Below are 144,179 nucleotides of genomic sequence, written 5' to 3'. Positions count from 1 at the left end.
AGGCCTTCTCCCCTAAACTAAAATGAAACTATGTAAAAGGATTTACTAAGAGACAGAGGAGAGGAAGAGAGGGGGACAGACAGAGGGAGAGAGAGAGAATGTAGTTAGATGAGTGGATCACCTTTAATGTCATTTAGGCAGTAACTCAATTCTTTGAGGTATTAAAACAAATGTTTTTGTTTTACAGTTCTAGGCTTTATAGGATGAGAGGTGTGGCTCCAGAAATAATTCAAAGCCCATCAATTCTTTTTAACATCCCCAAACCTTCCTTGTTAACCTGAAAAGACTTGTAAATATTGGCTTTAGGAAACCAAAGTCCTTCTAGAAAAAGTTTGCATTTCTTTTCCTATGCATTTGGGATGTAAATACCTGGTCTTCACTAGGAACTCTTATCTAGGCCATCTATTAAAATGCAAATTTCAGGAAAGTAATTCTTATTAAAGAAAAAAAGAGAGAGTTTCATCCAGAGCCTCACTTGTCAAGGACAAATACAAATCTACAGCGTCTTCTCCACGTATATTAGTAAAAGCATTAGCCATCTGAGAAGATATATTTAAATTATTCCAATCTCCTCAAAAGAATAGGTTTTTGGGGGGGGGCGGGCAGCAGTCAAAAGGCAAATTTATTAGAAAAGGGATAACACTCCACAGACAGAGTGTGGTCTCCTCTCAGAGGCAGAGAGTGAGAGACGCTGAGAGAGAGAGTAAAGGCACTGAGAGAGACCCTGGGTGTTCAGGGAATTCAGTTTATATGTCATTATTTAGTTCCATTTCCTTTGATAAGGACATACAGTGAGGAAGGGGGAAGAGTAGCATGAAAGGTAAGAATATGTAGAGTGAAAGACCTGCTGGCAGTTCCCAGCCGTTAATCCATAGGTTCCTCATGGTTTTAGCCATAGGGAATCACTCTTGGTTCCTGTTTCCCCTTCACAGGTGTGGGGAGAATGGGCTGTTAGCAATCCCAGCAGAAATCTTCCTTTGTTCTGAAGGTGTCTTCCTCGCCTGGCTGCAGGGCTGATCAGCATATTTCAGTCTCTGAATGAAGCTTGATTAATATTTTTAATTCTCTTGCCTCCTCCCTACATTACTTTCCCCTCAGAGATTTTAATCTTAAGGGGATGTTGAGGACAAAGGTCTGTCTTTCATAACTTCTTGAAAGCTGAGATAGAGCTGTAGTCCCTGCCTACCAGGAATAAAAATCTCTGAAAGCCTATTCTAAGGGCTTGGGAGGCAGAGAGAGAACATGAGGTTGTTCTGGCATGCAGAAATGGTAGGAAACCTTGCAGCCTAGAAGATATAAATTTAGCAAAAAGATTGAAAAGACAAGTCAAAATTAATAGTAGAGGTAATTGACAATGAAGTTACTTTTCCATGGCAGTTTGTTAATTCAAGATAAAGATATCTAATGAAAAGAAATCGAATCATTTTGAAGAGAGAGTAGTGCATAGACACCAGGCTAAAAGAATAATTATGCAGAAAATTTCCCTGATTCCCTGGGATATGTGGACTTATCTAGTTTCCAGAACAAGAGCTTAAGATCTTCCATGGGTTCACAGGAATAGATTGCACTTCCTGGTTCATTTTCTGAAGGAACCTGTAAGGACTCATAAGAAACTGGTTTAATTAGAGATAAATGTACCCAACTGTTGATTCTTTCTAATTTGACAGCTTTGGGGGAATTTAACAAAACTTGGTAGAGCTTTTTCTGTTTGCGTTGAAGGCTGACTTTCAGTAGATCACAGGGAGGGAGCTACTCTCTTTGTAGGAAACTCTGACATGGAAGCGGGTTTAGTCTTAGGTTCCCCACAAACAGGCTAAGGGCAAGGGGGTTGCCCCCCTTTTTGGCTGTGTCCCAGTGTCCTGGGAAAAGGGGCTCTCCACACCAGACCCTGGTCCTGACATGGTGGAGAATTTCATTGCTAGTCTTGTCTCACAATAGGAAAACTAAATTATCTTAAGTTAGGCTGGCTATTCATTCCTGTCACTGGGTATTCAGTGTTGGAGAGAGGCCCATAGGACTGGTCAGGACAGAATAGGCAGCTCTAGTATCTAGTAAAAACAGTTTTTACTCTCTGCCATGTCAAGGGTGACCTGAGCCTCCACTATTGTGATTGCAATGGATTTCCCTAGGACTGGTGCTGGTGAGCACTTGGGCCTCCATTATTAGAGGAGAGGGCAGCCCTCTCAAAAGAGGCTTGTTATGAGGAGAAAGGGCTTATGAGGTCCACTCCTACCTGGCTTCCCAGATGTGGGTTCCAGACCCAGGTCTAGTTGTGATCCAGGCTCACGGCTGGGAATAGGACCCCGGATTTAGACTGTTACATTAGCGTAGTGGGGCACCTGCGCCTAACATATGTAAACATGATTCAGCTTATTGTATCACACTGTGTGGCTTAATGTCACTATTGTTCTCTGATATATGTGGAGCTCATGAAGTCCCCGAAAAGAGCAGGAGCAGAAGTGTGTTCCTCACAATAGAAGCACGCTCCCCACAGTAAAGTTGGTGCCTGCCGTTTCATTCTCATGTGGGCCCCTTGTGTATTCTTTCAACTGGGCGTCTCACCACCTAACCCTTCCATTCTCCATCAGCTCGGCACTAACACCAGGGCTGGATGGACACTCGCCCTTCCAGTGCCCTTCCTTCTGTAGTTTGTGCATTGATTATGTCCCAATCTTGACGATGCCAATCATGGCCAATGAAGGTTAGGCCCTCCAGGCCTGAAAAGGTTTTTATTGCCTAGGGTCACCTCAAGACGGTCTCTGTATTGTGACAGCTAAAATTTGCACCCTTTTGTACTCTGCTTCCTTCTCTGCCTGGTCCGTTATTGGACACCTTAAAGACCTCTGGCACCAAGGCAGCCTGTGGGTTTTGGGGTCCAGGTCCCAATTTTTGGAGCTTCCTTTTGAATACTGAGCACAGCCTGAGTTATGAGATGTATAGCCAGGAGTGTCTGGCCCTCAGACTTTGGGCCAATGTTAGTATTTTCTCTAAAAGCCTTAGAAAACTGGTTAAGGCAACATAAAACGCAGAAAATTATTTTGATGAAGCATGAAATCCTTGTTTTCTACTCAGAAAATTTTTCCATAGTATTAGTAGCAGACTAATAGTCTAAGAAACATTAAAACACAATTCTAATTTTGCATTAGCTTACTTTTGACGTTTAAATTTCCAATCTTATTTAGCTTAATCACGTAAAATTTCCTCTCAGAATTTCTCTTCAAAAACCTTCTACAACTTTCCTCATTCTTTCAGTTTGCCTCTTCTCATTCAGAAATGACCAACTTTAAGGCAAACACCTTTCTTTCAATTTCCTTCAAGCTATATCTCCATACTTTATACCTTCTGTTACCAAAGACATACATTTTCTTTTCCATTATAATTACAATTCTTAACTCAACCACCATATTACATGTAACACAGACAAATATAAATCAGACATACTCATATTTCCCCTTTATCAATATTTGTAACTTCCCTGAGGGTGCATATCTAGTTTCATCAGGGAGTGGTGAAATAGATGGGGTCCCCAGAGAACTCAGTTCCCCCTCAGAGTGTGAGGGGGAGGGGGAGGAGAAAATTTCTGATGATTTTGGGATCCCTGGGAAGGTGCTTCTATCATTAGAACAGCTAATAAGTCTGGGTCTTGGTAAAGGAGCATAGAAGCTTGTACATAGGGAACTTCTTCCTACTTGTCCTGTTTCTTGCAAAAAAAAAACACCCAATCTAATTGGAGGATACCATTATAGTTTAGAAAACCCGTTTACAGGCCAAACTTCTTGGTCCCCCTCCCACTGTTAGTTTGGAAGGAGGATGGACCCTTACAGGTCCTCCTGCGAGGAATTGCTACTGCATGTTTTACTGACGGTTGGGCCGTGGGTATCTGGTTGCTGCCTTCCCCACAGGGTGCAAGCTAGAAGTGCCTATGCAGCTGGGGAGGAAGGAGGAAAATTATTTTTTCCTTACCAGAAGTTGAACCTGGGCACTCTGGGTAAAAGCACTGAAACTTAACCCCAAGATACCAGGAAACACAATCCTAGCTGTGGCTGAATCTGAAAGTGTGTTACTCTGTAGCATCCTGACCCTGCCTGGCCATTTCCTGCTCAAATGAGTTCGTTCCTGACTGCCCTTCCCCACCTCAAGGACTCTCCAGCTAACATCAGTTGTTTCATAGCTTGCCAACCAATTAATGTTCTCCTTATCTCTAAATCTGTGTAGGGATGACAAGACTGCATAAAACTGCCTGTTATGTTACAATCCGGGCTCAGCCTTTGGATAAGAATCCACTGAGCCGATGCTGGCATCAATAAAGGCTGCTTCCTGCTTATAGTCTCGGTGTGCCGTCTCTCCACTGGAGAATCCTACAACTCCAGTCCGAGAGGTGTGCAAGCGCGTACTGTGGCATGGCGCCACCTAGAAAGGAAGGGAGGGATGACAGCACGGGTCTGGGCCTGACACTGCCCCTAGCGGGAACAGGAAGTTACCTGCGGCTCCAAGGGAGAGAGAGACAGAAATTGAGGGATGAAAACAGAAGGCAAGCTTTTCCAGGGAAAACTACCTCGAAGTCCTGCACCGTAGGGGACACAGACCAGGGAACCTGATGCAGTCGGGGCTGGCTGGCCCATTGCTCAGCTCTGAGCTATTTGGGCCCACTCTGAGATTACTCCAGCATCCGGGAGCCAATTGGAGCTACTGTGACCCCACCTCCTCCCCACCAGAGTTACTGCTAGAGGGGAGAGTGTGGGTCTAGGCCTGGTGGGTCCCAGGTCTGGCTGTGATCCAGGCTCACGGCTAGAAATAGGACCCTGGAGGTAGAATGTTACATTAGTGTAGTAGGGTGCCTGCACCTAACATATGTAAGCATGATTCAGTTTATTGTATCATGCATGTGTAGCAGAATGCCACTATTGTTCTTTGATATATGTGGAGCCCATGAAGTCTGCTAACAGAGCAGTAGCAGAAGCATGTTCCCCATAATAGAACTGTGCTCCCCGCAATAAAGTTGGTGCTTGCTGTTTCATTCTCATGTCAGCCCCTCATGCATTCTTTCAACTGGGTGTCTCACCACCAAAACCTTCCCTTCTCAATCAACTTGGTGCTGACGCATGGCATAGCCGACAGGATGAGGTGAGTATGGCCCCCAGCGCTCCGGAAGGTACACAGGTGGAAGAGACCTGATTAGAGGACATGTGGCCCCCTGCCTGCCAGTGGTATCCTGTGGCCACGTATCTGGCTACATAGATGTCCCCCCCAAAGGATTGGGATGGAGTGAAGCAGCAACCAGAAAGCCCTGGAGATGTTGAAAACAAATGTCTTGACCACTCACCGGGAGGTAGCTGGTCGGGTGGCCTGGATGTTCCTGGCGGTGCTGCAGCAGGCCAGTCTGGAGGTTCAGGACCAGGTTCAGCAGGTGCAGCAGCTACAATGCCAGGAAGAAGTGCTGGAAAGGTGGCTGGTGGCAGCGGAATGCATGCTGCAGGGCCCTGACAGGTCGCTGCCATCGTCCTGGTCTGGGAGCCTGCCTGCGACACCATGGCAGGCGTGGCCAGTGATACAGCAGCAAGTTGAAGTGGAACAGCCATTGGCCCCCCGGGGGGGGAGGGGCAAGCTGGTGGCACCCCCCAGGCTAGAAAGCATACCCCTTGATCCAGTACACTTCCGTCAAACTCCAGGACTTGAAGAAACAGGTATGGCAGAGAACCAGGGAGAAGGTTCCAGGGTGGCTGCTGCGGCTGTAGGATGACAGGGCTGAAGGGACTGAATTATTTCCAGAAGAGATGGCTTATCTGGCCTCCATAATGGTTATACCATCCCTCAGGCAGCACCTCCAGAATGTGGCACCTACGGCACGGGGCACAGGCAATCGCTCCCTGATTAATTGGCTCATGTCTGCTTCATGGACAGTGTTGGCCAACTCTGGGGAGCTGCCAGAGACAGTGAGCAGATGAGAAATGGGCATGAGACAGGTGATGTTTCGCACCCAGTATTCAAGCCCCATGAAAGGTATTTACAACCCATATGAAGGACTTGATCTTGATCTCTGGCCTGGCCGGTAATTTTGGCACCATGGCAGCACTGCTGGCCCTTTATGTGGATAGGTAGATCTACAAAGTGACGTCCTCCATGGCTAGGTTGGGGTATGTGGAAGTGAAACGCAAGGAGCGTTCCACCCAAGTGCAGGCCGCACGGCCCTACGCTCTCCCAGATCGGCCAGTGCAGGGACAGAGGCATGGCTAAAAGGGGGAGTGGAGCATCCCCTAGCCCGTTAGGCTGTGAAAGTGAGCCGCAGGTAGATGTGGTTTGATCTCCTCATCACAGGTATCACTGCAGAAAAGACTGAGCAGCAACCTAATGAAGTGCTGCTGGTGCTGTGGAATCAGCTGTGCTCTGACCAGCAATTCACTCTTATTCCCGGGAAAGCCACAACCTGTGAGGTGCAGCTGGCCAATTACTTCCCTGATTAGGGATTCAACTGGGACACCAGGTTGGTGGGGGAGCCGGTTGACCCGAGGCCGCATGTGAAACTAACTATACATTGGTTCCCCCTGCAATGTACAGAGGGAATTAGCCCTCGTGGACACTGGTGCTGACAGCTGGTATTGACCCCAGGCCACCTGGGTAGTGAACACAAAACAGTACTGCCTCCCTGGTGGCCATGAGGAAATACAATGCACCATAATGGAGCTGGAAGAAGCCGGTGTTATTCATGCTGCTCATAGCTCATACAACTTCCCTGTGTGGCCAATGAAGAAACCTGATGGCTCCTGGCACATGGTGGTTGATTATTGGGAGCTAAATAAAGCTATGCCACCCCTGCATGCTATTGAGCCGAACATCACGGGTATTATGGACCAGTTGTCACATGAACTTGGACGATACCATTATGTGGTGTAGTTGGAAAATGCCTTTTTCTCTATTGCCATAGCTCCAGAAAGTCAAGAACAGTTTGCCTTCACTTGGGAAGGGCGATAGTGGACATTCCTTGTCCTTCCCCAGGGCTATCTGCACAGCCCTACCTTGTGCTCTGGTCTCATGGCTCAAGATTTAGCCACGTGGAATGACCATCTGCAGTGCACTTGTATCATTACATTGAGAATATTAATGCTAACCTCTGATTCTCTTACAGAACGAGAAGCAGTGACAACCAGCCTGAGAGAAGCTCTCACTGACTGAGGTTGGGCAGTCAATGAGAACAAGGTCCAGGGACCTGGGTTCTCTGTCAAATTCTTGAGAGTTGTCTGGTCTGGTAAGAGAAAAGTAATGCTGGAGGCAGTGATAAGATACAGGCATATCCCTGACCCGAAACTGTGAAGCAGCTCCAAATCTATTTGGGACTACTAGGGTTTTGGAAAATGTTCATCCTCATTTAGCCTCCTTGATGCGACTCCTGCACTATCTAGTGCGACGGGGTGCCTACTGGGATTGGACCTTCTAAATAGAAGAGGCACAAGCCGAAACTCTATGCGTAGTTGTTCCAGCCCTCCCAATCCTGCTTATGGTGCAGGTGGATGATGCAGGGTTTGAATGGGGCTTGTGGCAGAAGCACGGTTCCCAGAAGGTACTGACAGGCTTCTGGTCTCAGTTATAGAAAGGCACGGAAGCATGGTATTCTCTGATAGAGAAGCAACTGGTTGCCATATGTGCAGCCCTTCTGGCCAGTGAGGCCATCACTGGCCCTAATCCCATAACCATGCAGTCTACGTACCCCGTGGAGGGATGGCTGTGGTCTTGGGTGAAGACTCCCCATACAAGAATTGCACAGATCCCTACACTGATCAAGTGGGGGGTGTACCTAGAGTAGCGGGCACAGTTCTCTGTGAGCTCCCTGTCAGGTCAACTGCACTCCCTATTGGGACCAGGGCAGTTTCAAGCAGAGCTCCTAACAGAGCCTGCTGAGATGAGACATGTACCGAGTCCCTATGTAGAGGGTCGGGCTCCCATCCCTGAGGATGCTTGGTACACAGACGGCTTGTGCCATGGGCAGCCCCCAACATGGGCTACTGTGGCCCTATAGCTGTCCACAGAAACCTTTTGGTATGAAACTGGTGCTGGGCAGTCCAGCCAATGGGCTGAGCTTCGCACTGTGTGGGTTGGTCCTTATGAAACTGGCCCGGCGCACATCTGCACTGACAGTTAGGCTGTATATCGAGGTCTAACTCTGTAGCTGCCTGATGGGCTGCCCAAGAGTAGATAATAGGCCACTGCCCACTATTGGGCCAGGGTTTGTGGGAAGACCTCTGAAAGTGGAGTCTTCAGCAGGGGGCCACCATATACCATGTCTCCAGCTATCGGCTGTTACAAATCCCGGGCAATGATGCAGCCGATGCACTGGGACATGTTCGCTCCACCTGTGTACCGCCAGTTCCAGTGGACATTGGCCTTTGGCTCCACCGAAAGCTGGGGCATGTAGGGGCCTGTACCATGGAACAGGTAGTGAAGCGATGGAGCCTATTGTTGACCCAGGCACAAGTACAAGTTGCAGTGTCACAATGCCCCTGGTGTGCTGAGCAGCACCCAGAGAGACGGAGGGTAAAGAGTAGCCCAGGGATGGTGCCCTGTGAGGCTAAGCCACTCTAGGAATGGCAAGTGGACTAGATAAAGCCTTTGCCCACAGACTGAGGACACCGCTATGTGTTCATGGGTATGGACACAGCCACTGGCCTAGAGTTTGCATGGCCAGTGGCAGCTGCCGATCAATGCCGTACTGTGACCACATTGGAGCACCTCGTGACCGCCTATGGCCAGCCCTTATTAATCACCAGTGACAGAGGCACTCACTTTACAGGGCAGGAGATGCAGACCTGGGCCTGCACCAATGATGTGCGGTGGCAGTTACATGTTCCTTATTGCCCACAGGCAGCTGGAATGATAGAAGGATTCAACGGCTTGCTGAAGGACAAACTGCAAGCCTTGGGCCTAGGCTGGTACATTAACCTCCCACAGGCTATACGCCTTCTGAATGAACAGCCCTTGCAAATGGTGTTGTCTTCCTTTGACAGGGTTGTAGTAGGCTTGCCGTGGGCTATCAAAGTGTTCCCCGGGCACCACTGCTATACAGTTCTTCCCCCAGGCGTACCAGGGAGCTTTGCTCTTGCCAGCCCCAGAACCTTGGGCAGTAGATAAACAGGCCACCTGGTCATGGCCTTGGACTATATAGGTAATACGAGAGTTGTAGGTAGCCCTGGTAGAGCCCTGGGGACAGGGCTTACACAATGGGTTGCAGGTAGAACCCTGGATTTATATTTGGCCCATGCCCTTGCAAATGGCACTCACCATGACTGTGGAGGGTTCACTGTTAATGGGGAGTTTTGTCCTTAGCCTCTGGCCCATTCCTCTCTCTACTGTAACGCCGGTGGAGATCTCCTAGCCTGCTACTTTTGGAGAAACTGCCTGGTGTCACAGGCCAGGGGCAGCTCCTCTTCCGGCCACCCTTTTGTCTCAAGATGGGCAAGTGGCCTGTGTCCTCCCCGAAGGACGGGACTTGTCCCTAATGGTCTCTTTGTCTGCTCTATCCTATCACCCAGGCTGACAACAGAGAACAGGGTCATGTTCTGGGCTCATGTATTTGCTGCTGTCCATAATGTTTCTCACTGCTGGGTGTGCACTGAACTCCAATGGAAGCAGCTGAGGGACTGCCATGGCGTATTATTCCAACCACAGCTGAGAAATGGACATGGCTGTGTACCTGGAACACCACACCTGGATGGGACCAGTGACGATGGGCCACAGAAGTGCTACTCTGCCATGACCATTGCAACTCCCTGCCCCTCATAGGCCATGCCATTTTCAACGGGTAGGGATGTCTAGCGGGAGAACATGTGGAACTGTGGAAGCAGGCCCCTCACTGCATAGAGCAAGTGAGATCTTTGCCCAAACATATTGTGGGGTGGCTACCCCCCAAGATGTGTGCTAACATCACCTTTGCTAACGTTCTCAAGGTCTGGTGGAATGGGCAATGTTATGTCAGTACAGAGCCTACTGACTAGCTACCTGCAGTGTATCTCTGGGTCTGTGGGCACTACGTCTGGCCCTACTTGCCCATTGACTGGATCAGCCATTGAACCTGGGACATCCATATTTTGTTGGACACGTATTTCTCACTTTGCCCCAATTGCCTTGTAATTGGGATCCCATATATACTGGCACCAGCAGAAATGGGCAGCATGGTGGTTCTACACGCTGGCATTATACATTGCAGGGGTGGGATCCATAGATGTAGAATTGCAGGTAGAAGCTTAAGCCCAGCACACCGCACAGGCAATGAACCTGGGTGGAAGCTACCTATGTGTCAGGCTATAACTCTTTTAAAAGATGAAACTATGCAAATGCGGAAAGTAGTTCTGGTTATGAAGTACAAACTAAGAGCATATAAAAGTTGAAATGAGAGAGAAGATTGTACCTTGTGTAATTAAGCTGGCTAAAATTGAACTGTTATAAAGCTTTTTAAAAAAATTATCCTTTAGTATCAATGGTATGCTTATGTAAAGCTAAAACTTACTTTTCTTTTATCTGCTGGAAGGTTTTCCTTTTTGAGCAATCTGCCAAGAAAGCAAAGATTCTGTTTCAACAAAATAGGTTTTTGCATTTTATGTTGTAATCAGGTGTCAATGTAAGAAATGTCCAAACTGTTAGATAGCTAGTCAGACATGAGTGACAGGGGAACAAAGGAATAGAGGCCAGCTCAGAGGCCATCCAAAAAACACTCCATTGGTAGTTGAAGAATCCATCCTGAATCCCAGGAGACAAAGGACCGGAGGGTCATAACCTATAGCTGGTTTAATCCAGCCACAGACGTGCATGCGTGCAGAAGGTACTGCCCTAACCTGCCCACAACCTCAGCCTCATTATACATACCATCATTATAATATTATGCTTATGCCTGGAAGTTCATGAATCTAATTATAACAGATTGAATTCTGGATAAGCACGTGTGCACTAGGCAAAGAGTCATACAGCAGCCAAGTGTCAATCCAATGATCTTACATGCCAATCACCTAGGAACGCCTTTGTAAGCACCCATTACCACATAAATACAATAAGGACCTTCTCACTTCTGTGTTATTACAGCTCTCTTAGCTGAAAACCCATCCTTTTCTTCAGACATATTCTGTCTTTTATTTTCTTTTATCTTTTCACCTCCCAAATTCCACAGGGCTGCAGCCTTCCTTAGCATAGCCCGTCTCCTTCTAAAATATACCTTTAATAAATCTTTTTCTAAATCTTGCTGACCTGTGCTTCTTTTCTGCGTCAGCGGGGAAGAACTGAGGAAAAATGCTAATCACACTTCTGTATTGTTACCCTCCCCCCATGATGCTGGAATGACATCGAAGTTCAAATCACCCCCAAAATGGTAACAAAATCTGTAGGGAATTTTAATGAATTTATTTGAGCAAAATCTCATAAGAAAATGCTTCACAGTATGGCAATTTTGCTGCTTATTTTATACATTAGGCTCAAAGGTGTAAAGAAAGTTACATGAAATCCATTGGTATATTAAGGGGCTCGGAGAAAGCAAAATAAAGTAAAATGGAGAGACACAAACTTTTTTTACATTGGTGGGTACAGGAGAGTTAATAATTAACACAGAAATGGTTTGGGGGGAATAGGATAACAATAAGGATTTCTGTGGTCTTCTGCTCTGCGGGGCCTGGAAACAAAAGGGATTACTCTGACATTCCAAGGGTATGTGATCTTAGATACAAAAAAGGATAATAGACAGGCTTATTTAAGGTAAAGACTGATCTTTGTCAAGAAAGTAACAGGCCCAGGATGAGACTACTGCCATGACCTGCTTTTAGTTGGGAATTTTTATGTTCAGACCTATGTGGTTAACTTTGGTCTCTGAGTTTGTAGAGTCTGCCATGCTGGCCTCCCCTGAGCTTGTCAGGTTTAGCATGTGGCCCCTTTTTCATCCACGCAGCTCTTTTACTTAAAATAAAATCTTTTCAATAGTAAGAGCTAACTTGTATTTGTCTTAAATATCTTTTATTGTTACTTTGCTAAAATAAAAAATTAAGAATTGTTTTACAGTAATCTGTCATCCTATTTAGTCCATTGTCCAAACATTAAGCCTTCTTTGTGTTGTGTCTATATGTTATAACTGTCCAGAAATTGTGTGAAATTCCTGTAAGTCTGATATTGTGGTAGAGAGGCCCAAGCTAACTGCTTCCTAGGACGGTTGAAAGTTATTCACTTCCCCTTATGGCCCACCAACCAATCAAAATACACTTTCCTTATATAGAAAGAACATGCAAGTCTGTAACTATGAGGAAGTATAAAAGAGTGGCAGTCACGCATTCCTGGGAACATCAAAAAGGAGACACTGTGACCTCTCAGGGAAACCGAAAAGCGGACCGCAAAGAAAAGCTTGTGGCCCCCAAGAGGGTAACAGAACCAACAACTCTGACTGCCACCCTGTTCCCCAGTCCCATAGTGGAGTGGGACCCTAAGTAGTCACAGCATGGAGATGCCTGGTTTAAGACTGAAAATGGGAGTTATGTCTCTAGTGGATGGTGGAAGTTTGAAGACAGGCAAATAGCAATTCTTGAGGTCTTAGCCCCAGCCTTTGTCAGACAGTTCCATCAGAATACCCACATTGGCCAGACAGCGCTTGAAATCACATTAGGCCAGTATTTCTACATCTCCCAGCTCTCTAGCATCTCCCAAATGGTGTGCGAACGATGTGGGGTATGTGCTCAAACAACCCACAACAGGGGCCACGGGCCCCTCTGGCAGTCCAGAGTGTGGGAGGAACACCCTTTGAAGACCTGGAAATAAACTTCACTGAGATGCCCCAATCCTAGGGCTACAAGTACCTCTTGGTCTTTGTGTGCTCATATTTTGGTTGGGTAGAGGCCTACCCCACCCAGACTTAGAAGGCCCAAGAAATAGCCAGACTGCTCCTCTGAGAAATTATTCCACGATTTGGCCTACCAATTACCATTGGCTCAGATAACAGACTAGCCTTTGTAGCAGAAATAGTGCAAATGCTAGCCAAAAATTTGAACATTAAATGGAAATTACGTGCTGCCTATTGACTACAGAGTTTGGAACAGGTAGAGCGCATGAACAGGACCCTAAAAACTCAATTGAGAAATTATGTCAAGAGACACATCTACATTGGGATCAAGTCCTCCCTATGGCACTATTAAGAATCAGCCCCAACCAAGAAGACTGGATTCTCTCTCTGCTAGGTCTTGTGTGGGTGACAACCCCCTCCCCATCAATGGAATACAAGGAGACCTAAAGGAAATAGGCGAATTGACTCTGAGACAGCAGTTATAAGCCCTGGGTACTACTTTGCAGGCTCTCAACCACTGGATTAGGGAAAGGCTGCCTGTTAGTCTGACTACTGAGGCCCATTCTTTTAGGCCAGGAGATTAGGTGCGGGTCAAGGAATGGAATGTCCAACGCTTAAAGCCTCTTTGAAGAGGCCCATCCACTATTATCTTGTCCACTTCCACTGCAGTAAAGGTTGCCAAGATAATGCCTTGGATTCACCACAGCAGGCTTAAGCCAGCGGCCACAGACTGGGAGTACATTTCAGACTCCACAGAGTCCCCAAGATTAACCCTTCGAAAGAAGACGTCGACTGGACTTGCAAATCAAAAGAACATTGACCCTGATTTGGTCACACCAAAAGCTGACCAATTCATGTGCAGCAGAAGCCTGAGGACAGTGACACCCCACCAAGAGGGCCAACATACCCCTACAGACTCTGTTTGTGTAATGTAAAGAGGGAATCAGGATAGGTAGTCAGGTCATACAGTATGGAAATATCAGCCCTTAGATCAAGAACAGGATAAAATGATGCTCTCTGACCCAATCTTGGGCCCAAGCATCAAAGAGAGGAATGTGGTAGCTAGGCCCGAGCTAACTGCTTCCTAGATTCAAAGTTACTCACTTCCTCTTATGGCCCACCAACCAATCAAAATATACTTTCCTTATATAGAAAGAACATGCAAGTCTGTTACTATGAGAAAGTATAAGATGTATATAAAAGAGAAAGCTCCACTTCGATCAGGGGCTCAGCCTTTGATGTGAATCCGTTGAGTTGGTACCGGCACCAATAAATGCTACTTTCTGCTTATTGCTTTAGTGTCCTGTCTCTCTGTCCGAGTATCTTGCAACAGTATATCCTGATATAAGATCTTGTCTGTTATCTAAATTGAGGCTCACACTAAAAGGACTGAATCTGAGTTCAGAGAAATAAATACCTTAAGTGACTTTCATGCACAGGCACCAACAACAAAACCTATAAAGATTGTGGCACATGTGGATGAAGTCCATTCTGCTTCTGCAAAAATGACCCCTCACTGCCAGACTGATGCCCTTGTAACATGGAAACGGTCTGCTCCTAAGTTAGAGAAACTAAGATGGGTAAAGAATAGCCAAAAATTAAGTATTCTTTTTTTTTTTTTTCATGGTAACATTGGTTAACAAAATCCAGTAAGTTCAGTAAGTACAATTCAACAGTAAGTCATATATATCGTATTGTATGTTCACTGCCTATAGTTAAATTTCTTTCTGTCATCATATATTTGACTCCTTTTACCCCATCTACTTTCCCCTCACCCACTGCTACCCCTGCCCTCTAGTAATTAGTCTGGTGACTATTCTATTGTCCACGTCCCTGAGTCTCTGTTTGTTTGTCATGTTTGTTTGTTGCTTTTAGGTTTATATCCCACATATAAGTTATATCATGTGGTTTTCAACTTTTTCTTTCTGGCTTATTTCATTTAGCATGATTCAGCATGATTTAGCATGATTAACAAGGTTCATCCATGTTATCACAAATGGCAATATTTCACCTCTTTAACAATAGCCAAAAATTAAATGAACAGTTGGCAATGAGAAATCCAAGAGAAAGGCTTTGTGCTTAGTTCTTAATGATTCCATGGCAAACCTCATTTTTTGATTTTTGAACTTTTTTATTCAACATAGTACATTTAAGCTGGACTTCATCCAACTGCTACTTAGTATGGGTTACCAATACGTTCTTGTTGTTGTATGTATGCTTTCCTAATGGGTAGATGGCTCCTGCTGCCACAATGCTGATGCCTGTCTCACAGTGGCAAAGAAAGTGTAGAGAATGTGTTTTGCATTTGGGATATACCTTCCATAATCTCCAATGATCGAGGCACTTGCTTTACGGGGCGAATCATAGGACCCTTGACAGAAAACTTTCAGCTTCTTGGAATTATCACTGACTTTATCACCCTCAATCTTTAGGCAAGTTCAAACCAATTAATAGAGAAACTTGATTCAAGCAGAACAAGTCTTAATAATGTGGGACTGAATGAACTGAGGAGGATACTCTAAGGTTTTGTTTTTTCAGATTTAAAGAAATCATTTCTCTTAAGCTATCAATAATTTGATAAAATGCCTTTATGAACAAAGATGAAACATTTACTTTTCTCCCTACCTGATCCCTTCAGAATTCAGAAACTCTCAGTATTATTTTCATGACAACATATTTATTTTTATAAATTTAATAAGAATCTGTTCTCCTTAAAACAGGATGCAATCGGGAGCATTGGTTACATTACCAAGGCTTTGACCACAATGTCATATTTAAGTGGAACATTCATTGACTCAGATATGACCAGAAATTACTTACAAGGTTCCAGCAAAGGAGTCTTAAAAAGAACTTATATAGTCAATCACTATTCTTGCTACACTTATATAAATAATCAGGCCAAGTTTAATGCAAAAAAAAAGTTTTACTGTGATTATCTTGGATTAATAAATATGGGGTAACTGTCGAGGGAAAACTTATGGTTGCACCTTTGTCTATATTACATTCTAATCTTGTTAATTGTCTTTGAGGTTTTATTATATACCTATAACTGGACTGGGTCTTGAATTCTTTTAGTTTTCTCCAATATCTGGCTACAACTGTCCAAACTAACATTTCCAATTTTCTCCTAACCTTCTGAATGGGAATCATTAAGCTCTTTGAAAGGGGTCCTCCTCATTGCCTAGATGGCAGCTACGGTTCAGAAACTTGAACCTTGGATATACATCTCAAAACTGATGAAGATTCCATCTAACACCTGGTCCTGCACTAACACTGGAGATCTTCAAATCAAATTGATGAGAAAAAGTAGCTAACATTGATTCAGGCTTCTTCCTTCCAAGATGCCAGATGAAGACTTTCTCCTTTAATCTAACATGAAACTCTTTCTTCTTTTCTTTCTTTCCTTTACTCTGGCATTGGCCTGGAAAGTTAACACCATCATCCATATCTCCCAGTGTTACCATTAGGGTGATCTGAAATCTGTTGTCGCTCGGGTAGTAGTGAGGAGTCCTCGATTCTTTTCGTTGACACAGTAAAGAATTACAGATCAGTGAGATTGAGAAAAGTAAGATTTATTAAAGCATGTTATAAGAGAGAAATGGGTTTGATTAAAGTATGCTCCAAGGGAGGGGCAGGTTACAGTGAAGAGGACTGTAACCCCATGGAAGTGGGGAAGTCTGTATTATATTAGGGCTGTGATGGGAGGTTACAAGGGTGGTGCTAGACGATTGGCACGTGAGGTCATTCTGATTGATATTTGGTTGTTATATAACCCTTTACCTACTGCACATGTGGTTACCCAGAATTCAGTCTGTTATAATTAGATTTATAAACTTCTGGGCATAGGCATGATATTATAATGATGGTATAATGAGGCTAGGTCATGGGAAGGTTAGTGTAGGACTGACTGTGCAAGCACTTGTGGCCGGATTAAACCGGCTGGTATTTTATGGCTTTCTACTTCTTTGTTCCTCAGGATGCAGGGGTAATTGAAAACCACTACCACTTTTGCCAACCTTAGAGGACGTCAGTTGATTTTAAGGGGGTAATGGAGTTGCCTTTCCTTTATAGAACAGTATACATTTTAAGATTAGAAAGCAATCTGATGAGCTGATTGATGCTAACAATCATAGAGTAACCAGGGAGATAACATGCCATTAATTTAAATAATCATTTTTGTTAAAGAAAAAAACCACAGGCTTCAAATGGTGTCACTCATGCTAAAAGCTCATAATACCAACCTAGATATAATACCTGATCTAATTGGAGTTTCAAGCTCTCCCAGAAACAATCTTTTTTTTTTTTAGGTGAGGCAACCCTTGGTTGACCTCACAGATTGCAAGGTCCTTGTCAGCTACAATCCTTTATTATTATTATTATTATTTTTTTTTTTTATGCCTACAGCACCTGGTCTTCCTAGGTGATCTCCTATCCAAGTACTAACCAGGCCTGACTCTGCTTAGCTCCCAAGATCAGACAGGATCGGGCTCATTCAGGTTGGCATGGCCGTAGACTTCCAGAAACAATCTTAATCCACCAGTATGGAATTTTCTGGTCAAGCATCAGTGAGGTAATCTGTCCTATAGTCCCTTTCCATCCTCCATAGAAAGAAGAAGCAATCTACATAATAAAAACCCTTCTCCTTCTCATCCCCTAAAAAGGTCCTTGCCCCCAAATAATCCTTTCTTTAATTTTACTAATAGCTCCCTTGCCCCACCCTTCTTCCTACAAATTCCTTCCATTTTGTATACCTCCTCCAAATTCTCTTCTAGTTGCTAGATTAGATGTTGCTTGATTCATGAATCATTTAATAAAGCCAATTAGATCTCCAAACATATTCAGTTCAATTTTGTTTTTTCAACAATTTCAATGACAGAATTTCAGAAACCAAGACAATTAGATTGTGAGGTATTTCTGGAGGGAGCTTTCATGTATTTAACATCTTTAATAGGTTCCGTGACTTTAAGCGAAGTAACATATAACAAAACCAATTTTACCATAGGGTAATCGATATAAACAAGAGTTAAGTTCCTACAGAATTTCATCAACCTTATAATGAAATGATGTTGAGTGACTTGCTGTATTCCTAAATTATATTATTGAAGTAGAAAGTCTGGTTGACTGCTTAATATCTGTTACAAGATTTCTTCTAGTTCCAATAGTTTACTTTTTTTTCTGATCACTGTTTTCATTATTTACATGTAAAAAGACATTACTTTGTCCCAAGTATTTTAATCTCAGGCAGTTCTGTCCCACAGAACTTCAATAACAAGTGTATGCTGCAATACATTATCCACTAGCCACGTGTGGCTATTGAGCATTTATAATATGGCTAGTGGTGATGTCAGAAACATGGCAGAGCAAGAGATGTCCTCAGTTCTCTCCCCTTGAAACAACAGTAAGCTGAACATCTAAAACTCAACAAAAAACATCCAATCTGCACACCAGCATGTCTGAGCATGGGATATGCACATAAGAGCTACCACAGAAATTGAAAAAACAACTAGATCAGCAGAATCAGTTTTTAGCAAGGAGATTGAAACCTTCAAAAAGAACCAATAAAACTTCTGGAGATAAAGAACACATTGAAAGAGATGAAAAATGAAATAGCAAGCTTGGGAAATTGAGTCGACCAAATGGAGGAAAGGATCAGTGATATTGAAGACAGAAATCTAGAAATAAATCAGAAGGAAGAAGAGAGAAACCGAAGAATGAAAAATAATGAAAGAGAAATACAAGAACTAGCTGATACCATCAGGAGAGGAAACAAAAATAATGGGTATTCTCAAAGGAGAGTAAAAGGAGCAAGGATTAGAAAGCAGTTTGGGACAAATAGTTGACAAGAATTTTCCAAATCTAAGGAATGAACTGGAGCTTGGAATTCAAGAAGTCAACAGAACATCCAATTATCTGAATCCAAAAAAGCCTTCTCCAAGATACATTGTATTAGAATTATCAAAAATCAATGCCAAAGAAAGAATTCTCAGGGCAGCCAGGGAAAAGAAGACAGTAACCAATAAAAGAAAACCCATTAGATTATCGTCAGAATTCTCAGCGCAAACTTTAAAGGCCAGAAAGGAGTGGAATAAAATATTCAAATTATTAAATGAAAAGAACTTCCAGCCAAGAATAATGTATCCAGCAAAGCTCTCCTTTAGATATAAAGGAGAAATAAAGACCTTTTCAGACATACAAAAATTGAGGAAATTCTCCAGTATGAGGCCCGCATTATGGGAAATACTGAAAGGGGTCAGCTCCCTTAAATAAATACATAACTAGGAGTAAGGCATCTAGCAGGCAGAAAGAAGCAGAGGAGTACAACCCTTACTATGAACAGGGCATTATAAGCTTAAACAATAAGAAGAGATTTGCTATTGCAAGGTAGTAATGAATGTTCAGCATACATAGGGACAAATTGAGACAACAATGACAGAAAAGGGGAGGATTCAAATTCAAATTTGCAAAGGAGAATGGAGATCGGGCACACGCAGAATAAAACGGACGACTGTATATATATAACTATCCTTTACATATTCATAATGGTAACCACACACCAAAGATTCAAAACTGAAATATATAACATGAAACAAGAAGTACCTGAGGGAAAACCCACAACCCAACCAAAATAGGAAAAACAGACACACAAAGAAAAGGAAGCAATGGAAACACCAAGCTACCAGAAAACAAAAGATAAAATGGCTATAGGAAAACCTCATATTTCAATAATCACCCTAAATATAAATCAACTGAACTCACCAATAAAAAGGCACAGAGTTGCAGATTGGATCAAAAATTAAATTCAATCATATGCTGCCTCCAGCAGACACATCTCAGTTCCAAAGACAAATATAGACTCAAAGTGAAAGGGTGAAAAATGATATTTCAAGAAAATGACATTCAGAGAAAAAGTGAGAGTAGCGATATTAATATTGGGTGAAATAGACTTCAAAATAACAAAAAGGTAAAGAAAGATACTGAAGGACACTTCATAATGATAAAGGGAATCATACGCCAAAAAGATATAACACTTATTAATATCTATCCTCCCAATCAGGGAGCCCCGAAATATGTAAAGCAATTACTAACAGAATTAAAGGGAGAAACAGACCAAAACACTGTCATAGTAGGGGACCTAAATACCCCACTGTTGAATATGGACACATCATCAAAACAGAAAATCAATAAGGAAATAACATCCTTAAATGACACATTAAACCAATTGGACATAATTGATATTTATACAGCCTTTAAACACAAAATAACTACTTATACATTCTTCTCTAGTGCACACGGAATATTCTCAAGGATCGACCACATACTGGGACACAGAGATAGCCTCAACAAAAAGAAGAGGGTTGAAATCATACCAACCATGTTCTCTGATCATAATGCTTTGAAGCTGGAGATCAACTAAAAAAAGAAAGTGGGAAGAACCACAAATACATGGAGATTAAATAACATGCTACTGAAGAATAACCGGGTCAGAGAAAAAATGAAAAAGAGATCAAGAGATAAAAAGAAATGATGATAATGATAGTACAGCATATCAAAACTTTTAGGACATGGCAAAAGCAGTAATAAAAGGAAAGTTCATATCATTACAGGCCTGTCTCCAAAAACAAGAACGAGCCCAAATAAACAACCTAATGCTCCATCTTAAAAAAAAAAAAAACTAGTAAAGAAAGAACAAATGAAGCCTAAAGTCAGCAGCAGGAAAGAAATAATCAAAATTAGAGCAGAATTAAATAAAATTGAAAACAAACAAACAAAAAAATAGAAAAAAATAAATGCAACAAAGAGTTGGTTTTTTGAGAAGGTGAATAAAATTGACAAACACCTGGCTAGATTCACTAAAGAAAAAAGAGAAAGGACACAAATAAACAAAATCAGAGATGAAAGGGGGGAAATTTCAACAGACACCACAAAATACAAAGGATTATACAAGAATACTATGAAAAAGTATATAACACCAAATTTAATAACCTAGAAGAAATGGACCAGTACTTAAAAAAATACAACGTTCCTAGACTGAACCAAGAATAACTGGAAAATCTAAATAGACTGATTAGCAGTATAAAATGGAAACAATCATCAAAAACCTACCAAAAAGTAAAAGTCCAGGACCAGATGGATTCACCAGTGAATTCTACCAAACATTCAAAGAAGATTTAATACTTATTCTCCTCAAACTCTTCCAAAAAATTGAAGAAGAGGGAGTACTTCTCGACTTATTTTATGAAGCCAATATTACCCTGATACCAATACCTCGTAAAGATAACACACAAAAAGAAAACTACAGACCAATATCTCTCATGAATACAGAGGCAAAAATCCTAAATAAGATACTAGTGAACTGAATACAGCAACATATTAAAAAGATTATAAGCACGATCAAGTGGGCTTCATCCCAAGGGCACAGGGATGGTTTACATATGTCAATCGATTAATGTGATACACCACATAAACAAATTTAAAAATAAGAATCATATGATCGTATCAAGAGATGTAGAAAAAGCTTTCGACAAGACACAGCATCTATTTATAATCAAAACACTTAACAAAATTGTTGTAGAAGAAAAGTACCTTAATGTAATAAAGGCCATACATGACAAACCCTCAGCCAACATTATACTTAATGGTAAAAAACTAAAAGCCTTCCCTCTAAGATCAGGAACAAGGAAAGGCTGTCCACTATAGCCACTGTTATCCAATATAACATTGGAGGTCCTAGCGAGTACAATTAGGCAAGAGAAAAATATAAAAGGCATCCAAATAGGAAATGAAGAAGTCAAATTGTCACTATTTGCGGATGACACGATTCTCTACATAGAAAATCCTAAAGACTCCGCAAGAACACTACTAGAAACAGAAAGCAAATACAGTAAAGTCTCTGGATATAAAATCGATGTTCATATACTCTAATAATGAAGTGTCAGAAAAAGAAGTGGAAAAAATAATTCCTTTTGCAATTACAACAAAAAGAATAAAATACCTAGGAAGAAATCTAACAAAACATATGAAGGACCTATATAATGAAAACCATAAGACCCTATTAAAAGAAATAAAAGAAGATACAAAGAAATGGAAAGATATTCTGTGTTCTTGAATTGGAAGAATCAATGTAGTTAAAATGACCATATTACCTAAAGCATTATACAGATTTAATGCAATCCCCATCAATATCCCATTGGCATTTTTTAAAGAAATAGAACAAAAAATCATCAGATTTGTATGGAAGCACAAAAGACCCCGGATTGCCAAAGCCATCCTGAGAAAAAAGAACAAGGCTGGAGGCATCACTCTGCCTTACTTCAAATTATACTACAAAGTGACAATAATTAAAACAAGATGCTATTGGCAGAAAAACAGACACACGGACCAGTAGAATAGAATCAAGAGTCCAGAAGTATACCCATCTTTATATGGGCAAATAATTTTCAACAAAAAAGCCAAAAACATACAGTGCAGAAAGGAAAGCCTCTTCAATAAATGGTGCTGGGAAAATTGGAAAGCCACCTGCAAAAGAATGAAACTAGACTGTTTGTTGTCTATCACCACACACCAAAATTAACTCAAAATGGATTAAGGACCTGAATATGAGACCTGAAACAATAAATTGCATAAAAGAAAACATAGGAACTAAACTCAAGGACTTTGGTTGGACTCAAAGAAGATTTTATGATTTTGACCTCAAAGGCAAGGAAAAAAGAGCAAAAATAAATGAATGGGACTACATAAAATTTAAAAAGCTTCTGCTTTTTTCCACAAGGTATAGAGACAATCATCTGAATGGGAGAAGATATTTGCAAGGCACACCTCCAATAAGGGCCTAATATCGAAAATATACAAAGAACTCATACAACTCAATAACAACATAAAAACAAAGAATCCAATAAAAAAAAAAAACTGGGCAGAGGAGCTGAACAGACATTTCTCCCAAGAAAACATACAAATGGCCAACAAACATATGAAAAGATGCTCAATATCGCTATTAGGGAAATAAAAATAAAAACCACAATGAGATACTAACTCACATCTGTTCAAATAGCTGTTATCAACAAGACAAGTAATAAGAAGTGATGCAGAGGATGTGGAGAAAAAGGAACCCTCATACACTGATGGTGGGACTGCAAATTGGTACAGCCACTATGGAAAACAGTATGGAAGTTCCTCAAAAAACTAAGAATTGATCTACCATATGATCCAGCAATCCTTCTACTGGGTATTTACCCCAAAGACTTGAAAACTCATATCCGAAAAGATATTTGCACACCAGTGTTCATAGCAGCATTATTCACAGTGGCCGGGACATGGAAGCAACCAAAGTGTCCTACGATAGATGATTGGCTAAAAAAGCTGTGGTACATATATGCAATGGAATATTACTGAGCCAATAAGAAGAGATGAAATACTTCCATTTGTGACAACATGGATGGACCTCGAAATTAATCATGCTAAGCAAAATAATCCAGACAGAGAAAGTTGAAAATCACATGATATCACTTATATGTGGAATATAAACCTAAAAGTAACAACGAACAGGACAATCAGAGACTCACAGACATGGAACAGAAGTGGTTAACAGAAGGTGGGGGGAGTGCAGAAGGAGGAGGTAGATGGGATAAAAGGGGTCAATATGTGGTGACAGAAAGAATTCTAACTGTGGGAGTTGAACACACAGTGTAATATACATATATAGGGTTTACTGTTACATTGTACACCTGAAACTTACTGGATTTCGTTAACCAATGTCACCATAAGAAAAATAAATTAAAGAAATAAAATAAAATGTGCCTAGTGTCAACATCAGAAACAGTCAAACCTGTAGAGAATTTTTATGAGTTCATGTGAGCCAAACAGATGACATTCCAGGAGGGAAGATCACTGGTGTTCTAGAGAATGAGTTTTGCAGTTTCTTTCTTTTTTTTTCTTTTCTTTCTTTCTTTCTTTTTTAAACGTTTACTGCACCTGGTATTCCTAGGTGGTCTCCCATCTTGCTTAGCTTCCGAGATCAGAAGAGATCGGGCATGTTCAGGGTGGCATGGCGGTAGACCCCATGCAGTTTCTTTTTTGCATTTGGAATTAAGGAGAGAATTAAAGGATGATTACGTATTAATGAGATCATGTACTCCCTTGAGGTTGGTGTGGGGGTTCAGAATGAGCCACCCCTAGGTGTGTCTCAGTGGTATATGAATTGTTTTGTGCAAAAGGCAATTTTAGCTTTATGCTCAAGAGATACTTCTGCCCCTCTTTTAACTACCTAGAAGAACTTGAATTAGGAATCTTGTCTATAATAATAATCAGCAACAACCTTTTTCAACCCCCATAAGGCAGGAAAAACTTTTATTTACTAAACATCTGCTCTTCTTATCATCCTGCAATGATGTTTAGTACATCCTTCACCTTTTGACACCTCCAAAGTGCATTACCTCTTCCCAGCTCAGAATGTCTTACATACCTAGATCTCCCTATCTCTGAACCTCTCCTGCATGTGGGGTCTGACTCTTTCATGTATGCAGAGTTCCCATATATATGTACGTATCAAATTTGGTTATTTTCTCTTGCTAATCTGTCTCCCGTTGTTACTGGTGCAGGGGTCTTTGCCCCTTTCAGGATAAAAATCAAGAGAATGTGCGAATAAGGTTTATTAAAGTGAACATTTGATGCACCAAGTTAGCACACTCCAAAAGAGAACAGATGTGGCTTCTCGAGGGTTACAGGAACAGCATATTTATGGGAACTCAAAAAGTAAGGGTCATTTCTCATTTTCCTCTGGTCCCTCCCTAACACATGTAGAGGCAGTTTCTTTTAACGCATGCACAGTGCCACTACATACTACTTTTATGAGTCACGTTTCATTAGCATCTTAAATCTCCACCTCTAAGCAAGATCTAAATTAGGGAAGGTTCACCTTAGGGACACTCTTGGGCCTCACTGTGCATGTGCAGTGATAGGGAGAGTCCCTTGTTGCTAGTATGCCTCTCAAGGCTGGCTCCTTGATGCCAATCGGTGATACTCCAGGGAGGATATTCTTGTAAAACTTATCAGGCTCCAGTAGCTGACTTTTCTAATTCAACAGGAGGAAGCTGCCCTCCTGTCTTACTATTTGATTATTAGACCAGCCAGAAGGACCTGAAGAATAGAGGAAAATTTGTACCTTCCCCACAGTGGTTATACCTCAGAGGGATCTGAAAAAGAGGATTACTGTAGCATTTCAAAGGTGTGTTAACCTGGATGCACAAGAACAATGGACAGAGCTTGCTTAAAGCAAAGATAAACCTTTTTATAGACCTGGGAAATGATTACTCATCAGAATCTACCCAGTGACGATTTTTATGATTAGATCACCTTGTGAGGTTACGTTCAGTCAGATTTATTATAGAACCCCTTTTCTGTTCATATTGGTGCAACTGAGAAATTAAAATTTTAATTTGTTAAAGAAAAATTATTCAAGATTCTTGTGGAGGATGAGGTGAGCAAAAATTTTTCAAGGGTGGGGGAACTATTGTAATAGCTATAGGGACCACTGCAATGAGTCTTTAGTGCAGAGGTCCCCAATCTTTTTGGCACCAGGGACCAGTGCTCCTATGAGAATCTAATGCCTGATGATCTGAGGTGGAGCTGAGGCTTTAGTGCTGGGAAGCAGCTGCAGATACAAATGAAGCTTTGCTAGCTTGCCTACTGCTCACCTCCTGCTGTGCAGCTCTGTTCCTAATAAGCCATGGGGCCCGGGGGCTGGGGAACATTGTTATAGTGGGAGTGAAATTGGACTTGTTAAAAAAAAAATAAAATTTAACAAACAAAATTCAACAAAATAGTGTCACTTGTACCAAAGCCCAAAATATCAAACCCAGGTTTAATATCTAACCTAAATGCTATTTCAACCTCTTCCAGAAACACAGAGTTTGGAATTTTCTGGTCAATACCAATGAGGTAATCTTTGACTAGCATTAAGTGGGGCTTCTCCACCTCCATTCCCAACCCTAGAAAGAAGAGGCAATCTGTATGATAAAAACCTTGCCTTTCCCTATCTCCCAGAAAAAAATGTCCTAGTATGAAAATAATCCTTTCTTTTCTTAATAGCTCCCTTGCTCCAATTTCCTTTCAAAAAAAAAAAAAAAAAAACCCTTCCACTTTGTATAATCTCTCAGAGCACCCTTCTAATTGCTAGACGGGGTGCTGCCCACTTCATCAATTGCTTATCAAAGCCAATTTAGACCTTCAAATTTGTTGAATTTTGTTTTTTAAAAAACCCTTCCATTTCTTATGGAGATGACATACTAAAATATTATAAGCACGTGAGTTTACCAACAATAAATTACCTTAATCTGCTTAATCTGAAGTGAGATGATTTCTGCTAGTCTGTTTGGTAAAGCAGTGGGTTCCCCAACCCCGAGACCGCAGACAGGTACCTGAGGCCTGTTGTGGCGGGGCATAGCAAGAGGTGAGCGGTGGGCAGGTGAGCTAAGCTTCATCTGTATTTTCTCCCCAGTGCTAGCATCACTGCCTTAGCTTTACCTCAGGTAATCAAGCATTAGATTCTCATAGCAGCACCAGTAAGTACCTGGTACCAAAAAGGTTGGGCACCGCCCTCAGGTAAAGGATATGTTCTTTCTACAATCATCAGCAATTTGTAAATTCTGTAACATTTACTTAACAAGCTGTATTCTCCCTAAATCCAGGAGAGGTTGCCTCTCCTTTTGCTATAGTGATTTACTTGTCGCAAAATCACCCCCAGGCGTTAAGTATGTGGCATTAGGGCTGGTTTATGTTTTCCAAAAAGGCTGAGAACTTTGTTCCAAAGCTGGACATACGTCGCTAAACTGACCTAAATGTTTAAAAAAAACTGGACAGCAAGGAGGAGGAGGTCTTAGTGCATTTCCTTGGCATGCTCTATTCATCCTGGTACTACACCTCTTTTCTCCCGCCAGTCCGGGGAGCAGACCACTTACTGCCAAAAGACCCGGGACACACGCCTTCCGGCGGTCCGCTCCGCTCCACCCTCTCTACCTGGGCTCCCTCTGAACCACGCCTCCTCCAGCGCCGCGCCCCGCCCCACCGCCGCCCGGCCCCACGACGCGCCGGCGCGCTGACGTCTGACGCTCCAGGTACTTTCCCCGCGGCTAGCGACTCAGCGTGGGGGCGGGCGGGGCGCGGAGCGCGCATGCGCCACAGCGCCAGCACGCTCCCCGGATCGTGCGGGGGCCTGAGCCTCTCCGCCAGCACGGCCTCCGTTCGCGCTGACTCGCTCTGGGGGGTCATGTCCGCCACCATCGAGCGGGAGTTTGAGGAGTTGGATGCCCAGAATCGTTGGCAGCAGCTGTACTTGGTGAGTCCAGGGCTCGCACGGCAGCCGCCGTGCTCCTCCGTGGACCCAGGCTCGTGCCCGCTGACGCCCTCACACCTCCCCCGACCCGCGCCCAGGACGGAAGTGGCGGCGCGGGCCGCGTCAGGGCTGCGCCTGCGCCTACAGTCTTGGTCCCTTTTGAAAAAAAGACTTTAGATCGCGGGGGAGGGGTGTTCCGGAAGCGCAAGCGCAGAGTTAGTTCTGGAGGGCAGCTCCACAGCGGCGCGCTGCGGCGGCCGTGGACGTGTTTCCTGGGCCGGGGGCTTGGGTGTGACTCAAGAGGCCGGAAGGCTGGTGCTGGGAATGGTAGAGTACCGGTGAGACCTGCTGGCAATCCGCGATGCCGCGGGGGACGTCAGGAAGAGCGGCTGGGCCTTGTGGGCTCGCAGCGCGGAGCGGCTGGGCCTCGCGATTGCTTAGCCCGCCGCCGTGTCTGGCTTTGCCCGCAGACAGGTGTTTTGTGGCCGGGCGGGCAGAGGCCTGCAGGGACACCCATTTCCAAAGTTTCTTTCCTTGGTTGTGGGTGATACCTGGGCCTCTCGAAATGCTGGTGCCTGGACCGCGGTGGTGGCGAGAGCTCCTAGCCGAACAGCAGCCTTAATTTTCTAGCCCAATATCTGACGTGTGGGTCGTCTTCCACGTAGAGGTTCTAGGAATGAGAATAGGCATTGGTTGTGTTAGTTAAAAGAAATACTAAGGATGCCATTCTCTTTTCAATTTTCTTTACTGAGGCACACTTTATATCCAATAAAGTACACAGGTCGTATGTGTGTAGTTAAGTGAGCTTCATAAACATACACCTGTGCAGGAACCACTCAAATCAAAAATAACCTTTCCATCACCCCAGAGAGTGCTGTCATGCCCTCTCCTCCATCCTATAGGTATTGCCTGTTTTCAAACTCTTGTAAATGAATTCATATAGTTGAACTCTTTTGTGACTAGCTTCTTTACCTTAACTAAAGAGCCGTTTAATTCAAACAGAACTTGATTTTATTTCTTTTAAAAGACTTAATTGCCTGTTTAATTGTTAGCGTATTATTTCTAAGATTGAATTGAGTGGTTGTGCGTTAAATGCTGCTCCTGCTGTTTCGTTCACTGTGTATAGTAAAAGAAGGGGGAAAAAAGGGCTTTTCTGTAAATCTTGATGGTCCTTGGGTTTAAGTAGATGACAGTAAAAATGTTTTTTATCATTATCTTCAGAATGTAACATTTTCCTCTTGAACACATTAAGTAGGAAGTAAAATAAATACCTTGATTCACATGGGTGCAGAGTATGTTAGAATAGGGTACTAAACTAACTTTAAAGAATGCTGGTAAGGACTTTGCCAATTATAGAAAATTTTAAATGCATCTTCTACTAGGGATCGATGTGAGAGCTTGCCAGCTGTGTCTTCTCCAGTTACATTTGTTTTAGCAGAGGCTACTCTCCAAGTTGCTAGTCATATATCAAAATACAGATTTGAGAAAAGTTAATGCTGCACGTTAATTCAGCTTAACATTTTGGTTAAGCAGTTTGTTTGTTTGTTTTTATCATTAACATCCTTGAAAAGTCAATGGAAACTGTAATCCCTCAATTAAAAAAATGCACTTTCACATTTAGTTTCAACGATTTCAGAAAACCCCTTTGTGGACTCCTGCCTAGGAATCCTTTAGTTCAGTAGTTTGGTCAATGCTCATTATTTTTTTCCTAATGGAAGAACAAGAATATTAGTTTGGTCAGGAGAAATCATGTCAGTACACAGTGGTGTTACAGTAAAAGTAGGTCACAAACCAAGAAAGTTAGTAATGGACAGCAAGCTTAGAAAGAGTTGAGGAAGTGGTTTCTTTTTATTCTATAGTAGCCATTCAGCCATTCTGCCAATATATGCTGAGCATCGGTGGCATGCCATCTCCTGCTCTGGGCCTTGGAAATTCAACAGAGAATGCCACTGATAAAGTTTCTGTTTTTCAGTATCTTAAATCCTAGGACTTGTTCTCTTGAGGGCCCCATTGCAATTCTGTATTTTCATTCATTGACTCATAACACACGTGTCATGTGCCAGTGTTAGACTTAAGTCTGTGCTCTCACAGATACAACTTAGGGAGGAGTAGTAAATAGGTAAACAGATGAAAATGTAAAAGTGATAAGTACAAAAGCTGGTGGTAGGCACAGGGAGAGGGCTGTATATCCCCCAAAAGGGTACACTGGTAATTCTGGTGAAACTTCCTGGAGCAGAGAGAGCCTTACTTAAGTCTTGAAGGACAAGTTGGCCAGATAAAGAGAATAAAGGAGGGAGAGAGAATTAGTGTTCCAGAAAAGGAAGAAATGTGCGCAAAAGCACAAAACATAGAATGCCAAGAGAACCACCAATATTTTAACTTGGCGAGGAGTGTGGTGTGAAGTTGAGGTGCCCAAGAGTAAGAGCCTATGAGGCTCTTGTAAATCAGACTATGGAATTTGAGCTCGTTGATAGGTATCACTGAGGAATTTTAAGCCCAGAAGTACTATGATCATATTATATTTATTTTTTAGCAAGATCATTCTACCAGTGGGTTGAATGGGGCCAGTCGTAGACAGGTAGCACAGGAATGTAGTCTCTTGGAGTAAACCTGGAATGTTCAGTTCCTGAACTAAGGCAGTGGCAGGAGGAATGAAAGGGGAGATACAGATTTGAAATGTTTGGTTTTGAAACTGTTCCATTTGAAGTACCTATAAAACATCAAAATGGAAATGGTTTGATATATAAATTTGGAGTTCAGGTGAGGTCTGAGCTGGAAATATAATTTTGGGAATCATGAGCACAAAGGTGGTGTTTGAGGTCCTAGATGTGGATGAGTTCACCCAGGGAAAATTATAGAGGATTTGGAAATGCCAAAGACTAAGGACAGAATCTAGACAGACAACAACGTTTAAGGGCACATGTAGAGAAAAAAGAGCTTGCAAAAAAAGACTGGAGAGAATGGCCATAGAAATGGGGAGAAAATAGGTGGTGGGGTGTGGAGGGAATTGATAGTCAGCAGGGCCACATGCTGCAGATGGGACAAATAAGGTCAAAACAGAAAGGGCCCATCAAATTAACAACTAGAAGATCAACAGATACCTTAAAAAGAACAATTTCGGGAGAGCACAGAAGTTAGATGGCTGGGCATTGAGAAGAGGAGGTGGGAAGAAGTACAAACAAGTAAGTGTACCACTGCTCTTTTAAGAAGCCCAACTTGATGGGATGGAGTGGGGGAAGGTAGCTAAAATTAAGCATGATTATGTGACTTCTCTACTTAAAACGTTCGATGATTTCCCATTGCTTGTAAAATTCAAATGTTTCCTGTGGTTCAGAAGACCACATGTCCTGCTTCCCTACATGACTTTCTTCTCTTTTCCACTAGGTTCTATTCCTTTAAATATGTCTGTCTGCTCTTCTTTGGGCCTTTGTAAATTTTGTTCTCTTTGCATTAGCACAACTTTCCCCCTTTTCTTTCCCCTTTTGCTTAACTACCTCCTGCTCATCCCTGAAGTCTCACTTCCTTGGGGGTACCTTCCTGACCTTCCTATGTAGAGTATGATTCCTGTTATAGATTTCTCCTATGTAGAGTATGATTCCTGTTATATACTTCTACAGCATCCCACAACTTCCCCTTTCATAATAGTGCATTAGATCTAATGCAGCAGGAGATTATTAACAATTTGCATTTAGCAAATTTGCTTGAGTAGGGAAAAAGTGTTTGGGCTTTCTGCTTTATATAGCACAGCAATGGGTGATATTTATGACATTGTTTCAGAAGAGTTGTGCTTTTTTGGCAGTGCTAATCGGACTAGGAAAGGAAAGGCTTTGCTCTTGAGCAAAAACTAAATAACTAAAAGCTGGACTTACTTAGTTGTATGAGAACTTTTACTTTTCACCTTATTATTTAAAAGCTTGCAGAAAGATTATTTTATTATTATTTGTTATGGAGCAAAATAGATTTAGTTTATCTTCATGACCTTATTAGAGCTTCATTTGGGCAGTGCCAACGCTTGCACAGAGTCAGGCACCTAGTAGGCACTTGATAAATATTTGTCAAATAATGACTTTTTACCAGAGGAGGGTGACTTGATAGGTTTACATGATGAGGGGGCTTAAGCCTAAGAAAGAAGTTGGAGGTTGAAGAAGTAGAAGGGATGTTTGTTGGAGCCAGAAACCTCAGAAGGCAGGCACTAGTGGGAGCAAGAGCACACAGGTGGAAGAATTGGCCTTGTAAGGGCACAGTTGGCAGAAATGAGATTGCTGGAAAAGTTTAATTTGGTCTCACTGACGAACTAATATTAATATCATTTGAGATTAATTTTGGCTTTTTGAGAAATGTTCAAAGCTTTTGTGCTTTTCCTTTAGTCACTACTGATTGCTGTCTGAATCAGGCTGGGTCATGAGAAAGGCAGAGAAAGAGAATGGGATTTTGTGAGCCTGTCAAGGAACTGTAGGAAAATGGCAAAAACCAAGTCATGGAATAATGTTTCTAGGAAGTGGTGGTGCAGAAAGAATTTGGTTGATTAATCAGAATTTCAAAACCATACAACTCTTAATTGACTGGTCATTTTTCTTTATTAGAAATTTATAGTTCAAATATTGTTAGAGTAAGATCTGTTTTACTATTTGTGAATCAGCTACTTTTTAGAAGATAACAAGCAAACTCTATTCTTGTAATACTTATGGTGGATGGCCAGTTAGGCGAGGTAAATCAAAGCTGTCTTAGCCTAAAACACTTCTCTTGCAGTGTCTACTACACTCAGTGCTTTTATGTGGTTGCACAGTCTGTGTCAAACACCTTGACTTGTTGAAAATTGCCTGCTTTCTCGCACCTTGGAGTCTGTATGTGTTAGATATCTTCTGTGCTTACTTTATCTATCTAGGGGAACATCTTCAAGACTAGACCGTAGTCTCTTTAGGCAAAGTATTAATCACATTTTTTTATAACTGTCTACTTGTCTGTCTAGATCTTTGAGGGTCACCTCATTTTTCTTTGTTTTCCACCATCTGCTGGCGTAGCCCTGAGACATGTTAGATGCTCAGTAAGTATTCATTAAGAAATACTGCTCCCTTTTAAAGTCTAGCACCTTGGTTTATTCCAACCCCCTCATTCACAGCGGAGGAGACAGCTATCCAACATGAGATTGTGACTTATATCCACTAATGATACAGCTGAGACCCAGATCTAGTCGTTAGGATTCTCATTTTAGCGTTGTCCTAATTTGCCAATGTGACTGTCTACATTGCTTTCTTCTTATAATCTATTTGAGATTAATGGCACCGAGGGAATCATTTCAATTTTTGATGGCAAGAAGTGAATGGAATGTGTTGTTAATTAATACTTTGGGTATTAATAAGTAGCCATATACTAAGTCAGTTTAGCATATAGAATTTAATACATAACTGGTAACCGAGGAAGAGCTACAATTCAGTAGGTTAATTTTAAAGACTATAAATTCTGACTCTACTGAGTAGAATACTAGTTTTCTGTTATGGTGCTTAATTGGAATGATCTTCTACCTTGTCAGGCTATTTTAAATGAATGTAGCGGTATCTTAATGTATTTAATGTGTTAATTTAATATTCTTTTTATGATAGAGTAGTAGTAATGGTTCAGGAAGTTGTTTTGACTTAACAGTGAAATCTTTGCTTTTAAAAATCTTGGACACCTTTTGACACCTTTAAGGTGAAACTTGTGAAAGAGAAATATCCAAAATCCTCCAAAATTTAGCATTAGATTTCAGGGGATTCATAGGCCTCTTAAAGACTGTTGGGGTTCATGATCTCCAGGGGAGATCTGGTCAAGAAACTGATTTAAGATTAAATACTTTTATCTATGGATTTCTGTTATCTTTTTCAATGTGATAGTTTCATGTTTGTTTTAATGTGTGTTCTTATTCCTTTCACAATCCAGTATGTCTTATTTTAATATGCTCTTTGTTCAGTTTCATTTGGTTCACGTCATTGATCATTTCTAACTTTGATTCAAACTGCTTTTCCTCTGAAGAAAATTTCATTGAATTATTTTGTTTCTTTCACTATATTTGAACAGTTTTATACTCTGAAAGCTATCGGTTCCTCTTAACAGTTTACTTAACAGTGCTCCTCAGAATTCTTTAGGTGGGTTGGAATAAAGTTATATGGCTCCTAGAGTGTGTGCCATTCTATTCCTAGTCAAGGGCTGGTTTGCCAGGGTAGCCTTAGAAAATTGCAGTCATTCCATGGCAGTAAGAATTGCTTCTGCATTAATTTATATTTTAACCAGTGAAGTTAGAAAGCATAGGTTCACATTTCAAATCTTGAATTTTTTATTCTTTAAACCTCTATTAGTGTAACTTAATTTCCATCATTGTCAAGGTGAAATAGTTGTAATACTTTATTGTGTAATATCAAATAATGTTTTAGTACTTGGTATATAGCTTTGTTCTATATAGTACACAGAAAACTGCATCCTTGTTGTACTGTGGAATATTCTACCTTGAACTGTTGTGATGGAGCAGCAAATAAGAATTAGGAAATTGGAAAAGAGTAATCTGTTAATTTTATAAGAAAAAAGTAGGACTTTAAGGTAATCCCAAATTGATAGGTTTTCTACTTAAATTAGAAGAACATACTTAAATTTCTTTCTTTATGTTTAAGGTTCCTAAGTGAATCCTGAATTATATGATGGTTAAGCATTCACTTTCTTTTACTAGTCAAATGTTTGTGCAAGGACACCAGGTAAGAAGCTAATTATGTTGCATACTTCAAAAACCATTATTTTAGAGTGTTGAGGCTTGCTTATGGCCCTTAATAAGCCATAGCTGGTCAGGGAGGTAAGGTTCTTGGTGGAACAAGTTCTGCTATGCATCATACTTCTCTTTGAGAAGCCCTCCTCTTTGAGGAAGAGAGTTTAACACGAGTAAAACAAATCTAGACTGAGCTCTTAGTTTGTATTAGGCATGTGCTATATATACTTCATGTGGATTATCTAAGAGGTAGCTACAAATGGGAAAACTGAGGCTCAGATTTTTCCAAATTTATATTGCAGTTAAGTAGTAGATCCAGGTAAGAATCTAAGACTTTAGAATCTGTTTTAAGAAATAAATTGGTTAGGATTACATGAACATGGCAAAAATTAAAACAGTACAGAAGGTTATGTAGTGGAAAAAGAAGTCTCTGTCCCCATTCTCCCTAGTTCCTTTATTTCTATAGGCAATCACTGTAACCAGTTTCTTGTATATCTTCCCAGAGATACTTTATCTATATATAAGTTTTGCCCTGCTTGCCTGTCTCCTTCCCTCCATCTGTCCTGCGGCTATGAAACAATTATTAGTGTACTGTTTGGCACCTTGCTTTTTTTACTTAATATATATCAGAAATCCTTCTATATAGATCTCATGTGTTCGTTTGAACAGTTAAATATTTATTTAACCACTCATCTATAATGGACATGTAGGTTATTTTAGTCTTTAGCTATTGTAAACAATGCTATAATGAATAACCTTCCAAAGAAGTTGTATCAGTGTATACTTCCATCAATAGTGTAAGAAAGTGCTCGTTTCTCTATATCTTCACAAACAGTTATATTATCAATCTTTTGATCTTTGTCTGATAGGCAGAAAGTGGTCTTACTATAATTTATAATTCTGTCATGAATGAAATTGAACAGCTTCTCATTTTTAAAAGCCATTTGTATTTTTTCCTTTTTTGATAAGTAGGAGCTCTTTACATATTAAGGAAGTTAAGCTTTTGTCATGTATTGCAAATATTTTTTCAATTTATTATCTTTTGATCTTGTATATGGTATTTTTTTCAAGTAGAAAATTTAATTTTTTATGAAATCAGATTTATCAGCCTTTTCTAGTTGTGTGTGTGTGTGCGTTTATGCCATGGCTTAGAAAGGCCTTCTCTATTCTGCGATTACAAAAAAATTTCTCCACAGTGTTTTTTTTTTTATTTTATGGTTTCATTTATTTTTTGTTGAAATTATTGCTCAACCAGGACTTAATTTTGGTATAAAGAATGAGGCAGACCTTTAACTGAATGTTTTGTGTGTGTGTGTGTGTGTGTGTGTGTGTGTGTGTGTGTGTGAGATAAAATATATATAACAAAGCTTGACATTTTAACCATTTTTAAGTGTATAATTCAATGTTATTGATTTTATTTATAATGTTGTGTAACTATCACCATTATTTCCAAAACCCTTTCAGCACCCCAAACACATTCTCTGCTCATTAAGCAATAACTCCCTATTTCTCCCTTCCCGGGTCCCTGGTTACCTCTACTCTTTATCTCTATGATTTTGCCTATTCTTGGTATCACATACAAGTGGAATCATACAATATTTGTTCCTTTGTGGCGTATTTCATTTACCATATGTTGAAAGGTTGAACCATGTTGTAGCCTATACTAACTTCATTCTTTTTTATGGCTAATATTTTTGGGTATGTATGTACCACATTTTGTTTATTCATCTGGACACTTGGGTTATTTCTGCCTTTTGGCTATTGTGAATAATGCTGCTGTGAACATTGGTATGCAAATCCATTGGAATCTCTGTTTTTAATTCCTTTGGATTTGGACCTAGAAGTGGAATTGCTGATAAATATGATAATTCTATGTTTAGCTTTTAGAGGAACTACTCAACTGTTTTTCACAGTGGCTTCAGTATTTTACTTTCTCACCAGCAATATTCAAGGATTCCAATTTCTTCACATCTTTGCTAACACTTGTTATTTTCCATTTTTAAAATTATAGTCATGCTAGTAGGTATGACGTGGTATCTCATTGTGATTTATATTTGCATTTCTTCAGTGACTAAGGATGTTGAGCATCTTTTTCATGTACTTACTGACCATTTGTATACACTTGGAGAAATGTCTTCAAGTCCTTTGCCTATTTTTTAATCAAGACTCTTTTTTTTTAGACAAGTTGAAGGGGAGATACAGAGATTTCCTATATCCCTCCCCCACCCCCACACATTCCAAACCTCCCCCATCATCAAAAACCCCACCAGAGTGGTACACTTGTTAAGATTGGTGAACCTACATTTATATATCATAATCATTAGAAGTCTGTAGTTTACCTTGGGGCTTACTCATGGTGGTATATATTCTATGGGTTTGGACAGATGTACATGTATCCATCATTGTAGTATCATACAGAGTATTTTCACTGCCCTAAAAATCCTCTCTGGTCTGCCTATTCATTCTTCCCTTCCATTCCCTAACCCCTGATTTTTTAACTGTCTCTGCAGATTTGCCTTTTCCAGAATGTTATATAGTTGGAATCATACAGTATGTAGTCTTTTTAGATTGGCTTCTTTTATTTAGTAATATGAATTTAAGGTTCCTTTTTGTATTTTTATTGCTTGATAACTCATTTCTTTTTGGTACTGGATGTACTACAGTTTGTTTTTTCTGTTCACCCACTGAAGGACATCTTGGTTGCTTCCAGGTTTTGTAATTTATGAATAAAGCTGCTATAAATATCCGTGTGCAGGTTTTGATGTGGATGTTAGTTTTCAACTCCTTTAAATACCAAGGAATGCCATTGCTGGATCATATGGTAAGAGTATGTTTAGTTTTGTAAGAAACGCCAGACTCTCTTCCAAAGGGGCTGTACCATTTTATATTCCCACCAGCCATGAATGAGAGTTTCTGTTGTTCTTTAACCTTGTTAGTTTTTGGTGTTGTCAGTGTTCTGGATTTTGGCCATTCTAATGAGTATCTTTGCCAAATTTTTAATTGTTTTGTCCTTTTATTGTTGAATTATGGGAATTCTTTATATATTCTGGTTATTAATCCTTTGTCAGATATATGATTTGCAAAGTTTCCCCTAGTTTGTGGTTTTTCTTTTCACTCAGTAGTGTCATTTGATGCATAAAATTTTTAATTTTGATAAAATCGAATTTATTTTTCTTTTGTTGCCTGTGCTTTTGGTGTCATTATTTAACAAACCATTGCCAAATCCAAGATGATGAAGATTTTCAATCTGTGTAGTTTTTTTTTTTTTTTAAGAGTTTTATAGTTTTAACTCTTACATTTAGGCCTTTGATCCAGTTTTAGTTCATTTTTGTAAATGGTATATAGTAAAAATCTAGCTTCATTCTTTCGCACATGGATATCCAGTTTTCCTAACTTGTTGAAAAGACTTCCCTTTCCTCCTTGAATGATCTTGGCCCCTTGTTGAAAATCAATTGACCATAGATCTGAGGGTTTATTTATGAACTCTGTGCTATTGCATTAATCTCTACCTCTTGTCTTTATGCCGTACCACACTGGTTTGATTACTGTAGCTTTGTAGTAAGTTTTGTAATTGGGAAATGTGTCTTCCAACTTTGTTAAATATTTTTTAAGATTATTTTTGACTGTTCAGGGTCCCTTGAAATTGCATATGAATTTTGGGATGAGTTTTTCCATTTTATCCAAAGCTGCAATTGGAATTTTAATAGGGATTACACTGACTCAGTATATAGCTTTGGGTAATTTTGTCATCTTAATATTAAGTCTTCTAATCCATGAACACAGGATGTCTCTGTTTATTTAGGTTGTTTTTAACTTCTTTCAGCAATGTTTCGTAGTTTTTATTGTACAAGTCTTTCACCTTCTTGGTTAAGTTTATTTTTTAGTATTTTTGATGTTACTGTAAATGAGATTATTTTCTTAATATCCTTTTTTGGATTGTTCATTGCTAGTGTATAGAAATACAATTGATTTTTGCGTGTTGGTTTTTGTATTTTGCATCTGCTGGATTTGCTTATTAGCTCCAACAGTTTTTTTTGTGGTCTCTTTACAGTTTTCTACATGTAAGATCATGTCATTTGTGAGTAGAGGTAGTTTTACAATTTCCTTTCCAATTCGGATGCCAGTTATTTCTTTTTTTGCCTAATTGCTCTGGCTAGAACTTCCAGTACTGTGTTGAATAGAACTGGTGAAAGTGGGAGTCCTTGTCTTGTCCCTGACCATTTCTTTTCCTAAACTGCTTACTTTTATCATATTGTTTGTTGAATAATCCATTCTTCCTTCCCTTGTTCCCCTTATTTACAATACTATGTTTATAATTTGCAGAATTCCTATATGTGTGTTAGGTAAATGAAACATGAACAAATGCCTGCATAATCTGATCTCTTTCTACCTGTTTATCCTCATTTCTTGCATTTCGCTCTCATGCACCTCAAGTCTTCTGTTGCTTATACTTATTGTAAGACATCAGTTATTCAGTCTTTCATTTGTTTATTTTTGATGTACTTTTCACCTTTGTGACTTGGCACAAGCTGTTTTTTTCTACTTAGATCCGTCTTTTCTACTTGTTTTCATGGCATACTCCTCCTGCTCATCCTTCAGGTCTATTCATTCACTCTTCACTCCCTTAGGTGAATAAAAATCCTCTTCTGTATTTACTTTTAAGTGTGAACATTTTTCTCTTATGGCACTTACTAGACTGACTTCTTGATAGTCTCAAGGAAAACTCAGAGGTCTGAAATATATATAAACGTCAGTCACAATCATACTAATAATAGCTGTAAAATGACTAAGAATAGTTACAGAAAATGAGAAATGGGTATAATTTTTCAGATTCTTAATCTCATGCGGAAGCTTTTTTATTTTTCTTTTTTATATTGAAATGACTAAAACACAGTGATAAGACAAAATCTGCATTATTATTTAACACTAGAGAAGGGTCTCACTCACATATTTGAAGCTTTCAGGGGATTTTGATAGTTAACATTGTGAGCATCCACAAAAGCTTGGGTCAGGGCTGATGCCTGCACTTTGTGCAAAGATGAACAAATCTTACACTTGAAAAATTCAGCACTACAAGAAAATGAGACTAGTTAGATCATTTATAGCATGTGAAATAGGATGAGAAATAGAAAAAACTGGAATTTAGATTCCTAAAATAACAAGAATAGGTTATAAAAAATAAATAAACTGAGAATAGGAAAGAGTTCTTAAAGTTATAACACAGTCTTAAAGTTCAGGACTCGCTGACAGAAATGTGCAGAATACCAAGTTAGCTTGAGAAAACTCCCAGAAGTCAGGAAAAAGATTTTTAAAATGAATATTATGAGAGAGCTTTTAAAACACATGACAGTCTCAGATCTCTGTGATAAGAGTTCCTGAGAGAACAGGAAACTGAGATGAACCAGTGGAAAAATATCTTTGAGCTAAAGACAGCCTTGAAGTTCAAGATCAAAGGAGACCACAAAGTCTTCACTAGGAATATATTTGAAAAACAACCGTAGGTACATCCTGATGAATCTTCTAAGTATTCAGGATAAAGAAAAAGACCCTGTAAAGTAGAAAAATTAGTTATTTTTAGAGAAGAACAAGTCAGATGTGCATCAGACTTAATGTGTTCTGACATTGGATTCCTGAAGATAATAGAGAAATGTCACCCAAGTACTGAAAGAAATGGAATATGTTTAGAAAGTAGGTTTGGGCCAAGTAAAATGAAGCCAAGTAAAATGTAGAGTTAACTCTAAATAATTATACAGTTGTGACCTTTAATGCAAATATTAAAAAATATTTTTGAAATAATTGAAAATGTTAACAAATATATGGATCCAAAGTTCTAGATTATTTTAAGAAAATATGGGGAGGTTGGGCTATAGGAAGAAGGAAGTAAGGAAGAAGGAAGTAACCATTCTCATATTAATAGATGCTTTTACATTAGTAGAAAAAAGTTCAAACATGGCTTAACAAAATTTTAAGACTAATCCCCAGTATAATTGAAATAGTATTTTACTTCTAAATTACTAGAGGGAAAAAGAAACACAAAACTTGATTAATACAGCCAGAAAACAAAACAAAATAGGAGAAAAAGGAAATAAGGAAGCATAATATTTAGAAAACAGCAGTCTTTACTCATCACTTTTGGATGAAAGAAGAAATCAATACATACTGCTGATTCTAAGTTCTGACAATAAATATTAATTAAAAAGTAAAAGTTTTTGTTGTTGTTTTCAGCAAATCACATATAAATACTCAAAGCACTCTGTGGCCACTTAGTATAGACAAACAGCTGTATTTACTTAGATAATCCCCCTGAGGCTATACTTGTGTTATTGCCCAGTAAATTAATGTGTGTGATGACTAAGTATCAGTTATCTGGAACTTTTACTTTTGAAAGAATACCTGATAAGGCTAGATGAATGAAATTTTAGGCTGTTAGGGTTAACAAGATCGTAAAGGAACTTTTTAGTCACTTAAGAGACTAACATTTTCATAGGCATATCCATTTAAAACTAAATGTTTACAATTTAAAATATATAACTTAAATCGTAAAGATAGAAAATATTTTCTTATTTCAGTTCTAGTAACTGCACTATAATGAAAAATTTTTTTCAGAGTTTGTAATTCATACCATTTGTAATGTTAGTTTATAAGAGCTGCCTCCAGAAGAAATAAATACATGCTAAACACTGTTTGGTCTTACATTTAAGAATTTCTCATTCTCTTATTTTTAATTCTAAGAAAGGAGTAGTTTTTTAAAACCATTCTTCCTCCTTTTTTGTCCGGAACATGTTAACTGTTTTGTATCCAAGAAAGTAAGCGCTTTGATTGAGCAAAATGATTTCATGTGGGGTTTATAAAAACTTGCCATTAAAGCTTCTGTCAGAATATGACCCATAGTTTGCTATTCATTGCTGTTAATGGCATTCAAGAGGATACATCGAGAATAGGCATGGTTATTGCTTATGAAATGAAGAGTAGTTGGATGCTTAACAAGAAAATGTTTTATTCTTTCTTTTTAGCTCAGCACTATTTGAGCCTAAGCAAATTTGTTTCTCTTAGTAGAGTCAGTTTACCTCCTTCCTTCAAACCATGTCCAAATAAATTTCAAGAGAGATTAAATGTTACATGTATAAAAATATTAAGAGATGAAATTATAGTAGAAAGTAGATATGTTGAAAGTAAATATGTTTAGCGTTTAAAATTATAATCTTCTGCCTGGAGATTAATTATAAGGGAATTGGTTGGAGTGGATCATTTTATAATGTAAAAATTAGGCTTGTTTGGAACAGGAGGTGAAGGGCACTCATAATGGATCAATTCACATGTGTATATTAATTTCAAATACAGCTAAGAGCCTAAGTGATAGTAAATAGTGGCTCAGATCTATTTATTGATTTGTTATTCTTTTGTATTTACCATATAATTGTTCCAAGTGACTATGTGAATTTATGCTACCATTGACATGATATGAGTGCCTGTTTTTTAAATGGCTGCATAATATTCAGTTGGATGTACCATGATTTATTCAACCATTTTTTTCCCTGTCATTGGACATTTAGGTTATTTCTAGTTGTGCAGCATTATAAATAACTCCATGAAAAGTGTCTTTGTGCTTGAGTTACCTACATTTTGGATGGTTGCCACTAAAAAAGAAATAAATAGCAAGTCAGTTATTCATAGCTTTATTTGAGTGAAAATCATATAAAATAAATTGGATGTTCAAAAATTTTGATTGTTCTTTAAAACAAAGATCCTTCTCATAAGAGTTGACATTAGAATAGCGGTTCTCAACTGGATGTTGGTGGGGTGGGGTATATTTGAGGTGGATTTTGCTGTCCAGGGACACTTGGCAATGCCTGAAGAACTTTTGGTTGTCGCAGCTAGAAGGAAGGATGGTACTGATGTCTAATGAGTAGAGGCCTGGGATGCTACTGGTAAACATCCTGTAATACACAGGACAGCCCCCACAACAAAGAATTGTCCAGCCCAGAATATTAGTAGTGCTGAGGTTGAGTGAAACTTTGAATTTTACTGCTGGCAGGAAACATTCTTGATGTAGTATTTAGGGCCACTGTAAACTGGGTCTGTTCTGCTATCGGAGGGCAGTGTTTTAGCATCAAAACATTAGTAGAAGCTGATTTTGCCAAATATGATAGACCTAGTGAATAACTCTTGCCTGCCTTCCCATTCCCATTTTGAGAAACAACAAGTATTTTATTGTCTATGTAAAGTGCTTATAAAATTTATTTTTGTGTCTTGGATGTTCCTGAAAATGCTTCATCAGTGTCAGATCTAGTTATTGGCTGTGTTGCATATTAGAGACCTGCATTTAGCTGCATGGAAAAGAAAAGCATTATCCGATTTAACAAATAGGGACTTATTTTTCTCACATAATAAAAATATTGGGCCTTTTGAGCCACACTTCTCTTGTTTAGGCCCGCTTCCACATCTGGAAGTGTACTTTCCCTTCTAATAAAACTTTTCTTTTCTACTGTAAAAAAGAAAAAGAAAATTCTGGAAATAGGAGTCCAGAGCTGTTATTGTGGCTCCATGACGTCATCGATGACCCATTCTTTATTTCTGCTTTGCCTTCCTTAGAATATGCTTTTTACCTTGTGGGCACAAGATAGCTCCTGCCCATCCCCACTACTCACCCCCCACCCACATCAAAAGCTGTAATCTTGGCAGGCAGAAGTGAGGACACAAGTCAACTAAGCCAGACCTTTCTATGAAAGCTTTCCCACAACCCAACCCAGCAATTTCTGCTTATTTCCATTGGCTAGAACTCTGTCCCATGACCATTCTTAGTTGTCCAGGAGTCTAGGCAATACAGGTTTTTAGTTGGGCTTATTAAAGGTCAGAAAATAAAATCAGAAATCTTTAGTTAGAAAGAATGGTTATTGGAATAAGCAACTAATATGTACCCCTGGAGCTGCCTTTTAAAGTATTGTGGGCTCTTCTTGTCTTTCTAAGTGCACTAAAATTAAAGAAATGTAAAGGAGAACAAATAACATTGGAGATTTGAGAGCAGTCTGCAAGAGGTTTTTGTTTTTGTTTTTAGTGATTAACCGAGAAAGCAAAAGGTATTTCTCAACCCCAAATACTTGGCTGTTTTAAGGTGATTTGTAAATTAAAATCTTTTCCCTACCATTATACTTGGTAGTATAAATTAGATAAAACTACATTTTATCTAATATTTTTGCAGCATCAATTATGATTTATTGTAGTTTACATAAGCATGTTTCATTAGGCTAAAAAATTGGAATCGGCAACTGACGCATGTACTTAACTGTGGAAAATAGGTGTATATGCATAACAGAAGTATTGAAGAAGAGGTGGTATAATGGAGGGAGTCCTCCCCCCTTTGCCTATTGCTAATTTTCAAAATATATATATATATATATTCCAGATATTAATCTCTTATCAGATATTTGACTTGCAACTATTTTCTCCTGTAGGTTGCAAGAACTTTTCGATGTGATTTTAAAACTATGTTAGCATTAGGACTGATATTATACTAGTATTTATTAGTATTTTAGCTAGTTTATTTTAAAAATAATATATGAACTAAAGAATATATGAATATATGGTTTAAAATTCAAATAGCACAAAAAGGTCTCCAATAAAAAGCAGTTAAAAGAACAGAAGGTTAATTTGGACAGAATGAGACAGGAGCAAGGTTAGGAAAAGCGTTTAGCTGTATCTGATATGTTTTATGCCTTTTCTTTAAAAAAAAAAAAAAAAGATTTGAAGCAAATAATACCAAAAGTGGTAATAAATGTTTAATCTCACTGCTAGGAACATGATTGTCATCTGTATTTTTCTGTTTGAAATATTTCATAATTAAAACATTTCTAGTCATGCAAATCTCACCCTTCCCTAGACGTCCATTCCCCCAGTCTTCCCAGAAGTTACTAATTTATTGTCTCCTAGAATTCCTCCTCATATCTTCAAGTATATTTTTGTTTGGGTAGAGTTCCTTTCCGTCCCCCAAACAGGAACATACTAAACATATTCTTTGTATCTTTTTTCACTACATAGTATATCTTTGAGATTGTTCCATATCAGTGTGTTTTCGTGGTTCCTAGGTATTCCACTGGGTTGGTGCATTATAACATCACCAGTTCACTCTTGAAGGACATTTAAGTTGTTGCCAATTTTTCACCACTATGCAGAGTAAACATCCTTGAGCATAAATCTTTGCACATAGGTATGTGACTATGTGTGATATAAATTGCTGGTGGTGAAATTGGTGGGTCAAATTTATGATCTTATCAAATTGTTCTCAAAACAAAATATAACAGTGTACGTTCCCTCGGTGGTGTATGAGAGTATCTTTTCTTCACTCTCTCTCTCACCTGCATTGTGTTATCAAAATTTTTTGTTCTTGCCAATCTGTTTTCTCTACACCTGAAACAGAAAAATGTATATTTTAGTATTATTTAAAATTAATATTTTCCTTTTATATATATCAGTTACTAACTTGCAATATAAAATTACCTATACTTCATAGTGTTTTAGCTCTTCAGCATTTGAAGTTATGCAAATATAAGCTTGGACTGAATGTGTTTAATTTTACATATGAAATTTATTATTTGACATTTTTAAACTTTCATAATTAACATGTGGAAATGATTGAAGCTTTTTTCTCTTTTTAGCTAGTCATAATTTGTTACAATATACTTTCATGGAAAAATTTTTGAAACTGAAAGGTAATATTTCTGACCAACTTATTATATGAGGCCAGTGTAACTTTGATACTAAAACTGAATAAACCATATAACAAAAGAGAATTAGAGGTCAGTTCAACTTAAAAATATAGATGCATACACTTTAAGTAAAATCATGGTGGTACATCCAGACAATGGAATGTTATTCAGCACTAAAAAGAAAGAGCTATCAAGCCATAAAAAGACATGGAGAAACCTTAAATGCATATTACTTAGTGAAAATCTGTTATTATAATTCAGCACTTTACCAGATTAAAGGAGAAAAGCTATATGATTATCTCCATGAAATAATGGGAAAAACACTGAATAAAATTCAGTACCCATTTATGATTTTAAAAAATTTAGCAAACTAGAAATTGAAGAGACTTCTTAACCTGAAAAAGGTATCTGTCAGAAACCTAAAGCAGTATTACACTTAGTGGTTAAACCTCAGAAGCAGTTCTTTCCAAATCAAGGGAAAAAAATATTTCTATTTGATATCGAATAGGAGATCCTAACCAATGCAATTAGTTAAGGAAAAGAAGTAAGAGGTATGAATAAGAAATTTGAAGTATAAGGAAAAGACAGAATTACCACTGCTGATATTGAGACATTCACAGCCAGCTACAAAATGTTAGGTCAGTAAGATTGCTGGATGTGACAGCATTAAAAAGTCAACAGCAACAATTATGTGTGGGTACAATGTGTGTTTCTGTTTCCTTGTATGTGAGAGGATGCATTTTCCAAAATGGCTGCACCAACATATGTTGTGCATTCCACGTGCTCTTTGCACAGTGTAACTGAGATTCCCTCATTGAAAGGTGGTCTGTGTTCCCTTCTCTTGCATCTTGGAAGGCCCATTGAGTGAAAACATGAACTAGAAATTTACCTGTTCTAGGGCTGGTAGGCATGGTAGCAGGCAAGACAGTGGGGAACCCACTGTAAGGGTGCTCGTCAAGAAATAACTTGAGTAATTTATTTATGCTTAATTTATAAAACTGGTGCCTAACTTTAAAATGCTTTTTCTCACATGTGGTAGTGTGAACAAAAGTCCAAATTAATTTTTGCTGTTAATTCACACTTTTTTTTGATATGTTTCAGTTTTTACTGGAATTCTTTAGAATTACATTTTATTTGGGATTAAAAAACCTGGCCATGTTCTATATACCAGGTAGCTGAATGCCTAATGCAGGCATACCGTCACAGAATTTCTTCTGTAGTGGAATACAGAGAACCATAAGGGTCCTAAAGTGAGTCTTGGGCCTAGTGGTTGTTGCTAAGTATTTATGGCTCTTTAAATAAAATTTGACATTTCCAGGCTCAAAATAAAGTGAAAGTTGTATGGCATGAAGATGAAGAAATAGATTCAAATTTTACATAAAAACTACACAATATAGGTAGATATTATTAAGAGAATTTAGTCAGAAATTTGAGTAAGATATAGTTAAACCTTAGATACCTCCATTGCATTAATTCTGTGTTACCTAAAGTGTAATGTTGCTTATAGGTGTTGACTATAGAATGGTAGTAAATATATATATCAAAAGCAGAGATTTTGGTGCCTGAAGGTCCTTGCTTCAGTTCTGTGTCTACCACTTACTAGCTTTATGACCTTTGTCAGATTAACCTCTCAAAGCTTATCATCCTTCATGTGTAAAATGGGGAAGGTAATCATTCTCTTTGATGTTGTGAGAACTGAGTGAGGTAATGTAGATAGTTGCTTTGCACAGTACTCGGCATATCATAAGTGCTTAATAAATGTTACTTTATACTGGCTGGAAAGGTATCTGTTTTGCCATACAACATTTAAGAGGAATATTGAAATATATTTTTGTTATTTTAAGGAAATTCGCAATGAGTCCCATGACTATCCTCATAGAGTGGCCAAGTTTCCAGAAAACAGAAATCGAAACAGATACAGAGATGTAAGCCCATGTAAGTATCTGTGGGTTTATGTGCATATGTATGTTGGTTGGTTTATTTCAGGAGGCAGGATACAGTGAAAAAGAAGGTTTGGGGTCAGGGTTGATAAGTACAGTAATTTTTTTCAAATGAATATAATATACATTCTTGAAAGGAAATTTTCAAGGTGTAGAATAGTAGAAGGAAGGAAAATTGCTCATATTAATTTCATCCACGTTACCATCATTTTGTTATATTTCCTACCACTCTTTTTTTATGCATAACTTTTCTTTCTTTAAAATAATTGTAATCATATATGTATATTCATACTTTTCATATTATTCCACAGTCTTTATTAGTATTATTGAAAATATTTATCAGTGTAGTTTGTTTCTTTCCCCCCAAATTATAAGAGTAATATTGTAGAAAACTTTCAAAACATAGAAATGTTTAAAAGAAAAAAAACCATGATTTAAAAACAGAACTTTTGGGTTTATGTTTTCTTGATATTTTTCTGTATAAACATATACACATATTCTTTTAAATTCAAAATTAGAATCTTGCACATACTCATTTATAGCTCTTTTCCTACTTAGCAATACTCTAAACATTTTCCTAACATAAACAGTCTTTTAATGGCTCTGATAGTGGCTTTCGATATGTCATTCTTTTACCTAGCAGTCCCCTATGGGTGATCATTTAGATTCTCATGTACACACACACACACACACACACACAAGTTTGTGAACAATTCCATGGTTTTAGAAATGTGTTCATCATGAGGTGATTTTATTTTTTGTTCTGATTGATAACGCTTGTTCAGATATTAAATTAGGTTGTCTTACCACTCCAGAATGCTTCCCCATGTTTGATTTTAGTGGGCTAAACTAAACATAGGTATTTTCTTTAGGGCTGCTTGTTAGTATTTTTTAAAAAATATTGACTCTATTGCATTTTGGTTTCTACTAATTTGTGGTTCCTTCCTCTGGTTGACAAGAGTATGGTGCTAGTGTGCCAAGGCCTTCTGTATAGGCTGAATAATCTTACTCTACTCAAGACCACAGACTAGACCTTCATAGACATTTCTTATTAGATAGGTGTGGATATACCACTGAAAATCTTACCAATTACCGGGGAAGACGTGTGCATACTTTTATTTTTATATGAATATTTATCTTTATGTTGATCAAGTACATTTACGTGAAGAATGTTTTGGCCAATTTAGGACAATCAAATAAGTAATTTCTTAATATATTTCGTTATTATAAATTGCATATTAAAAATTGTGTTTCTCTTACATGCTTTTTTCCTTGCCAACTTGAAGTGTTTATAAAGCTAAGTAGCTAGAAGAGTGGTTTTTCATCCTTCTTCGGTTGCAGCACCCTTGAAGATATGACAAACTTCCTCTGAAACCAGTGGCAATAGTTCTGGTGTAGGTGTGTGTTCAGGGAATGGAGGTACACAAAATAATTCAAAACTTGTGCAGCAAAAACTTCTACAAAGAATATATGTTGTGTTAAAAGTTTATATTAAAACAGAAGGTTGATAATTAATGTGCTAAGTGTCAAACCTAAAGTAAAAGAATAAACACCCAAAAAAAGGAAATAATATAAAAATAAAAGAATAAAAATCAAAGATACAATACAAAGAACCATCAAAACTAAATATTGATTCTTTGAAAAGAGAAACTCTGGCAAGATTGAGCAAGAAAAGTAAAACAAAAGCTAGAGAGAGGGGTACATGTAGACAGTATTTGGAAAGAAAAGGGGAACGTAAATACAGATGTAAAATATGGAATTAAAAAGCAAATTGAATACTACAAACTCTTTTTTTGGCAATAAATGTGATCATTTAGAAGAAAGAGAACAGAATCCTGGTAAAATATAACTTACTAAAACTGATTTAAGGAGAAGAGAGTCCAAAGAGTCCTATAACAGTTAAATAAATGAGATTAAGAAATAAAAATCTTTCCACAGAGGAAACACTGGACCTAGCTGGTTCTACGGGTATGTTCACACTAATACAAACCCTCTCAGAGAATAAGAAAAGAGAATACTTTTTCATTCTTTTATGAGGCCATTGTATAACTTTGATATCCAAACCAGAAAAGTTTAGTATAGTAAGAGGAATAAAAAATTACAGTTGTATGTCCTCATGAATATAGATGTAAAAATCCTAACAAAAGATTAACAAATCGAATGTAGCCGTGTCTATATTAAGTTTATTTTAGGGAATATAGGGATAGCTTAACATTAGAAAATCTTATCAATGTAATTCAGTGTACCAAGGTAAAAGAGAAAAAGCCATATGAATGTTTTAATAGGTGCAGAAAGATTGAAGTCCATTCTTGCTCATGATTAAAAACAAAACATACACTGGAAATGGAAGAGAACTCCTGTAACCTAATATATGTAAGAGACACAATAACATAACTCTTAAGGATTACATGTTAGAAACAGTCTTTTAAATACCAACAAGACAAAGATGCCCACTTCTACCTCTTTCTCTTAACATTGTGCTGTAGGTCTACTATAAAACAAGAATAAGAAATAAAAGGCTTAAAGGTTGGAAAAAAAGAAACAGCTGTCATTTTATCTTTTGCTGTATAACAAACCACCTCCAAACAGTGTCTTAAAACAGTAAGTCATTTATCACGCTCCCAAATCTGGAGGTTGACCAGACCCAGATAGTGATTCTTGCTCAAGGTCTTTAGTGCCATTCTTCAGATGGCGGCTGAGGCTGGAGTCTCCTTGAGGCCTTCCTCACCCAGTTGTGGACTGTCAGCCGGAACACCCACATGTAGCATCTCCATATGACCTGGACTTCCACAAAGATAGTAGCTGAGTTTCAAGAGTGAGCATTCTGAGAGAGCAAGCCAGAAGATGTATTGCCTCATGTCACCTAGCCTTGGAAGTCACACTTCCATATTCTCTTCATTAGGAGCAAGTCACTAAGCCCATTTGGATTCAAAGGAGAGGACTAATATTCTACCATTCGATGGAAGAATTATCAGAAAATTGTAGACATGTTTTAAAACAATCACAGTTAATAGATGATATAATTTTCTTCATAGATAATCCATAATATGCACAGACAAATCAAAGGATTATGAAATATTTTGATAGTCTCAGAATTATACAGTAGACATTTCACATTATTAAAACAGAACTTTAGGACGTGGTTCCATAGTGTAACGGTTAGCACATCTGCTTTAAATGCAGAAGGTCCTGGGTTTGCGCCCCAGTGGAGCCACGGTCCAAGGTCTGGAGCCACAGTCCATGCCACCCTGAACAAGACCGATGTCTGATCTTGGAAGCTAAGCAGGGTCAGTCCTGGTTAGTACTTGGATGGGAGACCACCGAGGAAGACCAGGTGCTGTAGGCATAAATAATAATAAATAATAAAAAAAGTAAATAAATAAAACAACTTTATACATGACAAGAATGTGCTTGTCATCTTTAAGATTTAGATAAAAACTGTAAAATAGTAATCAGAATAAGTATAGATATAATATAGATTTTATGAGAACTATTACGTAAATATTTGCTAACATTCTTCCTTATCCCATCTGAGGTTTAAAAATAAAAACCAAATGCACTTTACATTCTCAGAATCTATTGTATCAACAGCTTTTTTACTTAAAGGTTTTCTCATTATTTGTTAGGATTTTGGTTCAGTCTTGAGTTTTTTTGGGTTTTTTGGGGTTTTTTGGGGGGACGAGTTTGTTTTTAAGTCTTCAATTGCAATCAAGGCTGAATCAAAGCTATTTTGGGCTTCTAATAATTTGTTTCTATAGGACATTCATGCACTAGAGTGGTTCCAAGGAATAAGAACTAGAATTTTTAGTGAAGAAGCTAGAATTTATAAGTTAAGAGGAAACCTAAACTGAATAACATTATAGCCTACTTCAGATAATGAACATATGGCAAAAGGGTTTCATTATCCATTGTTAAGCCCAAAACATAGAACTAGGGTTCATGAGTGAATAACACAGTTGGTGAATTTCAGGTCAGAATAAGCAGGATCTTTCTTGTGCTTAAGAGCTATTCAAATGTACAGATGAACCATGTGTTGTGAACTATTGAAAGTATTCAGGGCGTAGATTTCTTATCAGAGATACTCTAAAGAACATATGTGAATAAATTATAGAAGGTCTGATTAGATGACTTTGAAATATCTCTTATGTGCTTCATTTCTTGCTCCATTCCTTGTCCCTTTCTCACTTTCTTCCCCATTCACATTTCCCTTCTCCTACACTGTTGATTCCTTAGCAGTTGCAGCCTTTTTTTTTTTTTTCCAACTGGACTGCTTGTCCCTTGGTAAAGTTCTATTCAGCCTTCAAGACGTAGTTAGGTATCACTCTTCTGAGAAGTACCCTTCAGAAGTTACTATTTTGCTTCTATAGAACTTTATCCCTGTATTCTGGTATTAATTTTATTACCACATTATAATTTTATTTATTAAATTTTATGCACTCTGTAGAGCAATGATTCTCAACAGGGGTGTTTACCCTCCCCTAGGAGACATTTTAGATATTTGGCAGGTGGCAAGGGAGCTTTTTTCCTAGTGAATTTCTACATTTATATAAAAATAGATACTGTTTTATTATAAATTACTTTCCATTTGTTTTTCTTTCATATTTCAGTTAGGTCTTTACTGATGCTCAAAACATTTCTGTAGTTTCTGTTATCTCTGAATAGAAGGATAGTAAAGAGGGTATTAAAGATATCATTAGGTCTTCTCTCCCTGAATAATTCGATCTAAAAGCCCTTGGGGTTGGAGGCCCATATGTGGAACGTATGTAAGTAGAGGTGTTGTCCTAGAAGAGGGAGGCTCATATTTGAAGCATGAGGGAAAGCTAGAGTGACCCTGTGATATTGGATTAATATTAGTAGATCAATGTGTGGACTCAAGGTTTTCAGTAAACATAGTTATACAGATTCAGAAATATAGGGGTGTGTGTGTGTGTGTGTGTATGTGCGTGCGCGTGCATGTGCATACACATATTTCCTAGCCCTGACCGCTGGGAAGTCTTGGGAAAAGTGACACCCTATTAGCATTGTGCATGCCTAGATTTTGATACCCAAGTTTTATTTTTCACTGGAGGAAACAGGACTCCTTGGGAGAATGGCTGATCCAGAGCTGGGACAAGGAAAGTATAAGAATAGTCTGAAATGTCTTGTAGCCCCAGAAAGCAAAGACATGCTTAAGAAATGATGAAGACATGTCAGAAGGACACAGAAACCAGCTGGAAGCCCACTGGCTAAATCTGGGGGTGATTTGAGCATTGAAATAAATGATTATGACCTATTGAATAAAGTTGGAATCCATGAATTTATGCTGATATAAAGAAACAAATGAATAAATAAATAGGAAGAAAGGAAAGGTCTGCCTTAGTGTAGGATGGCAACTAATAAATTTTGAAATGGATGTTAAACTTGGTGTATGAAAATTTGGTGAGGAACAAGATATTTACATAGTCTTAAAGTGTCCCTCTACACAATACTTATTAAGTAGAAGGTGGGAATAGTAACTGCACAGTAGAGAAGTCTGGCAGACACCAACCTTAAACAAGTTATCATGAACAATAATGGCACATACTACATTGAAATCCTGAACCACCCCATATAATGCAGTGAGCATAGAACATCTCTCTGTGTTGAACCTGCCGAAAATGTACAACCTGAACTCATTCATGGAGAAATATCAGACAACTCAAATGGATCGACATTCTATAATCTTTAGAAGGTTGTAAAAATCTTTTCCAGGAAAGACTGAAGAATGGTTCTAGGTTGAAGGAGGCTAAAGAAATATGACATTTAAATACGTGATCCTATATTGGATTTTCTTGTTTTACAAGACAGTATTAAGACAGTCAGTGAAACTTGAATGGTGTCAGGGTTAGTAAAGTATCAGTTAATTTTATGATTTTGATGGCTCTACTATGATTAAATAGGACTGAGTCCTTATTTGTAGAAAATACACAAATATATTTAGGGATAGTCAGGTATCATGTTTGCAACTTGTTGTGATGATTCAAGAAAAGTTCTTTGTACTTTTGAAATTCTTCTGTAACTTTTGAAGTTATTTCAACATACAAATTTAAAATTATTTAAAGGGGGTACTGAATGCTAGAAAGAAAAGGAAATAAAAGACATACAGATTTGAAAGGAAAAAATAAAACTGTCCCTATTTGCAGATGACATGATAGCCTATGAAGAATTCCCAAAGTTCTACCTAAAAATTTAGAACTAATAAGTGAGTTAAACTAGGTTGCTGGATATAAGATATAAATATTATCTTTCTGTATACTAGCAGTGAACATGTGGAAACCAAAATTAAAAACAATGCCATTTCTACAATTGCTCTAAGAAAATGAAATCTTTTGGAATCTCAGAAAACATATATAGGACCTGTATGTTGAAAACAACAAAACGCTAATCAAAGAAATAAAAGATGTAAATAAATGGAGAGACATACCATGTTAATGGATTGGAAATCTCAGGATAGTAAAGATGTCTCCCCAAATTGTTCTGTAGGTTTAACATAATTCCTATCAAAATCTCAGGAGGATTTTGTTGCATATATAAACAGGCCTATTTTATGTGGAAAGGCAAAGGAACTGAAGTAAAATAGCTAAAAGAATTTTGAAAAAAACAAATAAGATGAGGAATAACTGCTCGATTTTAATACTCAGAGTTGATCCTTGAACAACACAGGTTTGAACTGCACAGGTCCACTTCCATGTGATTTTTTTCCAATAAATACTGTGAATGCATTTTTTCCTTTTTATGTTTTTCTTGACATTTTCTTTTCTCTAGCTTAATTAATTATAAGAATACAGTATATAATGGACAAAATATGTGTTACTTGTTCATGTTATTGGTAAGGCATCCAGTCAACAGTAGACTATTAGTAGTTAAGTTTTGGGGGAGTGAAAGTTACACACAGATTTTTGACTGCGAGGGATCGCCACCCCTAATCCACTTATTGTTCAGAGGTCAGCTGTACTATATAACTTGATAGAAGGATAGAAACATAGATCAGTGAAACAGAATAGGGAACCCAGAAATAGACTCATACAAGTATGCTGAACTGATTATTGACAAGGGTGAAAAGCAATTTAATGGTAGAAGGATAATCTTTTCAGCAGTTTGGTACTGTGGCAGTTGGACATCTACAGGAAAATAAAATGAATCTCAATCTAAACCTCACACTATACAAAAATTGACTTAAAGTAGATCATAGACTTTAAAGTGTAAAGTATCAAACTTTTAGGTGAAAATTCAGGACCTAGATGAAGACTAGATGAGTCCTTAACGTGACACCAAAAGCACAATCTGTGAAAGAAAGATCAATAAATTGGATTAAACCAAAAGTAAAAAACTTTTGCTCTGTGAAAAGACCCTGTTAAGAGGATGAAAAGACAGAGGCATTCTGGGAGAAAATATTTATAAATCCCCAAAGAACTCATATCTAGAATATATACAGAACTTTCAAAATTGAGCAGTAAAAAAAAACAGCCCAGTTAAGAAGTGGGCAAAAGATTATGAACATAGATGGCAGATAAGCACAAACATATAAAAAAAACACGATTAACCATTAGAAAAACATCATTAACTGCTAGAAAAATGCATATTAAAAACTTAGTGGTAAGTAAGTGATTACTACATACCAACTAAAACATCTAAAATAATGAGGCCACAGCACTCATACAAGGATCTGAGAATGCAGAGACACTGGATCTCATACAAGGCTAGTAAGAATATAAAATGGTATGGCCACTCTGGAAAATAGTTTGGCAGTTTCTTAAAAAAACTAAACCTAGACTTACCTTATACATTACTCCTGGACATTAATCAGAGAGAATTACACCTTTATGTCCACACAGAAATGTGTACAGCTTTTATTCCTAATAGCCCTAAATTGGAAACAACTTAGTTGTTTTCCAGTGGGTAAATGGTTAACACACTGTGGTATGTATATTCATACCATAGAATACTACTCAGCAATAAAGAAATGAGCAATGACACATGCCACAACTTGGATGGATTTCAAAGGACTCATGCTGAGTAAAAAAAATCCAATCTCAAAAGGTTGTATTACTGTACGATTCCATTTATATAGCATTATTGAAATGAATAAAATCATAGAGATGGAGAACAGATTAATGGGTTAGGAGAAGACTATGACTATTAAAGGGTCACACAGAGGATCTTTGTGGTGATAGGTCTGTATCTTGACTGTAGTGGTTACATGAATTTACATGTGATAAAATTGTGTACAGCTGCATGTGCTCACACACACACAAACACAAACAATTGAGTGCCTGTAAAACATGAAATTGAAATGTCTGTGGGTTATGCCAGAGTCTTTCCAGGTCTCTGAATTTAATGGTCTTCTTGAGTGGGGTACTGGGCAGGGTACTGTGCTAGGCAGTGGGAATACGTGGTGAACATGACAGGGTCTCTGGTCACAAAGAGTTTAACCCTAACAAAGAATGCTGCAAATGGCTGGAGACATGGGTGCTGCTGCCGCCCCATGGGCAAAGTGAATCAAGATCTTCCCATAATAGGTGCCTTTTAACAGAGGCCCCTATTGTAGCCACAGCTCATCCCTTGGGAAGCTTCACTGTGAAGTACTTACGCTGGGGACTGGAAGGCTCAGAAGTCTGCAGGGAGGGGACTAAAGTCATGGGGAAAACAGCGCATCTTCCAGGACCATCACTTCTATTCAGAGTTAGGGAATTTGGGGGTAGGTTGGTTGTATATTAAAATACAGATACATAATGAAGTAGAATTTTTAAATTTCTGTAAATTTTTAAGACAAAATAGGACTTTTCAAAGAGTGTTGTACTTGATACTTTCAGGGTATTGAGGGTCAGTCAGTAAAAATAACCAAGGACCGGTCTAGTCTAGCCATTTTATCTTACAGACGAGAAAACTGAGACCCAAGGAGCACTAGTGACCTGACTGTTATCCCAGGCCATAGTGTCTGAGTAGCTTGAATACTAATAATGTTTCTCAAGCAGTAGGTTATTTTTTTCTGTATAAGTCACAGCTGTGTATGTAGTCACTTAGGCTGGTACAGCCAGAGCAGACATCAGAATCTACTTTTTTAGGTCCCTTTAGCCTCCCCTCACCCATTTTTTTCATCTGTACCACGGAATTCTAGATATCTATACTAAAAAGTCCTGAAGCTGTCTGATCTCTTATTTTTTTCTGAATTAGTTCCATTTTAAAGTCACTTTTAACATAGTTTCATCTCCTTCTTATATGGTTTGATAGTGATTTGTCATTCTGACAAAATTTGACCACAACTTAACAATTTGATTATGAAAATTTTCTGAAATTCATTATATAAACAATGCTTAAACACTGCTGACCTAAATTTTTAGTGACACTGTACTAGATAGGCACTATGAGAAAATAGAAGTAGAAACTCTTTCTCTGTTAGTCAAATTTAGGAGGTGAGACTAATGAATAATGAAATGAGACTAATGAATCAGTACAGGATTTCTCAACTCTCTGACCCTAAATTGTAAGCTGCTGCTTCTCCCTTTGTTCATTGGGCTCAAACCACATCCTTTATGTCTCCAAGACATATTATACATGTACTCACCTTAGGGCATTCATTCGTCTCAGTGCTTATCCATCTGATTGACCTCCTCCAAGTCTGCTTAAATGTCACTCTCAAATAAGGCCCACCCTGACCACCCTATTTAGAATTGCAACCTGCCCACCACCCCAGCACGACTTGACTTTTTTTTTTTCTCATAGCATTTATTACTATATAACATAATTTACTTAGTTGCTTTGCTTATTGCTCTATCCCTTTCTAAGAAGGTAAGCTCCACGAGGGTATGGATGGGTTCCAAGTGACCAGAACAGTGCGTGGAACGGAGAATGTATTTAGTAAATATTTGACCTACATTGTTTGCATATTATCTTATGGACTTTTGGATTTAAGATAAATAACAGTTTTCCCCAACTCCTTCTACCTTCAGTTTTAGGCTCTATCTCTCCTAAAAGGGGAGATTCTGAGTTTAAAGGAGAACGGTTAGATGCTTACTGATTATATTAAGCTGAAGCTTAGTATGTCTTATATAATCTATCAAAGAGGAAATATGTCTATGTTCTAAACTACATTAATGAATTGTATGCATTTTGTAAGGACACTTCCCAGGTGTTCCTTCCATTGCAGAGACTCTAGGAGATAAAGAGGCCCTTTTCAATTTGGAGATGTATAGAAGCAAAATTTAATCAAGTTTAGGAACTTGAAATCATGATTGATTGAAATCTTCAAAGACAGTTCAACCTGTTTGGAAAAGGTTGAACCTACCAGATGATTCCAAAACAATATATACTTTATTAGCAAGTCCATGATGGTGTGTACCTGGGAAATGCTTCATTAGTAATGCTTTCCATTCTCACTGCCACTGCTGGGTTCAGTACTCACCACCTCTTGATTAGACTGTTAGTGCATCAGTGTATTAAGTTGTCTTCCTCTTTCTTTCAGTCTATCCTCTACTGCTAGTAGTAATTTTCTTGAAAATCAAATGTGCTTGTGTCAGTACTTTAAAGAACTTCATTGAGATTACCTGTGCTTATGGCACAATACAGGGTCCTTCAGAGCATAGCCTCAACATGTTTTGGGACTTCTCTCTCATCTACCCAGGTCTTCAGCCTTTCTGAATTTGCCAGTCCTCATGGTTTACCGTTTCCTTTTATTACTCTTTACGTATGCTCTTTCTGCTGGAATTTATCCTTTCCTTCACCTATGTAGCAAAGCCTGCTCATTTTACTAGGCCTCCTTAGATAGGCATCAGATGGTCAGCTTTCTTCTCACAATACATAATGCAATAAAGTATAGTCTGGGAGTTATTACTTAATATGATTTTTTTCTTGTAAAAAGCTTTAAACAAAGAATGTCTTATCTTTATGTCCCTGTTGCTTGGCTCCTGAAATATATTTGTTGCCTGAAAATTCTATATGAGTACTGAAAGTATTAAATATAAAGAACAGACCAACATAGTGGGATTCAATCAAAGAGGTTATATAGAGAAAATAGGTCTTAGGCTGGATCTTTAAGGAAATAAGGTTTCTGTGACAGAGATGATGATGGAAATCATACCTGAGGTGAAGAACATTATGAAAGGAGATACCAGGAGAGCTTAGGGTGTGTGGAATGGATGGTGAAGGAACCAACTTGGATGTCACCGAGAGAGACCATGTAGTGTAAGAAATATGCAGTCTCTCTCTTAAGTAGCATAAACTTAAGTTTGAATCTCCTCTTTTGCTTTTCTAGTGTGTTATCCTAGGTAAATGACTTGAATTCCCTGAGTGTCAGTAAAATAAGCATGATAATATCAACGTCATCAGGTCGTGAGGATTAAAGAAGTAACCCAGTAAGATGTGTCATAAATTACCTGGCACTTCATAGGCATTAAATAACCCTGTACAGCGGTTGTAGTTGGTTATGTGGGGAGTAAAGGAACCATTCATCAAATAGAGTTTTCTGTGCAGAGCAAAGAAATGAAATGTTAATACTCTGTGTGTACTAAGGTTTGTGTTTCTTCTACATTTTATATGGTGGTGCTGTGGTGATTTGGATTTTAGTTCTAGCTTTGCTTTTGGCTCATTCCTTGATTTATGAGAGAAAATTAATGTTTCGCCTCAAGAATTTTACTTGTAAGGTTGAAGAAAGTTCACATATCTATATAATGCTTTGTATTCTTGTCAGGGAAGTACCATATAAGTATGGACATCAGTGTTTAAAAACCTACTGTTTCCCCCTTGATCGAGAATAGGAGAAGAAAGAGGGAAACTCTTACATTAATGCTGTGCTAATGAAGTCAGTCTTCTCCTTGCCCAATTTATGTTAATTATTCTTGAGCTCTGCTTTGGCATAACCTGTTGAGGATGGTTCTGATGAATGTAAATCTTCTAGCCAATTTGACCTGGAAGACTTTCTAAAAGGAGATGTCTTTACAATAATATTAAACTAGGTGAAACTGGAGGTGAGGGATGTTAGTTAACAACAACAACAACAACAAAAAGCTGGTATCAGTATTGAAAGAGGAAGCAAATCTGTATTGTCAGCTTAGGCCACAGCTAGAGCTAGTCATTTCTTGACATATGAAACCATTTCTCAGAAAACATACCGTTTGAGGGTGGGAGGTAAGGGAATCTTCATCAAAAGTGTCCCCGCCCCCCCTTTTTTTTCCCCAGAAGTTTATTTAATTTTTTCCAACTTATAAGGCACAATTCTATTGGGTATTGCATTTCTTCATTATGCACTCAGTGACAGGAATTAAGAGCAGATGATGCCCCCATGGAAAAAAGCATGTATTCTTGATAGTTCTGCTCTTGCTGTTTATTAGTTGTTGAGAAATAAGATTTCCTGTGAAGTGTGGTTTGGTTGCTTTTGTGGTGTATCATGCAATATAGTTTGAATTATCTTCATTTTTTTTTTTCACTTTTTTGTATCTTTTTAAAGATAGGAAAGAGAGAGATAACCATATACTTAAATAATGATAAAGTACTGTGGGCCTTGGGACTTACTTATAGCCCAGAGGTAATGGGACTCTGTCATTTTGATAATCTCATTTCAGAGGTTCCTGGGCAGAATTTAAACTATGGGAAAAAAGAAAGCATGCAACTGTGTGTGTGTGTGTGTTCCTAATTCAAAAGTCAAAAGGTTTGCTTTGGAATGAATAGTTCACAGATTTTGGGCTGACTGAGAGTAATGGAGCAGGGAAAGGAGACATTTGACTCCCATGTTAGGAGGACCTGTGTTCACTCCCACAGATATTTTAAACCATACATTAAATGATTATTAATTGGAGCAGACGCGTTGTTCTTTTTCGTTAATTTTGTTAGAGAATATAAATCATAAAGTGACAATTTCTCATAAAAAAAGCTTTGATAATTTAAATTCTCGAAATATGTATGCTTACTATCTTTGTAGTTTTAAAGCGATGTTTTATTTAACACAAGAAACTCTTAACGTTTTTTTCTCTACACAGATTCTTTTCTGAATCAAAACACACTTTTAAGTTTTTATTAATCTACCTACAGAATAGAAGAATTTAAATATCTAATTATGTAGTTAGGTGTATTTCAAAGTTTTGTTTATAATTAGTTCTGAGAAAATATAGGTTCAGCCAATGTTTATAACCAGTTCTAAATAGCTATAGTTTTCCAAAGGGTTACTTTCTTTGTTAGTCTTATCCGCTAACAAATTTTTTTTTCCCCCTTAGAAAACTTAGTGTTCCTTTGCTTCTACTGACTCTATATGGATAAATTAAGTTAGAAGCAAGGCCATCGCCTGGGGCCAGACTCTGCATGACCCTGGGTGCCTTTCAGGTAGCACCCTGCTCCCCATTGGTCGGACTCCCTGGGCTCCAGGGCATAAATCTGTGCTTTAAGAGTGTGTGATTCCAGTGTGTTTAATGAATTGGAGTGACACCTGGTATGGATTCTACAACTAGAGGGAAAATAACAGTAAATCTAGTTCAGAATACTGATGGCAGGGTATCAGATACTCTTAAAAAACAAATGCTGAAGGACTTTCTTTAGGCTCATTCCCTCTATAGCTTTGGAAGGATCTGGGATGGTGACACGCAAGATAACTGAATTCCCAGCACCCTGGAGAGGAAACTTGCTAGTTATTATGGATTCATGCTTCTGTTGGTCACATTATTTTTTCTGTTGTTGTTGTGCAGTAGGTGTGATTAACCTTTGGGGTTTGTGTTTTTCTGATTGCAACATGAGGAAATACATTCCTTTAGTGTTATATTTTAGTGGATCTTGAATTTTGAGGATTATGTGACGTTCTAAAAGCATGCGTATTTTCCTTATGCATGTTGTCTAGAAGATACATGGTCTTTATTAGGTAGCTGACCTTTTTATCATCTCACATAATATAACAGTTTAAGGGTGATTAAACTGTTAAAAAAAAGAAGTGACTGTTTAAAAAAAAAAAAAGCTTGCTGACATCATCTTTCCGAGAACTCTGGTATAAGTGATTTACTATAACAAGTTCTTAGTTTTTCCTGTTGGCAAATGACATGTAATATTTACAGAGGTCTTGGGTTCAGTCCAGCAGAAACGTCTTAGATAAATAGATGTGTGAAACTAAAGCCATTTAATAATGTTTTGTTTTATGTGGACATAATCTAAACAGTTTTGGGTTTTTTTGTTTGTTTTTTTAGTTTAAAAGTAGGGAGAGAATGGGTATTTAGTATAGATTTTTTTGAGGGAAGCAGCTTATAATGTTTCCTCCAGAATTAAATGTCAGATATGTTCAGTTTATAATTCAGTAGTGTGCTTCCGACAGTTGTGTATTTAGGATTTTAAGTTAAAGTTAATTCTATTCTTATGCATGTGCTTTCTATGTGTCATGTTTTTCTTACCCATCAAAATGATACAAGGTAAAGTTTTATACTCCATGTATTTAAATTAGCACAAATTCTAAATCTAAGATTTTACTTTTAAAAACTAGAAATATGTCTAAACTATTATAACAGAACCTGGTAATGGAACATCTTTAGTTGTCTTTTAAAGAATTGGAACATTCTAACTATATAGATATTTTTAGTATTTAATCTAAATATAGTTAAGGGCTAAAAAATTATTTAAATATACAATAGTCCTGCCTTATCTATGGCTTCTCTTTGAGGTTTTGGTTACCCATGGTCAACCTCGGCCTGAAAATATTAAATGGAACATTCCAGAAATAAACAATTTAATTCATAAGTTTTAGATTGTACACCCTCCTGAATAGCTTGACGAAACTCATGCTATTCTGCTCCATCCATCCCTTTGTCCAGTGTCTCCATGCTGTAGATGCTACCCGCTATATTGTTATAAATGGTCTATTAGTCATTGTTATTAATCTCTTACAGTGCCTAATTTATAAGTTAAACTTTATTATAGGTATGTATGTATAGGAAAAAAACAGTATATACAGGGTTTAGTACTATCTGCAGTTTCAGGCATCCTCTGCGGGGACTTGAAACGTATCCCCAACAAATAAGTGGGGATTACTGTAGTTGAATGCATGCAGATCTATTGAGGAATGAAGAAAATAAAATGTAGTTACTGTGGAAATCTAGTCTTAATCTATTTGAGGCCAATTTTTGTTTTGCTTTGTTTTGTTTTGTTGACCTGTGAGGTTGTAGGCACAAAGAATCTAACCGATCCTTCTACTTTTAGGAAGGCAGGTGCTTTATTCCTTTTATTTTTTATATTTTGGTTGATTTTTCTAGTTATAGTAGCAAATGTACTACAAACAGAGGCACTTCCCTTCCAACACCATAGTAACAAACAAAAGGATTACATTTTTGTACTTCCTTTTAAAAAAGGAATAATTTGAGATTTGAGACAAATCTCCTGTGGTGCTAATGTATTTTTCCTTTGTTTCTTCTGTCATTTTGTAAATACCTAGAATATTTATATTAAAAAAGAAGTGACATGTTTGAAATGACAGTTATGGTTTATCATTCTCTTTTCCAGATGATCACAGTCGTGTTAAACTGCAAAATGCTGAAAATGATTATATTAATGCGAGCTTAGTTGACATAGAAGAGGTGCAAAGGAGTTACATCTTAACACAGGCAAGTGATATGATGTCCAGCAGATGCCTGACAAGGCAGTTTTTGTGATTGATCTGCTTTAAAACATAGCTAAAACTATGTCTTGACTTCTTTTTTTGAAGTGAAATGCTATTTCAGTTTCTTCTGTTGTTATGTAATGAATTACAGATATTATGTTTAGCAGCTTTGTATATTTTAGATAATAAAGTTATTTTTAATGTTATACATTTCATGAAGGAATGAATTTTAATGGAATGGCTTAGACCAGTTCTTTTCAGGCAAATTATCTTTTTTTTATATCGGATACAAAGCCTTTGTTAACCTTTTGTGAACTTTTTCTGTTTCTTTTCAGATAACCTGTGTTATAACCAGAGACCCTTTGAAAGCTCATCTCTATCCCCCTCTCTAGCATATATTTTCTTAGAGTACAGATAATACTTTCTGGGCAGAGCGAGGGTGCTGAGACCAGGTCCCCAGAGGACTGGCTAGGAGACCAGAGAGCCTAGTGGTTACCTTTGGCATTCTGTCCTCGACACATTGGCTACACCCATATCCCTGCTCTTCTTCCATTCTGAGATAATAGAAATTATTTTAGTTTATCAGTACCAGTTATCCTTCATAAAATAACGGAGACTTAACAGTGAAATAATTTCCCCCAGTTAATGATTTTTAAATACTCAAAAGATAAGTTGTATATTCATAATATTGAGATTTTTGAAACCTAATTTGGATCAGAATCTGGAAAAAGATATTCAGATGAATGTAACTGTAAGCTGTTAGACTAGACTATTTCTGAATCACAGGAAATGAAAATTATTTTACATGAGGTAAAATAGTTCCTCTAAGTCAAAAAAAAAAAAAACACTGTAAAAAAACTGGTAAAGACCAAAAATTTACAGTTCAAAGAAAAAAACGAAAGTGGACTTAATGTATATGAAAAGATTCTCAATTTTCCTAGTAATTTAAACCAGCAATAAGTTATTATTTTGACCTGTTAGTCAGCAGAGATGTAAAAATTTATAATACTCAGTAGTCAAATATGTGTAGGCAAAGATATATAGGAAGGTGTTTATTGCAACTTAATAGCATAGGACCAGAAATAATAGGACTGAAATAATCTATAAATGACTGGCTGAATAAGTTATACACATACCATTAGTACTGGTGGTTTCCGAAAGTTAGGAATAGAGACTTTAACTTGCCATTTTCTGCCTTTCTGTAATATCTGAAGTTTTTCTTATGTGCATTAACGATGTTTTTAATAAACTCATTTTTAGAGTTAAAAATTTTTAGTTTCTATTTGGAAAAACTATAATGTTAAAAAATAGAAAAGAATAATTACCCTAGGCTAGATCCTTATTACAACTCTTTCCTTTTTTATTTCCCTAGTCTTACTTATTGCGCTCCCCCACCCCACTCCATCTTAGTCCTTAAAAATGAAGGTGTTTCTCAAGATTCTGATTTAGATTTTGTTTTTTTTTTTTACCCCCTTCCAGTTTATACTTGTGACTTTAATTCTCTGGAACCATGTTTTCAACCTGTGTATCTTGCTTAAGAGAGAGTGATTCGAACTTTGTATTCATAGTATCTGTACTCAAATCCTGGTGCCATTACTTCACTGGATAGTCATTCATTCAACAAACATTAATTGAGTTCTTTGTGGCAGGTATTGTCAAATAAAACAGACATTTAGTAAAACCATTGCCATTATAACCTTTATATCCTAGTGGGAAGTAAAATTAACAGCTAGCAATTTTGTAACATTTTCCTGTATTTTATGTATTTTGTATAATTTCAGCCTTAGGATAATCCTCTGTGGTAAATACTCTGATTATCCTTGTGCTATACATCAGGAATCATCTAAGGCAGCAGTTCCCAACCTTTTTTGGCATCAGGAACTGGTGCTCCTATGAGAGAATCTAATGCCTGATGATCTGAGGTGGAGCTGAGGCGGTGCTAATAGCACTGGGGAGTGGCTGCAAATACAGATGAAGCTTTACTCACCTCCTGCTCTGTGACCCAGTTCCTAATAGGTTATAGACCAGTACCGGTCCGTGGCCTGGGTATTAGGGACCCTGATCTAAGGAGACCCAGAGACATTAAATAACTTTAGCAAAGTCATACAATGAAGTAAGACGAGGCCAGAATTTGAAGCCACATAGTCTCCACAAGATCCGTGGTTTATGCTTTTAATCATTCAGTTCTACTACCTTAAAATTGCTATGTGACCTTGGACAAGTTACTTAACTCTCCAATCCTATATATATGTATTAGTGATTATATAGATATACCTGTGTCATCTATAGAATGATGTTGAGAGAAACTCAGATAGTGCCTGGTGCTATGGTAAGCACTACACAGGTTATTCGTTGTGGCATTTGTTCTTGCTTTTTATTAGTAGCAGTAATAATATTGTTAATATTAATAATAATTCTATTATAAAACACTGTAAATCCCATCATAATAAAGAAAATGCCTGATTAATACTCTAGCGATTGTGTTTAAACCTCTTGTTCCTATTAGGACTGTGTCCTAATAGAGCTCCTTCAATTCATGTAGAGTGTGAGAACTCAGAAGCTTGTCTTCAGCTTTTTCTTCTTTCTTGAATTCCTACCTCATATTTTTCAGGTCTCTACTGGATATTTTTACCCAGGTGAACCATTGACATAATAAATTCCACATTTTCTATATGTAACTTGTTTTTTTTTTTTTAATCAAGCCTTTTTTACTTTTTTTAAACCTATTTTTTACGAGCTTTTTTTAAAACCTATTTTCCTATTTTTCCCCGCATCTAGGTTAGAGTGATCCTCATCATTTGCCAAATCCTTTCCTTTTGCTGCCTTTGCCCTTTTTCAGACCTCTGTTGAACTTTATCTGTATTAATGCAGTAGCTTTTTAACTTACTTCCTTGCCACCAGTTCTTCCCTTTCTAATCCACCTTTAACAATACCTCTAGAATTAATTAATTAATTAAGCAATCAATTTATTTATTTGTTTATTTAGAAGCATACAAATCTGATCATATCATTTACTTCTTAAAAAATGTTTGGTGAATGTTTCCTGAAGAAACTTTATACTCTACAGGTGTAGTTTTCTACTGCGTACTTCCACTTCACCTTCACTGATGTATTTGTCTTTTTCCAGATGTGCCCCAAACTTGCACATGCCTTACTTTATGCTTTGAAAGGACCTGGACCCCCCTCTCCCTTCTCCTCTCCTTTTCCCCCTCAATTTCTTCTCCATTGCCCTCCCCCACTTGTGTTAGTGCTTTTCTCATATTTAAAGCTCTGCCATAGTGTCTTTTTTATTCCTAAAGATCTGATGGTGTACCACTTACTCTTGTGGCACTTGATGTGTTTCAGTTAGTAGGATAAGTACTTCTCCTTGCCTCTTTTGTAAGCTCTTTGAAGGCTGAGACTGCTCTTGCCTTGTACATTGGAATGGAGAACATACTCAGAAAATATTTCAAAGGCTAGAGAAAACTAGAGATGCTAAAAGACCTCAGCTGTTGCTTGTTTTTGTCTTTTTCCTCTGAATTGTATGAATTTTTTTGAAATATATCATTCCTTTGGTATAAATCTACATTTTACAGAAGAATAAAGTTGGTAGTGTTGTTGGTAAGTGAAAGAGCCGAGAGATAAACCCTTGTACACTTTTAGAACCATTAACAGAATTTGAGTCGGGCGGTACGCGTGCACACTAAGGAGTGACTTCATTGATGGATTGGTACACCCATTTTTTTTTTTTTTAGATCAAACAAAGGTGTTCATTTTACTAGAGATTTGCTTATTGCTCCTTTTACCTTTACAGTTTGTTTTGAAAGTAGATCAAGCAATAGATAATACATGTTGAGTGAGAACAGTATCCTCATTGTGTTGTAGTTTCTCAGGATTCTCAGTAGATTTCTAGTATTTTTGTAACTTAGAAGCTTAGAGTTTATTAATTCAAATAATATTTATTGAGCATCCATTACATACCAGGGAATACAAATGCCCTAAAGATACTTTCAGTCTGGAGCCACTTGAATTGCCTTATTTTACTTGTGGAGCTGAATCTCCAAGCTGATCTGCCCCCAGCATCCTCACTCTGTCCCTAACTCACCACTCTGCTAAACTGCCCTGAGGCGAATGCATGTTGAGTTACTTTAGGTACAGTAAAACCTCCTTCATTTTAACCTTCAGTCGTTTAAAATTAGGTATGATTTGGGCATGGCCTTTTCATCTCTTATTTGCCCTTTCTTCTGCCCTATGCTGCCATTAAACACAATGCGAAGATGATTGGTAGTACAAAATATGATTTGATTTCCCCCCACCCCCATGGCAATATTGTAATATTAACTATTGCCCCTTTTATATCTGCCATTGAGGTCACACATTCTGCTGTATTATAGATTAACAGTTTTATAGTGGTTTGGGTACTTTGAAATTTCTGCTTTTTCTGGAAATCTTTTTGTAGTTAAATTGGGTTGGTTGGCTGGCAAGTGATGGCACAAACTCTCTCTTTTGCTGGACTGCCATGATCTGTGGGAGGCAGGGTCTACCTTTCTGCTGTGGAAGCTGAAGAGGGCAGAAATTTCTTTTTCCTACCTCCTTTGCAGCTAGAACATGACCAGTCACATACTCCTGCCTGTGATTTTGATTGATTTGCATTTGGGTTATGTGTAAATACTATAGCCACCTTAATATGGCAATGCCAGCAAAACAAGGTGATAGAAGTGACAAGATGAGGAGCACTACTGTCCCAAGCTGACTCTCCCAAGCTGTCTGTCCTTTGGGCAGAATCTTGTCTTGACATTTGTTTCTGCCCAAGCCTGCCTCTCCAGCCCTGAAATCTGAAAGCTGCCTGATAGCCTAAAAAATTCCTTTTCTGCTTAAGTGAATAAAAGTCAGTTTATAACTGATCATTTATAACTGATAATCTTAACTAATGCAGACATATTTTTCAAGTGGGTTCAAAGTCTTGATTTACTTATTATGATCCAATAATTCTTCTCAAACCAGAAGCATACTTGAAGGAATTTTCCTTGAGCCTTACTCCATCCCCATTCTCTTATCTATTTTTCCTTTGCTGTTCTTACAGGGTCCACTTCCTAATACAGGTTGTCATTTCTGGCTCATGGTTTGGCAGCAAAAGACCAAAGCTGTTGTCATGCTAAACCGAGTTGTGGAGAAAGAATCGGTGAGTAATGATTAATATTTACAACTTAGTGTACTGCTTGTAATCATTAGCTTACGAATGTTTCCATATTTCTTTTGAGATATTCATTTATCAGTTTTGGCCTTTAATTGTTGAAGGCTAGTGGTCAGAGTGTTTCTGACCCAAAGAACTAATATATCCTTTTCTTTTATTTCCTTAAATATTTAAGTAAAATTGCAGAACACTATCCTCCAGGATATAAATAAAATGGAACAAATACTGACTAGTAGTGATAAATCGACCTTGGAACTCCTAGACTTTATTAGAATCTTTACAATTTTATCAAAATCTTGGGAAATTCTGTAAATGATTAAATGACAGGATTTATTAATCTTTATAAATGATTGGCTCTTAGGTCATGAGATAGTAAGTATGGGAAATTTCGAAATTTGAGTACAATCTAAAACAGTGCTAATTAGTGTTGTACTTTGGTTAAGTTTTTTAACTTTTGTAGCTTTAGATTCCTTTTCTGTCAAGCAAATTGAAAAATATTGTCATTAAGGTCTTTTCTAGCCTTAAAATCTTGGACTTTTCTCCTTCAGATTCCTGATGCTTACTTTTTTCTAAAGTGATAGCTGCTGGCTTTCAATGGTGTTGAAAATTTTTCTAATGTATTTCTAATCTGAAGTGGCACTGACATACCAGAATGTCCAGTAGTCATTTACAGCAGTTTTTCATGGTTTCTAATATTAAGTGATGACATGGTCAATTTGAACAGTTTCAGCAGCAGTGCAAACTAGATGATTTATAAGCTTCATCCCTCACTTTGGAATATTATTACTGTTTTAATAAGGTAAGTTTGCCACCAGAAATAAGAAATTATATTTGTGGTGGTTGGACCTAGATGCTTAAGACTGAAGTTTAATTATTTTGGGGACGATTACTTCATAGATGGTATCGTGTTTTCAAGAGGCCTATAATGTTTGATTATCTTTCTTTCTATGTTAGCAGCCATTATTGGTCAGTCCTTAGTTCCGTAATTAATTTGAGCTTATAAAATAGTTATATTCTAATATTATCATTCCTTCTTGAGTTCTTGTTGGAATACGTCTATGTAAAAATGTTTCCCATTCTAGTTAGTTGACCACTTTTATATAGAAAAAGCAGTTTTCAAAATGGTTTATTTCCTGATGTCCTCAATAGGTGACCAGTTAGGTTTCTTTGGTGTAGGGGAGGGACAAGAGGGGATCAATTTCTGTGAACTCATGGATTTAAATATTTATTTGATTTATTGAATTCCAGTGCAGTTATTATCCTTATGAGTAGTCAGATTGCCCGTTCATTGGCTAGCAGAAATCTCAAGTTGGGCCCTGAGTCCTTTTAACACAATCAAGAGTCTTTAATAATAGCCTTCTTCCATCTGAAGTAACTAGATATTGAGGGTTCATCTTATACTTTTCTTCATAAAATCAGCCATTTCTTTAAGGAACTTTGCTACTAGCTTGGAAATTGTTTTTAAAGCTTTTCAGTGAATAGAGCTAGGGAAAAATACATTTGTGTGTTAAGATAATGAATGATACCTCAAGAGTTCTTACTGACATTTCTGATTCAAACTCAAATGGACATCTTTTTTTATTTCCTTTATAAGTCACTTGTTCTTTTTACCTAGATTACCCAAAGGATTTTTTTTTTGTCTACCAGTTCTATTAATTTTACCCAAATATGTCTTTGGGTTGGTCATTCTAGGTCAGTTCTTCCAGGTACATAGTGTACACTTTAAATATGTGATTTCAAATATTTGTTTCCTTTTTAAAGAAAAATTTATTGAATCATACTTTTAGTATTTAATCTACTCCCTTGCTTGTTTGGTGTTCTTTGGGTCTTCCTATTATACATGTTATTTTCTTCGCCTGTTTTTATGTTTGTCACATTGTCTCGCTAATCCTATTTGTCACTCTCTTCATTTCTTTTTTTTTTTTTTAATTCCGTTTCCTCTTCTTTTTTGCTTAAGGCATTATCTTTTCTGTTTATTCATGCCGCTGTTCCTTTTAGCTTAGTCTTTTCTGAAATTAGGTGTTGTTCTATTATTTCTAATTCTTTCCCATTTTCTGTCACCTCATTTCTGAGTTCTGATTCTCATTTATGCTCTTTTCACTTATATCATTTTCTAAATGTCTTTTAGCACCTTTTGAAATATTAGTTCATAGTATTCATTTGTTTTAGAGGCATTTTTATTATTTATTATTTGTTATTTGTAGCCATTTGTGATTTGGAAAAGGAAAAATGGCCATATTTTACAAGCATGATTTTTGGTATTTTTTTTCCTGGCGAAATGACATTTTATCTCACCTTGCCTTAGTCTGCTGGCTTCATAATTTGGCTTTTGGGAAGATGCTTTGTCACAAATATGAGTTCTCTATCAGTAGTTCTGCCAAAATGTAGCAACTATAGATAAAGGGGGCTTATCTTCTGATTTTCTCCTCTGATTTAATTTTAGTAAGTAAGTATGCAGTGTTATTTCTAGATATGTAGTATTTAGTAGCAGATTCATAGGTATTAATGGAAATATTTGTAAAATAAAGCCTTGTGCACGAGTTTGATACTTTTGGAAACAAAGTGAATGCCAGCATGATGTTAAAATATAGGTTATCATATTTTGGAAATGAAAAATTCATTTTTATTTTGTGAACATGATACCTACCTGTTTAAGATTTTTTATGTAAAAGTTATAGGACTATTTTACAAACCTGCTTTTATAAAATGTCAATCCGATTAAAATATGAACATCAGATATAGTGTGACTGTTCTTAAATTTGAGTAATTGAAAAAAATAGCATGTATATGTGTGGTTTATTTTCCTTTTCCAACTTTTTATGGTTTCATAATGTCTATATACTAAAAAAATTATGTACATATTCTTAAATTTAGGTTAAATGTGCACAGTACTGGCCAACAAAAGATGACCGACAGATGCTGTTTAAAGAAACAGGATTCAGTGTGAAGTTCTTGTCAGAAGATGTGAAGTCATATTATACAGTACATCTACTGCAATTAGAAAATATCAATGTAAGACTTTCCATGCCCAAAAGATTGGACTTTCTATGATGATTTTAAGAATTATTCTTTGTTATTAGATTTTTGAAAATTTATAGTTGACATATAACATTATATTAATTTCAGGTGTTCTTTTTAAGTTTGAAGTTTGGGGCAGCACATACATTTTGATAATAGAAAGTCATAACCATTTGTTTTTAGATTGTGTTCTTACATGAGGTAGCACTCTGAGGACTCTCAAGAAACTCTAGAAATTAAGAATTTTAAAGTTCAGGTTGAAATTTAAGTATTGAAAATAATTTATTGAAATTACTTAGGGATTAAGAGAGAGGGCTTTAGAATCAGGCCAACCTGGAATCAAATTCCAGCTCTGCTACTAAATGGAAGTCTCCTTAGGATCTGATCCTCAACCTGCTAAGCCTCTACTCATCTGTAAAATGGAGATCTTAATACCTCCTTTTCAGGACTGTTGTGCAGATCAAGTGAAGATGTGTAGGCAAGGCAACTGATGCAGAATAGGGCCCCAGTACAATAAATGGCAGCTCTTGGTGCTTACCAGTGTTGAGAGTGGGAAAGCTATTTAAGAAAATAATTTACCAGAATGTTATTAATTCACATGATTCACCACACAGAAATTTGTTTTCATTTAATTGGGGAAGATGATAGAATAAATTGAGCATATAGTCTCAAGAATATGTACTTGGTTTTTTTCCGAAGAATATGTACTTGGATTTTTTCCAGAAATATAAGAATTGTGCCTTGGTACTTGGTCAAGATACTCGTACATAGATTGTGAGCCTACTCTTGTCAAGCTAGGGATCAAGACATTTCTATGCTTTTTCCCACTTACCTCTTTTGCCTTCTTTATATTATAATGAGAAAAACTAGAAAATATTAAATGAGATACATGTACATGGTAGATTGTGAGCCTGCTTTTGTCAAGCTCGGGATCAAGACATTTCTCCTTTTTCCACTTATCTCTTTTGCTTTCTTTGTTTGGAATTATGAAATGAGAGTGATTCTGAAATGCTATTAGAAACTGGGAAAACTAGATAATAAGAAAATATTCGTTTGCCAAAAAATGATTTCAGGAATGTATCGAGTCTGTAAAGTGAGATACTGTTTCAGTTAACCATTAGTAGATTAAGTGTAATTATTAACAGAAAAAAGAAGCTTTAGAGAGAATAGAGTGGATATGCATAAAAGTATTTTTTAGATATGTAGAATTACCTTTTATGATTGCTCTCTTGGAATACTTCTGTTTTTATTCCATACTGTAAGCACGGATCTATGTGCTTAAGGTCCAGCTTCCCATGACATCCATAACTAAGCTTATTATGTAATCTCTTTAGGTTGTCTAAGAAGGCCTAGGGTTGAGAATTATAAGGCTTAGACTTATTTATAAATTTCCTATACTGTATTCTGCACCAACTCTTCATTTACATATGTCTTAAGCCTCATTGAGATACATCAACAGCTGTTTGATACTGGATTGTACAGTGTTCATTCCCAGAAACAGAACTTCATTTCCATAAACTTCTCATGGTTCTCTGAATCATCTCTTGGTATTTATCCCAGGTACCTCGTCTACTTATGGCATTAAAATTGATTTAGATGGAGAAGGGCATAGATGTTTTTCCTTATTTCTGAAACCTAATTGAGAATTGATTATACCTCAAATAATAAAATAGAATGACTTTTATATTTTGCTTATCAGTTTGCAAAGCACTTTCACAGTCTTCCTGGAATATAGATAGAGTAAATACCCTTAACATCCATGTATTTCATATATTTTTAAAAACCTAAAGTCCATCAAGTTATAGGATTTTTCCCATAAACAGATTACTTAGCTAATAGGTGACAGATGAGAACTCAAATATACCTCCTCTAATTTCTAATGACTGGAGTGAAGTCTTTTGAAAAAGATGCTCATCGTTGTAAAGGAAGATTGTTGGTTCTAAAGCATCTTTCTGAAGTTGAGGTCACCATGTGAGCAGACCAAGCACTATGTTTTAGTTGCAACTGTGTGATTTCTTACTGGCTTGAGTTCAGAGTCCACCATAATGAAATAGCAACAATTTGTTTATGTTCTACTTTATACTCTTTATTAAGAACTAGGAATGTTAGAACTGAGTATAGTAGCATTTCAGTATGAGAGGCAAGGTTGCATTTGGTTAAATATTTAGGCTCTGGAACGAGATTGCCAGAGTTTAAATCACAGCTCTGCCACTCCTGCCTATGTGATTGGTCCCATTACTTAACCTCTGTGCCTCAGTTTTTTCATCAACAAAATGAAGTTAATGATGTACCTACTTTATAGGGTCATTATAAGGCCTAAGTAAATTAATACTATAGCAGTGCTTAAGACTCAATGCAGGACCCAGAATTATTAGCTTTAGTTGTCTGTATCTGTTTCCTTTGTAACAACTGGGAAGGACTGCAGGAGTGGGCAGTTGAAAAGAACAAGTTGAGGGAGGAAGAAATAACAAGGGAGCAAGAGAAGATGATGATGAAGTAGGAGAGTAATAGCCAAGCTCATTTGCAGATCTTTGTTGAAATTCCTGAGCTGCAGAGAACCAATGGCTTCTAAAGGAGTCTGGCTTGTATCTATTTAACAGATCTAGAGCCAGAGCTGTCTGTGCAGGCCTTGCTCTTTTACGGACTTAGGGCTAATGGAGCAGTAAAACTACATACCAGCAGCCTTTTCCAGTGTCTTGATTAGAGCTAAAAGTTTGAACTTTTGCCCCTGATTGAAAAGATTCCATCTCTGCTTTTAAAGTGGCCCTGTGGCGTAAGCTGTGGGGGTAGTTTTGAGGGGCTTTTAAAATATAAGGTTATCTAGAGTACTTATTTGTCTTTCAGGTTTTTGTTTTTAGTTGCCCTGCACTATTTTCCATAATATTGTTGGCCAGCTTTATGCTTATCAAGTTCGAGGAATACTATTATAATGCTCACCGCCTTGTGTTTCTCTGTCCTTGCCGATTTGCCCAAAACAAGATAAGTGCTTAATTATTATGATGCTCAGCTGGGATTTGAGTCAAACTAGCATAAAGGGTTTATCCCACTTAGAATGTCTTCCTCTCTTTCTGATTGGTAGGCTAAATAGAGAAGAAAGAGAGGAAGACATTCTAGGTGGGATAAACCCTTTATGCTAGTTTGACTCAAACCACCTTGTTTCCCATTTCTTAAGTCTTTCTTAATATATCTGTGACATAGTCATTCCTAACCGCTATCATCTTCTCTTTATAATTTAAAATTTACCATTTTACTGGCTTGTTCAGTACTTCTATATGTATATATTTTGTCTCCGTAACAAGATTTTCAACTCCCCATGGGTGGGTCTTTACCTATATTACCTTTAAAGTCCCCTCTGCCATTGCACTGAGTACATTATTAACTATACTACACCTGAGTGGTTATTCTAAAACACCGGCATGATCCTTTTACCATGCTTTAAAAAAATCCTTCTGTGGCCATTGCAGAAGTCTGTGACCCAGCCCAACTTGGTCCTTGCCTCCTTATCAGTTTCATCTCTTTCGGTCACTCAGGATTTTTTCTTGCTAAAAGACTTATATTTCTCAAATAGATTGTTCCTGAGAGGCGCCCATGTCTCTGCATATTGCTTTTTCCTTTGCTTAGAACAAAATCCCCATGCCTAACTATTCCTGTCACTTTCTTCTCCTCCAAATCTTGTGAGTTCTATTAATCTTTTGAAATAAATTACAGTAACTAAATACTTAACATGGACAATCTAATGATCCTGGCAAAAATTAATGAGGGACTGACCTAAGGCAGTGACAATGAGGGTACAGATTTGATATCTGTACTTAAGGGATAGGGTTGACAAACTTTGCTACTCTTCAGGTATAGAGGAAATATTAAGTGAAGAGATTGAAAATGTGGAGAGTTTTACAATTGATTGAACCTTATTAGGGGTGATGATAAAGACAATTAGTATAATAGATTCATAAATAGCCAATATCTGTTAAGCATTTACCATGTGCAAGTGTATGTTAGGCACTTTGCATTCATTTTCATTTATTCCTCACAATAGCTTTATAAAGTAAGTACTATTTTTAGCCCCATTTACAGATGACAAAATTGGGGCTTATGAAAGTCTTTTGTAAACATAATCTTGGTACCATCTATATATACCTAAAGTATAAAAATAATTAGTTCTATATACGTTTTTATAATAATTATAAAATACAGAATCTTATGTATATTAATAATAAAAGTAATAGTTAATTTGAATGGCTTTAGATGGCACATACTTAAATTGCCATAAGCCTAACAGCTCCTCATCATCTTATACCTACTCAATTCGTAGATTATCTTTCTGTCCTCCACATATAATGAGCTTGATATCCTTATTCAAAAACTTTAAATTTAGAATTCTTCAAAAAATTTAAATGAGATTTTTGCCTTTGGAAAAAAAAACAAAAAACAGCGAACTATTGAGTGTGGTATACATAATGCAATGTTTTACAAAGAAAACTTGGCAGACATATATGGAGAGGGTAGAGAAGAGGATAGCCATGCAATTATGGATGCAACCTGGGTGTGTGTGTGTGTGAGAGAGAGAGAGAGAAAGAGAGAAAGGAAAGAAAGAGAAAGAAAGGGGAGAGAGAGAGAGAGAGAGAGAGGAAAGAGCAAGGAAGGAAGGAAGGAAGGAAGAGAGAGAGGGAGGGAGGGAGGGAGGGAGGGAGGGAGGGAGGGAGGAAGGAAGGAAGGAAGGAAGGAAAGAAGGAAAGGAAGAGAAAGAAAGAGAAAGAAAGGGATGGGAGGTACCGACTGGGCATTACAGAAGGTGAACTGATGTGACTCGGCAACCTCAGAGTAGGAAAGGGTACTTTCACAGTTTTGAAAAAAGGAATTTGTCAATATTGTAAAGCCTAAATGAAGAGCTTGTTTGAAGTAAAGATGAATTTTGTTTTAGCTCTCCATTCTTTGGCAACCCTTTTTTCTCCTCATTTTTTTTTCCAGCATGAAAAAAGAGGGAAAAAGGATCTGATCATGCATATAAACATTTATTTTACACCACAGGGTAAACATATGGCTTTTCTAGTACCCTCAGTATATTGAGAACCTATGGATCATGTGGTCTTTCAAAATTTATATGATTTTGTGAGCTGTGGTTTTTTAAATCTTTTTTTCAGTAGGGGTAAATCAATAAAAATTAACCTCTCAAGAAGTCTGTTAATGAGGAAGACTGTTTTATACAGATAGTCATGAACATTTCTGGGAACTGGCTTTGAGTATCCCAGACAGTGTGACCTGAATTTGGGAGAGGGGGAGACCATTAATCTTGAGCCAAAATCATACAAACAAAGAAAAAGCAAATAGTTGTTCAAGATTGTGGGGTAACTGTAGGTTTTGAGCCAAGAGGTGATGCAATAATTGAGCATACAACCACATAGGCACAATAGGCCACACACTGAGGAGCACAACTTACACGTGAGCAGGGTCCTGGGGCCACCACTGTGCCCTCCCTCCCAAGACTTGGGAACTCCAGTAGGACCTGGTTTAGGCTCACATGAACCAAGTCTGGCTCTCTTGTGCATGGTCAGCACTGCATGGTGGCTGATGACCACAGCAGGCAGTTGTCAAGGGGAAAATGAGGTTAAAAAACACCGGAATCTTAGACCTGTTTAAAGGAAAACAAGACTTTTGAGTTAACTATACCCTTAGGCTAATCAAGGACCAACCTCTTTAGTCCATTCTTACATTGGTATTGTGATATTAACCTGTCCATTTATGACTTTGTAAAAGCCTTCTTAATTTGGAATGTTTTAAATACCACACTTTTTTTTACCAGTAAATTTAATTCCCCTTTTTACATGTAGTAAGATAAAATCTTTCTGATGTACAGATCTGTGAATTTTGACAGTGCATTCAGTTGTGTAACACTCTCCCCATCAAGATAGAGGACAGTTCTAGCACCACCACCACCCTCCAGTTTTCTCATGCTGCCTATGTACAGTCAGCCCTACACCTTCTAGCTCCTGGCAGTTACTGAAATGGATGGCTTCTATTCCTATAATTTTGCTTTTTCTAGACTGTCATACAAATGGAATCATACAGTATATATCTTATAGAGTCTGGCTTCTTTTACTTAGCATACTGAATTTGGAATTTAAAAGGAAATGATTTGAAACCTAGTAATCACAATGATTATTTTAATTATTAATAGAGAAATCTTCTGGTACCCTCAGTATATTGAGAACCTATGGATCATGGTGTATTTTGAATTATGAAAACTGGCTGTTAAGAAAAATTAGTCACTAAAGTTTTATTATTAAAAAAAATTTTAAGTTTTCTGTACTGTGTTTTATCAGTGTTATTATACCTGATATAACTGAGTCTGAGACTTAGGACTCTTAATTTCTACTAAAAAAAAGGAATTTTATTTTTAAAAGACAAAAGCTGACCTTTATTTTGAAATTTTGTATGAAAGTAGGATTCTATAACCGTTAAAATATCATGGTTTTTTAAGTTGCTTCTATGACTTCGTCCTTAAAAAAAGTCTTATAATAAAACTGAAAAATTGTGCAAAGGCATGTTAGAAGATTACTGCTTCGTTTACACAAACAATGAGTATAAGGCATAGACGTGCTCCATGGGGCAAAAGACAGTTGGCAAAAACTAAGGAACATTTTCATAATGAGTTAGTCAGAAATACAGGGTCATCAGGAATAATATCCAGGAAGTGATAGTGAATGCCGGGCAGGCTTTAGGACTTAGGAAACGTTTAGCATGTTGGTAAACCATTTTAGCCCATCTGCAAAAGCATATAAACAGTTTTAGGATTGAAAATTATTATCATGGGGAAAAGCAGCAATTAGAAAGACAACTTCAATTAAAAATGTAAAGATTTTTTTTAAATTAATTTTTGAGTATTTTCTTTATGCCTGTGTATCAGAATATAAATATTAACTCATAGAATGGGAAAGATTATATCTAAAAATTGTTTGGAATTATTTTAAAAAGGAAGCCATTAAAGAATGGAAAAATATACTGGAAAAAAATAGGAAGAAAGGGGAAAAAAAGAATCCATTCCTCATGATATATGAATTAAAGAAAATATTGGCAACATATATGGTACAGGTTAGTGGTCTGGAACCCAAATGCTACTTGCATTTGCTTCTTCAAGAAACCCTGGCTCTGCCATTTTTTAAATGTTTGACCTTCAATAAGTTACTTAACCTTTTGCTTCAGTTTTCTCATCTGGAAAATGGCTTTTAATAGGATTGTTATATGATTAATACATAAAAAGCTTAGAACATGCTTGCAAAATAATGTGTTAGCTATTATTAATATATTCTAAATTCTTGTAAAGAAAATCTTCCAAACTTGTATAAATAATTATCAAAACCCAAAGGGAAAATAATGGTACAAAAAGTCCATAGGATTAAAAACATTACACAAACACATAATCTTTCTAAAGTTTTTTAAAAGGAAAAAATTAGAATTAACTTTTTCCCCTTGATTTTTACTTTTTAGAGTGGTGAATCGAGAACAATATCTCACTTTCATTATACTACCTGGCCAGATTTTGGAGTCCCTGAATCACCAGCTTCATTTCTCAATTTCTTATTTAAAGTGAGAGAATCTGGTTCCTTGAATCCTGAACATGGGCCTGCAGTGATCCACTGTAGTGCAGGCATCGGGCGATCAGGCACCTTTTCTCTAGTGGATACCTCTCTTGTTCTGGTAAGTGCTTCTTATTTAATTTTAGCCTTATTCTTTGTAATGTTTCCACTGGCAGAAGTAAGCTCTGATTACCAGTATCCCAGAACTGTGTTCTTCAAACTTAAACTTCTGCTGTCTTGGAAAAAAAACCTAAAAAACTCATTTAAACTCTTTTAGCTGTACTTCTAGGGTTTAGGAACAACTGAGTCTTAACAGATCTGTATTACTTTACCACTCTGTGTGTATATAGTATACCTCAATAAAAAATTGGATTGTTACATTAAAGTGAACTTTTGTTTAAAACCGTTCTGTTAATGGAGAATATTAAAACTGGATTGCGTTTGTGCCCATTCTTTGCCAAACATAACCCCAGCAACTTTTTTTCCTTTTCAGTTGGTGTAAGGGGTATGGTGGTTTTAATAACCAGATCAATAGCCCAGGGCTGGTACCGTGTCATTGTGGATCTAGGCTCTTTCTGTCTTCCTTCTCCACTATTTCTAGATGGCTTTGCACAGACATGGTACACAGATGGTACACAGACATGAAGGAGGAAAGACACTGGGCAAAAAGATTTACTCCTGCTAAGACCTTCTTATTAAAAAAAGAGATGAAGAGCACTAATCTCTGGATTTACCTTTACTTTAAGCCAGAACTGGTCATAAATACATCCTTAGACCGAACCCTGGCCAAAGTGAATGAGGTTACGATTTGGTTTGGAATCAGTTGTGAATCAGCTAAAGGACCAGAAGTCCTTCATGTACTACTTGAACAGTTGGAGGGATGGGGAGGATGGGGAGCTTGGGGTGGTGATTTTATACAGAGTTACAGCTTTGGTGGTAACTTATCCTTGTTCTCTAGGAGGAATATAGCGCAAAGCAAAACTCTTAGCAAATATCCTGTATTGCTTCTCTTTCCTGAACTCTTATCAACAAAAAGCTTAAATAATTTTCTTGCTGCCTTTCTTGCAGATGGAAAAAGGAGATGATATTAACATTAAACAACTATTACTGAATATGAGAAAATATCGAATGGGACTTATTCAGACACCAGATCAACTCAGATTTTCATATATGACTATAATAGAAGGAGCAAAGTTCATAAAGGGAGATTCAAACATACAGGTAAACTTTTAGGGGAAAAGTAATACCTATGCAATATGATTAGCATCAAATAACTGCACTCCATTTAAGTATTTAGCTTCTCCCTTCCAACCAAAAAGCATATTTACATTAATGTGGTAAATCAGCTGCCCATCTTAAAATTACAGAATTTAAGTTCACTTTCTCATATATACCTCAGCCTCAGATGAAATCCTGCCTTCAAAGCCCTACTGGGAACAAGATTTCATTGAAGAAAGTAAAATTCTCATGTAAGGAGGGTTTAAGCATTTAATCATTAAAACAAATCAGACAATTTAGGCACTTTGACCCGGGATTATAAAATACTTAATTTATGTAATAGATACTTCATTTACAACAATGAGCAACTTGAGAACTTTTGGCAGACATAATAAAATTTCAGTAGAATGCTCTATTTTCTCAGATCGGTGGCTTTAGTCTCCTGAAGATATTCTTATTCCACATTTACAAAAGCTAAGTTTAAAGACTGTCAGAAATCATGTTATATACTAATATAAAATAGAAACACAGACCTAACAGGCCCCAATGTCTTGTTTGATCTAATCACATAGTATCGGACATAAGTCAATATAATCTCTTTATATTTCTCTTTTATTAACTAGCTCTTTAATTTGTTACTACTATCTAAAACAAGAATATTCTGAATAAGCCTTCTTTTATAACTTAGGTCAGAATCTGTCCTAAAGGAATTAAGTATAAATAGTTAAATGTTATATAGATTTCAAAGACCTTAAAATATTCTAAAGCAATTCTATTTCAATAGCTAAAGAACTTTTTTTCCTGATTATTGTTATTTGAACTATTTAAGACAAACTATATCAGTACAAATTTTAAGTTTCACTGAAAAGTTTTTTTTTAATCTTTAATTAGCATTAAAGAATAATTTTTATTGAAGAGAAACAGTATGTTACTTAATGCCATTCAGTCAGTAAAATAGTATGTAGAAAATTAAGCCCCATGAAACACAAGATTCTACTTCAGAAGTCAGACTTTGGAAACACTGGTTTGCTTGGCAGTGAACAGTGATTTAGAAGTAGAAGTTATTTTAAAAAGTTAAATAGTTATACTAAACTTTTCCACCCACTCTTATAGCTTCCCTAGTTACCATTTCATTGCTTATTTCCTGGTTGTTCTTACAGATGGAGTCATTGTAGAGAAAATGTGCTGTCCTTTGAATAGTATCCCTCCCTCCACTTTAAATTTTTTTCAAGTTTTGTTTTTCTTAGTTTTAGAATACGTATGTACTTTGAAGATCTTTTCCACTGCAGAGATAAATTTTATGGACATACTTTTTTGTGGTCTTTATTATTATGACAGTGCAGTTTATGGCTTGGAAGAATATTTTTCTTTCCCAGTGTATCTTGTACAGTATAGCCATCAGATTCTCAGTTTAGCATTATTAGCACCCCATTCAAACCCAGGGCATTCTCTTGCCCTATTCCAATTAGGACATTGGAAATGTCTCTGTATTTTTTACATACTCAGGATCAGAAAAACTGTTTCCCAATCGGAGGGGTCAGTTTCCAGAGAAATGGTTTTAGCAAGGCTCTGATAATTTATGAAGTGCTATGAGTTTGTTTTATTATAAAAATATTTAATGAGTACATGTTGGATGTAAAGAATTCAAATAATATGGAAATCATGTACAAAGTGGAAGTCCTTGCTAATCACCTACCCCAAATTTGTAACCATTTTGGCATGTATGTATTCTTCCAGTTATGTGTATTTATGTATATGGATTTGTTTATTTTACATAGATATTTTTCTTCTTCTAGAACTCCACTGTCTGGTACTATAGCCATTAACTACATGTGCTATTGAGTACAGGTTTCCCTGCTATCTGAAATTAGAGCATTCCTGTGAAACCTTTTGTAAGCTGAATTGGCATAAAGTGGAAGAAGCTCTTATCATTAATTTATATAGCAACATTTTGAGCATTCCCAGACCCAAATAATAACCTACCAAACCATACAAAATAACACATAAAACCTAAAGTACAACTAACATATAGTAAAAGCAACGCCACTTTCACTGTCCAGGGTGTATGCACCTCTGTAACAGCTCGCTGCAAAACATACACTAAAAGCTATTTTCGCTTTTTTCGTAAGTAGAAATCCTCTTCGGATTTCTTTCAGTTACCAAAAACAGGTACTAATGTAGGTCTTTCCTAAAAATGAAGTGGCTTAATGTGAATTTCTGAAAAGCAGGAGATACCTGTACTGGAAATACGACTAGTCTGAATCGTGATCTGCTTAAAATTTAAAATACACACCGGATTTTGAAGGTTAAATACAGGGAGAAAAAAGTGTAAAGTACCTCAGTAATTTAAAAAATATTGATTATGTGTTCAAATGACAACATTTTTTAATATGTTGCATTAAATAAAATGTTAAAATTCACTTTTTTTTAAACATGGCTACTAGACATTTTTAAATTATATATGTGGTTCACATTATATTTCATTGGACAGTGCTATACGAGAACCGTAGGTTAGAACAGAATTCTAAGAAATGTGAAATTCTCTGAAATCTTAAATCATAAAACTTCACTCTTACAAAAATCTAAAGTTTTTTTTTTTATATGTAGAAGCCTCAAACTGCATAAATATAATTGTAGCCCATAAAAGTATCTCTGTTGATGTAAACAAATGTGATAGCCAATTTATAGAACTTTTATTTCATTCCATACATTTAACTCCTTCTTTTTTGCCTCCAGTTTTGTGTTAAAATTAATATTTGTAAGGAAGAAGAAGGGAGCTTCTTTCTAGTGTGAGCACAGTGGCATTGGGGAGAGGCACCTCCTGAACCCTGTATATCTCCAAATAGCACTGACCCATGTAATTCTTGTTTTTTGGTACTTTCTTCCTAAAAGGGGACATCAGTCTTTACCTTTAGTCTTAATTTAGATTTATTAGGTGTGAGTGATATTTTCATTATTAGATATAGTTTTAAGTGAAGGTCTCTGGCATATGTGGATATAAAGTGATTTAGAACCTGTCGAGACAAAGGAGAGCTGTTAATATTCACATCTTAAAGTGAATGTCTAAAACTAGTAAATATATGTTTGTAATTGTAATAATATAGCATGTATTTATTTACAGAAATCTCCAATGACCTTGATCTACCTAGATAACTATAGATAACTTCTTGTTGTCTCTAATAATATCATTTACCTTAAAGCTTTCTTAGTGCAAGGTCGGACACAATACACAGTGTAGTTGCTGGTATTACCACATATTTATTAGCACACTCCCAGTATCAATGAGGACAGTAAACTTCACAGAATAATTCCAGTTTGGCAATTCAGAATTGGTATAAGGCCTTGGGCTGGTAACTTGACATTATTAATAAAGTATTAAGTGAATGATATACTTTTAACAAATTACAATGGGTTTCAAGTTTAATCACATCACTTGACTGCTCCTTCGAGGGGGTTTCTTCGGTGAGAAATAGGTGGGATTACAGACAGTGCATAGGGAATTGCTCAGAGCAGCACGTGACATGCTGGAGTGTGGTTCAGCGTGAGCATAGACTTAGATGAAAAACTGTCCATCTAGATAGCTGTACTTTAGGCTTCAAAATGAGAGCTTGAACAAGGTTGTAGCTACCTGTAGTATCGATGATTTGGCTTCCCCAGCCAGCAGTGATAAGCCAAGACAGGGGATTTTGGAGTGCCTACTTAACTGAATGAGTTTGCTGCCCAGAGACATGGCAAAAGGACATAGCTTTTATTTTTATTTTTTTAGTTACTAGCATTAACTCTCTCTTGCTACCCCTTTCCCCACCTTTGCTGAGTGCTTTTCTTGTTGACATATTCTGAATTTGTTGCCTATTCTGGGATGTGGTCCAGTAAGACTTGATTTTTGGCATCATCTAGTTTATTGACATTGTTAATTAACTTTTGTCCGAGTATAGAACCAAGTTTACTAAGTCTTAGTAAAAGATTGAAACTTCAGAAATTAACCAGCATAAATTCTGGAGACAATTTAACATTTTTATTGTTACTTTCTTAAACTATCTGGTGTCTGAAACTGATGAGCTTTTTACAGATAAGCATGAGGGGTTGTTTATAGAAGAGTTAACCCTGACTACCTGGGTTAAAATTCTGGCCCCACTGTTCATTAGCTGCATAGCCTTGAGCAAATTACTTAAACTCTCCCAACCCATCTCATCTGTAAAAAGAGTATAATAATAATAGTAGTAGTACCTCCTAAGGTTCTTATGAGGATTAAGAACGAGTACATTTGAAGCATTCGAATAGTGTAGAGTGTAGTAAGTGCTTAGTAAGTATCCTGTTTCCCCACTTGTATCTTCTTCAATATAAAAATACTATTTGGACTGAGTATAACAAAAATTTCAAACAGGGGAAGAAAGAAAAAAATGACATAGTCGTCATCTAAAGTGAAAATGTCTTACTCTTATGTACCATTATAGTACTTTCTCAGCTCTTGGCAAAACATTCTTCTGGATATAGTTTAAATCTTCTTAGGTTCTTGCTCAGGAGAGTTCAGATCTACCCCATTGTTTCTCAGATGAGTTCAGAGACCTCTTTCCCTGAGATCCGCTTCCTTTCTGGCCTCGTCTCCTAGGGTCCTGCTCTATGTGTTCTCATCTTCTAGCCAGATTATACCAAACTGTACTACTCACTCTCTTCCAAATAAAACACATTATAGAATTTTACATTCTGTAAGTCTTTTGTGACTCAACTACTATAAAACAAACAAAAAAAGTACATTAATATACAACTTAATAAGATAGACATATGGGAAAGGTAGAGCGTGGTAAAATGCCTTTTTCTTTTTAATTCTTCTGTTGTATGATAATGAGACAAGTTGGAAACTGGTTTATCAGTGTATCAATGAATTTTCCAGGGTTTTTAAAAAAATTAAATGTACAGCCATCATTTTTAACATGCCATTTTGCACTAGATTAACTCCAGTGAATGAGCTTTCCATCACTTCCAGAAAAGTGTAAGTTGCAGTGTTACATTTCTGTTCAAAATCATTAAAATCCTGAGACCAGTAAGCTATAGTGTTTCTTATTCATTAGATTCGAGACTCCATCCTTCCATGATAAGAATCTTCAAAGAGGGCCACCCCTGTTTATGCCAAGTCCTTTTGCACCAGTGTCAAAAGTTAAAATAATCAAAGCCATTGGCTCTCCCTGCTGCCACCTCTGCTTCTCTTAATATTGGCAGGGAGATAGATGACTGTGTTCCTACCCCTTAAAGGACTTGAGAGCCAGTGGTCCCCTTTGTCAAGGTTATACTTGCCTTCTTCCTCTCTGGCCTAACCAAATAAAGGTCCTCTGGCATCATGGGGACCTGCTTGGAGATTTCACAATAGGTTTGGCATTAAATTAGACAGTGGCAGGGAACAAGGAGACACTAGATCACATTGAAGTGCCATATTGGTCATTGCTTCCAGTGTTACATAACCTTTGGATTAGGAATCCAGCAAAATCTGGCTTTGGCTACAGTCTTCGTAGTATGACTGATATTTTAGTGAGGTCCTTTTTCATTCATCTGTTAGCATCACAGGATATTCTTAAGTTGACTATATAATTTTAATTCATAAATCCTTATATTAAGAAAAACTAAAATTTTAGTGTTTGTATTTATTATTTCTCTTCTTTACCTAGAAACGGTGGAAAGAACTTTCTAAAGAAGACTTATGTCCTGCTTTTGATCATTCACCAACCAAAATAATGACTGAAAAATACAATGGGAATAGGATAGGCCTAGAAGAAGAAAAACTGACAAGTGACAGATATACAGGATTATCCTCTAAAATGCAAGATACTATGGAGGAGAACAGCGAGAGGTAAGAATAACATGGTTGAAAAGATGAGTCTTTATTTTAAAAAGATCAGTAGATGTGAACTAATATGGACCCTTTGTTTATTGAGTTAATGTAATCACTCATTTATTGCCTAAGGGTATTCAAGTAGTATATGATAACATTGATCTCAAAGAACTTTTAGTCCTATTAATAAGCCAGTACTTATAGACAGACACCAGTTGGAAAATGGTTTAACAAAATATTAATTGAGAACAAAAGTGAATATAATTAGATTTGAAATATATAGTATGGTACAGAAAATAAATGATATGAATACCTGCCATTTGTGCAGTTATGTAGTACTATATAATGTAATTAGTAATATGCCTTTAATAAAATTATAAAATATTTAATAGACTATTAAAACAATTCCATTATAGGAAGAAGAAAATTTTTTTTTCAAAAAAATTACATAAAATACTCTTACATACTTTTTGAGTTTTGAATCCATATGAATGTGTAAACTATTCAGGTTTTTAAATTTAAAAAAAATTTCTGAAGCTCTAATTATCTCACACACATTAGGAAGCTGTTATCCTGAGGTGTGAGTCACTTAGCAAAATAAATGAGCTCGTTTACTTCCTTTGGTATCTCTGAATGACGTTTTTCTTTTTGTCAAATATACTTCATATTGTGGGAAATTTTATGTTGTAGTTGTATTCGTTATATTGGCTTCTTGGGATGTGCTATGAAAATCATTACGGTCTCCTACACATACGGCTTCACTTCCATATTTCCCTAATATAAAAATTACCTGGAATTTTATAAAAGGTAACATTGTAATATGTAGTACATATGTTATTACATTGAAAAGTTTATTATGACTTAGCAGCACTACTCCTTGTTTGTGGCTTTAGAGGTTTTAGACTACAAATTAAAGCATAAAGTTGTTTATTTTTTCTTTCACCTTAAATATACTTTTATATCAAGAAATAATATTGTTATAAATAAATTATCTTTTTTAGTAATAAGATTCTCAGGTTCTTGTTGTGGTATGTAGTTTTGGCTAGTACTATTTGGCTAGTACTGTTTGCAGAGTTAAATACAAAACAGGCTTGATAATAGAGTTGGTGCCCTTAGCATTTCAGAGGTGTTGAGTTTTAATCTTTAAGGGCACAGGCCAGCCATTTTAACACAGCCACATTAACAGTTGCAACAAGGTAAAGCACTCATCCAAGTTTGACAGTACAAAGTAAATCAGTAAAACCACTCAGGAGTTACAGAGTGATCGCAGAAAGTGGATTTTGGGGTTGAGAGCAGTGGTACAGCAGCGTACGCATATGTGGTTCTCTTCTTTACAGGATAGGTGAAACCAGAGCATGTTTGAAAGCAGGAGGTGGGTCCCAGTGGGAGAGTTATGGATTGTGAGCAGAGGGAACAAGGTTAGGAAAAGCAAAAGAGCATAAAATAAAGATTATTCTGAAAAGTTTTGTTGTTCAGTCCTAATAAATTTTAATACTGATCTACAACTTTGCATTAGAGATGACAATAAAATAAACCAAAATCTTATCAAAAGGATTTCAGTTTCAGAGAAATAGAACACAATACTTTCTTCATTTTCTTTATTAAATTTCTTCCAAATCCATTTTTTTCATATTGAAGGTCACAGTCCCATAATCATGAAATAATTTAGTGAGTTATAAAAAGTATTTTTGAAATAATAAAATACAATCAAATAGAATCAGTTAAGTTACAGAATAAAATAGGTCAGAGCTTCACAAATAATAACTGCTTTAACATTTTCATATATATACGTTATGTACATTATGTATATTTACATATAGTATACTATGTATATGTTTCTGTGGTTACTCTGTTGTGATGGTGAGATATTTCTTGCTGTAGGTTGCTGTCAAGTTTTGAAAGCAGTGTTCTCAGTTATAGTGCAGCCCATGAACCCAGATCACTGAGAGTGGAGAACAATTTAGATAAATGAAAAGTCAGATTATTCGGATCCTTCCCCTATGTATTTGCATAGTTAAACGACACCTTTTGAGACATGTGTTGGCAGTAGCCTTCTGTGTGTGCCACCTTGGAGAATTTCACATGGTCATTCATGGGCAGGGGTCCACAGGAAGCATTCTCTGCCAGTTTGTGGCTTACATTGTATAAACATACAGGAAAACCTGGCCTGGTCCTACTTGGCATGTTAATTTCTTTAGGCCCAACTATGTAAAAAAAGATTTTATTGAATCACAAAATGAGAATAGTCCTTATTACTCTGGAATTGCATTCTTAAACTAAGTAATGGCATCCCTTGGTACTTGTATTCCATTCATGAATATGTATTTATATGTATAATACATTTTTGGAAAGCCAGAGCCTCTTTTATTTTAAATGGGAAAAATTGTGTGTTCTCAGCCCAACCAAAACTATAATTAGTTTCCCCCCAAATCATAAAAATCCTCTTAAACGCCTGTTTAACAGTATTTAAAGCATAATTATATAATCATGTAACATTCAGTGAACTCATATTTGGTTTATATGGTAAATGACAATATTGGATAAAAATTATAATTGTTTTCTATACTACAGTGTTAAAGATTCCACCAAAATTATAGCCTAGTCGTTGGTGGCCCCAGGCTCCTGGCAGAAGCAAATATAGGAACCCATGGGTGGGAGTTCTATATTCTTTCATATTTTATGTATGTTTTGCCTACACTTGAATACAACTTAAATTTTTTTGCTAGCAGTTACTCACGTATTTGTTATAGAGAATTTTCATTTGAGAGAGTGAATTCTGGGTAATAAATTTTGCAGATCATTATAGCCAGTATTCACAGCCAGAGATATCTGTGTATGTAATAAGTAAAGGTAAAAAAAAAAAAAAAAAAAATTAGCAATCGCTACAGAGCATACAGAGATAAGCAAAATAAAGTCTGCAAGTTGCTAATATATTATAAAACAAGAACCCAAATTAGCAGCATACGTTATTTGTCATAAATTAAATGCCATAAGATAAGAATAGAAAGGTTCTAGGGGATGAGAGGAGGGAAAATTGAAGAATAGAATTGAAATGAGAGGACCAGAGAGAAGAGAAGGTTTCTAGTTTAAAGAGGAACAAATTCGGAGAACAGCAAAAAAACCATTTGGGCAAGAATGAAATTGTGCATAGCAGGAGAATATTGGAAAGTTTTTACATGGGTGTGTTTTCGGTTCTCCTGGGTATATACCTAGGAGGGCAATTGCTGGGTCATATAGTAACTCTATGCTTAACATTTTAGGAACGGCTAAATAGTTTTCCACAAGTACATGATTTTGTATTCTCACCAGTAGTATTTGAAAGTTCCAGTATTCCAAAGATATTTACCGTTGATAAAATTATCTAGTTCTATATTCAGATTTCTCTAGTTGTCAAAATTTTCACATAACTTTATTGAGATAGTTACATACCATAAAGTTCATTCATTTAAAGTGTACAGTTCTATAGATTTAGTATATTTAGAGTAGTATAGCCATCACCATAATCTAATTTTGGAATATTTTCATGATCTCAGACTCTAGCTATTTAAAAAAAATAATTCAAGATCTAACTGAGGATTGTGTATATTGTATTTGGTTAACATGATTCTTTAGTTTCCTTCAATCTGGAACTTTTTTTTTTTTTTCTTTTTTCCCCCTTAACATTGTCATTTTTGCAGCTTTTAGACTATAGTTGCCTTTTAGAATGCCCTACAATCTGAATTTCTCTGATGATTTCCCATTATTAAATTCAGGTTAAACATTTTGGCTAGGGAAAAACATCGGCTCTTAATTCAGTAATAGACACTGAAAAGTCATTTAAGATTTTTAATCAAGCTACATGATCAAAGCTATACTTTAGGAAAATTACTATGACAGTGTTAAATTTGAAGGCAGAGAAACTGTTAGGTTTTTGCTGTGATATAGGCATTAGTAACTTACATGTTGCCATTGGCCATTCTTGTTTCTGTAGTCCTAGGACCATGTATCTTGGGAGTCAAAGAAAAATTCTATATTGAATAGGAAAATGGGAGCTAGAAATATATATGGACAAACAGCAATAGGTATTCCCACAGCAGACTATTCATAGAAATATTAAGATGATAGCTTTTCTTAGGGGCCTTTGTCAAAAATGAAATGTAAACACAAAAAGGAACCAGATGCTAGGGGACCCACTTGTCTTTCCACTTCTGGCTGGTTAGCAAAGAAAAAGAAAATTGACAGTGACTAGTTCACATTTCCAAGAGAAAGCATCATGCTTATTTTCATGTCCTACCAAAAGTATTTATTAATATAAAATTGTACCAGAAATTGTCACTGAATTATCAAAATACATCTCTGGACCATTTAGAATATTGAGGTTTTTTCCTTTTTTTTTATTGCACGTTTGAGTGAGTTTGAAAAATGTACGTAGGGGCTATAGATATTTGAGCTTAGGTCCTCTCTATTAGAGTAATTAAGTCCTACCGAGCACTTCCTTTTATTTGTTTTTATTTATTCGTAGTGTTCTACGGAAACGAATTCGAGAAGACAGAAAAGCTAGCACGGCTCAGAAGGTGCAGCAGATGAAACAGAGGCTAAATGAGACTGAACGAAAAAGAAAAAGGTGGTTACATTGGCAACCTATTCTCACTAAGATGGGGTTTGTGTCAGTCATTTTGGTTGGTGCTTTTGTAGGCTGGACACTGTTTTTTCAGCAAAATGTCCTATAAATTTGCCCAGCAAGCTTCTGCACTAGTAGCTGACAGTGTTGCATTAATCTTAAGAGTTTGTCTATTAGCAAACTCCTCATACCCAAGAAACCAGAGCAGTAGAGTAGACACCAACCAGATAATTGATGTAGTCAGTCCTCAGCCCAACATCTCAGGGCGCTGCCCCCAAAATGTAAACGGCTATCTAAAATAAAGACTTTAATGCCTGTTAAAAACTAGTATATTTTGCAACTGTATTTATACATGTTAAGTGTAACATATATCCTGACCAGATTGAGAAATCCTTTATCACAAGGATTTGTTTTTTTTTTTTTTGAGGCTATCTTGATTTCATAACCTGCACTTGATATAAGCAATAAGTATCATGGTTTTATCTATATTATTACTGGAAAGAAAATGACCTTTAAATAATGCGTGTAATGTATAATGTGCTGTTGACATGGGCATCAACATTTTATATTTTTAATCATTTGAGGGTAAATATATTTTATAAGTACCTATTTAATCTTTTGTAGTTAAATGTACTTTTTTAAAAAGCTCAATTTGAAAAATCTGTTACCATAAAAAAAATTAATTGTATATTGATTGAGTTGTACTGGATACATTTTTATCAAGAGAAGTTTGATATGAGCAGTTAGAACTCTTAAGTATTTTTACCTTGTATTTGCATTTCTTTTATGTTTTTTAGTTTTCCCAATTTTAAAACGAAAAACAAAAATTTTCCCTAAAAATATCTTTGAAAGAAAATTCTCTTTACTGGCATAGTTAGATAACAGTTGGTCGAGACTTTGTAGAGAAATTGGTTTCTGTAAAGCCCATTATTAATACTGTTTATTTTTCATGAAAATTTAATGTAACTACCCAAATTTATAATTGAGGTAAATGATGATTTAGGAACTAAATATAGGGAGCAGTATTTTACTATCCATGATATCAGTTTACAAGGACTGAAGTTTTGAAGTAAAAATTTTTTTCAAGTTCTTTCTACTTCAATAAATAGTATGATGATGTATAAACCTTACATTGTCCCTTTAACTTCTTAATGGGTATTTTAAAAGTATATTGTTTAAATGAATTTAACTGCTCATTTGAATGCTAGCTTTCTTCAGATCCCAACATTCCATTAAGTGTTTAACTTGTTTAACTTAAACTTTAAATAGTTATTATAAATTTAATTACTGAAATAATGAAATCACATTATTTCAGTGCTTTTCAAATTATGCTCAATGGATTTCTAAGGGGTCACCAAGAGGTGGTAGGAAGGACTCCAAGCTACCAGCCTTTACTTTTAATCAGACCACCTCTCCTTTATCTGTTTTATATGTTACATAAGATTCTGCATGAGGTTTAATTAAGAGGTCAGTTATAATTTTAAAAAAGTTTGAAAACCATTGTTATAGATAGATATGTTGAATTGATTTGAGTATCCTTGAATGTATTAAATTATGCTGCAAGTATGAAAACAGGATGTAGGTGGTACTACATATTAAATAAACTTGTGCCTGTGTCCTAATTCAGTATTACTGTGTCCTGTAACCTTTAAATGGAAAAGAGGTAAGGAGGACATTGTCTTTATGTCTGTCTGCATTAAACCTGTGTTCAGGCACTAAGGCCTTTATGTGTTAGATCATTATTGGTTTAAAATATTTCTTTCCAATTTGTCTTGCTTTATCTTTGCTAAAATGCAGAATATTATTATGCAAGTCAAATATGGATAGACCATATTAAATTTCCCATTGAAGATAGCTTTGCTTTAAACAAAAGAAAAGGTAAAGACTTAAAACAGATGCTGGTAATGATGCACATTGCCCGATTGACGTGGTAAATGTGCTTCATTGGATTCAGTTTTGTAGCTTTGCTTTTTTATCTGCTATCTGTCCTTCTGGGTGGTGTTTGTTGTAATATAGTTTTCAGGTCATAGTATAGTAAACATTTGTTGATGAATTTCTTCAAGAGTTAGTCATCTTACTTCCTTCAGGCAGATCCTTGAGGATAGTGTGTTAAGTTTTTACCAGTAACAAGTATTTTTGGTGGGTGCTATGTAGTAATTGTTGAATATATATATGTCAACATGATGTGGTGCCTATGGTCATCATCCTGACCCTTTATTAAGTGAGGTGTACTAGTCAGAGTAAAGGACATAGACATGGCTCCTGCCTTCTCAGTAAAGCCAGAGGAAAAGTTAGCAATTCATGATGGGTTCTACATCTTTACAAAATTCGTGTATCTTTAGCTCTTCATAATATTTTCTGATTTTCACAAAGTTTAAAAGTCAGTTGCATAGTTTGACTTTAATAAGGTAGTATTATTTTTTAATAGGTTAAGACAGAAAGAAAGATATTTTAAATAGCCAGAGGCTTTATTATTTACATTAAGAAAAGAATATTTACATTAATGTATAGTTCATTTGTGTTTATATCTATCCTTGCTAATAAACTGACCAGCAGCCTTTGATTTAATGCCATGTTCTCTGGCTATAGCAACTGGTTATGCACTCATTTCTAAGTTTAGTCAAGTATTTTATGCTATCTTACTACTGATTTTTATCTACGCTCGCACATATATAATATGTACAAATATAATTCTCCACATTTAGTTTATCCATATGTAAAATTAAAATAATACCTTTTTCCTGAATTCTTGGAATGTTAAAATACCATATGCACAGAGCATAGAGAACTTTAGAACAATATAAAGACTATTCCTCATATTCAGAGGATATTTTATGTATTCGTTCTGTCCTTTTCCTCCTCTGTGTTTTGGTCCATTTTACTATGTATTAATATTTCTACCAAGGAATGAATAAGAAAAGAGAAAGGAAGTTTAAAAAAAAAAAAAATTAAAAAAATAGCTCTGCTTAACAGGTATGTCAGAGGAAAGAGTTGTAACTCAAGTTAATTTTATGTACACTTGTGCTTGTCTTCTTTGTTTTAAATAAACTAGAATTGATGTGAATCAAAAAAATGTATATTGGTTTAAAAAGTAGATTATGACATGAAGCGGTCCCCTAGTTTTAATCCAATTCCTTCCTTGCTTTCTGCATCAATTCAGAGTGATGGTTGGTACCATTTATTGATCATTTACTGTGTGCTAGGCACTATGCAAAGTACTTGACATATATTATCCTATTTAATCCTCACAACAAACTTTTGAGGTAGGTGGTATTGTTATTAAGTCATAATCAGCCTTGGACTTGAGATTTCTACATTTTTTTATGGTGCTATCATTGAAAAGTCTTTTGTGTAGAATATTTTAGAATTAGATAATTCTCAAAGAAAGGCTTAACCTTCTACAAGTTAGTTGCCTCTTAGAAAAACACCTCTGACTAGATTCTATATAGACATAGGCCAGAACCTGATTATATTAGAAATATTTTGATTAATCATTGTATACTCTATTTTAATGAGTAGGTACATTTCCAAAGTGCCTGTCTGGTTATTGTACAGCGTTTTAAATCTAGTCATCCTTGATAATGACTTTTAGATACAAGTCTTATATAGAGTTTTTTGTTTTTTGTTTTAATGTAGTCTATAAGCCTACTGCCATTCTATGTGTCATCCATTTCTTCCTGTGTTCAGGCAAGAGTCTAGGAGTTGCACCTCCTTTCAGCATTGATTTGTTTTTCCTTCCAGTGAGTCCACCTGTGTTTATCAGTGGAGTAGAGAGTGTGGGTCTCACAATCTCTCCCGCACACTTCAAAAAAACCCTTGCTTGGCTTTGACTTACTTAGATGATAGGGGCACAACATCTTATAAATAAAATTTTGAAAAATAGAAACATAGTGTTTTTACACTAATAAAAAAAGGAAGTTCTCACTTGAAATATGGGTCTTGGTCATTCTTTGGATGTTTTATTCTAGAGTTGACCATTTTCTTTCATCTTCTTCCCTAGTTCATTTGTTTGGATTTGATTCCATTTTCCTTATACTTATCTTCAAAGCACTGTTTATGGGACAGCAACACCAACAGCCCCCACAACAATGGATATGTTAGAAATTACAGCCATCTTTTCCATTGAATATAACTGATAACATGGCTTGGAAAAAACTCAGGTTGTGTAAGCTTGTAATGCCTCTTCTACCCAGAAATCCTCAGTCCAAATACTATACATTTATTGGCTATATTCCATGTACCTGGCCATAATGTAGCCATTCCATTGTTCATCCAGATTTGGAGATTTGACCTTTTAAGATTTGGAAATTTTATGCTTTCCACTTTGTTAGATAGTGTTCTAAAGAAAAACCTTCTAGGAAAATAGTATGGATTTAGCTCTCATTTTTCCCTCAGCAGTAGGAATTTTCTCAATATTCATCACATTCAGGTTGCTCCAAGAATGGCATTGAACAATTTTGTACAAGTGTTTTCTCTCAACACTCTTCAGGGAAAGAGTTATCTCCTTTGGCTACTAGATTCTGGAAACTTCCTTGGGGAGAATTTTTCCTCATTGTCACTGCTGACCCTCTTCTCATGTCATGTGCCATTTACTCCATGACAGAGCATTGCCAGTGAATCAGACAAGAAGCCCTGCTTGGTTTGAGAGGCTTTATCCTTATCGGGAACACCCTAACAATGAAAAAATTTTTAAGAGCTCTGACCGTATCTGTGCAGTTCATTGAGAGAATGAAAAGTACAATCTTTTGAACTCTTTCTATTTTGGTTTTAGTTTAGAGTGGAATATGGAAATTATAGAATATAGGATATTACAGAGTCAAATTTTGTCTGGTTTTCTAGTACGTAGTATGTTTTGAGACCTGTAAGGAAAATTGCATAGGATTTTTTTTTCCTTATAGAGACCATTTCTTAAAGAAAAGCATCAATTCTTTATTGTTGCTCTAATTTGGCATAGATGTTTTAGACACATGATGATGCTGATATTTCAAATTACTACTATAAAAAATTCAAAATTATGACTTTGCAAAGTTATTTTGAATTTGGTGAATTCATGAGAGGGAAACTAGGTAAGTTCATTTTGTTTATAAGGCAATGTTTTGCTCAACTTAGATGTTTTTGTTAGTCTTTTCAGTAAACTATTAGTGTGAATATCTGGTGGCAAAATATTTTGGGTGCAGTTTTGGCTTTCTATTACTTCAGGTGTGGAGCCATCGTGGGAAGATTTTGTCTGTAAGTCCAGTGCTTGTATCCAGTCCAGCATTAGGACAGTTGGCAGTATATGAGGGCCGCTTCTCCAAAGAAAGTGCAAACAGGGCTAATTTCATTTCATTTTATTTGTTTGAACTCATTTTACTTTTGCCTTGTTAAATAAAACAGCAAAAAAATTTTCAGGTGAACATTTTTTTTTCCTAAAATGAAGCCCATTTGTCTTTTCAGTCTTGCAAATAAGTACAGTCTTAAAATAGTTAAGACTACCAGTGATTTCATCTTATTTTCTTGTCCCCCAGAATAATCCTTACAAAGAAAAAAAAATAAGTGAATTTTAAAAAACAGCGTCAAGTTCTTACAGTTGTTTTAAGTCATAGTTCATCCTTGGTAAGTGTATCTTTAACACCCGGCTGGGAAAGACAACATTACATGTTGAACACCTACAGTTCTGCCAATCAGTTTAAATACATAACCTAAATTTAACCGCATATGCCTCTTGAGATACATCATGTTACCCCGATTTTCAGATAAGAAAACTGAGTCAAAGGATAAGTAACTTGCCCAATATTGCACAGCTAATACATGACAGAACTGAGATTCAAACTCCAATCTAGAATTCTAGTTACTCTAGACCTTATACTTTTTCCATTATGTCACACCAACTCTGTTTTTTTGCAATATTTAAACCAAATATTGAAGTGGGAAAACATCAGACAACTACTTTTGCCTGTTAAAATTTAAAGTAACCCTCTATTTATTAAGTGAAACAAATCAGAAGTTTTTCCTCTAACAATTGTTGTGAAACAATTTGAACTACCACTAGGCCAGAAAATACTGGAATATCAGAATATTCTCTAAACCATTATTTCATTCATTTTGCTTGGTTGGATTAAGATTCTTTGCTTCAATGAGCAATTTTCTGAATGCATGTGAAATAAATATGTATTTTGCAGCAGTTAGAATCATTAAATACTTTTCCTTCAACCACTTGGGTTCAGGGTTACTACAGATCCCTGTAGTAAGCAGCCGTAGTAGGTTTTTTTTTTAATACACATTTTATTATTAGTTTCAAGTATACAGTACATTGGTTAGACGTTATGAAGCAGTCCCCCTGATTACTCTGTCACTCATCTGACTCTACACGTAGCCATTCCATTACTGCTGACTGCATTCCCTATGCTGTGCTCCCCATCTCCATGGCCATCTCTCAACAGTAATTTGTACTCGAACCCTTCACCTCTTCCTCCCAGCCCCCAAACCCCCTCCTCTCTGGCAGTCATGAGCTTGTCCTCTGTATTTGTGAGTCTGTTTTCGATTAATTCATTTTGTTCTTTAGATTCCACAGCCATAGTAGTTTTTGTGATCCACAGATGTCTAATCAGTGCTGGAAAATCAGAGAAAAGGGGTATTTAGAACACCAAAGCGCTTGGTACTGTGATTCTTTCCTTCAGTAGAAGGAGCCAGTAGTCATCAGGAAGCTCAATTTGCAGTATTTTGGGGTTTTTGACATTTGAGGTAAATATGTGGGTATGGTTTATATTTCCTATTTACATATGTGAAGATAAAATAATGACAAGTATTTAGATTTTTTTTTTTTTTTTTGTCATAGGGAAGTTGGGGGAAGAATGAAAAGAACATTTACCTCAAAAGTTTGGCTATTTGCAAATACTGTGAAATAACATCAAAACTCAACTGCCCTTAAAATAGTTGTTTTATCTGTCTATCCCTTGTTTAAACTCTCATATTTCTTTACTTTTTGGCATTAAAATAACAATAAATCTGTCAATTACTTTGTCTGTGTTTTCTTTTATATTGATAGTAACTAAATCATGTCACTTCAGTTCTATATTGCTATAATTGTTAGTATTATCTTTTATACCTACAAAAAGTATGCTCCTAATAGTCTACAATTTAAGGATATGAGCCAGTTTTATGTTCATACATTACGTTAATAATATTTTTAGCAGTATGATTCAGTGGAAGTCCAAATTGGATTAGACTTTTGAAATGAATGAATGCCAAAGTATTGGTAAGTCTAGCACATACCATATAATCTTGCTAAACTGTTGTGGATACATTTTATTTTAATCTGTCTGTCAGTATCTCACATGGAGGTCATTTCTTGAGTAATACAGGATGACCCTAACAATTCATAATTAGAATATATATAAATTATGGTGCTTTAACATGAGTCTACCTCATACTACCAATTCTGTTTGAAAATCAAGCACTCAAACAGTTTTACCTAGATAACAGTGAAGCACTTAGTGTGGTTGAATGTGATATGTTGGAATGTTTCTTGGTTGCCTTTTTAGTTGTTAGTCCTTTTATGTTTGTGTGTATCTGTGTATGTCTGCGTGTTTGGTAAATATGAATCGAATAGATGACTTCTTATTTTATGTTTTAGGCCAAGATTGACAGACACCTAAATATTCATGACTTGAGAATATTCTGCAGCTTTAAATTTTGAACCATTGATGTGCAAAGCAAGAACTGAAGCCCACTCCGGAAACTGAAGTGAGGCTTGATAAGCCTGTAGATTGCCTCACATTTGTCTGTTTACAAAGTAAACTTTACATCCAGGGAATGAAGAGCAACCACCAGCAGAAGACTTTGCAGAACCCTCTAATTTGATGTATTGTTAAGTTTTTTAATGTGTGTATGAAATGTGGAAAGATGTAAAGGAAATAAATTAGGAAAGACTACTTTGTATTGTACTGCCATTCCAACTGTATTTTTATACTTTTTGGCAGCATTAAATATTTTTATTAAATAGACTATGTTGGTTTGTGTGCATTACCTTAGGACAGTCCTGCTTCAAATAATGTTTTCCTAAGGATTTACTCAAATTTTTATAGCAGTTTACACTTAAATTGAAATTGGTTCATAACACTGGGCAGTTGCTTCTTTTAACATTTTTTTAGTTACCTAGCATCAATAGTCTTTACATCATTATACGTTAGTTGAAAACAACAAAGTTATTTTGTTTCTTGAAAAAATATTAATATGGATAGTGATATTTAAATAAGTACAGCAACCCAATGCAGTTTTTAAAATCACACTGTTAGACATGCTTTCTTATGTTAGACATGCTTTCCCCAAACATTTCCTGTTATAAAGAGACCGAAGAGTCTTTCCTAAGTGAAGTCTTTTGACTTCTTTACCATCTAATTTCCCAGTTAAGGTATGGATTTGGTGTATGTATCCAGTTGTCAGGTTATTGGTGATACTCTTGTCCAAAGACACTCAAGCCTCTGCGTCAAACAAGCATCGCCTTAACTATATAAACAACTCAGTTTTTGTTTGCCATCTGTGTAAGTTTTATAACACTGTTCATCGAATACATCTATTGCATCTTTTAAAATTTTAGTAACTCGCCTTATGTTTTTTCTTGTTTTCCAGGGCTTTTAGGCCTATTTTAGGAGTAAGCAAACTATTATGCCTGTTAAATCTTTCCTTAAGAATGCATGAAAAGTTTATTATGCCACAGAGTAGTACAGCAAAGATAATCCTCCCATTTTGTCAACAGAGCTGCTTGAAAGCTCCCCGTACTCACTACCTCTATATCTGACTTTCTTTTGTATCACTCCAGAAATGACCCAGAAAGGTCATTTTAGCTCATACTGTAGCCAGATACAGTTGACACTCTTCAGTTCTACCTTATATGATTTGACAATGATATTAAGAATTCCTTCTCTGAAGTTTTCTTTTCAGACTTAGACCACACTTTGAGGTTGACTTCATCTCAGTCCTTTGCCTAACTCTTTCTCCCTCTCCCTCCCCCTCCCCACCTTCGTTTTCCTTCCCCCTTATTCCCTCCCCCACATTTTTAGTAATTACACAACATGAGATCTACACTATTTAACATTTTTAAGTATACACTAAGTTATCATTGTCTATAGTTGCAATGTTATACAGCAGATCTCTACAGTACTGTCATCTGGCTTAACTGAAATTTTATGCCCATTGATTAGTAACTCCCTATTCCCCCTCCCCCCAGTCCCTCACTACTTCATTCCACTCTTTTGTTTCTATGAATTAGACTATTTTAAATACTTTATATAAATGGAGTCATCTAGTATTTTGCTTTCTATGACTAGCTTATTTCTCTTGGTGTAATACTCTTAAGGTTCATACATGTTTTTGCATATTGCATAATTTTCTTTTTTGAGGCTGGATAGTATTCCATTGTATGTCTGTGCCACATTTTCTTTATCTGTCATGTCAGTGGACTTTTATATGGTTTCTACATCTCGACTATTGTGAATAGTGCTACAGTGAACATAGGAATGCTAATATCTCTTCAAGGTCCTGACTTCAGTTCTTTTGGATAAATACCCAGAAGTGGGATTGGTAGATCTTGTGGTAGTTGTGTTTTTAATTTTGAGGGGAACCTCCATACTGTTTTTCATAAGAGCTATATCACTGTACATTCCCATGAACAGCACAAAGGTTCTAATTTCAACACATCCTCACTAACACATGTCTCAGGTTTTTTTGGTAACAGCCATCTAGACAGGTATAAGGTAATATCTCATTGTGGTTTTTGTTGAGATTTCCTGATTATTAGTGCTATTGTATGTCTTCTTTGGAGAAATGTCTATTCATGTCCTTTGCACTTTCATGGGTTAATGAAAGGGCAAAGTTGCTATTGAGCTGTGGGAGTTCTTTATATATTTTGGAGACCAATTCTCTATCAGATATATGGTTTGCCAATATTTTCTCCCATTCACTAGGTTACCTTTTCATTCTGATTGTTTTTATTCTGCCTGATTCTTGAGTATTGGATTTCCCAATGACTCCATCTTTGGGCCTTTGGTTTTACTTTCAATGTACTTACCTTGGGTGTTCTTATCTTTGCCCACATCTTTATTTATACTCCTGTTCTGATTATATGTAATTTCTTCAACTCTTGGCCAGATGCCATTTCTGAGTTTTGACCTTAAATAGACACATATTTCTTCAGCAAAATGGGTTTATTCAGGAACAAAAAAGAATTGCATTTCAGGACATGTGGTTTCATGGTGAACCATGCACAATTCTAGAGAAACAAAGGAGAAGAATGCTCTTTTCTGGACTTGGTAAGGGCTGTTGTAAGCAGAGTCCATTGGAGGAAACAAAGTTGGAAGTATAGTAACTTTATTAGCTGAGTCATTGCCGTCTCCCATTGGTTGAGGTATTACTGGGCAAGGAGGAATCTTTTCTTCCCCTGCAGAGATAGTAATGTAGTATCATTTCCTGTCAGAGATGCAAGGTACATCTTCCTGTTGGGGTCAGTAGTGTGTGTTAAGTGACACGTGTAAGAGTTCTCTCTTATAGCCTTCTAAGTATATTAAATGAGTTTTCTGTTCATTAATTTTTCACATTTCCCCTTTTCGATCAAGAGTGTTCTCCAAAAGCATCACTGAGCAAGAGTCAGGTTTTTCCAGATTCACTGGCCTTTTCCGCAATGCCTGGAAGGACCTTTCTTGGTGGTGTGCCCCATGTCAGAAAATGCAAAGGTTGGAAACCTATTATGATCACGTTTCGGTAAGGAGTAGAAGGAAGATCTCTCAGGCACTTCCCATCTAAAGTCTATTGTAGAATAGTGAATATGGCAAAGTACATTCAGAACTGAAAGAAAGAAGTGCCTTGGGAAGACAATACAGGAATAAAACGTGAAGCAAACAGTATTGTTATCTCAAAAGAAACTGGAATAACATGTCTTAATAATACAGCCTGTAGTTTGCAAATTCAGAGACTATGAATTTGGATAAGAATTCAGAGTCAGTTAATAGTCTAGGTGAAGACTTCTGTGAATTTTAAATCTTCAGCTTCAAGTCACCAGATAGAGCACAGGTCCGATCAGGGTTAGGCCCTTTCTCTATATGTGTCACATGAATCTGGGAGCCTGTTTCCTGGAGTTTGGCAGCACCAGTTTATTAGCAGTACCTGATAGAGGCCTTTCCCACAAGGTTGAAGGGAGTCTGGAAGTGTCCTTTTCAATAGACCTGATCTCCAGGTTGCAAAGTATCTTCATCTCCCTGGAGTGCACTGTGGAAAGATTGTTCTAGCAGGATATGGGTAATCTTGATAGAAGCAATTAGGTCTTTGTGTAATATTGAAGTATATCTCATTTTATCATTTGTTGATCAAAAGAGATGGAGGACAGGTATATTGGGTGTCCTGTGACTATCTCAAAGGGTGAGAGTTTTGAGTTACAAAGGGAGTGGATCTGAGATTCAGAAGGATCAGTGGCAATGCTTTTGGCCAAAGTATTTGGAGGGGCTCAATATATTTTGCCAGTTGAATCTTAATAAAGCATGCTGTTAGTGTGATGGACTAAACTTGAGGATCGAAAGTGACAAGCACAGTGAAAGTATAATTATCAGCAAAATAGCACAGACTTGTAAAAGCACCTGACTGGTAAAATGGGTTTCCCAATCACTATAAGTATGAGAGAGGAGGTTCCCCTGGTAGCAATGGTCTTTTCCAAAAGGTCTTTAGCCATTAAAGAGGCAGTAGCCTATGTACAAGGGGAAGATTTAATACAATGAGGAAACATACAGATCATGACTAAAATGTACGTATATCCATGACCATGAGACAGAGGAAGCCGTATGAAATCCATTTGCCAAACCTCGAATGGTCTGTTAGACAATTTAAAATGGAAGTAGTGTGAATAGGCTTCCCTGGACTGTACTTGGGACAAGCTGTGCAAATGAAGTAGGCACTTTTTGCAGCCTACCAATATTAATTGCCCCACCAATACTGGTTCATGAATGCTATTATTCTGTCAGTGGATCAATGGTTTAACACATGTGTAGTAGTTAAGAGTGGGACTTTCAGTTTCTAGTAGAACTGGGTTATTTGACCTGAATCAGAGCTTTCTCTTTTTATTGGACTAACAGTTGTTGGATTTCCAATTTTGTTTTTCCTTTTCTGAGGCCACTTGGGCTTCTCTAGCCAATTCGTTATCAATTTTGGGAAATATCCCCTTGGACTGTGACAGAGGTTTGACTACTGTTGACTCCTTGAAGGGCAGCATTCCTTGCAGAAATGTCAGCAAGTTGATTTCCTTTAGCTTCCAAAAAGTCCAATTTAGAATGCCCTGGGATCCTAATATTAGCTTAACCAGCAGGTAAAAGTATAGCATCTAATGATATCTGTACATACAGGCCGTTTTAAATTTTGTTTCCACTGGAAGTAAGGAAGCCATGTTGCTTCCACAGCATTCCAAATCATGAGCTACTCCAAAAGCATATCTGCTGTCAGTATAAATGTGTGCAGTTTTGTCTGTGGCTCGAGTTCAGGCCTGTGTGAGTGCCTCTTGGGCCCTAGGTTTTCTCACAGTTAAGATAGGAGTATTACAGAGACTACTGCAAGGGATCATGAGGTTCTGAGTCTTATACCCAATTATGGACTTAATACTTTGAAGGGCTCTTATTCTGGGAAGAGGTTAGGGGGATCTATTTGAATCTTGATAGGAGGTGCACTGTGGATTCTGCCAATATCAGTTGAAGATTTCGCCCATAAAGAGAATGGTAGCTGATCCATTAGGAACAAATGAACAATAATCCCACCTTCAGCTATGGTGCCATTAGAAATGTAACAAATAAAAGATGTCAAAGGGCCATTTAATTCACCTGATCGGCAATTTTGATGGCTACTGTCAAATTCTAGAATTATTTCCCCCTTTTGGAAGAAAGAAATTCCAGCATAATACTCTTCTAAAAGAGTTCTTTGACTAATAAATGAATAGGGGTGGAGGAACCAAGGAGAAAAAGGTATTTCTCTAATGACTCAAACAAACTGGGTAAGTTCAGAGATAGGAACCTGTTGAAGTTTATTAGAGACCCACTACTTGATCTATTTTAAGTACTCTGTGGTAGGGGCTGCTTTGTAGCAGTGGTGTTGCACACCAGGAGTGTGGCTCTGGTGTCAATAAGGACAGAGACTCACTTCCAAACTGGAGAGGTTTCTCTGAGTAGATTAAGAGGAAAGACTGGGAAGATGCCCTGTAGTTCCTTTCCTGGAGCCCAGAGACACTAGAAGGGCTGCTTAGAAGGCTGAAGATGCCTGAAGCATATGTGACGATCTCTTTTCCAAAGCCCTTGCTCTTTGCAGTAATAGAAACTAGGAGATTTTTGGTTTCATATAGGGACCTTCATTTGCCAGAGTTGAAAATTAAGAATTTTAGTGGTTTTTATTGCAGGTGATTCATCTAAGGTGTGAACAAGCTGATTTGCCAAATTGACCACATCTAAAGTGCACATGATCTCCCATGCAATTGTGGTCCTTTTAACTAAAAGAGAAAGGTCTCAATTCAGCCAATTACTAAACATAGAATTAAAAGCTACCCAAGTAGAATCAATATCTAAAGGAAGACCAGAATTTTCTTTGAAAACAATCTGAAGAGTCATGAACAGGTTTATCAGATTTGTGAGCAAGCTTGATTTTTTTCCAAACAATGGGCTTTTGGAAAGCCCTAAGATTTGCTCAAGCCTGATCATATGATAAATCAGGATTACAGCTCGGAGTGGCTACCCAAGACTTAATAAAAGATTGTTGTAATGCAACCAAGAGTTTCTACTATCTACCAAAAATTATTGATACTGGTCCAAATTAAGTGAATTCTACAGTTTTAATGTGTCATCAATTATTAAAATGCAGAAATGGACTTCCTTCTATAGGGAGATAGAAATTTTAAAAGATATTAAGTGTGGAGATATACAGTAGAAAACTGTGCAGCTATGGAAGAGTGTTAATGAACAGTATCGAGCAAAGGGGAAAGCAATCGTGTTGGAGATGGAAAAATTATTGGTATTAATTAGCAAGAGTATAAAGTTGGTGAAATCAAGAAAATGAGTGCTTTGTGAAGAGAACAAACCAAAACACCAGAGAAAGTGGAAATAGAATGGCTAACTCACCTCTCAGAGCTTAGGGGAAAGAGGAGCAGACACAAGGAAAGGCCTTGTGACAGGGGAGGCTCACCAAGCCCTAAGGACTATGGTCCCTGACTTCCCAGCCAAACCTTGCTGCTATTTCTATCCTTGGAAGCAGCTTGCAGTGCTTGTCTCAGCACGACTCAGTGGGCTGAAAGAGAGGCATGACAGCAAGAAACCAAATGAAACGTGGCAGGGGTGGGTGGGCGGAAGGACTACATTCTCCTACTTCCAACTGAAGAGAAATAGAATCACATTTAGATATGTTGCTCAGAATAGTGAGCCCCTATATGGAGATGTCAGCCGAGCTCTCTGAGAGAAGACCAGAGTCTCAGCCTCCCCCAAGGAAAAACCAGTGGCTATATGTGCAAGTGACAGTAGAATGGGTTAGGACGGTCTCATTATACAGTTAACAGCTCCGATGCAGTTAATCTGAAGCATGCAAATACTTCAGGGTCATGTAGCATATCAGTTAAGAACTATCTTACTAATAATGGACTGGGAAAAAGAATGGCCTATACAAATAGAAATTCAGATATATGTAGTTCAGGACTGATAGGACAACTCAGAGACCCGTGTGCTATTTTTCTACTCTATCACATCTGGTTCTTATTCTCAATATTATCTCAAGGTCCAAGATAACTGTTGGAGCTTCAGTTATCACATTCTCATTCCAGGAGAGCAGCACCCCTCCTGGCTCAGTTGGCTTCCATTAAGCATGCCTCTCTGAAGTTAGCATTCCACTTTCACTTACATCTCATTTGCCAGTATGTGACCACATGCATTCGGTTAGTTGCAAGGAAGTCTGAATATTTCAGCTGAGCATATTGCTGCTTTGTTTAAAAGGAGTTCAGCCACCATACACAACTTAATCTAGGCAATAAAAATAAATCCATTATCCTTTTCTGCTGAGATTTAACCAGGAAGCCCAAATGCCTAATAAATTTGTTTGATTTGAGGGAAAATCACTCAGTACATCTCTGGGTACAATGTACCAAGTAGCACAAGAGAAACTGTTTATATTTCACCTCTGTGGTGCTCAAGCAATAACAGAATTCAAAATTGAAAGAAGGAACATAGCACATTTTTGTCCGTGTAAGGATTCGAAGTTTTGCACTGAACTTTCTATATTGTCCTATATTTTCTCTAATAAGAAAATCTTAAAGGATTTCACTACTCTATCCACAATTGAGGTGCAGGGTAGTGAACATAATAATGCAACTGTACTTATTATAATCCAGATGTGCAGGTATCTCTAATGAATTGGTTCTTTTAGAACCCAGACATCATTAGAAAAAGTATACCAATTAAAAGAAATTTTTCCACTGAAATTTCTTCAAGTATCTGAATAATTCTTAATATTGATTTGTTTTTGTTTCTGATATTCTTAATTGGTTTTGAGGAAGTTTGACAAAATATCAAGGTAATACATGTAACAAAATCTGTTAAGAAATTGAAGTTCAATGTTAATAACTTTAAGCCATGAAATGAAGAGTTGGAGAGATTTAGACAATCTCAAACACTTTTGTTTCCCTCTTCATTGTTTTCTCTGTACAGTGATTTATCGGCAAAGCTAGAGTCTTGGGGCTTTATAACACACTTGCCCTGTATTTTTGGTTTTCTTAACATTCCATTAGAGAGAATTTGGCTAATTACATTGCTGAGTAGTTGACAGTGAAGAGCTCAGCCTGAAACACCTAAGTTTTCCTGGATGCCATTACTGCTGAGTCTCTAAAAAGCTTTCATATGCCGTCATTTCTCAGTCTGCAGCAGTGAAGTGATTGGTTTCCTCGAATTTGCTGGAAGCTGCTGAGAATGTCTTATGTGTCCACACATCAGACCACAATGGCCCCTTGACTATAATGGCCTCAGCTTTGCTTCCACACTCAAAACTTTGCAACCTCTCAACTGGAACTATACAGGTAAGGAGATTCTAGGAAATTTCATTCTCAGCCTCAAAAGGGAGCTGTGGTGATGCCACATCGATAGCAGATAGCCTAGCACAGGCATGTGCAGTGGTCATCCACAGTAGTGCCACGCCAAATACTAGAGTTAAACATGCTCTCATTTTAGAGCACGAGAACTTCTAGTATTGTGCTGAATAAAAAGAAGCCTTCTCTCCGTGTCCTCAGATGGCCTTTCCTTGGTGTCTGTGTGTGGAGTGAGTGAATCCTCTGGAGCCAGTCTCTCTTCCTCATAAAGACACCAGCCCTATGGATTGGGGCCTCACCCTGAAGACTTCATTTAACCTTAATTACCTCCACAAAGGCCCTATCTCCAAAAACAATTACATTGAGAGTTAAGGTTTCACCATAAGAGTTTGGGGGAACACAATTCAGTCCACAACACCTACCAAACCATTTTCACAGGGTGTCTTCTTCCCCGCCCCCCAAAGTATTTATAGCAATAAAAATAAAATACATTTTCTGGATTAAAAAAAAACAATACACAACACACTTCTTTGTTGCTATGACAATGTCAGTGGGAGAGAGGCTGGGCTGCTGCTGCTCAAAGTGGCACCTTGAGGTCTCCATGGCTCAAGGAAATGTTAAGTTTTAGTTTGACCTTCAGCTTTGAATGGTCTGGAACTCAATTTTTTGGCACCTGGAAAGCTGAGGGATTAGAAATTTGGAGGTGAGGGTGGAGGAGTGAGTCCACTCTTGTGAATCAGTTTCTAAAAGTCTAAATAATAAATTATTTTACACAGAGAAGTTAATTTGCAAGCTGACCACCACGCTTGTGTTAATCGACTCAGCAAATGCTCTTTCTACGTGGACAAGATGAACAAAATTAAATGATTACTCTTTGAGAGCCAAGAGATTTAGCTGATCCTAACAGCATCTCAAACTTTCTATTTTCTATATTTAGCATATCATTGTTTTTTCTCTTAATCTCTAGAACTTTATTTCTTCTTATGTTTCCTATCACAGTAAATGGTACCACCATCCACCAGTCACGGAAGATAGAACTTTGGGTATCATCCTCAACTCTTCCTTTATCCTAGCTTCACACAAACAATGCCAAGCCCTGCCAGTTCTACCTCCTTAGTGTAAATCTGTCCCATCCTATGTCTGCTCTGGTATGTAAAAAGATTTGAGAAACACTTGTTTGACATCTCTTTCCTAGACTTTATGGTAGTCTTTTAACTGGTCTGTAGGTCTCTAATCCTTCCTTCAAACTTCCACCAGTGTCATGAAACAAGTCTGTTTGAAGCAAGTCTGACTACATCCTTCTGCTGATTTCAGCGACTCCCTATCAAGATAAAGTACAAACTTATATGCATACAATATAAGGTATTCCGCTTACCTTCCAAGTACATCTTCCCCCTCCACATCATTTATGTTCAAGTATAATTAAACTCATCATGGTTTTTAGTAAATTTGCACCCAGTCTCATAGCTTTAAACACCATCTTATATATTGCAAACTCCCAAATTTACCTGTCCAGTCCAGACCACTCCCCTCAGCTCTAGATTCATACTTACTCTATAATTCTACTTGTATGTATTCAGACTTCAGATTTAACATGTCCAACACTGAACCTTGAGATCCACCTCTCCTCAAAAAACAACAACGAAAAATACCTGCGTTCCTCCTGCAGTCATAAAAATCTCAGTAAATGGTAATTCCAGCTTTCCAGCTGCTCAGGCCAAACCCTTGCGTTCATCCTTGAGCCTTCTGTTTCTCTCACACCATATCAGATCCATCTGGAGAATTGAAAGTCTTACATTCATAATTCATTTGACTCTTGGGTTGGAACTGCATGGGTCCACTTATAGGTGGTTTATTTTGTTTTTCAATAAATACCTATACTGTTTCCAATCTGTGATTGGGAGTCCGTGGATGCGGAGGGACAGCTGTATGCATTGATCTATGCCATTTTATATAGGGGACTTGAACATTTGCGGATTTGGATATCCGAGGGGTGGTCCTGAGACTAAACTCTCACAGATACTGAGGACAACTCAAGTTTTGGGAGAGGCAAAATTTTCGACTGCTCAGTAGTCAGCACTCCCTAACTCTTGTGTTGTTCACAGCTCAACTGTGTATCTGAAACTTGATCACTTCTTACCACTTCCCCCGCAATGAATCTGGTCCAAGCAACCATTTTCACTTTTCTGGATTATTGCTATATTCTCCTAACCACTCTTGCTGCTGCTGCACTTACTTACTCCCTATTCATTGTCTTTTCAACACAACAGCCAGAGTAATCATATTATAGCCACAAAACCCTACAGTGATTTCCCACCTTGCTATGAGTAAAGTCGAAGTCCTTACAATTGTCTGGAAGGCCCTAAATGATCTGGCTCCTCCAAGATAATAGATACACTTTGGTACCAGCCTTTGCATTTTCTGTGTCATCTATCAGGAAAGGACTTTCCCCAGATGCACACAAATCCCTTCCTTTATTTAGGCCTTGCTTTTTAAAATAATTTAAAAAAATTTTTTTAAAATTACAGTTGGCATACAATATATTAGTTTTATGTGTACAATATATTGATTAGACATTTATATAACTAACAAAGTCACCCCCCAGATAAATTTAGTATCCATCTGATACTGTACATAGTTATTACAATTTAATTGACTATATTTTTATGCTATACTTTACATCCCCATAACTATTTTGTAACTACCAATTTGTATTTTTTAATCCCTTCCCCTTTTCACCCACCTCCCATCCCCCCTCATTTGTCAAATGTCAAAATGTTCTCTGTATCTATGAGTTTGTTTCTGTTTTGTTTGTTTATTTATTTTGCACTTTAGATTCCACATGTAAGTGAAATCATATGGCATTTGTCTTTCTCTGTCTGACTTACTCCACTCACCACAATACCTTCTAGGTCCATCCATGTTGTTGCAGATGGCAAGATTACATTCTTTTTTAATGGCTGAGTAATATTTCATTATATATGTACCACTTCTTCTTTATCCATTCACCCATTGATGAACACTCAGGTAGCCTCCATATCTTGACTATTGTAAATAATGCTGCAATGAGCATATGGATCTCATGTCCTTTTGAAGTAGTATTTTGGGTTTCTTCGGATAAATACTCAGAACTGGAATAACTGGATTCTTCTTTGTCTCTTATTATAGGCTTTGTTTTAAAGTCTTTTTTTGTCTGGTATAAGCATTGCTACCCCAGCTTTTTGTTTGTTTCCACTTTAATAAAGCATCTTTTCCATCCTTTTACTTTCAGTCTGTGTGTATCTCACAATCTGAAGTGAGTCTCTTATAGGCAGCATATGTAAATGTCTTGTTTTCTTATCTGTTCGGTCATGCTATTTGTTTTTATTGGAGCATTTAATCCAGTTACATTTAAAGTAATTGTTGATAGATATGTAGTTATTGCTATTTTATTTTTCATGTTTTTTATCTTTTTTCTTTTTTCTTCCTCTTCTTAAAGAAGTCCCTCCAACGACTTTAGCTTTTTCTTTTCTGGAAAGTACTTTATCTATCCTTCAATTCTAACTGATAGTTTTGCTAGGTAGAGTAATCTCAGTAGTAGATTCTTGCTTTTCATCACTTTGAGTATTTTGTGCCAATCCCTTCTGGCCTATAAAGTTTCTGTTGAGAAATCAGCTGACAGTCTTATGGCAGCTCCCTTGTCGGTAACTAACTGCTTTTTCTCTTGCTGCCTTTAAGATCTTCTCTTTGTCTGTAAGCTTTGGCATTTTAATTATGATGTGTCTTGGTGTGGGCCTCTTTGAGTTCATCTTATTTGGGCCTCTCTGTGTTTCCTGGGGTTATATGTCTATTTCCTTCACCAGGTTAGGGAAGTTTTCTGTCATTATTTTTTGATACAGGTTTTCTATTCCTTGCTCTTTCTCTTCTCCTTCCAATACCCTATAATGCTGTATGCTTTTTGAATGTTGTATGCTTTATGTTGTCCCAGAGGCCCCTTTAATTATCCTCATGTTTTTGGATTCTTTCTTCTTGTTGCTGTTCTGATTGGGTATTTTCTGCTACCATATCTTCCAAATCATTGATTCGATCCTCTGCTTCATCTAATCTACTGTTAATTCTTCCTAAGGTATTTTTTGTTTGTTATTGTATTCTTTGTTTCTAATTGGTTGTTTTCTATGTTTTCTATCTCCATTTTTATGTTTTCTATCTGTTAAATTTTTCAATGAGTACATCTACTCTTCTCCTAAGTTCATTGAGCACGCTTATAACCTGTGTTTTGAACTCTGCATCTGGTAGATTTCTTGTCTCTATTTTGTTTAGTTCCTTTTCTAGAGCTTTGTTCTACACTTTCACTTGGGACATGTTTCTTTGTCTCCTCATTTTGGCTGCCTCCTGTGTTTGTTTCTATGTATTAGGGCTGCTCTGTCTTTCAGTCTTAGCAGAGTAGCCTTATGTAGTAGGTGTCCTGTAGGGTACAGTGGCACAGTCTCCCTAGTCATCTGAGCCGGGCGCTTCAGATGTGTCCCTTGCATGGGTTGTGGGTGCCCTCCTCACATAGTATCTTCTGAGAGACAAATTTTTTCTCCTAGACTATAACATTTTATCTTTCAAAAAATATTTTAATGTATAAACTCTATGCTTTAATCTCTTTTGAGTTCTTAGCCTTGTGGAACTCAAAAACCCTATTTTTTTCCCAAAAACCTGACTCCTTTCTGGATGTCTGAGAATGTTTCATATCTTAATCTTGGAGGGGGGTTACATGGATATTTATATATTTAAAAATTAATCAATCTATAAATTTAAGATTTATATACTTTATTATAATGTATGTTGGGAATTAGCAGCAGTTGGAAAAGATCACAGTGTTGTATTCTTTTCAGGAACCACTGATTATTTCCCCCCTAACTAAAAGTTCAATGAAGAATGGCCACTCAGCATGTTGAATTTAGTTGCAAACACTGATCATTCAGCACAGTGTAAGATAGCCTTAAAACATGCCTAAATACTAAAAATTAAGTGTATCACCTTACATTTAAACTCTAAGCAAGTGTGTGTGTGCACCTGCTCACATGAAAGCACACATCACTTAATTTAAATAAGAACAGTCCACCCACATACAAGTGCTGCTGCTCATCCCATCCATGGGGTGTGCATTTGTTTTTCCCAGCACAGCAATGGATGCCATAAGTTCTAGCCATGTTTCCTTGGCAGGTCCCTTTGCCATGAATTTGTAAGAGAGCTGCCTCCACTTGACTTCTTGTTATCGCTGGGTACCAAGCCCACCTCTCCTCACCAGGTCCTCCCTTTCCCCCAGTGCCACAGAACACTTAAATACCTTAAATGTGTCTGTAATGTTACTATCTACCTAGCATTATATTAAGTGGGACATGGGCTTGTGCACCTCAAATGTATAGCACGAGTTAAGTTTTAGAAATAACTAAGGCAATGAGTCTGACCAAGGATGATACTGTAGGGTTCAGAATATGTCACCCCAGAATATGTCACTTTGGCATATTGATTATTTCGAATTAAAGGTACTTACCTGAGAAACAGCTAGTGCAAGAAGGACTGACTGGCTGACTCTGTCCTTTGTCCCCTAAAAAGCAGATGAATGTCTCATGTGAAAGTTACCCTCCCTGTACCAGGAGGAAAAAAGGCATTCTTATCAGAGACAGGGAATGTAGGGCCAAGAAGGCACTATAAACAAACCTTGTTACTTCTTAATCATGTTAATAACACTAGCTCAAATTTCTTTGTCTTGTCAATTCTTCACAAATGTATTGTTCCCTTTCTACAAGGTATAAAAGCTTCCTGCTTTGGTCATTTCTTTGAGTCTTAGTATTTTTGTGGGGCTCTTGTATATACATATATTCATACATATTAAAATTGCTTACTTTTTCTTGTTAATCTATCTTTTATTACGGGGGTAGAGGGAAATAGTTTTTCCTCTCCTATAATACTTTGTACACTGAAAATCCCACAGAATGAGTCTCTTCAAGTATGAAGTGCTCAGCCCATTGCGTTTGTCAGCTCCCCTGTCCACCCTTCATTGCCCAGTCTCTCTTCCAGAGCACTGCCCTGGCTGGAACATGTCTGTAGGCTCTATTGCCCATTTCTTTCCAAGGTTTGGAAAGAAATGGGCAATAGATTGACAGGTCCCCTGTCCACCCTTCATTGCCCAGTCTCTCTTCCAGAGCACTGCCCTGGCTGGAACATGTCTGTAGGCTCTATTGCCCATTTCTTTCCAAGGGGAGTTGGCCTTTGGGGATCCCCAGCAGGAGATTGGAAGATGGAGAGGTGAATCAGGCCAAGTAGACAGTTCTGAGAAGAGATAATGGTGGCTTATACCAGGTGATGGTAAAGCTAGTGGGTTATGGTCAAATTCTGGATATGGTGAAAGCAGAGCTTATAGGGTTTGCTGACAGGATTTGTATTTGTGAAAGGCAAGAGAAAGGAAGGGTGCCCAGGTTTTGGCCTGCCTTAGCAACTGGAAGGAGATAGTGACATTAGTGGAGATAAGGAAGAGTAGGAAGGAGCGGGTTTGTCAAGGACGACAAGAATATAGTTTTAGAAGCAGTAAAATTGAGATACCACCTAGATGTCCAAATCTAAACACTGAATAGGCACTTAGATGTTTAAGTCTAGAGTTCAGGAAAGAAGCTGAGCTGGATGCATAAATTTGAGAATCATAAGCATGCATATGGAATTTTAAGCCATAAGACTAAGGTTGTTAAATATTGAATTTTAAAAATCTCATTTCAAATACATAATAAATAAATAGTAAGTGTTCTTAACCCTATTCACAATTCAAACTATCCAAAATTATTTATTTACAAACAGAAACATACACAAAGCTGTTCAGCTTGCTGTACCTATTGGCCTTGTAGTATCTTCTTTGAGTCATTTTACTAGAGATGGTAAGTAAACATATGGTTACATTACAACTTGTTTCTTGAACGACCTCATTAATTCCAGAATTTCCCATAAGTTGTAATTACTTTAATTGAAATTGGCCTGCCTTGTTCTCTTGAAATATCAACTCCTTTAGAAAATTTTTCTCTTCTTTAGAATATGAGGAGGATTTGATAACTGGATCCAAGAAAGAAATATGAAAAGCACAAGTAACTCCTGTGACTTACTGAACAATACTGAAAAATGAGAACATCACTTTGATTTTGATCAAATTCTACCTTTAAGAACCTGGTTCCATGAGGGTGGTAGGACTTTGTGAGCCTGCTGCCAGGGTCGAGGGCGCTTCCTACGATTCAGAAACTAAACTGCTCTGAAGCTAAATATTCTGAGATATGCCATCTTATTTCAAAAGAACAATATGTTAACTCTAGAAAATTTAGTCATTTCAGGTAAACAAGCAGAAGAAAATTAAAAATTACCCATAAATAATTGCTGCTCACAGTTTAGTAAGTAGCTATCCCATCTTTTTGCTCTGTATATGCACTTTTCCTCCCCCTGAATTGAGATTATTTGATAAAGAGTGTTTTGTCACTCATTTTATTCATTTAACCATATGTATGGTCAAGTGAACATTTTTTCAAGTCATTAAATATTTTTCCATAACATCTGTTAATGAGAAAACTGCAGGCTCAAAATTGTGTCACTTGTGCTAAAGCCCATGATATCAAACCTAGATTTAACCTGACTTAATTGCTGTTTCAACCTTTCCTAGAAATATTATCTTAATCAACCAGTCTGAAATTTCCTGGTCAAGTACCACTAAGGTAATCTGTTGTGTGGGTCCTCTCCATCCCTTACATAGAAAGAAGAAGCAATCTGCATAATAAAAACCCTTCCCCCCGCAAAAAAGAGTCCTGGTCTGAAAACAACCTTTTCTTTTTCTTTTGTTAATAACTCCCTTGCCTTGCCTTCTTCCTATAAAAACTTTCCATTCTGTACATCCCCTGGGAGCGCCCTTGTAGTAGCTAAGTGGGATGTCGCAATTCATGTATCTCTTAGTAAATCCAATTAGATCTTCAAATTTACTTGGTTGAATTTTGGTTTTTAACACATCTTTTTTTTTTGTGGTTAAATAAGTTAATACGGGTTCACTGAAATTCCAGGTAAATGATAAAATAGACATTCATTTCATAGTTACATCATTTTCAACATATTCCCATGGATTTCTCCATGTAGATCACTGAACTATTGTATAAGATCATTTTTAAATGGTATACACACAATATTTATCTTTTAGATGTCCCCAGATTTACTTAATCTCCAATCTTGATTGTTCTTAAAGTTTTACTGTTATAAATAATGCCTTGTTTATAACATCCTGTAGATAAGTTATACACAGATTTGGCGAAATGCCCCAGTTTTGGACAGCCTACTTTAGAAAAATAAATCTGTGTTTTAGGGAAAGAAATAGCTACAGAAAGCTCCAAAGCCAAGTTCCTTAGGCCTTCATTTTGAGCTCCACTGGCAGTTAATTAACTTAATACAGTTTTCATAGTCTTGCCTATTTTGTTTTTATACACAGTAGATTAAATGTGACAACAAAAGAAGCTGGTAAAGGTGAGGGAATTACAGGGGAGGAGGAGGAGGAGGAGAATATGGGATGTGAATGGCTGAGGGCGGGCTGTTAGTTACATGCAAAATGGTAGTAGGAGAAGGACACTCATCATTTTTTTTCATCAAATATTTTTTAAGCATATGATACGTACTGGCACGGTGAAGACATACCTAGCTAGCTAGGCAGAGAAAAGCAAATCAAAATTCACGCAGCAATTGTATAGGGATTAAAAATACAACTTAGTAAATAATAACAAAATTTAGATTCAGTACCCTCTAAGAAGCTCTCTATTACTAGATGGAAAGAGTTCCTTCCAGTGGTTAAAAATGAAAAGTGTTGGCATTTGAATGAGAGTCAGTTAGTTAGAAAGTTCTCATAACTAGGACACCTCATTGCCTAACCACACCATTGTGGGGTATTTTAGTTAATATGCAAATCAACAACAGCTGTGAGAACAAAACCACCACAGCATCAGCACAATAGGCTGAATATGCTGGCAAGTTTTGTCAGGGTCTTAATTGAGAAATGCTGTGGAATTAAACAATATATATAATTTATGCATATATAGAACTTACATAAAATATTATTGAAATCTATACACAAAATTTATCAGCTTGGAAAAAACAAACATTTTAAGAATTTCTAAGTGTAGATAATCTACATCCATAAATTCTAATCTACTTAGAATTTTAAATATTACTGCCAGATGAAATAAAAATTTCATCTTTACATCTTATTTTATTTTATCTGATTTATCTTCTTCTCAAGGGGAAAAAAAACAATTATATATCTGTCAACAGCATGTAATTTTGTTTCCCATACACACACCCAATAGTGATACCTTTAAAAACCACATAATTTCAGAGTCAGTGAAAAACAAACCAACAAGAAAATTGAAAGGAGAAAATAAGATTTAAAAATTGTATTTAGATTAGAAATTAGTCAGTAGAGCTACTATATTTATAAATTGATATACCATTCTGCATTGCATAAATGACATCCAAGACACTTAGATTTTTATAAAGAAAAAAGTACAATTTACATGTCAAAAGAGAATACAGTTGAACTCTTCCCTCTACTGGATGTTTTAATAAAAAGCTAGACATACTGAATTGTAGCATAATGGGAATGCAAAGAAATTGGGGTTACAAGACAAACCTGAATGATAGTCTCTCTGGGGAGGAGGGAGCATTTTACATCTACATCCTTTGAATTTTTTATGGTGAGAGTATATTCATCACTTATATAACTTAAACAAATTTTAAACAAGATACAAAATTCTATATACAGTATATCAATTTTGTTTAAATATATATATTTAGGTAGAATCACACTAGAAGTCAACAATTTTTAATTTGGGCTATAAGGTTTATAGTAATATTTTTGTTTATGCTCTTTTGTATTTTCTAAATGTTTTCTAATAAGCAGGTATTGTTTTTATAATTAGGAAAATATTCTATTTATCAATAGAAGGTTTTAGATGCTTAGTAAAAATTAGGTACATAAAAGTTTTTTCTTTCAATAAAAAGAATCTTCTTTCTGTTATTATTGTTAACCTACCTAATCAGTGCTTTAGGCATTTATTTAGGTAAGAGCTTATTCCCTAAGAAATATATACTGCAAAATGTGAAAATTTGATCCTCAAAATCTGCCAAGTTGTATGAATAAAATAACTCATGAAATCATGTGTAAGAAGTTCCACTTATTTATGGATTGTGTGTTTCTACCATGTGGTAGTTTAGAATACAAAATATTTGCACCATAGGAATAACACTCTAAATGTACTTCTCAGGTTGGGCCATAAAAGTTTATTTTACCCAAAGTATAGTCAACTATTGTGTTAACTGCTAAGCGAGGAGGCATCTGAGAAATGCAAAGGGAAGGGCTTGCAGAAATGACAGACTCAGCTGGTTATAGATTAACCACATCCTATAGATCTCTCAATGGCCTTCTGGAAACTCTTGTCACACCTACAAGAGAAATGATCTGTAAATAGATAGGACTGGTGGTCTGGGAATTCCTTTCCCCTTGCAGCCCCCACCTGAAACTCCCCCTCCCCATCTTGAGTCAGGAGGTGCAGTAAAACCTCGGACAAAGGAATCACGTGCTCCTTGCATGGACACTGCAGAGGTATATAAGTTGTAAGAAATCTAACCAAGGGGAGCTCGTGCTTTGGTGCCATGAAAAGCCCCATGCACTCCACTGGCAATAAATTCTCCTTCTTCTAACAAAGTTGTCCGAGCATCCAATTTCCTCCGTCGAGTGTCGCTTCCTGCAACAATGAAATAAAAAGTAGTAAACAATATTTACGATAAAGAATAGTAAGCAGTATGCCTTTAATAGTGGTATAAAGTTCCTCAAACCTCAGCTAGGGTGTAGGGAAGCCCTAGCCTCTAGAAGATTTCTGCGAATTTGTAGGGACTTATTCTCTTCTGTTCTCAAGATCAAAAGAATGTACTCACAGTAACCAATCAGTGAGCGATGTAGGTCTGCTCAAGATTCTGTAGGAGAGATAAAGGGGGCTTATATTACTCGATGTAAAGATTCGTTTTAGATTAAAAACATTTGTGCATTAAAAGACTCTATGAAGAAAGTAAACATCACCCCCAGAATAAGAGAAAATACTTGCAAGTCACATATCTGATAAGAGTCTACTATCCAGAATTAAAAAGAATTCTTACAGCTTAACAATAAAATGATAAATACTCCAGTTAAAAAAAGAAATAAGCCTAGACTCTGAATAGACATTTCTCCAGAGAAGATATGCAAATGGCCAGTAAACACAGGAAAATATGCTCAACATCATTAGCCATTAGAGAGATGCATCTCAAAACCACAATAAGATACCACTTTACTCCCACTAGGATGGTTATGGCAAGAATATGGAAAAATTGGAAGCCTCATACATGGCTGGGGCTCATGTAAAATAGTGTGGCCACTGTGGAGAACAGTCTGGCAGTTTTTCAAAAAAGTTAAAAAAGTTATCAGCAATTTCATTCCTGGTAATATCTCTGTGATGACTGATTTTATATGTCAACTTGACTGGGCCATGAGGTACCCGGATATTTGGTTAAACATCATTCTCGTGGCTGTGAGGATGTTTCTGAATGAGATTAACATTTGAATCAATAGTCTGAGTAAAGCAGATTGCCTTTCCCAGTGTGAGTGGGCCCCTTCCAATCCACTGGAGGTGTGAGTAGAACAAAAAGACTCAATAAGGGAGAATTGATTTTCTGTGCCTGTATGTGAGCTGGAACATTAGTCTTCTCTTGCCTTCAAATTTAGACTGGAACTTATGCCCTCATCTATGCTAGGCCTCTAGTTTGCTGACTGAATATCTTGACTTCTCAGCCTCCATAATCACATGAGCAAATTCCTTATAGTAAATTGTATATATACATACCTCCTATGAATTATGTTTCTCTAGAGAACTCAGACTAATATAGTATCTAAAACAAATGAAAACAAGTGTTCAAATGCATTGTTCATAATAGCCAAAAAGTAAAAACAATCCAAATGTCCATCAACTATAAATGGATAAAAAAGAAATTGTAGCATAATTCATAAATGGAATATTATTTGGAAATAAAAAGGAATGATGCACTAATATGTGCTAAACCATGGATGAATCTTGAAAACATTATGCTAAGTGAAAAAAGCCAGACAAGAAAGGCCACATAGTGTATAAATTCATTTATATAAAATATTCAGAATAGGTAAAGCCATAGAAAGAAAAATGATAGATTAGTTGTTGCCAGGGATTTGGGAAGGGGAGAAATATTTTATAACTGCTTATAAAGTTTATTACACATGAGCCAGGGATTTCTTTCTGTAATAAAAAATGTAAAATGGTTACACAACTGTAAATACACCAAAACCACTGAATTATATATTTAAATGGTAAATTGTATGATATATTAATTATAAAATGATATATATGGAGAGAGATGCAGACTTTGTAGTTTAGGACTAATCATCCCCTAATCAAACCTTTTCTCTTTTAAGGGGAGTAGGAGGAAAATGCTGCTTTTGGATAAATATAATAAAAGGCCAAAGAGATGATTTATTCAATGAATAAGCAATTTGGGTTAATGTTCTTATTTCTAAAGACTAATGAAACTGCTCTTGATTTTAAGAATTTTCTAAAAGCATTCTTGCCTAATTAAATAGAATATGCTGAATATAATACAATTTGGTTTCTAGAAATTCAGTGTTTTCCTGTGAGAGGGCCATCAGTCTAACCTTTAGTTCTCTTAACAGAGAAAACAAACTAAATAAAGGTCTGTAGCCCGAGCTATTCATACACAAATTCCAGGGCAGATCCTGGAAGCTGGAAGTTTTTAAACTATATCTCTGGTAGCTGTTTCTTTCGTCTTTCTCCTAAAAGTGGAGTTTAGGTAAAAGTGGTTAAATAAAGGATTCTGGTCATTTGAACCCAGGAGGTTTATAAAACTGAGGTTTTGTTTGACATTAACTCCTAAGAAACGACTTTTGTCCTCTTTAACCTCATCCTCATGTCTATCCATTGGAGATAGCCAGGTGCTTTTACTCTCTAAAATATGCACTCAGGACAATCGAAATGAATATATGTTTAAATAAGCATGGGCCAAGGTGAATGGTTTAAATTTCATTCTTATTCCAGTTCTGTCATAGTGTATTTTTGTGTGTGCACAAGACTTCTCTCCCAAGGCAGAGGGGCTCAGATGGACATGGCAGTTTCCTTTGCTGTGCTGACAGTGTCTGTGTCTCTGCACTGAGCTGCTCTATAGGTCTCAGGGGCGCTGGCACAGCTGGAATTCATCATGGCCAGTAAGCATCACTTGCTGGGTTTTCCAGGCAAGCAGGGCAAGACGCTCCACCAGTTGGGTGCCTGTCCTGGGGCTAGATGACTGTTGGTGACCCTGATGCAGGACAATGTGAATCTCCTTGTGTGGGGACTCAAGCTTTGCACCTGCCAAGAGAGGGTCTTTGACTCCGCGCAGGAAAGAATTCAAGCACAAGCCGGAGTTAGACAAAAGGAAAGTTTATTGGAGAAGGAACAACGCTCCATAGACAGAGATCTGGTCTCCTCTCAAAGTCAGAGAATGAGACCACTAATGTTTGAGGTATGGGTTTTATATTTGTTTTCCTTTTATGGTGTGTATGTATGCAGTGTTAAAGGCACGAGGAAGTAGTTGCTGGTAATCTCAGCAGGAATCTTCTTTTAGGTTGGCCATATGCTGATCAGCCAGGTTCCTATCTAGCAGCATGTCACAGGCTTGGAGTAAAACCTGGTTTGATATTTGGTCAATTAGTGTAGTTCTCATGCCTTTTCCCTATGTTAGCCCTCGAGTAGATGGTGTAGGGGAGAATCTCCTGGGGCCCCGATTCATTCCCAATAGCATCATCTCCACACAGCCACTCTTTACCTTCTAAAAACCCTATGAAAATTAACCTTGGCCTGGGAAATTAGGTAACATCAGCACTAAATCTAGACTTTTCAGAAATATTTGGATTCTTTGTCTGAGAATCAAAGATCTAAATGTGTCGAGAGCAGCTATCATTTGGAACTGGAAAATAAAAGGTGACCAAGATTTGTTAGCAAAGCCACATGGGCAGCTAGGGGACTGAGGAGTTAATAGATGTGCCGGTGTACAGGTAAATTTAGATGCTTCTGTCCTACCCACTGTCTCAGCTTGTTCTCCTTTGCAGCACCAGCCACAAAACTTCACATCTGCCCCTCCTTAGTGGCCAGCTTCAAGTTGTTTTTCCTCTAACCTGCAGAACAATTCAGCCATTTTTGTTTCTCTTCCTGTAACCACAGTATCTGAAGAGCACACAAATATGATGATAATGAGTCCCCAGTATGCCCACTATATCCTGCTCATTGTGAATTTTCACTGGGCTCTCCCAGATGAAAATTCCTGCATGTACAATTGTTCATTGATTCAACAAACATTTATTGAGCAGATACAAGGTGTTAGGCGCTGGATGCAAAAATAAAGCACAAAGTGGATATTAGGCATGAGACTCACTCCACTAACATTAGCCCACTGTCTGTTTCCTGGCTCCTCTGTTTGTTTGATTAACTTCCACTCAACTTTCAGGGAACTGAAACTATTTCCTTAAGGAAGGAGAAAAAAAAGGTCAGAGCAGACCACATTATTTTTGGTATACTTTTGAGGTTCAAAGAACTGATGTCTCCTGATTTATCTTCTAAAAAGTAATAAAAATAAATTTTGCACAAGCACAGAGAACTGTCCATTAGATGTGACCTGGACAGACTATGAAGCTCCCAAGGGCCTGCCAATTATCCTGCCTGCACAGGTCACCATTTGTACACTTGTCACTGCCTAGCTAATGGTCTATGGGATGGCGCCTGGGCCTAAGTGCCAGGCTGGACAGGAGGAACTTGGTCAGGGCTGCTTCTCTTAGGGAATTGGCATGGGGGACCACAGCAAGGTGGGCAGTGAGCCAGAGAAGCAGAGGGAAGTAGGCTGGGCAGTGGCAGGCTGAATTTTGTATGTAGTGGTCTCTCCACAATGGTGAATAGCAGAGGGTGCTTCAGGCTGTTGTTGGAACTAAAGGAAACAACAATGCAGATCTCAATTTGCAGTCCCCATGAATCCTGATAGTACATCTTCTCAGCTTTTCTGTGCCTCTCAACTTCACTAGCGAATCTCAGAAACTCATCAACAGAGATGTTGTCTAAATATCTCTGATAGCGGTCAAAAGAAAGATACGAAAATCAATACGTTGGAAAGGGAAATCCTTAAGTTAAAAAAAAGGATTTCAACTAGATTTTTTTTCTTTTTTTGTATTCTTAATGTTTTATTTTATAATTTCGAGTGTGCATACACAGGCATTTGCTATACTCTACACATTTTTTGTAATTATTTTTAATTTTATTGCAATGAAAAGCATCTAACATGAATTTATCCTGTTAACAATATCTAAGTGGACAGTGTAGTATTGTTAACTACATGCACATTGTTGTAAAACAGATCTCTAGAACTTTTCCATCTTGTGAGATTGAAAACTCTATATACCCACTGAGGAACAACTCCTTCATTTCCCCTGCCCCAGCCCCTGGCAACCACCATTCTACTTTGTTTCTATGAGTGGGTTACTTTAGATCCTTATATAAGTAGTATCATATAATGTATGTCTTTTTGTGATTGGCTTATTTCACTTAGCATAATCTCCTCATATTTCATCCATGTTGTAGCATGTAACAAGATTTCTTTCTTTTTAAAAGCTGAATAATATTCCATTGTTATGTATAGACCACATTGTCTATATCCATTCATCCACCCACGGATATTTAGGTTGCTTCCACATCTTGGCTATCGTGAATAGTACTGCAATAAACGTGGCGGTGAAAATATCTCTTTGATCTTGTTTTCAATTCTTTTAGATATGTACCCAGAAGTGGAATTGCTGCATCACATGGCAGTTCTATCTTTGATATTTTTAGGAAATTCTATACTATTTTCCATAGTGGCTGCACCATTTTACATTCCCCCAATATTGCAAAAGTATTCCAGTTTCTTCATATCCTCACCAAAACATGTTTTTTTCCTAGGTTTTTTTTTTTTTTTTTTATAGTGGCCATCTTAATGGGTATGAGGTGGTATCTCACTGTGACTTTGATGTACATTTCCTTGATGACTAGAGACATTAAACATCTTTTCATATCCTTATTGGCTATTTGTATATCTTCTTAAGAGAAATGTCTATTCAAGTCCATTGCTCATTTTTTAAATAGAGTTACCTGCTTTTTTGGACATTGATTTATAGGAGTATTTTATACATTTTGGACATTAACCTCCTATTTGATATATGGTTTACAAATATTTTCTCCTGTTCCATAGATTGCTTTTTCACCCTGTTGATTGTTGCAGTTTTTAAGCTTAATATAGTCTCATTTGTCAATTTTTGCTTCTGTTGCCTATGCCTTTTGTGTCATATATAAAGAATTATTTCCTGTTCCAATGTCCCAAAGATTTTCCCCAACATCTTCTTCTAAGAGTTTTATAGTTTTAGGTCTTAGCTTTAGTTCTTTAATCCATTTTGAGTTAACTTTTATATATGGTGTTAAGTAAAGGTCCATCTTCATTCTTTCGCATGTGGATATCCAGTTTTCCCAACACTATTGAAGAAACTATTCTTTCCTCATTGTGCAGTCTTGGCACCCTCATTGAAGATCATTTTGTCATAAATGTGTGGCTTTATTTCTAGGCTCTCTGTTCTATTCCATTGGTCTATATGCCTATCATTATGCCAGTACCATACTGTTTTGATTATTGTAGTTTGTAATATGCTTTGAAATCAGAAAGTGCAATACCTCCCACTTCATTCTTCTTCCTCAAGATTGTGTTTGGTTATTACAGGTCCTTTGAAATTCAATATGAATTTGGATTTAATATCAGAGTAAGGCTGCATTCATAAAATGCATTAGGAAGTGTTCCCTCCTCTTCAAATTTTGGGATGAGTTTGAGAAGGATTGGTGTTAATTCTTCCTCAAAATATTTGGTAGAATATTCCAATGAAACCCTTTGATCCTGAGCTTTTCTTTGTTGGGAGGTTTTTGATTATTGATTCAGCTTCCCTACTAGTTAGAGGTCTGTTCTGATTTTCTATTTTTTTTCACGATTTAGTCTTACTAGATTGTATGTTTCTAGAAATGTATACATTTCTCCTAGGTTATCCAATTTGTTGATGCATTATTCATAGTAGTCTTTTATAATCTACTTTATTTCTGTGGCATCAGTTTTGACGTCTCTTTCATTTGATTCATTTGAGTTTTTTGTTGTTTTTTTCTTTAAAAAGCGTTTGTCAATTTGTCACTAAAGGTTTGTCAATTTTGTTGGCCTTTTCAAAAAACCAGCTCTTAGTTTCATTATTTCTATTTTTCTACTTTTTCTTTAATCTTTATTATTTTCTTCTTTCTGTTAACTTCAAGTTGGTTTTCTTTTCCTAGTTCCTTGAGGTGTAAAGTTAGGTTGTTGATTTGAGAAATTAATTCTACTTTAATGTAGGTGTTTAGTGCTATAGACTTCTCTCTTAGAACTGCATCTATAAGTTTTGGTATGTTATGCTTACATTTGTCTGAAGATATTTTCTAGTTTCACTTGTGAGTTGTTCTTTGAACCACTGGGTGTTCAAGAGTATGTTGTTTAATTTCCACTTATTTGTAAATTTTTAGTCTTCCTACAACTATTGATTTCTAGTTTCATTCTATATTAGTCAGAAAAGATACTTGGTACCATTTTTATGTTCTTAAATTAGTCAAGACTTTTTTGTGTCCTCACATGTGGTCCTGGAGAATGTTTTATATGTGCTTGAGAACAATGTGTATTCTGCTGCTCTTGGGTGGAGTGTTCTGTATGTTTCTGTTAGGTTTAAGTGGTATATAGTATTGTTCAAGATCTGTTTCCTTATTGATCTTCTATCTGGTTTTTCTATACATTATTGAAAATGGAGTATTGTAATCTCCTATTATTTTGCTATTGTCTATTTCTTCAATTCTCTTAATGTTTGCTTTGCATATTTGGGTGGTCTGATGTTGGGTGCATATATAATTGTTATATCTTCCTGATGTATTTTTTTTTAATCGTATACAATGTTCTTTTTCTCTAGAGACAGTTTTTGACTTAGAGTCAATTCGATATTAGTATAGTCACCCTTGCTCTCTTTTGGTTACCATTTGCATAGAATATTTTTTTCATCCTTTCATTTTCAGCCTATGTCTTTACATCTATTGTCAGTCTCTTGTAGATAGCATATAATTGCATCTTGCCATTTTTTAAAAATCTATTCAGCTACTCCATGTCTTTTGATTTGGGAATTTAATCCATTTATATTTAAAGTAATTACTAATAGGAAAGGACTTACCATCTTACTCTATTTAGGCTGCTATAAAAAAATACTATAAACTCAGTGGTTTGTAAACAATATTTATTTTTTACAGTTCTAGAAGCTGAGAAGTCCAAGATTATGGAGTCAGCAGATTTTGTATTTGGTGAGAACCTGTTTTCTCATAGATGGTGCCTTTTTGCTATGTCTTCACGTGGTGTAAGGGGCAAGCTATTTTCTGAGGTCTCTTTTGTGAGAGCACTAATCCATTCATGAGGGCACCACCTTCAAGACCTAAGCACTCCCCAAAGGCCCCACCTCATACTATTACTTTGTAGGCTGGGATTTCAACATATGAATTTGGAAGAACACAATCAGACCATAGCACTTACTATTGCCATTTTGTTAACTGTTTTCTGTTTGCCTTTTTTTGGTCTCTCTTTTCCACTTGCTGCCTCTCTTTGTGTTTCGTTGATTTTTTTTCTGTTGACATGCTTTGATTTTTCCCCTCATTTTCTTTTGTGTATTTTCTACAGACATTCATTTTGTGCTAACTGTGGGGCTTACACAAGACATTTTATAGTCATAACAATCTATTTTTTTTTTTATTAAGCTGATTTGGTAACATTGGTTAATACAATTATATAATTTTCAGGTGTACATTATAATTTGACATCTATATTCTATTGTGTGATTACCAAAGTCGTTTCCTTCAGCTACCATATATTTGATCCCCGAGGCTGAGCTGCAGCCCCAAACCCCCAACCCAGAGGGTCCATCCCCCCATATCCTCTGAGACCAATCACCGCAGAGCCCCAGGGGAATCTGAGCAAATGCTACCAAAACTGTTGCTAATACTGACAGGGACTGAAACTGAGAGTAGTGAGTGTGATAAAAATCTACAAGAAAATAAAAGATGTTGCACTCTATATAAAGCAGGGATCCAAGAGGCTTAGACTCCACCTACTGGAAACCAAAAAAGAGCGCCTTCTTTGAGCAGGCTAAAAAGAGACCTTTATATAATAAATCTTTTTTCTGGAAAAACAACAGAATACACTTCCATTAATGCCCAGATGGAGAAATAGTCCATTAAACACCACGAACAACCAAGGTGATAAGGCATCTCAGAAAGAAAGAGAAAAGTCTCCAGACAATGAGCTTACAGACATAGAAATATGCAACTGAAATGACAGAGAATTCAGGAAGGTACTTCTGAAAAAACGCAGTGAATTCCGAAACGAGTCGTATCAACAATTTCAAAAACTGCAAAAACAGCTAGATGAGCAGAGCAAGGAGATTGAAATGCTCAAAAAGAACCAAATAGAACTTTTGGAGATAAAAAAAAAAGCACACTGCAGAAGTTAAAAAATGAAATAGCAAGCTTGGAAATAGAGTCGACCAAATGGAGGAAAGGATCAGTGATATCTAAGACAGGAATCTAGAAATAAATCAGAAGGAAGAAGAGAGAAACCAAAGAATGAAAAATAATGAAAGAGAAACACAAGAACGAGCTGATACCATCAAGAGAGGAAACATAAGAACAATGGGCATTACCGAAGGCGAGGAAAAGGAGCAGGGACTAGAAAGCATTTTCAGACAAATAGCGGATGAGAATTCCCCAAATCTAAGGAATGAGCTGGAGCTTGGAAATCAAGAAGTCAACAGAACACTCAATTATCTCAACCCAAAAAGGCCTTCACCAAGACACATTGTATTAAAATTATCAAAAATCAATGACAGACAGAATTCTCAGGGCAGCCAGGGAGAAGAAAACGGCAACTTATGAAGGAAAACCCATTAGATTATCCTCGGACTTAGCGCAGACTTTACAAGCCAGAAAGGAATGGAATCAAATATTTAAACTACTAAGTGAAAGGAACGACCAGCCCAGAATAATGTATCCAGCTAAGCTCTCCTTTAGATACGAAGGCAAATTTAAGACTTTTCCAGACATACAAAATTGGGGAAATTCTCCACTACAAGGTCTACACTACAGGAAATACTGAAAGGGATTCACCTAAAACAAAATGACAAAAAAAAAAAAAAAAAAAAAAAAAAAAACCAACAAAAAAAAAAAAAACCAAAGAAAACCAAAACCCATAATTAAGAGTAAAGTGACTACTGGACAAATAGAAGCAGAGGAGCACAACCCTTACTAAGAACAGGGCATAAGCTTAAATAACAAGAAGAGAATTGTTATAACAAGATAGTAATGAACGTTCAGCATGCATAGTGACAAATTGAGATAACAATGACTGAAAAGGGGTTGGGGGGATCCACATTCGTGAAAGGGAATAGAGATAAGGCATGCGCAGAAGAAAATGGACGACCGTATATATATATATACACATACATATATACATATATATATATATATGTGTATATATATATATATATGTATGTGTATATATATATATATAAAACTATCCTTTACATATTCATAATGGTAACCACACGCCAAAGGTTCAGAACCGTTGTATATAACACAAAACAAGAAGGACCAGAGAGAAAACCCACAAAAGCCAACCATAAGAAAGAAAACAGAAGCACAAGGACAAGGAAGCAATGGAAACACCGAGCTACCACAAACCAAGAGATAACATGGCTATAAGAAGACCCCATATTTCAATAATCACTCTAAATGTAAACGGACTGAACTCACCAACAAATAGGCACAGAGTTGCAGAATGGATCAAAAAACAAAACCCATATGCTGCCTTTAGGAGACACATCTCAGCTCCAAAGACAAATATAGACTCAAAGTGAAAGGGTAGAAAATGATATTTCAAGCAAATGGCTTTCAGAGAAAAGCAGGAGTACCAGTACTAATTCAGATGAAATAGACTTCAAAATAAAAAAGGTAAAGAAAGATACTGAGGGACACTTCATAATGATAAAGGGAATCATGCACCAAGAAGACATAACACTTATTAATATCTGTGCTCCCAACCAGGGAGCCCTGAAATATATAAAGCAATTACTAACAGAACTAAAGAGAGAAACAGACCAAAACACTATCATAGTAGGGAACCTAAATACCCCACTGTTAGATATGGACACATCATCCAAACAGAAAATCAATAAGGAAATAACATCCTTAAATGACACATTAGACCAACTGGATATAATTGACATATACAGAGCCTTCCATCCCAAAACAGCTGCTTATACATTTTTCTCTAGTGCACAAGGAACATTCTCAAGAATCGACCACATACAGGGAGACAGAGATAGCCTCAACAAATATAAGAGAGTGAAATCATACTAACCATATTCTCTGATCATAATGCTTTGAAACTAGAGATTAACTGCAAAAAGAAATCAGGAAGAACCACAAATACATGGAGATTAAACAACATGCTACTGAAGAATAACTGGGTCAGAGAAGAAATAAAGAGATCAAGAGATACATAGAAATGAATGATAATGATAGTACAACACATCAAAACTTTTGGGACATGGCAAAAGCGGTCATAAGAGAAAAATTCATACCATTACAGGCCTATCTCCAAAAAACAAGAATAAGCCCAAATAAACAACCTAATGCTTTATCTTAAAAAACTGGAAAAGGAAGAACAAATGAAGCCTAAAGTCAGCAGAAGGTAAGAAACAATCAAAATTAGAGGAGAAATAAATGAAATTGAAAACAAAACAAAACAAAAAGATAGAAAAAATTAATGCAACAAAGAGCTGGTTCTTTGAGAAGGTGAATAAATTCGATAAACCTCTGGCTAGACTCACTAAAGATAAAAGAAAGGACACAAACAAACAAAACCAGGGATGAAAGAGGAGAAATTACGACTGACATAGCAGAAATACAAAGGATCGTACAAGAATACTATGAAAAAGTATATAACACCAAATTTAATAACCTGGAAGAAATGGACCAGTACTTAGAAAAATACTATCTTCCTAGACTGAATCAAGATCTGGAAAATCTAAATAGACCAATCAGCAGTATGGTCATTGAAACAATCATCAAAAACCTACCAAAAAGTAAAAGTCCAGGACAAGATGGCTTCACTAGTGAATTCTACCAAACATTCAAAGAAGATTTAAAACCTATTCTCCTCAAAGTCTTCCAAAAAATCGAAGTGGGAAAAGAAGTGGAAAAAATAATTCCTTCTGCAATTGCAACAAAAAGAATAAAATACCTAGGAATAAATTTAACAAAACAAGTGAAGGACCTATATAATGAAAACTATAAGACCCTATTAAAAGAAATCAAAGAAGATATAAAGAAATGGAAAGATGTTCCATGTTCTTGGACTGGAAAAATCAACATAGTTCAAACGACCATATTACCTAAAGCATTATACAGATTTAGTGTAATCTCCATCAAAATCTCATTGGTATCTTTTAAAGAAATAGAACAAAAAATCATCAGATTTGAATGGAAGCGCAGAAGACCCCAAATTGCCAAAGCCATCCTGAGAAAAAAGAACGAGGCTGGAAGCATCACTCTGCCAACTTCAAATTATACTACAAAGTGACAGTAATCAAACTGGCATGGTATTGGCAGTAAAACAGACACACAGACCAGTGGAACAGAATCGAGAGTCCAGAAGTAAACTCGTCTTTATATGGACAAATAATTTTCGACAAAGAAGCCAAAAACATACAGTGCAGAAAGGAAAGCCTCTTCAATAAATGGTGCTGGGAAAACTGGAAAGCCAACTGCAAAAGAATGAAACTAGACTGCTGTTTACACCATACACCAAATGAAACTAAACTGCTGTTTACACCATACACCAAAATTAACTCAAAATGGATTAAGGACCTAAATATAAGACTTGAAACAATAAAATGCATAGAAGAAAACATAGGATCTAAACTCAAGGACCTTGGACTTAAAGAGGATGTTATGAATTTGACCTCAAAAGCAAGAGAAGTAAAACCTAAAATAAATGAATGGGACTACATCAAACTAAAAAGCTTCTGCTCAGCAAAAGAAATCGTCAACAAGGCAAAGAGAGAAACATCCGAATGGAAAAATACATTTGCAAGCAACACCTCTGATAAGGGCCTAATATCCAAAATATACAAATAACTCATACGACTCAATAACAACAAATGATCCAATCAAAAAATGGGCAGAGGACCTGAACAGACACTTCTCCCTAGAGGACATACAAATGGCCAACAAATATATGAAAAGATGCTCAACATCACTAGCTATTAGGGAATTGCAAATCAAAACCACAATGAGATCCCATCTCACACCTTAGATAGCTATAATCAACAAGACAAGTAATAACAAATGTTGGAGAGGATATGGAGAAATAGGAACCCTCATATACTGCTGGTGGGACTGCAAACTGGTACAGCCACTATGGAAAATAGTATGGAAGTTCAAAAAACTAAGAATTGATCTACCATATGATCCAGCAATCCCTCTACTGGGTATTTACCCCAAAGACTTGAAAACTCATATCCGAAAAGATATTTGCACACCGATGTTCATAGCAGCATTATTCACAGTGGCCAGAACATGGAAGCAATCGAAGTGTCCTACGATAGATGATTGGTTAAAGAAGCTGTGGCACATATATGCAATGGAATATTACTCTGCCATAAAAAGAGTGAAATACTGTCATTTGCGACAACATGGATGGACCTCGAGATAATTGTGCTAAGCAAAATAATCCAGACAGAAAAAGTAGAAAATCACATGATATCACTTATACATGGGATATAAACTTAAAAGCAACAAATTAGCAGGACAAATAGAGACTCATGGATATGGACTATAGACTAGTGGTTACTAGCCGAGTGGGGGAGGAGTGGGAGGTAGACGGGGTAAAAGAGGTCAAATATAGGAGGATGGGGGAGGGTGAAGTGAATAAGGGGATCAAATATATGTTAGCTGAAGGAAACTGGACTTTGGGTGGTAAACACACAATAGAAAATACAGATGTCAAATGATATACATTTGAAAATTATATAATTGTATTAACCACTATTACCCCAATAAACTTAATTAAAATTAAAAAAGGAACCCAGAATGATTTATATATAAGAAACCACTTATTAAGTACTATGGAGTAAGGTGTAGCCCTTAATTTATAAGTATTTGTTTTACAGATGAGAAAGCCAAGGCACGGATATAACACAGCCAAATAGCAGATATATAAGATCATGTATAAAAAGTGACTGGTATGTAACAGGCATTCAAAAATGAAAACAACTTTTATTGTCTTTTCTTCTAAATATTTTTTGAGGTGGAGGAATTACTCTGAATTATTGTATTGGGCCTAATGTAATCACAGGGTCCTTTTAAGTGAAAGAGGGAGAGAGACTTCAAGATGCTACATTGTTGGCTTTAAGATGGAGGAAGGGGTCATTAGCCAGAGTGTTGCAACTCCTAGAAGCTGCAAAGGGGTAGGAAACAGAGTCACTCCTGGAGCCTCTAGAGAAAATACAGCCCTGTAAACACTTTGATTTAGTGGGACCTATTTTTGTACTCTGACTTCTAGAATTGTAAGATAATAAATTTGTGTTGTTTTAAGCCACTAAGTTTGTGGTTATTTGTTATAGCAGAAATAGGAAAGTAATACAGAACTCTGAGTCAAAAAAATAAAAAGATGTATTTCACAAAATTATTTAGGAAATATTTTATTGTACAAAATTTACATTTGTTGCATATGATGAAAGCATGGCAAAAACAACCTGTGTTAATCTATTTTTCCTTGAGATTCTCAGTGAAAAGTAAAGATTTATTTTCTAATATATTAGATAATACAACTTTTTATACAGTTGTTTAACGGTTGTGTTGGCAATAAGTATTTTGGGACATTAGGTATAAAACTGAAAACAGATCAAAAAAGCGCAGGGGGAAGACCGCTGCCAAAGAGTAATCTCCAAGAACTTGGTATTTTCCAGGGCAAGGTAGATGCTGTGGGGTCTTCACACTGTAAGTGAAGAACAATACATTTTAATTCTTCTGCTTTGCCACCAAATCGCCTTTTAACATTTAAGTATTACAAAATTCTCCCTTCTCTAGCTTTTTAATTCATTTTGGTTTTGATACTTTTAGCTGTTTTTTTTTTTTTGGTAAGGAAAAGCAAAGTAGTAAATTTCTATGTCTTTATGTCAACTTAAGATAAATTTCTTCAAGTTCCAAATCATAAAGATATGTCAGAAAGGCTGTAGATTCCATCAAATAAAATCAAATTGAAAAGGAACAGGTTTTTTTTGTGTGGGTGTGATTCGGCAAAAGCACAAATTAAAAAGACAGTTACCTACCATATAAAGCTGCCTTATGGTACTTCTGTTATGCCTAAAAACTAACTGATTTCCCTAGGTGTGATGCTCTTATTTCATAATAGAGAGAAATACTTTAATTATATCCATATTCAATAGCTACAGTATAGCTCACATAGCAATACCTTTTGTTTCCTAAAAAAAAATCCTGAATTCCAAAAAGAACTTATTTATTCTTATAAGAAGCTGTTTGGCATAAATGCAACTTAAACAATAAATACAATGAAATACTTAAGATTTTTCCTTTTTGGAAAATCAGCCTTATAACAAATGTAGACAATAGGTTGGTTAATTGCCCTCTTTTCAAAAGTTCGGCTAAACTAAATTTTACTTAAAGATATATTATATTTAACATGAACTTTTACTTATTTGGTCTACTTACATAGTACATAAATGCAAGTTTATGAGTACATAACCAGAGAAATCAGAGGATTAAGCTGTAGGAATACTTACATGTGGTTTGATAATTTGAAGCCATTCATTAAGATACTCAACCAGACCTAATGCATCTGGGATATTGTCTCCTTCTGAAACAAATTTCAGCAGAACCGCCACTGGGATTTCTTTAGAACAGCTACAACAAATTTAAAAAATAGTGAAGTATTCTACTTATAGCGGCTGCAGATTCCAGTGTGTCTGTTCTTATAGCTAAGATGATCTGCCAGGCTTTAGGCAAGATCACTTATTTTCCTTTGCCCCAGATATATTCTTCTGTTTGTGGGAACAGGACTAGAAGCCACATAATGCTCATCTTGGACATATGCAAGTTTATGCCTCACACCAAGGCTGCATGAAAAACCATCCCCTCTATCCTTGGCTACAGGACATGAGATATGTTCTGATCTCCTACTAAAATCTACTATAGAAGACAGTGATTTTTCAGACATACCACAGCAAAGAGACTGAAAGATTAATACCTCGTTATTAATAGTCTAAAACAGTGGGGAAAAAACTATGGCATAAAGAGAAAATAACTACTTCTTACTATTGAGTGACTATGTGCTTAAGCAATGCCTGCATATTTTGATTCAATCACTACAATCCTTGAGGAAGTTATAATTATCTCCATTTCATAAACGAGTATTTGGAATAATGGGAACAACCTGGATTCAAACTCTAGCTTTGTCACTTAGCAGATATGTTGGGCAAGTTAATCAGGGCTTTACTGTCTTCATCTGTAAAAGGATCACAACGGAACCTACCTCGCAGATCAGTGTGAGGTTTAAAGGAGGTAATGAAGGCTGTGCTTAAAACAGTGTCCAATACAATGCCCATAATTAATGTGTTAGCAATTAATCATGAGGTAACTGAGGTTTAAAGGGACTGAAATGTAGTTAACATGCTCAAAGTTCTATATCTAGGAAGTGGCAGAGGTGGAACTCAAACCTAGGTCTTTCTGTCTCTATAACACAGTCTCTTGTTTTGCTAGAGATGTTTCAAGCTAGTGATGAGATGGATATACCAATGCAAAAATGCTTCCTATTTGCCAACAAAAGCAAAAATTGTTTCTAACACCCTAAAACCAAGAACTCTGAGAAAAATGTTAATGCCAAAATATGAGAGCACATGACTGACAGAGAGCAACAGAAATAAAGGTGAGTTGAGTTCCTAAGCTGGATATGAGATGTGGAAGAGATTCTGACATGTGGGTTCAGAAGTCTCAGATGTACCCAGAGAGCCTACTGCAGCATCTCAGTCTCTAAAAATTAGAAATTGGAAGTTGTTGGTACTAATCATACCATCTCAGTACATAGTTCTGAAATATCTTAGGGACACTCTAGCTCTGTATGGAAGCACTGTGAGCTGTGATGGCTCAGAAGATTCTAGTTCCTAAACACTCATGCTATGTATAACAGCTTTAGAAATGGCTCCTGCCTAGAGAAGGCTAGGCACTCTGGCAGTGCCTTCATTTTAAAGGCAGTAGCTTGAAAAGTACTGGTGTATGGTCTTGAACTTACAGTGCCTCTACTACTTTGCAACATAAAGAGTAGAATAATAGTTTTAATACCATCCTCTGGTCCTCTCTTAAAAAAAAAAAAAAAGGTGGAGAATGATTAATTTTTGTGACATTAAAGTCTGACATATGAGATATAGCCACTATTAAATTACCAAAGTACTTCTATTCCAATATAACGGATCTCAGGTGAGCCACACCACTGTCACCATTTTTATTAGAGCAACTAGTATCTTTTTCAGAGATCAGAGTATACATTTGTTCTGATAGTGGGAAGGCAAAATATGTGTATATTACAAAAAAATTTAGCAAATAATCATGATATGCATTGAGGAAGAAAAAGGGTTCAAAACTGTATAAGCTATAAGTTTTGTGGGGTTTTTTTGCAATTTCAAAAACTTTCTTGCAATGAATGTATAATTACACTGAATGTTAAACATGGGTTTGGTTACAAATGAGTGAAAGATTTGTATTAGAAAATTAAATAAAATCGATTTTGTGAGAAACATTGTCAAGTAGGATGAACTCTAAAGTGACAAATGTTTTGCTGTATCTTGGAGATAGGTATATTTAATTCAACTATATTTTAAAGAAGTTGAAAACAGATTAAAAACTTATTAGTGGTAGTTATTTCTGGGTGATAGAACTGAGTATTTTAAATATTGTTTGAGTAGTCTATATTTTCTAAATGTTCTATGAGTATGTCTAACTTTGATAATATTTTTGGTTATTATTGTTAACTTTTAAAATATTTTGTTAATGTTGCTAAGTTGACAGCTACCCAGTTGTTGTTTATCTGGCCTCATAGAGTTTCACCCTACACGTGTGTGGCTTAAAATTCAGATCCTCAGAGCTCTTCTGAGTAGCTTCCTCCTCTCTGGTTCTCTGCCTTGCACTTTCTAGTTATCTCAGCCTTCACGAACTCTGATCTGATATTTCCTCAACTCAGCAAGACTGCAGCTTTCTATCTGGGTTCCCTCCCCATCCCTGTGTTGTAGTCTGGAAAGTATCTCCAAGCAAAAAGTTGGGGCAATTGTAGGACTTTATTTGCCTTCTCTCAAAGAACCACACTTGTGTGCTACTTGTTGTCCCATGCCTGTAAAACAGCTGTTTCATTAATTCTGTCCAGTTTCTAGTTGTTTACAGCAGGAGGGCAAGTCTGATATCAGTATTCTGACATGGCAAGAAACAAAAGTATGAGACTGATTTGTAAAAAATAAGAAGTCAGTCTGAAGGGGTAGAGTGCAATGGGAGTACAAAGAGAGGGAGTAAATTCCTTATGTAGAAGAGAGACACAGCAAGGACACACAAGAAATGATGTGTCATTAGAGTCTTGTGAACTGGGTAGGTTTTTGCAAGGGGAAAAAAGAAAAGTAGAAGGAATAAGCAAGGAAGAATAAGACAGCTTTTAGGAAATTGTGAATGCAGTAGTTCAGCTGGAGTAGAGTACAAGGTGGATAGAAAACAAGGAATGAGCCAGGCAAGGAGACCATGGAGGGCCTTGTATGGCATATTAAGGAGCACGAACCAGATTATGCAAAAAAGCAAGTAAAACTGCTGATGGATTTTACTCAGAGAGTGTTATGATCAGTTTTACATTTTAGAAAGTTAATTCTAGCAACACTGATAAGATGGATCAGAGTGAGTCAGAATGGAGGTGGCATGGGAATCAAGAGACCTTGACAGTAGTTGCTATAAACTGTGTCCCTCTAAAGCTCTGTTGAGGCCCTAACCCAAATGTGATGGTATCTGGAGATAGTATGTTCAAGAGGTAATTAGGTTAAATTAGGTTATAAGGGTAAGGCCCTAACCCAACAGGACTGTGGACTTATAAGAAGAAGAAGAGAGACCTCCCCACCAACTCTCTCTCTGCCACGTGATGATACAGCCAGAAGGTGGCCATCTGCAAGCCAGGAAAAGAGCCCTCACCAGAACCCAACCATGCCAGCACCCTGATCTTGGACTTCTAGACTCCCAGAACTGTGAAGAAATATAAATTTCTGTTAAGCTCCCCGCAGTCTATATTATGGCTGCCTGAGCAGACTAATACAGCAGTCTAGGCCACAAATGATGTGGCCTGAATGAAGCAAGAGAGATTCAAAGCTGGTGGTTTGCAGGGCAGGTGCAGAGAATGATTAGGTAGCCAGAGGTTCCAGGCTGTGGTAAAAGAACAGTTTAGGTTATATATATTATGGGGAATCAGCTAGGCTGGAAAAAAAGTAATAATACAAATGAGGGATGGACTATGAAAAAAAAAGGAAGTTGAAGGAAATGATGCTTTTAATAAGAATAGAGTAGGTTTTAAGGGAAAAGAGAAAGCGAAATGACATGTAAGTATAGCCAGAGATGGACAAAACAATCACTACTGGGAAAATGAGTTGAAATGCCTATATCATTTCTGACAAAGTCTTAAATATTTTCAGAAAGAAAGCAGAGGCATAAGTAATTACAAATAACAAAGAATAGGTCCAACTTTTAGACAAAGAATAAAGCTTATTGGGAAGAACAGGATCATGGGTGAAACCCTATAGTGAAATGGTTAAAAGTACAGGATTTGCGGCCAGATGCCTATGTTTGAATCCTAGTTCTGCCACTTACCACCCATATGACTTTTAGCAGTTATTGAACCTTCAATTATCTTATTTACAACACGTGGTTAATACCGGTGCATACCTATATGATTATTATGAAAATTAAATAACTTAATACACGTAAGGTGCACAGAACAGTACCAGGCACGTACTTTGCTATTACCTCGACTATTATATTACTGTTACTACTACCATGACTTCAGGTCATGCAGAAGTTATAACACAGATTTTAAAGCAAGCAAACCAGTCATTCTATTTTTCAATGCTAAGTTTATACTCCTGAAATTGTTATGTACAGAGGCAGATTTATTAGTTGAGTCTGAGCAGATTTATTGGTAGTAGGGACATATTTTTCCTAGGGTTAGTTCTGACCGACTCTCTAAAGCTATTGCAGAGGGATGTCCCTCATCTCTCTTCATGGGAGAACAAAGAGTAGATTATATGTGCTTGAGAAGAAGCAGAAGCCACCCTCTAAAAGCTCCCTCCCCTCTTTTCACACTACTGGCTCTGTCTTCCATGAACTTATCAGGCACATCAATTCCCAGTAAGGAGGAAGACTCAGGGGGAGTTAAAGCATACAGCAAGGCCTACTGGTTAGCACTGAACTTAACTTCAGTCTTATGAAACAGAAGACTACGGGATAAGGCAGGTAAAAACAGAGATAGTGTAAGTGTGTACTGGGCATGGACATAAATCAATTTATAAAAAGATGGGCTAAAAGAAAAAAGATCTCTCTCTAGTTTCTATCTTTACTTTCGGTTACCTTTGAAATGTTCAGGATTCCTAAAGACTAATTAAGAGTGACTGTAGAGGATTTAAAAGACAAATGCATAAAAATAATTATAAATCTGTTATTGGGCACAAAATGTTTAAAGATGTAACTTGTGATGACAGTATATAATGAGTAGGAAGAACAGTGTGTATAGGAGTAGTTTTTGTATGCAACTGAAGTTGTGAGTATCAATTCAAATTAGATTCTTATAACTTTAGGATATTGTATGAAATCCGCATAGTAACAACAAAGCAAGCATCTACAGATTGTACTCAAAAGGATATGTGAAGAGAATCAAAATATGTCACTACAAAAAATCAACTAAGCACAAAAGAAGGCATTAATGGAGGAAATGAAGAACAAAAAAGCTATATTACATATAAAAAACAAATAAGAAAATGACAGAAATCTTTATCAGTAATTACTTTTAATGAAAATAGATTAAACTCTCCAACCAAAAGACAGAGATTGGCAGAATGAATAAAAACACATATTCAACTATGTGTTCTCTACGAGAGATTCACTTAAGATTTACGGACAGTTTGAAAGTGAAAAATGGAACAAGATATTCTACGCAAATGGTAACCATAAGACAGCAGAATAGCTATACTAATATCAGACAAAATAGAATTTCCAGTCAAAAACTGTTAGAAGAGACAAAGCAGTCCATTTTATATTGATAAAAGGGTCACTTGAGAAGATGTAACAAATATAAACATGTATAAAACAAGAGCCCCCAAATACGTGAAGCAAATACTGACAGGACAGATGGGAGAAACAGACAGTGCTACAGTAGTAGTTGAAGACGTCAATACTTCATATTCAATAATGGATAGAACAAACAGAAGATTAGTAAGGAAACAGATGACTTGAACAATATTATACATCAATTAGACCTAAAAGACATATACAGAACACTCCACTCAAGAAAGGCATTTTTCTCAATTGCACATGGAACATTCTCCAGGATAGACCATTTGTTAAGGCACAAACAAGAACTGACATATTTAAAAGACTGAACTCATACAAAGTGTCTTTTCCATCACAAATGAATGACAATAGAAATCAACAACAGAAGAAAAACTGGAAAATTCACAAATATGCGGAAATTAAACAACACATTCTTAAACAAATCAATGGGTCAAATAAGAAATCACAAGGGAAATTAGAAAATACTTAACAGATGAATGAAAATGAAAACACAACAAACTTAAAGGATATAGCAAAAGCTGTGCTAAGAGGGAAACTTATAGTAATTAAAGGCATATATTAAAAAAGAAGAAATTTCTCAAATCAATAACCCAAGTTTCCATCTTAGGAACCAGAAATAGAAGAGCAAATGAAATCCAAAGCTAGCAGAAGTAGGAAAATAATGAAGATTAATTAGAGTGGCGATAAATAAAACAAAGAACAGAAAAATAACAGAACAATCAATAAAACCAAGAGCTGTTTATTTGAAAAGATCAACAAAATTGACAAATGTTTAGCAAAACTGAGAATTAAAAAAACAAAAGCGAGGACATTACTACTGTTTGTATAGAAATAAAATAGGACTTTTATTTAATGAATACAGATTTCCTATATAGAATAATGACAATGTTCTGAAAGTGGTGATGGGTACACAGCCCTATGACTGTATTTCACAACACTTAATTGTAATCTTAAAAATGGTTAATTCAATGTTATGTATATTTTACCAAAACTAAAACAAAAAAAGATGATAGGGAGTCATAGAACAAGTATCAGGATCCCTAACATGCTATGCATATTAAAGCATTAAATATGGCTTTTCAGGAACCTATTCCACAATCAAAGTCCAATCTTTCCCCTGAATGTTCCTATTTTACATTTTCAAAATTCCAATAAGTAATCCAACACACTCTCCAATTATCTTATTTTTAAAAAAGGGGGGGAACAAATGAACAAACAGGCAAACAAACTCACCCTTCATCATAGAGTGTTTTTGTGATACCTCCTCCGGGAATACGAATACAGAACTCAGAATCGTGTGTTTCAGGAATGCATTGGCTTTTTTCCATCTCTTCCCAGTTAAGGCTCTTTATTTTATTTTGGACACTTTTTTGCATGGAAGGTGTAAGAAGGTACCTGAAAGGAGTACTAGAAACGATTATAGAATTAACTTTCTAAAAATTCACAAATATGAATATTAGGCAAAAATCAGTTATTTTAGCAAAAATTATCTTGTTCTCCATATGTTTTGCTGCCCAAGGCAAAACAAGGTTTCAGCAGTCTAAGGAAGAATAACAAGTAAAAATACTGCTCTGACTTGCTATTTACATACTTAGGAGAGAGGGTAAAGAAATAGGAAACCTTAAACTAAGGCAAGGCCATCATGAAGATAAATCTATTTCCCATAGCTATGCTCCCTTTCTGGCTATGAAGCCTATTTGGGATTCCTAAGAATTAGTCCAGTTTTGAAAGGTTACTCTTGGCTGACACTTTTCATGATTTTCTAGGCGCATAAATGATAATGCAATAAAACAGATTACATTTCTATCTTTTGGATACTTTGTCAAATTTTTAAGAATTCAGTCTGACATGCTTGGGAGCTATACTTAAAGGCAACTAGATTTCTGCAAATACAAATGGTTGAATATATGGAAATAAAATAAATAGAAGTTATCAATCCAATCTTTTGAAAATTACCAATAAAACTTAGGTACCCTTCCTCCTCTTTTTCTTCATCAGCTGAGCTCTGTGATGTTCTCAAGCACATGATGTCAAATAATCAAAGTACAGTTCCAGAACCATCTTTATCTTTACACTAAAGCTTCCCTTGTACCCTAACTATAGTACCAAAAGGATCTACCTAACTGTGCTCCCTTCCTAGCTACTGTTTTTTTTGCCTTCCTCTTTCTAAATTCCAGGAAGGAGAGGTAAGGATATACATGGCTTTTAAAACTTATTTTAACTTTTTAATAGATAAGTCATTATAACAATGTATAAATCATAACAAAAATATTTTTTCAAAGGCAAAAACATACCTACGAAGCTGCAGATCGTTACGGTGATATGAATGACTGCTCGAAAGAACAATAACTTTGGCGCAGTTACTACTTTTCACCCAGGAAAGCAGTTTTTCACAGAATGGCTTCGATTTATACTTTGTATATATTGAAAGAATAAAAAAAAATCTGAAAGTTAGATCTTAGAGCATAACGAGAATATCTTATGTAATATTTTATCAACTTTATGTGATGATATATATTTACATAAACTAAGAATTTTTAGATCCACTTACTGTCCTCAAACTGAAGGTGGAAAATGAAAAGCAATAAATTACGTATCATATCTTTACAATTAAGAAGTAAATTAATAGTGAGGAATCTAGATTTTAAAAAATTCTATTCTAACAAAGGAAAATTTCCCAGTTCTCTAATTAATCTATTGTTACTTAAAAACTACCACATGGCCATTTATGAGATGTTCTTGCCAGAAATTCCTGACCTGAATCTGATCTTGAGAAAACAATCAGGTGAATCCAGAATGCCAAACACCTGGCCTCACTTTCTCAAAGGAGTCAATATTGTGAAGACTAGAAAGGAGGGCAAGTTCTACACGGGATACCAACTAAAAGGGGGTAATAGCCAAGTGCAACTTGTGAACTTTAAGTGGATCCAGAATTGAAGGATATTTTAAAGACAACAGGGAAATTTGAATATGTTAGATGATACTACTGAATAATTCCTTAAATGCTGATTTCCTTAGGTGTGGTAATGGTGTTGTGGTTGTGAAGATTATCCTTGTTCTTGAAAGATATGTGCTGAAGTATCTGGGGTTAAATATGGATTGTCTGGCAGAACAAAATTGCACGTACAGGCAAACAGAGAGAGAGAATCAAGCAGGTGTAGCAAGATGTTAACAACTGATTAAATCTGAAATGTAGGTTATAAAATTTTGGGGGGAAACACTTTATGGAAACTTTTAACAGACTGTTAATAAATTATTCGATAAAATTCTAAATGCAGATAACGGCTAACTTTTAAAAACAGGAGGGCAGCATAGTAAAATGGTTAAGACAGACTCTGGAGTCAGGCTGTCTGGTCTAGAATGCTAGCTTTACCTCCCACAGACTATGTCTCGGACAAATTGCTTAACCTTTCAGTGTATGTTTTCTCATTTGTAAAATGAGGATAATGTTAGCACCTGCCTCACAGGATTACTGTGAGAATTAAGTAGAGTAATACACATTAAGTACTTAGAACAGTATTGGTGCAAAGAATCAATGCTCAATAAATGTTTGTTACTCTGAAATCACTCTATTTCCATCTACCAAAAGTTTTATTTAGGAGTGTTTGAACTTTCTATCTCAATATCTCACACTGATATTGATATGAACAAAAAAGTAAACCAAAAAGCCACAAAGCACAATGTAAAAATGTTAGCAACTTTTATTGCAAGATCTCTGGGTATGACATTAACTAAAGAAAGTAAGGAGTGATTCCAATATACTAAAATAATCATAACACTACTCACGATAGCCTCAAATTGGAAAAAATGAAATACTCTATCAACAGTACAATCAATAAATTATGGTTTATACAATAGAATCCCATAGAAGTGAGAATAAACAAACTACTTCTACTTGCAAGGACATAAATGAATCTCACAAATAGAATGTCAAGGAAGATAGACATAAAGAAGTGCATGCCTTAAGTGTCCATTCATATAACAATATAATGACTAGGGTGGGGCATGGTGGAGGGCCTCTGGAATGTTGATAAATTTCTGACCTGAACAGACCATACCTTAATCCACTCAACAAACATTTATTGAGAGCTTCTCTATATGCAAAGCACTATTCTAGAAGCTGGGGATATAAGAGTGAATGACACATCATCATTTCTCTCAGGAAACACTTACTTTCTATTAGAAGTAAATAGTAAACACATATATGACACGCCAGGTAGTAACAATGAGTTGTGAAGAAAACTAGCACAGGATTAAGATGATAGCAAGGGAGGTCAGGGAAGGCCTTTTTGATGAGGTAACCTTTAAGCGAAGACTAAGGGAAAAGTATTCCAGGCAAAGAAATTAATGTAAAGACTCTGAGATAGGAGTGAGCTTAATCTGTTTGAATAACAGAGGGAGGCCAGTGTGGCTGAAGCAGGGTAAGCTAAAGGGAGAAACAGGCAATGAGCACCCAGAAATGGCTGGAGGTTAGATAAGGTAGAGCAGCTGTCCAGTAGAATTCTGCAATAATAGAAATACTTTTTATGGCAAGCGCTTGCCAAATATGGCTGTGGAGAACTTGAAATGTGGCTAGAATGATGGAGGAACTGAATTTTAAATTTTATTTACTTTTAATTAATTAATTAAAATTTAAATAGCTACACATGGCTAGTGGCTACCTATCAGTGCAGATATAGAGCCTGATAGGCCATGGTAAGGACTGTGAATTCACTTTGAGTGAGATGGGAAGCCACTGGAGGGTTTTAAGAGAGAAGTGATGCACTTTGATTTAGGTTTAAACGATTATTGGTGGTGCTGTTCGCAGACTATTACGTATTTGTGGGGAGTGGGGTGCCAAGAGTAGAATTGGGCGAAAGAGTCAACCGTGGTACAATGGAAGCAGTGGAAGAAGAAAGAAGCTGGATGCAGAATATATTTTTATACATAATTTATATCTAGGTGTCACTGGTTGAAATGTAATACAAATAAACCTATAATATTTACATGCTTAAATTTTTTCAGCAATGCTACCTTAATCAGGAATATATAAGACCCAAGCAATATGTCCCACTTTCTTTCAATATAATCATGAAATTTTATGAGACTATTTCACTATAGAATCAGACCTTTCTTAACTATACATACAATGAAAAGAACGGAAATGATTATTGAATCTTAATTCTTAATGATGCTTTGTATTTTCTCATTATATTTTACTTTAATAAACATAAAAAAGGCAAATATAACATACTAACTTTAATAAAAATGGATCTTAACTGAAGAGCCACTAGCTTCTTTGAAGGCAAAGAATACACTGCAAATACAAGAAAACAAAATCATACAATAGTTAAAATGGAGTTACAGGAAAAAAATTAACATAAAAATTAAAATTGAATTATAAAAACTTTGTCTCTAAATATTTTTAATAATTAAAATATAGAACATATGCACTATATCATTGGGTTAAAGTAAAACATTTTAGAAGTATGTTAAAATGTACCTGTGGGCTTTACTCTATAGAATACATTCATTTCTAGAAAGTTAACTGTAAGAAAATATCAAAAAAATTTTTTTCTGACTTTGATTATAAAACCAGAGAAGTTTCCCCTTGGAACTTACAGGCTTTACGACAAATAAAATCATTAAGAATGTTTTGGTTTTCTGATCTGCCATCTGTGGTGGAACTGTCACCAAAATGCAGACTTTTGTGAAAACCCTTAAGGAGAAGACTACCACTCTCAAGACTGAACCCTCGAATACAAAAGAAAATATAAAGGCCAAGATGCAGGATAAGGAAGGAATTCCTCCTGATCAGCAAAGGCTGCTCTTTCCTGGCAAGCAACTGGAAGATGGATATACTCTGTCTGACTACAATATTCAAAAGGAGTCCACTCTTAATCTTGTGTTGAGACTTCTTCTTGGTGCTAAGAAAAGGAAGAAGAAATCTTATACCACTCCTAAGAAGAATAAGCTTAAGAGAAAGAAGGTTAAGCTGGCTGTCCTGAAATACTATAAGGTGGGTGAGAATGGCAAAATCAGTCGCCTTTGTCGGGAATGCCCTTCAGATGAATGCAGTGCTGGAGTTTTTATGGCCAGCCACTTTGACAGACACATTATTGTGGCACATGTTGTATGACCTATTGCTTCAATAAACTGGAAGACAATTAATTGTATATGGGTTAATAAAAGACATGAACTAACAACAACAACAAAAAAGAATGTTTTGGTTTCTGATATTCTCCCCTCTTTAGAGATCAGCAACACTCATTGAGGTTAACAGAAGAATAAAATGTAGAACGTGAGCCATATAATACAATCCCTGGAGTAGGTACATTTATGTTCTTTAGGAGTTTGTGAAAGACCTGAAATAACATGAAATTTTTTCTGTAAATCAATGTATGTGTGTTTTTTTCTGGCAAAAGGATCTATAACTTCCAATAGATTCTATAAGGGGCCCAATTTACTGATGCTTAAGATGTCCCTGCCAACTTCACCTCTAAGAATGAGAAGCTCTGATATGAACCAAAGACAAAATATAGTCTTTAAGGTCAAATGATTAGGCCACTGTGCTAAGGGGTAAGCTTTTAGTTACTATGAAAAGATTACATTCATTTCTAGAAAGTTAATTTTCCCTAGACTTGGGCAAATCCTTTGGTGGATCGTGTCTCTCATGCTATAGGTCTTTAGCGGATTGTCGTCTTGAACTGGTGTGGTATGACTGGGGGCTATGCTGCATTAGCAAGTCTAGTAACCACCAGGTATGTTCAGGGCAAAGGAGGCTAGAGTATGAAGTTTAGGAATTAAAGAAAAAGGCATAAATTTAGGGAAATGGGACAAAGGCATAGGCCACTCAGGCCTCTAATCTATCTCTGACATATAGTGCAATGCAACAGATGTACTGAGGAGGGAAAAGCTAAGCTTTAAAACGTAAGCTATACTACTTTCTATAATAGCAATACTCATGTTCTCCATCAGTGCATCACGCAGTTCTTTTTGTTGTTAAGATCCTGTTTCCGACACC

General features: G+C 36.6%; 2 protein-coding genes, 1 non-coding gene and 2 pseudogenes across 7 annotated transcripts in view; 3 read left to right on the top strand and 2 right to left on the bottom strand.

Moving 5' to 3' along the window:
- Positions 1–17,191: 17,191 nt before the first annotated feature.
- LOC111732212 lies at positions 17,192–17,310 on the bottom strand (annotated as a pseudogene).
- A 9,569-nt stretch (positions 17,311–26,879) lies between these two features.
- PTPN2 (protein tyrosine phosphatase, non-receptor type 2) lies at positions 26,880–97,465 on the top strand. Of its 4 annotated transcripts, none has more exons than XM_011381310.2 (10): positions 26,880–27,125; positions 46,400–46,490; positions 61,976–62,076; positions 67,135–67,233; positions 70,120–70,257; positions 77,749–77,958; positions 78,906–79,058; positions 84,716–84,897; positions 89,381–89,482; positions 97,095–97,465. In XM_011381310.2, the coding sequence occupies exons 1-10, from the start codon at positions 26,961–26,963 to the stop codon at positions 97,114–97,116; spliced, it is 1,263 nt and encodes a 420-aa protein (XP_011379612.1). In that variant the 5' UTR covers positions 26,880–26,960; the 3' UTR covers positions 97,117–97,465. The 4 variants fall into 4 exon arrangements, with proteins under 4 accessions (XP_011379612.1, XP_023379730.1, XP_011379608.1 ...); XM_023523962.1 differs by lacking the exon at positions 97,095–97,465 and adding an exon at positions 96,297–96,481; XM_011381306.2 differs by lacking the exon at positions 97,095–97,465 and having other exon boundaries at positions 89,381–91,108.
- On the top strand, positions 49,637–49,709 carry TRNAL-UAA. Its single transcript has one exon. It is a non-coding gene; the product is annotated as a tRNA-Leu (tRNA).
- Positions 97,466–130,488: 33,023 nt separating the features above from the next.
- Positions 130,489–144,179, bottom strand: part of PSMG2 (proteasome assembly chaperone 2) — a 17,408-nt gene continuing 3,717 nt past the window's right edge. Inside the window, exons 3-7 of the mRNA XM_011381305.2 lie at positions 142,414–142,472; positions 139,471–139,589; positions 138,410–138,583; positions 131,602–131,722; positions 130,489–130,796 (exon numbers count right to left, since the gene is read on the bottom strand). Coding sequence (XP_011379607.1) covers positions 130,704–130,796; positions 131,602–131,722; positions 138,410–138,583; positions 139,471–139,589; positions 142,414–142,472 — 566 coding nt within the window. The 3' untranslated portion in view covers positions 130,489–130,703. The remainder of the gene's footprint in view (positions 130,797–131,601; positions 131,723–138,409; positions 138,584–139,470; positions 139,590–142,413; positions 142,473–144,179) is intronic.
- Positions 142,584–144,179, top strand: part of LOC111732199 — a 1,845-nt pseudogene continuing 249 nt past the window's right edge. The window contains exon 1 of the transcript XR_002777457.1: positions 142,584–144,179. This exon is cut by the window's right edge and continues 249 nt beyond it. The product of XR_002777457.1 is annotated as a ubiquitin-40S ribosomal protein S27a pseudogene (transcript).

Source organism: Pteropus vampyrus, unplaced genomic scaffold (genome assembly GCF_000151845.1).
Source record: "Pteropus vampyrus isolate Shadow unplaced genomic scaffold, Pvam_2.0 Scaffold434, whole genome shotgun sequence".
Classification (NCBI taxonomy): Eukaryota; Metazoa; Chordata; class Mammalia; order Chiroptera; family Pteropodidae; genus Pteropus; species Pteropus vampyrus.
Note: the sequence above shows the minus strand (reverse complement) of the source record. Positions and strands in the feature narration are given on the sequence as shown.

Bases quoted from the DNA above. Each gene is read 5' to 3' on its own strand.
- PTPN2 (XM_011381306.2), top strand. From the start codon at position 26,961: ATGCGCCACAGCGCCAGCACGCTCCCCGGATCGTGCGGGGGCCTGAGC. The intron at 62,077-67,134 runs GCAAGTGATATG...CTGTTCTTACAG, and splicing joins GGAGTTACATCTTAACACAG to GGTCCACTTCCTAATACAGG. The intron at 67,234-70,119 runs GTGAGTAATGAT...TCTTAAATTTAG, and splicing joins GAGTTGTGGAGAAAGAATCG to GTTAAATGTGCACAGTACTG.